The sequence below is a fragment of the Theropithecus gelada genome, chromosome 16 (assembly GCF_003255815.1).
Source record: "Theropithecus gelada isolate Dixy chromosome 16, Tgel_1.0, whole genome shotgun sequence".
Lineage (NCBI taxonomy): Eukaryota > Metazoa > Chordata > Mammalia > Primates > Cercopithecidae > Theropithecus > Theropithecus gelada.
Genome location: NC_037684.1, coordinates 12,064,178 through 12,168,968, shown reverse-complemented (window position 1 = coordinate 12,168,968; position 104,791 = coordinate 12,064,178). Strand labels below are relative to the sequence as shown.

The 104,791-nt window shown below is 42.6% G+C and overlaps 1 protein-coding gene and 1 non-coding gene across 2 annotated transcripts; one reads left to right on the top strand and one right to left on the bottom strand.

Annotated features, from left to right (window-relative positions):
* Window positions 1-15,338: 15,338 nt before the first annotated feature.
* PPM1D (protein phosphatase, Mg2+/Mn2+ dependent 1D) lies at window positions 15,339-86,011 on the bottom strand. The gene is made up of 6 exons (XM_025363708.1): window positions 85,307-86,011; window positions 60,986-61,214; window positions 48,609-48,733; window positions 35,269-35,459; window positions 24,962-25,204; window positions 15,339-16,794 (listed from the first exon to the last, which is right to left on the bottom strand). The coding sequence occupies exons 1-6, from the start codon at window positions 85,776-85,778 to the stop codon at window positions 16,237-16,239; spliced, it is 1,818 nt and encodes a 605-aa protein (XP_025219493.1). The 5' UTR covers window positions 85,779-86,011; the 3' UTR covers window positions 15,339-16,236.
* Window positions 17,356-17,460, top strand: LOC112610548. The gene has a single exon (XR_003116425.1). It is a non-coding gene; the product is annotated as a U6 spliceosomal RNA (small nuclear RNA).
* Window positions 86,012-104,791: the final 18,780 nt, after the last annotated feature.

Sequence of the window (104,791 nt, the reverse complement as noted above, 5' to 3'; positions counted from 1 at the left end):
CCCAGGCTGGAGTGCAGTGGCGCGATCTCGGCTCACTGCAAGCTCCGCCTCCCGGGTTCACGCCATTCTCCCGCCTCAGCCTCCGAGTAGCTGGGACTACAGGCGCCCGCCACCACGCCCGGCTAGTTTTTGTATTTTTAGTAGAGACGGGGTTTCACCATGTTAGCCAGGATGGTTTTTTTTTTTTTTTTGAGATGGAGTCTCACTCTGTCACCAGGCTGGAGTACAGTGTCTCGATTTCAGCTCACTGCAACCTCTGCCTCCCTGGTTTAAGTGATTCTCCTGTCCCAGCCTCCCGAGTAGCTGGGATTACAGGCATCCGCCACCATGCCCAGCTAATTCTTTGTATTTTTAGTAGAGACAAGGTTGCACCATTTTGGCCAGGATGGTCTTGAACTCCTGACCTCATGATCCAGCCACTCTGGCCTCCCAAAGTGCTGGGATTACAGTCGTGAGCCACCATGCCCAGCCAAAAAGATAGTTCTTTAATATATTATTCTGTAATTTTCTGGGTTTGCTAGCTCTCAGAAATAGTTACTACCCTTGCTCTAACTCCTTGACTCTTCACCCATTGGCTGTCATGCAGTGAGCAGAACAAGTTTGGACTTGGTTACAGGATGAGAGTGAGAGGTGAGGCCAGCTGGACTTCCTGGGTGAAGTGGGAACTTGGAGAACTTTTCTGTCTTACAAGAGGATTGTAAAACACACCAATCAGCACTCTGTAGCTAGGACTGGAAAACGCACCAATCAGTGCTCTGTAGCTAGCAAGGGGATTGTAAAATGTACCAATCAGCGCTCTGTAAAAACGCACCAATCAGTGCTCAGTAGCTAGCAGGAGGATTGTAAAACGCACCAATCAGTGCTCTGTAAAATGCACCAATCAGCGCTCTGTAAAACTTACCAATCAGCAGGAGTCTAAAAGCCAATCACGGGGAAGATTGAAAAAAAGGACACTCTGATAGGACAGAAACAGAACATGGGAGGGGACAATAAGAGAATAAAAGCTGACCACCCCCAACCCCCAACCTTGTGGCAGAGGCAACCTGCTCCATGCCTTTGTGCTCTGTGGTACGCTAAAAGATTTGCTCTTTCGCTCTTCACAATAAATCTTGCTGCTGCTCACTCTTTGGGTCCGTGCCACCTTTAAAAGCTGTAACACTCACCGGGAAGGTCCTCAGCTTCATTCTTGGAAGTCAGAGAGACCACAAACCCACTGGAAGCAACCAACTCCGGACACAAAGGGAAAGAATCAAAGATGTTCAAATCCAACTAACCTTAAAGGTGTTAGAAAAAAAAACAAAAACAAAAACGGATGTTTTCTGTGTTTTGGGCTTGATCAGCTGAGTAGTCCCATTTACAAATAGGATGAACACTAGCTGAGTTATACATTTCTTAGTAAATTTCTGTGCCTTCATTGTTTCATCCTTTGCAAATTGTAGAAGGAATATTATGGGCTGGGTGTGGTGGCTCAGGCCTGTAATCTCAACACTTTAGGAGGCCAAGGCGGGAGGATCATGAGGTCAGGAGATTGAAACCATCCTGACTAACATGGTGAAATCCCATCTCTGCTAGAAATACAAAAAATTAGCCGATCATGGTGGTGGGCGCCTGTAGTCCCAGCTACTCTGGAGGCTGAGGCAGGAGAATGGAGAGAACTCGGGAGGTGGAGCTTGCAGTGAGCCGAGATCGCACCACTGCACCACTGCACTCCAGCCTGGGCGACAGAGCGAGACTCCGTCTCAAAAAAAAAAAAAAAAAAGATTATTATGAGCCTCATAGGCTTTCTTTTTAGCAGGGGCATGGGAGGGAGTCAGTTTTGCTGTCACCCAGGCTGGAGTGCAATGGTGCAATCATAGCTTACTGCAACCTCCAACTCCTGGGCTCATGTGATCCTCCCACCTCAGCCTCCTAAGTAGCTGGATTTTCAGGCACACACCAACATGCCTGGCTAATTAAAATTTTTTTTTTTGTAGAGACAGGGCCTCCCTATGTTGCCCAGGCTGATCTTGAACTCCGGGGCTCAAGTGATTCTCCCATTTCAGCCTCCCAAAGTGCTGGGATTACAGGTGTGAACCACTGCACCCGACCCATAGGCTTTTTATGAGTAAATAAAGTTTTTTCTTTTTTTTTTTTTGTTTGTTCTTTTGAGACAGAGTCTCACTCTGTCGTCTAAGCTGGAGTGCAGTGGCGTGGTCTTGGCTCACTGCAACGTCCACCTGCTGAGTTCAAGCAATTCTTCTGCCTCAGCCTCCCAAATAGCTGGGACTACAGGCACGTACCACCATGCCCGGCAAATTTTTGTATTTTTGGTAGAGACGGGGTTTCACCATATTGGCCAAGCTGGTCTGGAACTCCTGACCTCATGATCTGCCTGACTCGGCCTCCCAAAGTGCTGAGATTACAGGCGTGAGCCACCACTGCGCCTGGCCATTTTTTCTTTTTTCTTTTTTTTTCTTTTTTCTTTTTTTTGAGACAGTGTCACTCTGTCTCCCAGGCTGGAGTGCAGTGATGCAATCATAGCTCACTGCTACCTTGACCTCCCAGACTCGAGTGATCCTCCCACCTCAGCCTCCTGACTAGCTGGGATGGCAGACCTGCACCACCACTTGTGGCTAATTTTTGCATTTTTTATTTTCTTGTTTTCTCTTTCTTTCTTTCTTTCTTTCTTTCTTTCTTTCTTTCTTTCTTTCTTTCTTTCTTTCTTTCTTTCTTTCTTTCTTTCTTTTCTTTCTTTCTTTCTTTCTTTCTTTTTTTAATGCAGACAGAGTCTTTGCACTGTCACCCAGGCTAGAGTGCAGTGGCACTATCTCAGTTCACTGCAACCTCCATGTCCTGAGTTCAAGCAATTCTTCTGCCTCAGCCTCCCGAGTAGCTGGGATTACTAGGCGCCCACCACCACCCGGCCATTTTTATATTTTTTCTAGAGATGGAGTTTCGCCATGTTGCCTAGGCTGGTCTTGAACTCTTGAGCTCGAGTGATGTGCCCGCCTCAGCCTCCCAAAGTTCTGGGATTACAGGCCTGAGTCATCCGCCCGGCCCAAACTTAAAGTTCTTAGATCAAAGTAGAAATTTCTCCAAATGCACTAGGCGCAGTGGTTTATGCCTGTAATCCCAGCACTTTGGGAGGCGGAGGCAGGCGGATCATCTGAAGTCGGGAGTTTGAGACCAGCCTGACCAACATGGAGAAACCCCATCTCTAAGGGCCGGGCGCAGTGACTCATACCTCTAATCCCAGCACTTTGAGAGGCCAAGGCGGGCGGATGATGAGGTCAGGAGATCGAGACCATCCTGACCAGCACCGTGAAACCCCGTCTCTACTAAAAATACAAAACATTAGCCGGGCGTGGTGGCAGGCGCCTGTAGTCCCAGCTACTCGGGAGGCTGAGGCGGGAGAATGGTGTGAACCCGGGAGTTGGAGCTTGCAGTGAGCCGAGGTGGCGCCACTGCACTCCAGCCTGGGCAACAGAGTGAGACTCCATCTCAGAAACAAAAAAAAGAAATTTCTCCAAATGAACTACCAACCAGTTCTAATTACCCCGTTTTATTATCCACAAAGATGGTTTGAGATTCTCTTATGAGCCTTCACTGGAGATAAAACGTGTGGTGATCATATTTTTTAATGGAAGTAACTAGTGGGTGCTTTGTACATATTGCCAGCTCATGAGTCACATCAAAGTACAGAGACATGGAGAAACTCGTCAGTGAACTATTTGTTCTTGATACCTAGCAATCCCAGCTACGAAACTCATTTTTAGTGGAAAAAAGTAACTTTAAGCAAGAGTTCTTTGTTCTTCCAATTGGTACCTTGGCCCAGTATAATAAATTACTAATGACCAAGATTGCCTCTCCTATGGCCCTACAGAACAAAAAAACAAAATCCCTAGAGAATAATCAGAGCTGTCCTTATGCAAACCAAATTTCAAGATCAGTGTGTACTTTCTGGTGTGTTTTTGTTTTGGTTAGGATTCTTCTTTTGGTTTGTTTGTTTTTGAAGACTTAAGCTATTGCCTCACTGACCCAGGCCACCAAAAACACTTGAATAATGATCCTATGATTTCAGCAGCAGGGAAATAACCTGTTTGCACACAAAACTGTGGTGAACATTAGTATTTTAATTTTCAGCTAAGTAAAATTTTAAAACGTTTAAAAAATAAAACCCCATCACTTTTCTCTAAAATCCTCTAGCTACAAGATAAAAACACATTGATTACTCATGATATTGACTTTTTCTGATGCATTCCTTAGGTCACAATTTTTAAACACTACCTTTTGTATTAATCTCCTAAAAAGTAGAATCCCAAAATTCATAGAATAGCAAAACCAACATAATCCAAAATCCTATCACCTCACCTCTATTAATTACAATTAGTGCCTGCCATTTGTCCATCCTGAATACTAGGTACTAGGTAATTATGCTTTCTAACACAGCATTTCCTCATAATTTCTATTCAAAATTTTAAGTCTTTGCAGTTGTTTATTATGCTGGATCCCTCTGCTCATTCCCAAGTCCAGCAAATAACCTGAAGATGGCCAGGAGTGGTGGCTCATGCCTGTAATCCCAGCACTTTGGGAGGCCAAGCCAGGTGGATCGCCTGAGGTCAGGAGTTCCAGACCAGCCTGGCCAACATGGTGAAATCCCTTCTCTATTAAAAATACAAAAATTAGCTGGGCACGGTGCACGCCTGTAATCTTAGCTACTCGAGAGACTGAGGCAGGAGAATTGCTTGAACCCAGGACGGGGAAGTTGCAGTGAGCCGAGACTGCGTCACTGCACTCTAGTCTGGGCAACAGAGCAAGACTCCATCTCAAAAAAACAAACAAACAAACAAATCCTGAAGACATGGTGATTATTTTCCTTTAGTTTTTCATTCTTTTGAAACCAACTAGTCTCTATAAAGTAGTCATAGAATTTATCATCTTGTCAGGACACTTTTGTGAAATGAGGCTCTTCTAATAATTACACACACACACACACACAAAAAGTAAACTAGGACTGTCCCAGGCAAACTATTAAGTACGGTCATCCTTCATCTGTTTTTCTTTTTTTTTTTTTAGAGACAGGGTCTTGCTCTGTCACTCAGGCTAGAGTACAGTGGTGCAATCAGAATTCACTGCACCCTCAACCTTCTCGGTTCAAGGGATCCTCCTGCCTCAGCCCAGGTGCGTACCACCACACCCAGCTAATTTTTTAATTTTTTGTAGAGACAGGGTCTCACTTTGTTACCCAGGCTGGTCTCAAACTCCTGGGTTCAACCAATCCGCCTGCCTTTGCCTCCCAAAGTGTTGGAATTACATGAGTGAGTCACAGCCAGGCCAAGTATAGTCATTCTTTATCTTTGACACATCAGTGCTGCTTTGTAACTGCTTATAATTCTATTGCCTGTAAATAAAATGTAACAAAATCTCTTTACCAGAAACCATTATTTGTTTCATTTATTCTCCATGATGCTCTATTCATTAACAGGAACAATTAAATGTCGGAGCTCCTACTATTGGCCAGGCACGATGGTGTCAGAGGCCTTTGAACCGGAGCAACTCCATCTTGAATAGGGGTGTGTAAAATGAGGCTGAGACCTACTGGGTTGCACTCCCAGGAGGTTAAGCCTTCTAAGTCACAGGATCAGAGAGGACGTCAGCACAAGATACACGTTATAAAGACCTTAACTAATAAAACACGTTGCAGGAAAGAAGCCTGACAAAATCCACCAAAACCAAGATGGCAACAAGAGTGACTTCCTCACTGCTCATTATACATGAATTATAATACATTAGCATGCTAAAAGATACTCCTACCAGGGCCAGGAGAGTTTACAAATACCATGGCAATGTCAGGGGGTTACCATATATTGTCTAAAAAGGGGAGGAACCCTCAGTTTCGAGAATTGCCCACCCCTTTCCCAGAAAAGTAATGAATAATCCACCCCTTGTTCAGCATATAATCAAGAAATAACCATAAAAATGGCCAACTAGCAGCTCATCCTGCTGTTCTGTCTATGGAATAGGCATTCTTTTTTTGAGACGGAGTCTCGCTGTCTCCCAGGCTGGAGTGCACTGGCTGAATTCCAGCTCACTGCGAGCTCCGCCTCCCGGGTTCACACCATTTTCCTGCCTCAGCCTCCCGAGTAGCTGGGACTACAGGCACCTGCCACCACGCCCGGCTAATTTTTTGTGTTTTTAGTAAAGACAGGGTTTCACCGTGTTAGCCAGGATGGTCTCGATCTCCTGACCTCGTGATCCGCCCACCTCAGCCTCCCAAAGTGCTGGGATTACAGGCTTGAGCCACCACGCCTGGCCTGGAATAGGCATTCTTTATTCCTTTATTTTACTAATGAACTTGCTTTCACTTTATGGACTCACCCCGAATCTTTTCTTGTGCAAGAGCCAAGAACCGTATCTTGGGATCTGGATCAGGACCCCTTTCCAGTAACAGTAGCTCAGGTCTGGAATCCCAACACTTTGGGTGGCTGAGGTGGGAGGATTGCTTGAGCCTAGGAGTTTGAGACCAGCCTGGTCAACATAGTGAAACCCCATCTCTACTAAAAATACAAAAATTAGCTGGGCGTGGTGGCCCATGCCTGTAGTCCTAGCTGCTGGGGAGGCTGAGGCAGCGGGATCACAGGAGTCCAAGAGTTCGAAGCTGCAGTGAGTTGTGATTGCGCCACTGCACTCCACACTGGGCAACCAAATGAGACCCTGTCTCTCCAAAAAAAAAAAAAACAAAAAAAACCATAGACAGTTATGAAGATACAGCAAAGTGAAACTGCTGACAAGGACCAAATCTTGTTTTTGTTGTTGTTTCGTTTTGTTTTGAAACAGAGTCTTGCTTGGTCACCCAGGCTGGAGTGCAGTGACTCAATCTCAGCTCACTGCAACCTCTGTCCCCTGGGTTCAAGTGATTCTCCTGCCTCAGCCTCCTGAGTAGCTGGGATTACAGGGGTGCACCACCACGTGTGTGCCACCATGCCGAGCTAATTTTTGTATTTTTAGTGGAAATGTGTTTTCATCATGTTGGCCGAGCTGGTCTCATACTCCTGAGCTCAGGTGATCCGTTTCTACTAAAAGTAGAAAAAGGCCGGGCGCGGTGGCTCACGCCTGTAATCCCAGCACTTTGGGAGGCCGAGGTGGGCGGAACACAAGGTCAGGAGATCGAGACCACGGTGAAACCCCGTCTCTACTAAAAATACAAAAAATTAGCCAGGCGCCGTGGCGGGTGCCAGTAGTCCCAGCTACTCAGGAGGCTGAGGCAGGAGAATGGTGGGAACCCGGGAGGCAGAGCTTGCAGTGAGCTGAGATCGCGCCACTGCACTCCAGCCTGGGCGACAGAGCGAGACTCCATCTCAAAAAAAAAAAAAAAAAAAAAAAGTAGAAAAATTAGCCGGGCGTGGTGGTGCACAGCTGTAGTCCCAGCTAGTCAGGAGGCTGAGGCAGTAGAATCACTTGAACCCATGAGCCAGAGGTTGCAGTGAGCCGACATTGAGCCACTGTACTCCAGCTTGGGCATGACAGCAAAACTCTGTCTCAAAAAAATTAAAAAGCCACTTCCTCTGGTCTTCATATTTTCTTTTTTCTCTTTCTTCTTCTTTTTTTTTTTTTTTTGTTGTTGTTGAGACGGAGTCTTGCTTTGTCTTGACTCACTGCAACCTCCACCTCCTGGGTTCATGCAATTCTCCTGCCTCAGCCTCCCGAGTAGCTGGGATTACAGGCATGTGCCACCACACCTGGCTAATTTTTTTATTTTTAGTAGAGACAAGGTTTCACCACGTTGGCCAGGCTGGTCTCAAACTCCTGACCTCAAGTGATCCACCCACCTCAGCCTCCCAAAGTACTGGGATTACAGGCGTGAGCTACCATGCCTGGCCCTATCATGGTTTCTGAAAAGAAATATGCAGTCATTTAAATTAGTCCTGTGTAGGTCAGTATGCATTATATTTTTCCTCTGGTGGCTTTCAAGATTGTTTTCTCTTTACTTTTTAGCAATTTGCTTATGTCGGGATTTCTTAATGTTTTCTGTTTGGGGATTTGCTGAGTTTGAATTTGTAGGTTTATGACTTTCACTAGACTTAGGATGTTTTAAAGCCATATTTATTATTATTATTATTATTTTTTTTTTTTGAGTCAGGGCCTCACTCTGTTGCGAAGGCTCGAGTGTAGTGGCCCGATCTCAGCTCAATGTAACCTCTGCCTCCCAGGTTCAGGTGGTTCTCCTGCCTCAGCCTCCTGAGTAGCTGGAACTACAAGTGTCCACCACCATGCCTGGGTAATTTTTGTATTTTTAGTACAGACAGGGTTTCACCATGTTGGCCAGAATGGTCTCAAACTCCTAACCTCAAGTGATCCACCCACCTTGGCCTCACAAAGTGCTGGGAATACAGGCGTATTCCATGCCCAGCCTAGTTTTTTTTTTTGAGACGGAGTCTCACTCTGTCGCCCAGGCTGGAATGCAGTGGCCGGATCTCAGCTCACTGCAAGCTCCGCCTCCCGGGTTTACGCCATTCTCCTGCCTCAGCCTCCCGAGTAGCTGGGACTACAGGCGCCCGCCACCTTGCCCGGCTAGTTTTTTGTATTTTTTAGTAGAGACGGGGTTTCACCCCAGGATGGTCTCGATCTGCTGACCTCGTGATCCGCCCGTCTCGGCCTCCCAAAGTGCTGGGATTACAGGCTTGAGCCACCGTGCCCGGCCTTTTTTTTTTTTTTTTTTTTAGTACCACGTTCTTTTCTGTTTCCATTTGTTTTTTTGTTTTGTTTTGTTTTGTTTTTATTTTTGCAACAAAGTCTCACTTTGTCACCCAGGCTAGAGTGCAATGGTACATTCTTGGCTTGCTGCAAACTCTGCCTCCCGGGTTCAAGCGATTCTCCTGCCTCAGCCTCCCGAGGAGCTGGGATTACAGGCACCTGACACCACGCCCAGCTGATTTTTGTATTTTTAGTAGAGATGGGGTTTCACCATGTTGCCCAGGCTGGTCTTGAACTCCTGACCTCAGGTGATCCCCCCGCCTCAGCCTCCCAAACTGCTGAGATTACAGGCACGAGCCACTGCACCCGACCAGTTTTCATTTTGTTTTTTTTTTTTTTTTTTTGAGACGGAGTCTCGCTCTGTCGCCTGGGCTGGAGTGCAGTGGCCGGATCTCAGCTCACTGCAAGCTCCGCCTCCTGGGTTCACGCCATTCTCCTGCCTCAGCCTCCCGAGTAGCTGGGACTACAGGCGCTCGCCACCTCGCCCGGCTAGTTTTTTGTATTTTTAGTAGAGACGGGGTTTCACCATGTTAGCCAGGATGGTCTCGATCTCCTGACCTCGTGATCCGCCCATCTCGGCCTCCCAAAGTGCTGGGATTACAGGCTTGAGCCACCGCGCCCGGCCAGTTTTCATTTTGTTACTTTGTGTTTTGTGTAAGAGACAGGGCCTAGCTATGTCATCATGGAACACTATAGTCCAGATGTCATCATGGAACACTATAGTCCAGAACTCTTGGGCTCAAGCAATCCTCCCACCTCAGCTTCCTGAGTAGCTTGGATTACAGGAATGCACCACCATACCCAGCTTGCTTTAACTCTCTTTTTCCTTTTGCTAAAACTTTTGTTACTTTTATTATTTATTTTTGAGACAGAGTCTCACTCTGTTGCCCAGGCTGGTGTGCAGTGGTGTGATCACGGCTCACTGAAGCCTCAACCCCCTGGGGCCAAGTGATCCTCCTACCTTAGACTCCAGAGTAGCTGGGACTACAGGCACATGCCACCACACCTGGCTAGTAACGTTTCTACATTCCACTTTTGGTCATAGAACATTGATTCTAAGTAGACTGTAAGTGTATGCACATTGTAATCCCTAATGCAACCACTAATATTGCCTAAATATTTTGTCTCAAAGATTAAAATTTGCCTAGCACTTTGGGAGGCTGAGGCAGGAGGATCACTTGAGGCCAGGAATTTAAGACCAGCCTGTGCAACACAGTGTGAGACCTTGTCTCTAAGGAAATTTAAAAAATCCACCAGGTGTGGTGATATGCACCTGCAGTCCCAGCTACTCGGGAAGCTGACATGGGAGGATCACTTGAAGCAGGAGTTAAACATTACAGTGAGCTATGATTGTGCCACTGCACTCCACATCAGCCTGGGGACAGAGCGAGACCCTGTCAAAAAAAAAAAATTATTCTCAACTTTGTTAGTGAGACAGTTTATTTAGTGGCAAAATACATTAAGATGCTTTACTCCACTAGAGCAATCTTCCAGACGTCTGGAAGATGAAAATAACATTGCTCGTTAATGCTATTACCAAAACATAGCTAGTGCACACCTTACTAACACAATATTATACATGCTATATTTCAAAATATCAATGCTTTTAACTTCTAGATTGTGATAGCCTCCTTCCAGATGACACTCCCTAGAATGACACTTCCTAGAAAATGCCCACCTCCTAGAATTCATGCCTTGTGTAGGAGTCTCCCACGTTGTAGCTGACTCGGTCTGTGTGGCCAACAAAATACAGAATTGATATGACACTTTCAGAGGCTAGGTTACAAAAAGCATCGTGGTTTCTGCCTTGCCCTCTGGTGTGGCTTGTTCTGGGGGCAAATAACTGCCATGTTGTAAGAAGCCCTCTGGAGGGGAACATGTGGCAACAAACTGAGGTCTCCTGCCAACAGCTGTGAGTCTCGCGGGAAGCAGATCTTCTAGCCCCAGTGACACCTTCGAAAGATTGTAGCGCTGGTTGGTAACTTGACCAAAACCACGAGACTATCACCCAGCTAAACCACTCTCAGATTTCTGAGGCTCAGAAACTAGAGATAATATTTGTTGTTTGTTTTGTTTTTTTGAGACAGAGTCTTGCTCTGTCGCCCAGGCTGGAGTACAGTGGCGGGATCTCGGCTTACTGCAAGCTCCACCTCCCGGGTTCACACCATTCTCCTGCCTCAGCCTCCCGAGTAGCTGGGACTACAGGCGTCCACCACCACACCCAGCTAATTTTTTGTATTTTTAGTAGAGACGGGGTTTCACTGTGTCAGCCAGGATGGTCTTGATCTCCTGACCTCAGGTGATTCGCCTGCCTCGGTCTCCCAAAGTGCTGGAATTACAGGCGTGAGCCATCGCACCCGTCCAGTATTTATTGTTTTAAACTGCTAAATTTTGAGATAGTTTTGTAGCAATGAATACACATTTTAATCCTTGTGGCATAAGACACACAGATCAAGAATTATCTTCTGCAAAATATTTAAAATAACCAGAATGTGTGGACATGGTTAAATAATGGCATAGTTGGCTGGGCGCAGTGGCTCACACCTGTAATCCCAGCACTTTGGGAGGCCTAGGTTGATGGATCACGAGGTCAAGAGATCAAGACCATCCTGGCTAACATGGTGAAACCCCGTCTCTACTAAAAATACAAAACTTAGCCGGGCATGGGTGGCATGCGCCTGTAGTCCCAGCTACTCAGGAGGCTGAGGCAGGAGAATCGCTTGAACCCGGGAGGCGGAGGTTGCAGTGAGCCGAGATTGCACCACTGCACTCCAGCCTGGGCAACAAGAGCGAAACTCCGTCTCAAAAAAAAAAAAAAAAGGAAAAAAAAATAATGGCATAGTTAACTTATATCTGTAGACTGAAATACTAAATAATGAAGCTCTCTGATGTACTGATACAGAAAAATCTTTAAGAAATAAGGTTGAGATAGGCCGGGCGCGGTGGCTCAAGCCTGTAATCCCAGCACTTTGGGAGGCCGAGACGGGTGGATCACGAGGTCAGGAGATCGAGACCATCCTGGCTAACACGGTGAAACCCCGTCTCTACTAAAAAATACAAAAAATTAGCCGGGCGCAGAGGTGGGCGCCTGTAGTCCCAGCTACTCGGGAGGCTGAGGCAGGAGAATGGCGTGAACCCGGGAGGCGGAGCTTGCAGTGAGCTGAGGTCCGGCCACTGCACTCCAGCCCGGGGGACAGAGCGAGACTCCGTCTCAAAAAAAAAAAAAAAGAAATAAGGTTGAGATAAACACATAATCCTTGCATGTCTATGCATAGACTATTGCTGAAAGAATACACACAAAAAATAGGTGGAAATGTTGACTGTCTTGGGGACTGAGGTAGGGGACTTTTCATTATGTATCATTTCATACATCATGAACTTTCCATTACTACTGATCTATGTGTTACATAGACAAATAAAATTTAAGAAACACAAACATTAAAGCATTATTTGTGATGGCAAAACATCATTGACTCCCTTAAAGAGTAGGCCTAACCACAGCCCTAGGAACACATACAAAAAAATAAGTAATTTTAACATGTACAGTTGTGTCTCAAAAAGGTTTTCGATATTAGACAGCTACTAATATGGTATGGAATTAGATCCATTGCACTAAAAAATAATGTGATGTAGGAAATAATGCTGTGACACTTTTTACATTAAACAATTGATTTGAAAAATACAGATTACATAATCTATTTTACAACCACTGGCAAAAAAGAAAAAACAAGTAAAAAGTAGCTACTTTTTTTTTTTTAATTTTGAGTCAGGGTCTCACTTTGTTGCCCAGGCTGGAGTGCAGTGGCATGATCATGGCTCACTGCAGCCTCCACCTCACAGGCTCAAGCGATCCTCCCATCTCAGCTTCCTGGGTAGCTGGGACCACAGGCACACACCACCACATCCAGTTACTTTTTTTTTTTTTGTAGAGATGGGGTATCCCTATGTTGTCCAGGCTGGTCTCAAACTCCTGGGCTCAAGCAATTCTCCCACCTTAGCCTCCCAAAGTGTTAGGAATACAGGCAAGAGACATCGCACCTGTCCTAAATGGATTTTCCTTTTTTTTTGAGATGGAGTTGCACTTTGTCACCCAGGCTGGAGTGCACTGGCTCAATCTTTTTTTTTTTTTTTTTTTTTTTGAGACAGAGTCTTGCTCTGTCGCCCAGGCTGGAGTGCAGTGCCGTGATCTCGGCTCACTGCAAGCTCCGTCTCCCAGGTTCACGCCATTCTCCTGCCTCAGCCTCCCGTGTAGCTGGGACTACAGGCGCCCACCACCATGCCCAGCTAATTTTTTGTATTTTTAGTAGAGACAGGGTTTCACAGTGTTAGCCAGGATGGTCTCGATCTCCTGACCTCGTGATCCGCCCCCGCCAGCCTCCCAAAGTGCTGGGATTACAGGCGTGAGCCACCGCGCCCGGCCTGGCTCAATCTTGGCTCACTGCAACCTCCGCCTCCCAGGTTCAAGCGATTGTCCTGCCTCAGTCTCCCAAGTAGCTGGGATTACAGGCACACGCCACCACGCCTAGTTAATTTTTGTATTTTTAGTACAGATGGGGTTTCACCATGTTGGCCAGGCTGGTCTCAATCTCACCTCGTGATCCACCCACCTCGGTCTCCCAAAGTGCTGGGATTACAGGTGTAAGCCACCATGCCCGGTCTGGATTTCAGTATGTATTTAGATTTGCTGGTGTTTTTCTTGTTATTTTGTTTAGACAGGGTCTTACTCTGTCACCCAAGCTGGAGTGCAGTGGCATGAGCCTATCTCATTGCAGCCTAAATCTCCCAGGCTCAGGTGATCATCCCACCTCAGCCTCCCAGTGGCTGGGACTACAGGCATGTGACACCACACCTGGCTTGCTGGATTTTCACGTGGTGCAGCCAGGATGGTATTACACGTGTACCAGATGGAAAAGACCTTCACAATGAACAGACTCCAGAAGTGTCTGCTAGTTGCTATCTCTCTCTTGGAAAGATCTGAAAAAACTCTTAGATTTCCTATGGAAAATCGGTATGTTTCCAACAACACAGTTTGTAGCATATTGTAGGTGCATGACATTGAATTCATGAATTAACTCTTGAATCTCTCAATGACAGATCTTGTTCAAAATTAATAAACTAAAAAATTATCTCACTGTACAAGTCACATCAAAATTACATACTGTTAGTGTTTAATATTAATTCCCTTTAGATTTTTTCCTGTATTACTGAAGTTGGCAGTTTTTTATTCATCTTAAATCGCTACATATTTTACATAATGCTTATAAGTCATAACTGACTTAATCACATTCTTATTATTTCATTGTTTTTTTTTTTTTGTTTTTTTGAGATGGAGTCTCACTCTGTTGCCAGCCTGGAGTGTAGTGGCACGATCTCAGCTCACTGCAACCTCCACCTCCTGGGCTCAAGCGATTCCCCTGCCTCAGCCTCATGAGTAGCTGAGACTACAGGTGTGCACCACCACGCCTGGCTAATTTTTTGTATTTTAGTAGAGACGGGGTTTCACCATGTTGGCCAGGATGGTCTTGATCTCCTGACCTCGTGATCTGCCCTCCTCAGCCTCCCAAAGTGCTGGGATTATAGGCATGAGCCACCGCGCCTGACCTATTTCAATATATTTGATATTAAAATAAAAAATTCAGTGTGCAAAAATGAAGACTTTAAGTTGTATTTTAAACTCACTCTAAGCCGGGCACAGTGGCTCACATCTATAATCCCAGCACTTTGGGAGACCAAGGCAGGCAGATCACAAGGTCAGGAGTTCGAGACCAGACTGGCCAATATGGTGAAACCCCATCTCTACTAAAAACACAAAAATTGGCTGAGCATGGTGGCTCACACCTGTAATCCCAGCATTGTGGGAGGCCGAGGTGGGTGGATCACGAGGTCAGGAGATCGAGACCAGCCTGACCGACATGTGAAACCCTACCTCTACTAAACATACAAAAATTAGCTGGGCATGGTGGCACGTGCCTGTAATCTAAACTATTCAGGAGGCTGAGGCAGGAGAATTGCATGAACCCAGGAGGCAGAGGTTGCAGGGAGCCGAGATTGCACCACTGCACTCCAGCCTGGGCGACAGAGCAAGACACTGTCTCAAAAAAAAAAAAAAAATTAGCCGGGCATGGTGGCACGCGCCTGTAATCCCAGTTTCTGGGGAGAGAGACTGAGGCAAGAGAATCATTTGAACCCAGGAGGCAGAGGTTGCAGTGAGCTGAGATCGCGCCACTGCACTCTAGCCTGGATGACAGAGTGAGACTCCATCTCAGACAAACAAACAAAATAATAAATAAATAAAATAAACTCACTCTAAAGCATGAAGCATGATCACGGCACAACAGAATGTCAATCCAGGTTAAGCATCCTTAATCTGAAAATCCAAAACCCAAAATACTCCAGAATCAGAAACTTTTTCAGAGCAGGCATTGATGCTCACAGGAAATGCTCATTAGAGCATTCTGAATTTCAGATTAGGAACACTCAAAAGCTAAGTGTAAAGCAAATATTCCAAAATTTAAAAAAATCTGAAACACTTCTGGTCCCAAGCATTTTGGATAAGCAATACTCAAATTGTACATACCATTAAAATAAATCAACAACTACAAATCCAGCAACATGAGGAACAGTTCACTGATTTATTAGATGAATATATACCCATATAATCAATGAAAACTGTATGATATAAAATAATTTAAGAAATGTTGGGAATTAGCAGCACCATTTGTTATTGAAATAGCAAGGAAAACTTCACATATTTTAAGCAAACACGAGAAGGGAGTAACTACTTTAAGACCTAATAATGCCATTGGTCTGGGATGAAAAAGAAGGGAATTGTTTTAGGCAAACACACTTCCTTCTATGCCGAAGATTTAGTAAGCATATCTGATGACTAAGGTTTTAGAATGCTACTGATGTAAGAGATACTGCATAGTATTTTAATTGGGACCAGACTAACTGTAGCATGGCTCAACACTTCTATGAAAAATTTAGTTCTGAATTATGAAATCAGAAATAAAAAATAATGTTTAAAAGATACCTGTCTCTAAGAAACATTAAGTGAAACACAGGTCACTATGAAAATACATCACTTTTCCAGTCTGCTTAATAATTTACTTTAAAAAGTTGCACAGTTTTCAAGACAAGTGGCTTATACAAATTTTTTAATAAGTATTTTAAAAAGCTTAAATGTTTTTCTAAAATCTAATAGATTCTTTTGATTTCTTTAAACATTTAGCCCTGTTGTCACAATTACTGTGTATTAGAGTAAGAGACTGAATTTGTGTGGATACAAATTTACACAAATTTTACAGCAACTTATACCCTAACATCTATAAAATCCACATTTATAATACAAGCAAGTACAAGGCCAGGATAAAACTGCTGAATTCCAAAAAGTCAAACTGTATATTCTTTTAATTTTGTCTCCTTAAAAAAAAGTCGAACTTCGGCACCAAATTTAAAAGGCTCTCTCCTAAGTTTGGAAAAACCTCATTTCCCAGATGCATTTCAGCAAACACAAACAGTTTTCCTGTGTTGATGAAGTAAAGGATTTCCAATTTTCTTCTGGCCCCTAAGTCTGCGTCGCATGGTGAGTTTAACAGAGTTCTTTCGCTGTGAGGTTGTGGGGAGACTTGCAGGCTGAGCACCACTACTTCGACTTAAGCCATTTCGTCTATGTTTCTTCATCAGGGGGCCAGAATTGGACTCTTCTAGTGTCCTTTTAAAGTTTGTTGGAGGGGTTCTTTCAATTTCTTGGGCTTTCATTTGGCCAGGAGTTGACATCTTCAAATTTTTTTGGTCCATGACAGTGTTTGTTGAGTTAGTAGGCACAAGGCCAACTGGAAGGCTATTATTCAAAGAATCATGTATCCTTAAAGTCAGGGCTTTAGCGCAATTTTCTTCAAGTGGTTCTGGATCTTTTGAGGGTATGACTACACCCTGGACATTCCCTCGAGCTATCTCAGCTGAAACCTCTAAAAAATTCTCTGAGAAAGCATTGCTACGAACCAGGGCGGGTATATGGTCCTTAGAGTTCAGCCTTGGCCATGGATCCTCCTCCAGGGACTGAAAAATAAGAAGGTAAAACAAATAAGAAAAAATTTATCCTAGAACTCAACAAACCTATGTATGTGATGTTAGGCTTGTTATGAAGCTAGTAGGATGGCAAAAACATGTTATATGCATTCACTAATTCATTCACCATATATTTACTGAACTATGTGTAAGGTTTAATGGGAGGAACCAGAGTGAGAAGACAATATAAAGGTAAGAATGACATTGAATTCTGTCTTCAGGGTAATAGATGAAATTATAAAATAATCTACTCAAGTGGGTGAAAATTCACGTGGTCACATGTATTTTCTATCCACTGGCAGGTAACCAAAAATAAGATACATTAAGGAACAAAATTTCAAAACAAACCCTCAAAATTAACCATAGGCACACATTCACTCTTCCACTATTCTGTACCCAAACATGGAGAAGATTAAAAGTATCGCATTCTCTGTGTGCGTTTTAATTTTACTTTTGACAATAACATAATGTTGATGAAATCGCTCTATTTTTCATAAAAGTCTTATATTTTTCCATAAGAACCATCAAAAAATTGCTTTAAGATGCCATTAAGTGCTTACTACAGCAGCACATATACTAAAATTGGAATAACACAAAGAAGATTAGCATGGCCCCTGTGCAAAGATGACACAAATTCACGAAGTGTTCCCTATTTCAAAAAAGAAAAAAAAGCTTTTAAAAATCTCAATTTTTGGCTGGGCACAGTGGCTAACCCTGTAATCTCAGCACTTTGGGAGGCTGAGGCAGGTGGATCATTTGAGGTCAGGAGTTCAAAAGCAGCCTAGCCAACATGGTGAAACAGCATCTCTACTAAAAATATAAAAATTAGCCAGGCATGGTGGTGCGCACCTGTAATCCCAGCTACTCTGGAGGCTGAGATGGGAGAACTGCTTGAGCCCAGGAGGTGGAGGCTGCAGAGAGCAGAGATCGCACCACTGCACTCCAGCCTGGGTGACAGAGCGAGACCCCGTCTCACAATAAATAAATAAATAAATAAATAAAAATAAAAACCTCAATTTTATAGTAATGAAAACTAGTGTAACCACTGGGGGGGATGGTAGCATCTCTGTAGGATAAGCAACAAATTTGTGGTTTTTTGGTTTATTTCCTATCTCCTAAATTCTAATTTCTGAGTACGTAGCGTGGAAAGCATTACAACATTAAAACACATTATTAAAGCAAAGTACGACATTAAAGCAACTCTGCCATAATGGTCATAATGAAAACTCAGATGAATGCTGCTTTGCACCCATCCTGCAAACACTAGATACTGTTCTGTGATTTGAGAAAAGTAGTACACATGGGACCCTACTGAGAATGGTTAGGGAAATTCCCAATTGATGAAACAAATCAGAATTATCCAAGGCACTTTATTGTTTTTAAAAATGCTGTTTTTAAAACGCTTCATGTCAATCTAGATATGCACCACTACTTTGAGTGTAGTGCTGTAAATCTACATATACTCAGAATATCCGCTCACCTCCAGATAAGAACATTCTTACTGTCAAACCCAGCTCTTCCAAAGCAATAACATTTCATAAAATCATTGTCTTAGTACTTTATCAAGGTCCAGAGTTAAAGCATAAACACTCTCTCCCCCACACATGTAAAATTTCCTCAAGTGGACTCTCAATCAAAATTTATTAAAATACTAATAGATTCTGAAAAGTCCACGCAAATCCTTTTGTAGAGCAGTAAATGAAGACATATTTATCTGATCTTTCTCTGAAATAAAATCTCCTATAAAATAAACACCTTTCCTTTTTTTTTTTTCCCCCAAAGACGGAGTCTTGCTCTGTCGCCCAGGCTGGAGTGCAGTGGCACAATCTCGGCTCACAGCAAACTCTGCCCCCCGGGTTCACGCCATTCTCCCGCCTCAGCCTCCTGAGTAGCTGGGACTACAGGCAACCGCCACCACGCCCGGCTAATTTTTTGTATTTTTAGTAGAGATGGGGTTTCACCATGTTAGCCAGGATGGTCTTGATCTCCTGACCTCAGCTGATCTGCCCACCTTAGCCTCCCAAAGTGCTGGGATTACAGGTGTGAGCCACCGCGCCCAGCCACCTTTCCTTTTTTTTTTTTTTTTTGAGATGGAGTTTCACTCTTGTTGCCCAGGCTGGAGTGCAACCTCCACCTCCCGTGTTCAAGCAATTCTCCTGCCTCAGCCTTCCGAGTAGTTAGGACTACAGGTATGCACCACCCACACCTGGCTAAATTCTTTTTTTTTTTGTATTTTTAGTAGAGACGGGGTTTCTCCATATTGGTCAGGCTGGTCTCAAACTTGCGACCTCAGGTGATCCGCCCACCTCGGCCTCTCAAAGTGCTGTGATAACAGGCATGAGCCACTGCACCCAGCCTGAATATACAACTTTCTTAAAAGTGCTATATAAAAGTATACTTATAATAGGAATGTTTCCTTTAATTTGTCTAGAGTTAAAAGGGAAATAAGGGAGGCAGGGAGGTTCAAAAAATAAAATGAAAGGGAAATTGAAGGCATCCAGAAGCTTCTTTTTTAGTTTGTTTGAGACTGAGTCTTGCTCTGTCATCCAGGCTGGAGTGCAGTGGCGTGATCTCTGCTCACTGTAACCTCTGCCTCCCAGGTTCAAGTGATTCTCCCACCTCACCCTCACAAGTAGCTGGGATTAGAGGCACCTGCCACCATGGTTGGCTAATTTTTATATTTTCAGTAGAGACAGGCTTTCACCACACTGGCCAGGCTGGTCTCAAATTCCTGACCTTAAGTGGTCCACCCTCCTTGTCCTCCCAAAGTGCTGGGATTACAGGGGTGAGCCACCACACCCAGCCCAGAAACCTGTTTCTAAAATGACCTCAATCTAATCATAGGTAAGAATATGCTTTACTGAAAAACATACTGACTTTAGGACCAATGGACATTGAAGAAAAGGACAAAGAATTTCTAGTTACTAATCTGTTACTGCCCCAAATACATCACTTCTCTGTTCTTTTTTTTTTTTTGAGACAGAGTTTCGCTCTTGTTGCCCAGGCTGGAGTGCAATGGCACAGTCTTGGCTCACTGCAACCTCCACCTCCTGGGCTCAAGTGATTCTCCTGCCTCAGCCTCCCAAGTAGCTGGGATCACAGGCACCCACCACTACACCCAGTTAATTTTTCTATTTTTAGTAAAGACAGGATTTCACCATGTTGGCCAGGCTGGTCTCAAATTCCTGACCTCAGGTGATCTGCCTGCCTCGGCTTCCCAAAGTGCTGGGATTACAGGTATGAGACACCGTGCCCGGCCCACTTCTCTTTTTTATTAAAAATATACTCTTTCTGGAGCCATTGCTCCATTTATTTTTTATTTATTTTTTGAGACAGAGTCTCACTGTTGCCCAGGCTGGAGTTCAGTAGCACGATCTCAGCTCACTGCATCCTCTACCTCCTGGGTTCAAGCAATTCTCCTGTCTCAGCCTCCTGAGCAGCTGGGACTACAAGGCACTCGCCACCATGCCCAACTAATTTTTGTATTTTAGTAGAGACGGGGGTTCACCATATTGGTCAGGCTGGTCTCAAACTCCTGACCTCAGGTGATGTGCCTGCCTTGGCTTCTCAAAGTGCTGGGATAACAAGCGTAAGCCACCACATCTGGCAGCTCCATTGATTTACTATAAACTGCATGGTTCATTGAAAGTTTGATTATTCTTGCCTGTTTTAGTACTGACTATATGTTGGGCAGCAACAGTCTCTGTTCTAGAATGTCTTACATATAGGTTTCTCATTTCAACAATGAGTTGCATGTAAGTTTATCCCTCTGTATTAGGTTGATTCAAATGTTTAACCTGGTCACAAGCATGTTCTGGCTGATCACAGAAAAAATACGTTAAGTAATAAGCAATCACTGACCAAGAGCTCATGCTGCTTTAATATAGAAAAATAATGTGCCACAAGACCAGGCAGCAAATAAGTTCTGTAGCAGAAGGCTTCCTAATGCCAAATAATCACATCACTACTGCAGGCACAAGAAAAATGGTACTAGTCGGCCGGGCGCGGTGGCTCAAGCCTGTAATCCCAGCACTTTGGGAGGCCGAGATGGGCGGATCACGAGGTCAGGAGATCGAGACCATCCTGGCGAACACAGTGAAACCCCGTCTCTACTAAGAAATACAAAAACTAGCCGGGCGAGATGGCGGGCGCCTGTAGTCCCAGCTACTCGGGAGGCTGAGGCCGGAGAATGGCGTGAACCCGGGAGGCGGAGCTTGCAGTGAGCTGAGATCCGGCCACTGCACTCCAGCCTGGGCTACAGAGCGAGACTCCGTCTCAAAAAAAAAAAAAAAGAAAAAGAAAAATGGTACTAGTCAAGCTATCTAATGGAACAAAACATATTGCTATAGCATGCATAATAAGGTTAGATATTAGGTGGAATTTCTTTATAAAAGAAAAACAATAGGATGATTTCAGAGTTAACACAATATATTGTAATTTCTGTTTAGCTGTGTATTTATTTATTTATTTATTTATGAGACAGAGTCTTGCTCTGTCGCCCAGGCTGGAGTACAGTGGTGCGATCTCGGGCTCACTGCAAGCTCCGCCTCCCGGGTTCACGCCATTCTCCTGCCTCAGCCTCCTGAGTGGCTGGGACTACAGGCGCCCGCCACCACGCCCGGCTAATTTTTTTGTATTTTTTGTAGAGACGGGGTTTCACCGTGTTAGTCAGGATGGTCTCGATCTCCTGACCTCGTGATCTGCCCGCCTCGGCCTCCCAAAGTGCTGGGATTACAGGCATGAGCCACTGCGCCTGGTCTATTTATTTATTATTTATTTTATTTATTTATGTTTTTGAGATGGAATCTCACTCTGTCACTAGACTGGAGTGCAGTGGTGTGATCTTGGCTCACTGCAACCTCTGCCTCTCAGGTTCAAATGATTCTCCTGCCTCAGCCTCCCGAGAAGCTGGGACTACAGGTGCACACCACCACACCCAGCTAATTTTTGTATCTGTGGTAGAGACGGGGTATCACCATGTTGGCCACGATGGTCTCAATCTCTTGACCTTGTGATCCACCCACCTTGGGCTCCCAAAGTGCTGAGTTTACAGAAATGAGCCACCGCACCCGGCCAGCTGTGTCTTTTTAAATGCACAGATTATTCTTCTGACCCTACAGGGGTGCTGGCTTCCCTTCCCCCACTTTCTCCTTGAACGTTTCCTTTTCCTTCTCTTTTTATTGGCATTCTGTGGGAATACATTGCATCTGTTAGCACAGGCAACTATTTAGACTTCTCAGATGTACCCCAGATTAATTTGTATTGCTAAGGCCTGCACGTTCGTAAAACAGTGATGTGATGTTGAGGTTACCCCCTAAAAATACATAGTTTAAAAAAGTTCACTGCTTCAGAGATCAACTTTCTCCTCCCACCTATCCTGTAATCCAATATTAAACAATTACAAACTGTGCCTAAAACATAACTAAGTTTTAATTTTCTGAAACTCTTTGCTCTCTTCCCCATTCCTTTCTTATAGATCTTAGCTTGTAAAACATAGCTAAATTTAGTTTTGCCCTAAACAAAGGACAGAGAAAGAAATGTGTGTCATAGTAAACTACCTTAAACAAAGGCTTTCCACTATCTCCATCCCAAAACAAAGACTAATTTATGTGAGAATTCAAATAGAAGTTGACATGTTTATAGACAAATCTAGTCTCAAATGCCTTGTCTAAATGTAAGTCTCTGAAACTATTCAATATTAATCAAATTCTCATTAAATTTATCTCTATGTTACTAAACATGAGATAACTTTAATAATGATGTAAATCAAACATAGTCGGGAGTACTCACCTTTATGTCAATTAAGGTAAATAAAACAAACCAAAAACAATTTCTTGGGCAGAAATTTGTCTTTGTTAGTTGTTAGATCAGAGCCAACAATACTAATTATTCTGAATTAATCTAAATATTTTCCCATATTTGGGCAGGGCCAATGGGTTAACAAATAACTATACCTGCATATGGCATGCATACGTCTTATCTTTAGTAGTATTATTAGGTCATTATCAGAATTATTATTACTATGTTTTTTGAGACAGAGTCTTGCTCTGTCACCAGGCTGGAGTGCAGTGGCACAATCTCAGTTCACTGCAACCTCCACCTCCCGGGTTCAAGCGATTCCCCTGCCTCTGCCTCCCAAGTAGCTGGGATTACAGGCATGAGCCACCATGCCCAGCTAATTTTTTGTATTTTAGTACAGATGGGGTTTCACCATGTTGGCTAAGATGGTCTCAATCTCCTGACCTCCTGATCCGCGTGCCTCGGCCTCCCAAAGTGCTGGGATTATAGGCGTGAGCCACCGCGCCCAGTCCAGAATTTAATTTTTTTCTTTTCTTTTCTTTTTTTTTTTGAGATGGAGTTTCGCTGTTGTTGCCCAGGCTGGAGTGCAATGGCGTGATCTTGGCTCACTGCAACCTCCACTCCTGGGTTCAAGTGATTCTCCTGCCTCAGCCTCCCAAGTAGCTGGGATTACAGGCATGCACCACCACACCTGGCTAATTTTGTATTTTTAGTAGAAATGGGGTTTCTCCATGTTGGTCAGGCTGGTTTCTAACTCCTGACCTCAGGTGATCTGCCCAATTCGGCCTCCCAAAGTGCTAGAATTACAGGCATGAGCCACCGTGCCTGGCTTAAGTAATTTTTTAAACATATTTTATGTATGGGTTTACTAATGCCAGTCAGCAGACTGCAATAATTTTTATTTGAGGTCAATATTAAGAATGCCCCTTTGTCCCTCACACTATTCCCCACTCTAATGTCTCCTCCTTCTCTATACTGCCTAAAGGTCAGTTATCGGGGAACATGGAAGTAATAATTATATACAAATATTCAGACATACGCAAATATACAAACACAAGCTCCTTCGCAGCTTCAAAGAGAGAATAAAGAGGCTTTAAAGGGTTTCAACCTACATTACCATTCATGGTTTTCAAAGAAAAGAAAACTTTTGTAAATGAAAATACTTCATTTTGGCTGGACCTGTAATCCCAGCACTTTGGGAGGCCAACGCGGGTGGATCACCTGAGGTCAGGAGTTCAAGACCAGCCTGGCTAACATGATGAAACCCTATCTCCACTAAAAATACAAAAAATTAGCAGGGCATAGTGGCAGGCACCTGTAATCCCAACTACTCGGGAGGCTGAGGCAGGAGAATCACCTGAACTTGGGAGGTGGAGGTTGCAGTGAGCCAAGATCGTGCCACTGCACTCTAGCCTGGGCAACAAGAGTGAAACTCTGTCTCAAAAACAAAAAAAGAAAATGAAATGAAAAGATTTCATTTTATCTGGCCATATGTGGTTTTTGCCATATGTATGTAAAGTGAAAGAAAGCAAAGCAGTAATAACCCATTTCCAAGTACGGACTATAGGATTACAACGCCCAAAATTAAAGCCCTTGACACTTTAAAAAACTGCCTGAATAGATAACGTTAGATTTCGCTATATTTCCCATTTTAATGGTCAGTCTACTGAAAACACATTCTCAGAAAGCCAGGTTAGCCATACTATGTATTAAAGCATTTATCAATCAATATTGCTAATTTTTGGTGGGAAAAATTAGTATGAAAACACAGCCAAGTATTTGAGTTCTTAGTAAATCAAAAAAGGAAAGTATGATATCTACTTAAAATTTGCTTATTTCAAAGCATATCTTAAACTCACTCAATATTAATGTGGCTAAAAAACAGGAATAAAGTTTCTTAGACGAGTTGACAGACAATCAGTTGTAATGTCTGCTGTCCTCAGGTCCAGCTCAATTTTGATTCTCTACGACCTCGTTTAGACAGTTTAATCTCTCAGGCTTATTACTGATAAAATGAAATAATAACATTAGCTCTACTTCTGGGCTATGAGATTCAAATAAAATATATTTAAGTGCTTCACAAACTTCTAAATGCTTTAAAAATAATATTCATAGCATTAGATGGCAAACGATAATATTCTTAAGAGCCCACAATCACCTTTTTATTAGTGCTGTACACATGGCTGGCATTGAGATTAGTATTGATATAAAGATGGCTCTCTGATAATAAGTTATACCACTTTCTTGAACCGAGTTCAAATCCAAAATCCTGTAAGAATTTAAAAATTGTTTCCAGGTGACGGTAACCAAAGAACTGGTGACTATTAAAACATAACTTTAAAACTATGGAACTATATACCTTGACTGGTGGTGTAGAACATGGGGAAGGAGTCATCACACAGGTTTCTTGACTATTATAGGAAGGGCTATCAGTCAGGTTCAGGTACAACTCATCTTCATTGGTAAAGTTTCCCTGATTGTCCACTTCTGGAGAGATGCAGATTACTATGGCACTAGTGTTATCTGCTCGGAGCATACGCTGCCTCCAGCGGCCCAATGCTCGATTCACAAGCATTTTGGCACAAGATTGTCCGTGCTCACCCTGTATTCAAAAGAACAAGGAGAAGGAAAGTAACTCAGATTTAGCTGCCACAACATCTACATCAAATTAAATATCTGGTGTTCACTGTGGCCCAAATAAACCTCCCAAATTGTCTTTTTTTTTGAGATGGAGTCTCGTTCTGTCGCCCAGGCTGGAGAGCAGGGGCACGATCTCGGCTCACTGCAAGCTCCGCCTCCCAGGTTCACGCCATTCTTCTGCCTCAGCCTCCCCAGTAGCTGGGACTACAGGCACCCGCCACCACATCTGGCTTATTTTTTGTATTTTTAGTACAGACGGGGTTTCACCACGTTAGCCAGGATGGTCTCGATCTCCTGACTTCATAATCCGCCTGCCTCCGCCTCCCAAAGTGCTGGGATTATAGGCGTGAGCCACTGCGCCCAGCCAAAGCTCCCAAATTTTCAAACATTATCCCCAGTCTCCTTAGCTATGTTAAAATAGTACTTCTCTAAATTAAAAAAATACTAATAAAACAAGGTTTTATCCTGTCATTAAATTTCACTATTTTTATTTTTATCAAGAAACTCAGCCTTCACTGTAACTTTAATTAGAAAATGTTGGGGAGGCTGAGGCAGGCAGATCATGAGGTCAGGAGATCCAGACCATCCTAGCAAACACTGTGAAACTCTGTCTCTACCAAAAACACAAAAAAATTAGCCAGGTGTGGTGGTGGGTGCCTGTAGTACCAGCTACTTGGGAGGCTGAGGCAGGAGAATGGCATGAACCGGGGGCGGAGCCTGAAGTGAGTGGAGATCACGCCACCGCACACCAGCCTGAGCAACACAGCGAGACTCTGTCAGAAAAGAAAAGGAAAAGGAAAAGAAAATAGAAAAGAAAAAATAAAAGAAAAAGTTGGCCAGGCGCAATGGCTCATGCCTGTAATTCCAGCACTTTGAGAGGCTGAGGCGGGTGGATCATGAGGTCAGGAGATCGAGACCATCCTGGCTAACATGGTGAAATTCCGTCTCTACCTAAAAAACAAAAAATTGGCCGGGCGCGGTGGCTCAAGCCTGTAATCCCAGCACTTTGGGAGGCCGAGACGGGCGGATCACGAGGTCAGGAGATCGAGACCATCCTGGCTAACATGGTGAAACCCCGTCTCTACTAAGAAATACAAAAAAAACTAGCCGGGCGAGGTGGCGGGCGCCTGTAGTCCCAGCTACTCGGGAGGCTGAGGCAGGAGAATGGCGTAAACCCGGGAGGCGGAGCTTGCAGTGAGCTGAGATCTGGCCACTGCACTCCGGCCTGGGCGACAGAGCGAGACTCCGTCTGAAAAAAAAAAAAAAAAAAAAATTAACCGGGCGCGATGGCACGTGCCTGTGGTCCCAGCTACTGGGGAGGCTGAGGCAGGAGAATCGCTTGAACCCAGGAGGCGGAAGTTGCAGTGAGCCGAGATCACGCCACCACATTCCAGCCTAGGCAACACAGCAAGACTCCGTCTCCAAAAAAGAAAAAGAGAAAAAAATTAAAAAAAAATAAGAAAAGAAAAGAAAAAGTTATAAAGAAGTTACTTAAAAAGAAAAGTAGCTTCGGCCGGGCGCGGTGGCTCAAGCCTGTAATCCTAGCACTTTGGGAGGCCGAGACGGGCGGATCACGAGGTCAGGAGATCGAGACCATCCTGGCTAACACGGTGAAACCCCGTCTCTACTAAAAAATACAAAAAACTAGCCGGGCGAGGTGGCTGGCGCCTGTAGTCCCAGCTACTTGGGAGGCTGAGGCAGGAGAATGGCGTAAACCCGGGAGGCGGAGCTTGCAGTGAGCTGAGATCCGGCCACTGCACTCCAGTCTGGGCGACAGAGCGAGACTCCGTCTCAAAAAAAAAAAAAAAAAAAAAAAAAAAAAAAAAGTAGCCAGGCACGGTGGCTCACACCTGTAATCCCACAACTTTGGGAGGTGGAGGCAGGTGGATTGCAAGGTCAGGAGTTCAAGATCAGCCTGACCAATACGGTGAAACCCTGTCTCTACTAAAAATACAAAAATTAGCCAGGCATGGTGGCACGCGCCTGTAATACCAGCTACTTGGGAGGTTGAGGCAGGAGAATGGCATGAACCTGGGAGGCAGAGGTTGCAGTGAGCAGAGATCATGCCACGTGCTCCCGCCTGGGTGACAGAGTGAGACTCCATCTCAAAAAAACAACAACAACAAAAAGTAAACATGAAGTTATTTAGAAAACATAATTCACAAACAAGATAATCAGGCATGGTAAAAAAAAAAAATCATTGCAAAGGGTCAAATTCCTCCCAACATAAGAGATTCTGCAAATTGAAGACAATGACTCAACAGAAAAATTGTCAAAGAATATAAACAAAATCCAGAGAAAAGGAAATATAAACAGCTCATACTCATACACACACACACACACACACACACACACACACACACACACAGTCAATGTCACTCATATGAGGAAAAAATAATACAGTAACTGCTTATAGAATAAAGAACAAATATATACCAATTGAACGAGTAAAGAAAACAAAACCAAAAGGATCTAATTTTATGCAAATAAATGTGGCTTAGAATAAAACTTCCAGTGTCATATATGAACTTGTAATCTGCTAAGTTTCACAGAATAGAAGTGAAAATGATGTACTCCAGGAAAGAAGCCTACTTTTTTTTTTTTTTTTTTTGAGACAGAGTTTTGCTCTTGTCACCCAGGCTGGAGTGCAATGGCACGACCTCTCACTGCATCCTCCACCTCCCAGGTTCAAGTGATTCTTCCACCTCAGCTTCCCGAGTAGCTGGGATTACAGGCACCTACCGCCATGCCCAGCTAATTTTTTTTGTGTGTGTGTACTTTTAGTAGAGACAGGGTTTCACCACATTGGCCAGGCTGGTCTCGAACTCCTAACCTCAGGTGATCTGCCCGCCTCGGCCTCCCAAAGTTCTGGGATTACAGGCACAAGTCGCCGCACCTGGCTGCCTACATGTATTAAAAGTACCCGTAGAAATAAATGAATGATGAAAATGAGTGGAAAATTTGTTTGTTTGTTTGTTTGTTTGTTGTTTTTTGAGACAGGGTCTCACTCTGTCACCCAGGTTGGAGTGCAGTGGTATGACCTCAGCTTACTGCAGTCTCAACCTCCTGGGCTCAAGTGATCCTCCCACCTCAGTTACTCGGGAAGCTGAGGCAGAAGAATCAGTTGAACCCAGAAGGCGGAGGCTGCAGTGAGCCAGGATGGCACCACTGTACTCCCAGCCTGGGTGACAGAGTAAGACTCTCTCAAAAAAAAAAAAAAAAGAATATTATTTCAACAGACGCTGAAAAAGCATTTCATAAAACTGAACATCACTTTATGATTTAAAAAAAACCCTCATCAAAAATGGGTATAGTAGAAATATACCTCAAAATGACAAACTCACAGCTAACATCATACTGAATGGGGAAAAAATTAAAGGTCTTTCCTCTAAGGACTGAAATAGACAAGGATGCCCCACTCTCAGTACTGTTATTCAATACAATACTGGAAGTCCTGGCCAGAGCAATTAGGCAAGAGAAAGAAATAAAGGGCATCCAAACTGGAAACGAATAAGTCAAATGAGCCTTATTTGCAGATAACATGATCTCATACCTACAAAAACCTAAAGACGCCACCAAAAAAACTGTTAGAGTTGATAAATTCAGTAAAACTGCAGGATACAAGATGAACATACAAAAATCAGCAGCATTTACATATACCAACAGCAAACAATCTGAAAAAGAACTCAAGTGGCCGGACGTGGTGGCTCATGCCTGTAATCCCAGCACTTTGGGAGGCCGAGGCGGGTGAATCACGAGGTCAGGAGATCAAGACCATCCTGGCTAACACAGTGAAACTCGGTCTCTATTAAAAATAGAAAAAATTAGCTGGGCGTGGTGGCGGGCGCCTGCAGTCCCAGCTACTCGGGAGGCTGAGGCAGGAGAATGGCGTGAACCCGGGAGGGAGAGCTTGCAGTGAGCCGAGTCTGCGCCACTGCACTTCAGCCTGGGCAACAGAGCAAGACTCCGTATCAAAAAGAAATCAAGAAAGCAATCCCATTTCCAATAGGTATACAAATTATAAAATGCCTAGTAATCAATGTAACCAAAGATATGAAAGATCTATAAAGGAAAACTAGAAAATACTGATGAAAGAAATTGAAGAGGACACAAAAAAATACAAAGATAGTCCATGCTTATGGATTGGATGGATTAATATTGTTAATATGACAATACCCAAAGCAATTTAAAGATTCAATCCCTATCAAAATTGAAATAACATTATTCACATAATTTTTTCTTTAAGCTCAGAATTTTTATGAAACCACAAAAGATCCTGAATAGCCAAAGCAATTCTAAGCCAAAAGAACAAAGCTGGAGGCATCACACTACCTGACTTCAAACTATGCTAGAGGCCTACAGTAACCAAAATAGCACAGTACTGCTACAAAAACAGACACACAGACCAATAGAACAGAATAGAAAACCTATATATAAATCCATGCAATTTGCAGCCAGCTCATCTTGAACAAAGGTGCCAAAAGCAACAATAAATGGTAGTGGGAAAACTGGATAACTATATGCTGAAGAATGAAACTATACCCCTCTCTCTCATCACACACAAAAATCAAATCAAAATGGATTAATGACTTAAATCTAAGATCTCAATTGGTAAAATTGGTAACCACAATTCTATTCTCTCTTTGTGAGATCTACTTTGATCTCACAAACTATGAAACTATTAGAAGAAAACATTGGAAAAATGCTCCAGGACATGGCTCTGGGCAAATAATTTTTGCATGAGAACTCAAAAGCACTGGCAACCAAAGCAAAAATAGACAAATGAAAATACAAGCTAAAATGCAAAGGAAACAATCAACAAAGTGAATAGACAATCCACAGAATGGGATAAAACATCTGCAAACTATCCATCTGACAAGGAATTAACAACCACAATATTTAAGGAGCTCAAATCAGTAGCAACGGAACAAAACAAACCCCAAATAATCCAATTTTAAAATGATCTAAAACACATATTTCTCAAAAGACATACAAATGATTAACAGATAATGAAAAAAATGCTCAACATCACTAATCATCAGAGAAATGCAAATCAAAACCACAGTGAGTTATCATCTCACCCCAGTTAAAATGGCTTGTATCAAAAAGATAGGCAACTACAGATGCTGGTGAGGATGTGCAGAAAGGGGAACCCTCAGTGTTAGTGGGAATGTAAATTAGTGCAGCCACTATGAAGAAGAGTATGAAGGTGCCTCAAAAAAAAAAAAAAAAGACAGAAGCAAACTACCATATGATCCAACAATTCCACTACTATACATATATCCAACAGAAAGAAAATCAACACACTGAAGGTGTATCTGCACTCCCATGTTTATTGCAGCACTATTCACAATAGTCCAAATACAGAATCATCCTACGTCAATTCCATTTAACACATGAATGGATAAAGAAAATGTGGTGTATACATATATACACACATAATAAAATAGTATTTGGCCATAGAAAAGAATGAAATCCTGTCATTTGCAGCAACATGGATGGAACTGGAGATCATTATGCTAAATAAAATAATCCAGGCACAGAAAGACATGATCTCACTCATATGTGGCAGCTAAAAGAGAAGATCTCACAAAGACAGAGAGTAGAATTGTGGTTATGAGAAGTCAGGAAGGGTAGTAGGGAGGAAGGGATGAAGGATGGGAAAAAATAATACAAATGTATTTATTACTATTGAATTGTACACTTTCAAGTAGTACAAATGGTAAATTTTATATGTATAGTATACTCTGAATTTTTTAAAGTGTGTTTTAAAAATCTCTATTTTTAAGTGTAGTTATGTCCACTCAAACTTTTTTGTGTTTTCTTGAACTAGAAACAATTAATCATGCCTTATTTGTCTTCTTAAAGGACTGCCCTTCTGGGTTTTGTGAATCTCCCTAAATAATTTCTGCTCTATTATTTTCATCCTCCTATTTTGAAGGGTTTTACTCTGATGTTCTTTTTTCTAACTCTCTGACTGGATCACTTAGACTGTTTTCTTCATGTAGAATACCATGAGCCTGGTGTTATGGATGCATCATTTTATGTGCCACAAAAGAAATAAAATACATTGTCGGCTGGGCATGGTGGCTCAACGCCTGTAATGCCAGCACTTTGGGAGGCCAAGGTGGGTGGATCATGAGGTCAGGAGATGGAGATCATCCTGGCCAACGTGGTGAAACCCCGTCTCCACTAAAATAAAAAAAATTAGCCGGGCCGGGCACGGTGGCTCACGCCTGTAATCCCAGCACTTTGGGAGGCCGAGGCAGGTGGATCACGAGGTCAGGAGATCGAGACCATCCTGGCTAACACAGTGAAACCCCGTCTCTACTAAAAATACAAAAAAAAAATTAGCCGGGCATGGTGGCGGGCGCCTGTAGACCCAGCTACTCGGGAGGCTGAGGCAGGAGAATGGCGTGAATCCGGGAGGCGGAGCTTGCAGTGAGCCGAGATAGCGCCACTGCACTCCAGCCTGGGGGACGGAGCGAGACTCCATCTCAAAAAAAAAAAAAAAAAAAAAAATTAGCCAGGCATGGTGGCACGTGCCTGTAGTCCCCGCTACTTGGGAGGCTGAGGCAGGGGAATCGCTTGAACCCGAGAGGCAGAGGTTGCAGCGAGCTGAGACTGCACCACCGCACTCCAGCCTGGCGACAGAGCAAGACTCCATCTCAAACAAAACAAAACAAAACAAAACACTGTTAATTGAACTATGATATACTATTTGTAAAAAGTGTTCCAATTTCAGAGATATTAAAAGAAAATATGCACCTCAGAATTGCTTAAAGGCAGCATTACTCTCTAATTCATGAATCTATCACATTCCCCACGGCACGTGGTTCATCACTCTCCAAACACCAGTTGACTAAGCCCTTACCTCTCACTTTTTCAGTGTGCCCGTTTCCCTTCCCATCAATGCTCCATGAAAACAATTATATAAACCATTTTCCACTACCTTACCTGTATTTTTTTCCCTCAGCTCACTAGAATTCTGCTGACTTGAGTCCCCCTAATATTGTGTGCTCTTAAACCACACAGTCTCTCTAAGTGCATATATTGCCACAATTTACACAACTCTTGTTAACTGTCAAATTAGTATTTCCAGGCTTCCTTCCCAAGTTTTTATTTTTAAAGAGATGAGGGTCTCACTGTGTTGTCCAGGCTAGAGTGCAGTGGCTATTCACAAGCACAATCATAGCGCCCTACAGCCCTGAACTCCTGGGGTCAAGCAATCCTCCCACATCAGCCTCCTGAGTAGCTGGGACCACAGGAGCATGCCACCCCTGTCTCAAATATTTATAACTGCCTACTGAAGATATCTATCTAGATGAACCACAGGTACCTCCAACTCAACATGCCTATGTCTGAAATAATTACCTTCCCCATCTCTCCCTAAATGATGTTTCTTCTTTATAACAGCTTACTAGTCACCAGAGTTAGAAATTTAGGTGTCATCATATTCTTCTTCCTTAAAAACATACGAGCTGTCAATTCTACTACTCATGTATTTCTTGTGGGTTTTTTGTTGTTGTTGTTGTTTGTTCTGAGATGGAGTCTCGCTCTCATACCAGGCTGGAGTGCAGTGGCACAATCTCAGCTCACTGCAACCTCTGCCTCCGGGGTTCAAGCAATTCTCCTGCCTTAACCTCCCGAGTAACTGGGATTACAGGTGTGAGTCACCACGCCTTGCTAATTTTTGTATTTTTAGTAGAGATGGGGTTTTACCATGTTGGCCAGGCTGGTCTCAAACTCCTGACCTCAAGTGATCCACCTGCCTTGGCCTCCCAAAGTGCTGGGATTACAGGGTTGAGCCACCGCGCCTGGCATACATGTATTTCTTTGTGTTTTTTCCAAAAACCACTGCTGCTTAGATCAAGCCTGCAAAATTTCTTGCTCAAATATCACTCTCTTCCATGAAGCTTCCTATGCAATCTTGTGATATTTTCTTTTTTTTTTTTTTTTTTTTTTTTTGAGACGGAGTCTCGCTCTATCGCCCAGGCTGGAGTGCAGTGGCCGGATCTCAGCTCACTGCAAGCTCCGCCTCCCGGGTTCACGCCATTCTCCGGCCTCAGCCTCCCGAGTAGCTGGGACTACAGGCGCCCGCCACCTCGCCCGGCTAGTTTTTTGTATTTCTTAATAGAGACGGGGTTTCACCGTGTTAGCCAGGATGGTCTCGATCTCCTGACCTCGTGATCCGCCCGTCTCGGCCTCCCAAAGTGCTGGGATTACAGGCTTGAGCCACCGCACCCGGCCTATCTTGTGATATTTTCTATTGTCTCACTCTCCCAGGTCTCATAAGACTTGTTCTAATTATGTATTATACGGATGCTTCCTTCAATACTCATCTTAAAACACTTTAGGGTTCATAAATAGGTTCTTCCAACCCACTACAAACTGGCTTTTGTCTTTATGCCATTGAAATGATCTCTCTCAGATCATTAAAGAATTCTAAATCCATTAAACAGAACAGTCTTTATGTTACTCTTTGATACCTGATAATCTCCGACTAAATGCCACACACCAGGCCCTGAAATTGTAAAACTGAATCAAGATGACTCTCACCTTAAAAGAACTCATGATTTAATGGGATTGTTAGTTTTTTATATATTCTATTTATAATAATATGGTAAGTGCTGAGGAAGGACCATATTCTGTTTACCTTTGCAATCCCTGTACCTAATACCTCGTGTTAGTTGAGTGAATGAATGGAGGCAATTTTTTTTTTTTTTTTTTGAGACACAATTTCATTGTTATTGCTCAGGCTGGAGTGCAACGGCATGATCTTGGCTTACTGAAACCTCTGTCTCCCAGGTTTAAGCGATTCTCCAGCCTCAGCCTCCTAGGTAGCTGGGACTATAGGTGAGTGCCACCACACCCAGCTAATTCTGTATTTTTAATACAGGTGGGGTTTCACCATGTTGGCCAGGCTGGTCTCTTAACTCTTGACCTTGGGTGATCCACCCCTCTCAGCCTCCCAAAGTGCTGGGATTACAGGTGTGAGCTACTGCACCTATACTAAATGGAGGCAATTTAACAAAAATTCAATCAATTTGCCCCTCCTTCCACCTCAAAATACAGCTTTACTATTCCTCCCATCTGAGAGAAAGATCATCTTTTCTAAGGATAACCCATCTTTGGGTCTTTGATTCCAGATACTTCCATGTGCTCTGTTAGGGGATGATGATGAAAATGTTTTGAGATTAGGAGCTGGGCGCGGCACCACAGTAGTCTCAGCTGCTCAGGAAGCTGAGGTGAGAGGACTGCTTAAGCCTAGGAGTTCTAAACCAGTCTGGGCAAGTAGTGAGACCTCATCTCTTGGGAGGAAAAAAAAAAAAAGTAGTAGAAGTAGTGGTGATGGAGGCCAGGCACAGTGGCTCATGCCTTAAATCCCAGCACTTTGTGGGGCCGAGGCAGGTGGATCACCTGAGGTCAGGAGTTCAAGACCTGCCTGGCCAACATGATGAAACCCCATCTACTAAAAATACAAAAAAATTAGCTGGGTGGGGGTGGCGCATGCCTGTAATCCCAGCTACTCGGGAGGCTGAGGTAGGAGGGGAATCGCTTGACGCCGGGAGGCGGAGGTTAGAGTGAGCTGAGATCATGCCACTGCACTCCAGCCTGGGTGACAGAGCAAGACTCTGTCTCAAAAAAAAAAAGAGGTAGTGGTGATGGTTGTACAACTTTGTGAACTACACTAAGAATCACTGAATTATATACTTTAAAAGGATAAATTTTATGGTATGCGAATTATATGTCATTTAAAAAAAATAAGGAATTAGCAGTGTTCCATAGGCCAATTTATACTGAAGTCAGTGGTTGTGTGTTTTGTTATTAGGTTTCACTTATATATTTCTTGTCTCATTCCTCTAATGATTAGGAGCTACAAAGCCTATGTTTTACCCACTAGCAGATCCAGGCAAATGCAAAAATCTACCCAAGGTCAATGTCCTTAGTTCATATTCAAGACTCTGACAGAAGTACCACAACAATGTTTAGACAACAATATCAAGTTATTGAATCACTTCTCACCATCAGGTATTTTTTCTCCTCTTGGTCCTGGCACATTGAGATGGCATCTTGTGGTGGAATCATATTCCAAAGCCCATCACTCCCCAATATAATATACTTGTGCTTCTGAGGGTCAAGAGTGTGGACACTTGTGTCTGGTTCAGGTGACACCACAAACTCACCACTGAAGAAATCATAGCTCCACAAATCACCTGGGGGAAGGGAGCAGAAAAAGCAAGAAGTATTACTTGAAAGCTAGTAGTACAACAGCAACAGATTAAAAGAGAAAATCGACACAGTTCATCTCAACAGATGCAGAAAAGCATTTGATAACATTCAAACTCCTTTCACGGTAAGATTTCCTAGCAAACTAAGAATAAAAGAGAACTCCCTTAACCTGATAAAGTATATCCACCAGAATTCTGTAATCAGCTTACTTAAAGGTAAAATGTTAAAAGTATTCCCTTTAAAACGTAGAAATAAGAAAACTATGCCTTGTACCATTGTTTCTCTTCTGATACTATACTGAGTCCTTCCCAGCACAGAAAGATAATAAAAATAAAGGATATACAAAATGGAAAGGAGAAAATAATACTATTATTATTTGCAGATAATTTCATTTCTACATGGAAAGCCAAAAAGAAATTATTACAATAGGAAAGTTTGGCAAAGTTGTTAAATACAAACTCAATATATAAGTCAACAGTATTTCTATATAATAGCAATACATAGAAAATATAAATTTTTAAATAATCTAATTTTAACAATGAACCAAATGTAAGGTACTTAGGAACAACTTTAACAAACGGTATACATACCTGTTATGAAGATTATAGATTCTATTTTGAAACATTAAAAAGATAATCTAAATAAATGAAGAAACCAATCAGATTCATAGACAGGAATACTTATCATAATAAAGATGTCAATTCTTCCCAAAATAATCTACAAAGTCAATATAATTCTAACCAAAATCCCAAAAAGATTGTTGTAGAATTTGACAGGCTAAGCGCAAAGGGCCAGGAATAATCAAGTTAATTTTGAAGAAAAAGGACAAGATGAGAACTTATCCTACAAACAGAAGTACCAATGGCTGTTTGCAAACTTCCTGTTAATCTCTAGATCAGTAAAGTACCTACATCAAAACTTACAGAACAAGTACCAGTCACTTGGAAGAAAATTCAAAATATAAAAACCAGCATTTTAATGCTGTTCACCAACCATATGACCAACCTTTGGAGAGCAACAGTTCTCTCTTTCACTGAGCTGGAAAAAGAAAGTTCTTACACATTTCTCGTTCTCCTTGATTAGCTCCACATAAAAACAATGCCTAAACTTCTGCCTTTAAACCTATTAGATACAAACATCAAAATGCTCAAGAGAAAAGAACTTTCAGTCAACCTAAGCCATCAAAAAGATCAAAAAAACTAAAACAGAAGAAAATAAAAGTGATTTATAGAAACCATCTACTTTTCTGTAATACATAAGACAACATAAATGAAACTATAAATTTTTCTTTTGTTTCCAATAAATGTGGAAGAGGAGACAGAAAGAAGAAAACATTAATTTCTGCCTCTTTTGTTTATTGTGAACTACTTAAGGGAAAGGCCTAAATTAAAAGCAAAAGATTTTCAGACAAGAGGTTAAACAATTTTTGTCCCCTTTCAGTAGGTCTGTTTTTTTGTTGTTGTTAAATAAGAGGAAGAGCTTTGTCCTTTTCCTTATTTAAACTTCCTCACTAGCTCCCATCAGAAATACTGGCAATTCAAACATACTGGGAGTCCAAGGAAAGAATAATTCAAATCAATTACTCCCACTCAAAAGTTGCAAAATCACTGCTACCCAGACTCTTCAAAGAGCAATTCAGCCCTCTCAGCAGCAAAACAGAATACACGCAACCACTAAAAGCTAATTATAATCCAGATAAGCTCACAAAGACACACTTACCTCATTATACCAGCAAAACAAAGCTGCCTGGTTGACGAAATAATAAAAATGAACATGGAGACAGTGGCACAATCATGGCTCACTGCAGGATCGATCTCCTGGGCTCAAGTGATCCTCCTACGTCAACCTCTCAAGTAGCTGGGACTATAGGTGTATACCAACAGGCCCAGCTAATTTATTTTTTGTAGAGATGGGGTTCCCACTATGTTGTCCAGGCTGGTCTCCAAGTCCTGGACTCAAGCAATCCTCCCACCTCGGTCTCCCAAAGTGGTGGGATTACAGGTATGAGCCACGGTACTGGGTCTGCCTTTTTATTTTATAATATTATGTAATACACCTACATGGTACGAAAACCAAAAGATACAAAAGGGTATATATACAGTGAAAATTCTCCTTTCTCATCACTGCCCTTCCAGTTTTCCCTGAAAGGACTATTATTATTATGTTCTTACCTTTCTGGAGATACCTATCTATCTACCTACCTACATATATATATGTGTGTGTATATACACACACACACACCCCCACACACACATATATTTACATTGCTTTGGTGAAACTGTCCTTTCAAGTTTCCAACTCTTTTACTGACAACTTCCAAATCACTAGTCTCCAATATCTTGCCAATATCTACTACTTTTTTTTTGAGATGGAGTTTCGCTCTTGTTGCCCAGGCTGGAGTGCAATGGCGTGATCTTGGCTCACTGCAACCTCCGCCTCCTGGTTTCAAGTGATTCTCCTGCCTCAGCCTCCTGAGTAGCTGGGATTACAGGTGCCCATGACCACACCTGGCTAATTTTTGTATTTTTAGTAGAGACACGTTTCACCATGTTGGCTAGGCTGGTCTGGAACTCCTGACCTCAGGTGATCTGTACTCCTAGACTTCCCAAAGTGCTGGGATTACAGGCATTAGCCACCACGCCCGACCTCAATCTCTCTTTCTCGATAAACCACAATACGTTTTCAGAAGAACGGATTGTTTCTTCTAACTTAAATTTTTAAACTGTGGGTTTTGACTAAGATACATGGTCTATTTCTATTTCTTCGATTTCTTTCATCATTTTGTAGTTTCCCGCATATAAATCTTAAACATAGTTTGTTACAATTATACCTAATTGTATTTCATGGGTTTTTTTTGGGTGCAATTATAGATGATACTTATTTAAATTTCATTATGAACTGTTCATTTTTAGTACATAAAAATATGATAGACTGTGTAGGCTGAATCTGGGTCCTGTGAACTTGCTGAATCCACTTATTAATTCCAGTAGTTCTTCTGAAGATTATTTGGGATTTTTTATGCAGACAATGTTGGAATCTGTGGATAGAACTGGTTTTAGTTATTTGCTGAACCATCTGAGATTAGATTACAGACTCAAAACACTTCACCTCCAAATAGTAATACTTCAACAGTTATCTCCTAAGCATGAGGATGCTATTCTACCACACTCAGACAATTTTCTTTTTGTAACTGGTGAGTAGTCTGTAGGGTGAAAGTTTGAGGCTCTGTGAAATATCCTGTTCTGTACCAAAATATGCCATATTTTAGCCTCTACTGATGATTCCTGAATGAATCAATTATCATAATGGTTATAAACTGATGATAGAATTGGGATATTCTAACTACATTTATTAGCTGACAGTTTATTTTACTTTACTTTGGTTCTTTTCTTCTTTCCCAACCCCAGAAAGTTTTTGTTTTGTTTTGTTTGAGACATGGTCTTACTCTGTTGCCCAGGATGGAGTGCAGCGGTGCGATCATGGCTCCTTGTAGCCTGCGCCTCCCAGGCTCAAGCAGTTCTCTCATCTGTCTTCCAAGTAGCTGGGACTACAGGGGTGTGCCACCGCACCCAGCTAATTTTTTTGTATTTTTTTCTACAGATGGGGTTTTGCCATGTCGGCCAGGCTGATCTCGAACTCCTGAGCTCAAGCGATCCACCCGCCTCGGCCTCTCAAAGTGCTAGGATTACAGGCTGCTGGGATTACAGGCATAAGCCACTGTGCCCAGGCCTGAAAGTTTCTGTTTTGTTTTGTTTGAGATGGAGTCTCGCTCTGTCGCCCAGGCTGGAGTGCAGTGGTGTGACCTCGGCTCACTGCAAGCTCCGCCTCCTGGGTTCACACCATTCTCCTGCCTCAGCCTCCCGAGTAGCTGGGAATACAGGTGCCCGCCACCACACTGGGCTAATTTTTTTGCATTTTTAGTAGAGATGGGGGTTTCACCATGTTAGCCAGGATGGTCTCGATCTCCTGACCTCGTGATCCACCTGCCTCGGCCTCCCAAAGTACTGGGATTACAGGCGTGAGCCACCACGCCCGGCTGAAAGTCTTTTTTAAAGAATTTTCTGGCAGGACACAGTGGCTCACGCCTGTAATCCCAACACTTTGGGAGGCTGAGGCTGGTAGATCACAAGGTCAAGAGATCGAGACCATCCGGGCCAAAATGGTGAAACCCTGTCTCTACTAGAAATACAAAAATTAGCTGGGGGCGGGGGTGGTGCACACCCATAGTCCCAGCTACTTGAGAGGCTGAGGCAGGAGAATTGCTTGAACCCAGGAGACAGAGGTTGCAGTGAGCCGAGATCGCACCACTGCATTCCAGCCTGATGACAGAGCGAGACACCGTCTAAAAAAAAAAAAAAAAAAAAAAAAAAAAAAGGAGTTTTCTTTGGAGTCTCTCTGAATCTACTATGGGAGGGTGGCTACCCAATTCACAAATTGGCTACCCAAATCACAAAAATACAGTCCATCTCTATATAGACTTACAGATTCTTTTTTATTCAATATTTTTAAACTTATTCATGTTATAATTTGTTTTGATGCTCAAGTTGCTTCAAATTTGCTAGTAAAAGTCTCTAGAATCTGACCTTTTAACAAACTCACCAGATGATTCATACTCAGAGCCACTTTCCTTTGTTTTATCAGTTCAAAGAGTCTGTGTGATTCTATATAATATCAAATAAATGGTAAGGATCAGAATTGGGCCTTTAACTAAGGATTTTTATTACTGATCTAGTGTTTGTACACCAAAGTAGGATCACAGAACATTTCTGCAGGTCCTGAAAGGAGGTGTCTTGGACATTGGCAGACAGCCAATTCCCTTTTTTCCTCAGTAGAGGGTGCTGAAGGGACACCAGAAGAGAGGAGGCCTGCTGTCTGGTTCCAGTATATTTTCTGCTTGCTCTTGTGGCACATGGCAGCCAGCAGTACACAAGACACTCAGTGGTCCTTACACCAAGCAAATTTCAGCACCCCTTTGAGTGGTTTCCCATGGAGAACTTCCAACAACGTTTACACCTCTAATCCATTCTCAAAATTGCAATTAAAATTCTCTCTTTAAAACACAAACCTAGTAGATTAAAGATTTAAATGTAAGACCTCAAACTGTAAGACTCCTGGATGGACATCAGCCTTGGGAAAAAATCTGTGACTAAATCCTCAAAAGCAACTGCAACAAAAACAAAAATTGACAAGTGGGACCTAATGAAAGAGTTTCTGCACAGCAAAAGAAACTATCAACAGAGTAAACAGACAACCTACAGAAAGGGAGAAAATATTCGCAAACATGTATCTGACAAAGAATTATCCAGAATCTGTAAGGAACTTAAACAATTCAACAAGTTTAAAAACAAATAACCCCATTAAAAAGTAGGCAGAAGGCATCAACAGTTTTCAAAAGAAGACATGCAAATGGCCAAGAATGATAAAAAGCTCCACATTAGTAATCATTAGAGAATGCATATGAAAACCACAATGAGATACCATCTCATACCTGTCAGAATGACTATTATTAAAAAGTCAAAAAATGACAGATGCTGGCAAAGCTGCAGCGAAAGGGGAATGCTTATACACTGTTGGTGGGAATATAAATTAATTCAGCCACTGTGGAAAGCAGTATGGAGATACCTCAAAGAACTTAAAACAGAACTACCATTCGATCTAGCAATCCTGTTACTGGGTATACATCCAAAGGAAAATAAATTGCTCTACCAAAAAGACATATGCACTCAAATGTTCATCAGAGCACTATTCACAATAGCAAAGACAAGGAATCTACTTAGGTGCCCATCAAAAGTGAAATGGATAAAGAAAATATGGTACATACACACTACGGAATAATACATAGCCACAAAAAAAATGAAATTATGTCCTTTGCAGCAACACAGATGCAGCTGGAGGCCACTATCCTAAGCAAATTAATGCAGGAAAAGAAAGCCAAATACCACATGTTCTCACTTATAAATGGGAGCTAAACATTGGGTACACATGAACATACAGATGGCAACAACAGACACTGAGGACCACTAGAAGGAGAAGGGAGAGAAGGAGGAAGACGTGAAAAACTAACAATTGGTTACTATGCTCTCTACCTGGATGACGGAATCAACCGTACCCCAAACCTCAGCACCATGCAATATACCCATGTAACAAACCTGTACATGTACTTCCTGAATCTAAAAGTTGAAATTACAAAAACAAAAAAAACCCCACAAATCTAGGATAAATGGTGGATGATGGTTGCAAAACAGTATAACTGTACTTAACATCAATGAACCATGTGCTTACAACAGTAAGTTGTGTGTATGCTAAGTATATATTACCACAATTAAAAACACACAAATCTGGTTGTTTCCCATTCCAACTCTGTTATAGTTCACAATTATTTTTAAGATAAAGACACAATTCTTTTGTTTTTTTTTTGAAACGGGGTCTTGCTCTGTCGCCCAAGCTGGAGTGCAGTGACACAATCTTGGCTCACTGCAGCCTCCTGGGCTCAAGCAATCCTCCCGACCAAAGCCTCCTGAGTAACTGGGACTACAAGCACGTGCAACCACACCCAGCCAATTATTTGTAGAGGGGAGATTTCGCCATGTTGTCCAACTGGTCTTGAACTGAAGCAATCCACCTGCCTTGACCTCCCAAAGTGTTGGAATTATGGGCATGAGCCACCACATCCAGCCAAACACAATTCTTTACCACTGGCTATAAAATACAGTATTTTCTCATTTTAACCAAATCTCTTATTTCCTTATCCCTGTTCCAGCTACAATGGCCTTCACCAGAGTTCCTATGTCACTATGCTTCTTCCTGTCACCGAACTTTTCGAAAACGCTGTTTTCTATGCCTAAAACACACTTTCTTCCTCCTTAACCTCCAGTAATTCTTCAAAACTCAGTTCAAATATCACTTTTCCGGCCTCTCTGGTTAAGTGAAATATCCTTATTTTAGGTTTTCATTAGTACATACAAGAAGAATAGGCTGGGTGTGGTGGCTCACGCCTATAATCCCAACACTTTGGGAAGCTGAGGCGGGCAGATCACTTGAGGTCAGGAGTTCAAGACCAGCCTGGCCAACATGGTGAAATCCCATCTCTACTAAAAATACGAAAAGTAGCTGGGTGCAGTGGCGCTCGCCTGTAGTCCCAGCTACTTAGGAGGTGGAGGCAGAAGAATCACTTGAACCTGGGAGGCAGAGGCTGCAGTGAGCCGAGATCGTGTCACTACACTCCAGCCTGAGCAACAGAGTGAGACTCCCTCTCAAAAAAAAAAAGAGAAAAATTAAAAATTCTCAGTTTTAGCTGGACGCCATGGCTCACATTTGTAATCCCAGCACTTTAGGCGGCTGAGGCAGGTAGATCACCTGAGGTCAGGAGTTAGAGACCAAACTAGCCAACATGGCGAAACTGCTGTATTTTTGTATTTTATAAAAATACAAAAATTAGCTGAGTGTGGTGGCGGGTGCCTGTAATTCCAGCTACGTGGGAGGCTGAGGCAGGAGAATTGCTTGAACCTGGGAAGTAAAGGTTACAGTGAGCCGAGATCGTCCCACTGCACTCCAGCCTGGGTGACAAGAATGAAACTCAGTTTCCAAAAAAAAAAAAAAAAGTTTTTTTTTTTGTTTTTGTTTTTCAGTTTTTGTTATCATCTGATGAATGCCTTTCAATCCTCTCCTAGACTGCAAGCTCCATGAGGGCAAAGATGATATGTTTGTACATACAGCAGAGTGCTTCATACACACTGTACTCAAAAATTGATCTCCCCAGTGAATAAAATGATTTGCAAGACTCAAATGCAATTCCAGCAGGCAGCCACTAGAAGGCACCTTTGTTACATTTGCACTTGGGTAATTATCATCAGTGTCTATAGGACACCAATGTTGACAAGGAGACATCTATTCCCACTCCTTCCCCCGCCAAAAAAAAAAAAACTGTAAGAAAAATGGCTGTAAACCATAACGGTGTGTGTGTGCAAAATACCAGCATTTAATTTACTTTTGGCCAATAAGTATTTCCATGCAACAAGCTAAACTCAGAAAATCAGTAACACAGCTCTTTTAAAAATATTATTTCCGGGTCGGTCACAGTGGCTCATGCTTGTAATCCCAGTGCTTTGGGAAGCGGAGGTGGGCAGATCAACTGAGGTCAGGAGTTCGAGACCAGCCTGGCCAACATGGTAAGACCCCATCTCTACTAAAAATACAAACATCAGCCAGGTGTGGTGGCATGTGCCTGTAATCCCAGCTACTTGGAAGACTGAGGCAGAAGAATCATCTGAACCTGGGAGGCAGAGGTTGCAGTGAGCTGAGATCGTGCCACTGCATTTCAGCCTGGGCAACAGAGTAAGATTCTATCTCCAAAAAAAAAAAAAAAAAAAAAAAAAAATTCTTTTCCAAGTGTCAGAATAATGGTTTGAAAAGTAATATAGCAGGCCGGGCGTGGTGGCTCACGCCTGTAATCCCAACAATTTGGGAGGCCGAGGAGGGCGGATCATGAGGTCAGGAGATCGACACCATCCTGGCTAACATGGTGAAATCTGGTCTCCACTAAAAAATATATACAAAAAATTAGCCGGGTGTGGTGGCGGGCACCTGTAGTCGCAACTACTCGGGAGGCTGAGGCAGGAGAATGGCGTGAACCCGGCAGGCGAAGCTGACAGTGAGCCAAGATCGCACCACTGCACTCTAACCTGGGCGACAGAGTGAGACTCCATCTCAACAAACAAACAAACAAAAAGTAATACAGCAAAGCCTTTTTAGCTTAAATATTAAAATCTAAAAGGTACCATTATTTTTGAAAAGAAAATATTTATGTGACAAGAGAAATCAAGAGGAAAAAAGTTTTTTTATCACTAAAACGATTTTGTCTCTTATAAGAAAGCCCTTTTACCAAAATATTAATTCACTTCTGCATGTGTTTACAAAATTATGTTGAAGTAAAGCAACTTCTACAAAAAACTGTCTAAACTTGCTGTATCAAATTTTATTCCTCCCACTCAAGAAGATGGTTCTTTCTTCAATAACCCCAATTATGGTTGTGGTCTCACTATTCCACTAAAAGCTACTTTCTTTTTCAAGGTCACCAATGACCTCCGCATTCCTAAATCCCATGGTCATTTTTCAATCCTCCCTCCACCTAAGGACAACAGCATTTGAAACTCTTTCTTTCTGGAAACACTTTCTTCACTTAGCTTCCAGGGTACTCTCTCCCAAATTTCCTATTTGACTTACAGCTCTTAGTTGTTCTAACCTTGTTCTTCCATTCATATCCCCCAACTCTTTTTTTTTTTTTTTTTTTAATTTTAATCCAACCCTCAAATGGAACCAGAGCACATCCCCCGAGTCTTAACAGTGAGAGTATCTCAGGGCTCAGCCACTAGACCTTCCCCACTTTTCTATCTGCACTCAATCCCTACATGACCTCAAGACTTTGTATACTATCGATATGCTACTGGCTCCCCCAAATTGAAATCTCCACCCTAGATATCACCTGAAATCAATTCTTACAATGGGAAGCCAAATAGGTGTCACCATCTTAATGTCTAAAACGTGCTAAAAGGGTAATGTGTCCAAAACTGAACTTCCGACCTCTCCTTTTCATTGATGTTCCAGTCATTTCTTTATCAGTTAGTGGCAACTCCATTTTTCCACCTTCTCTGTTAAAAATAACGAGCAGGAGCAGGGCACGGTGGCTCATGCCTGTAATCCTAGTACTCTGGGAGGCCGAGGTGGGTAGATCACTTGAAGTTAGAGTTCGAGACCAGCCTGACCAACATGGTGAAATCCCTGTGGCACAGAGTGAGACCTCATCTCAAAAAAAAAACAAAAAAAGGAAGAAAAAAGAGAAAAATTCATGAGCAATGAGAACCCTTACATTTGTTACTTCTGCCCAAATTCTGTGGCCCCAGACACTCACAGGTCTTTACTAAAAATATAAAATTAGCCGGGCGTGGTGGCACACGCCTATAATCCCAGCTACTTGGGAGGCTGAGGCAGCAGAATCGCTTGAATCCAGGAGGTAGAGGTTGAAGTGAGCTGAGATCACGCCATTGCACCCCAACCTGGGCAATAAGAGCGAAATTCTGTCTCAAAAAAAAATCATGAGTAGGCTGAGCGCTGTGACACACCTATAGTCCAAGTACTTTGCGAGGCTGAGGTGGGCAGATCGCTTGAAGTCAGGAATTTGAGACCAACCTAGGCAAAGACATCTCTACAAAAAATTTTTAAAAATTAGTTGGGTGTGGTGGCGTGCACCTGTAACCCCAGCTACCTGGCAGGCTGAGGCTGTGGGGAACACTTGAGCCCAGGACTTTAGGGGCTGCAATGAGCTCTAGCCTAGGGCCTAGGGCACAGAGTGAGACCTCATCTCAAAAAAAAAAAAAAAAGAAAGAAAAGAAAAAAAGAAAAATTTGTGAGTAATAAGAACCCTTACATTTGTTACTTCTGCCTAAATTCTGTGGCCCCAGACACTCACAGGTCTCACTGCCTCATCTCTTTACTTACACTTTACTTACATATCATCTTAGCGAGACCCCCCTCTGACCACCCCATTTATAATTATTATACAGGCCCCACCCCCATGGCATTCCCTGCTTTATTTTTCTTGGTCGCATTTCTAACACAATATATGTCCTACTTAGTTATTTTAGTTTATCATGTTTTCCTCTAACCTAGAAAGTAAGCTCCATGGGTGCAGGAATTTTTGTTTCATTCACGGCTGAATCCTCAGCACCTGGAACAGTACCTAGCACATAGCAGGTATTTAATAAATATTTGGTGGATAAAGAACAATCATGAAGAAGTAGGAACTGTATGCTTTTAAAATACATCCACAAATTATTTGATATACTTGAGGGTGGGCTGGACTTAGTGATTCAAGGCTAACAAAATACAAAGCTGGATTCCCTACAGCAAGTGATCAAGAAAGCAAGATAGAAGTCAAAATGTCTTTTTATGATCACTTGCTCTAAGGAAGCCAGCTGCCATATGATGAAGGCACATTCAAGCAACCCTATGTAGAGGCCGGCAAAGCAAGAAACTGAAGCCTACTGCCAAGCCAGCTTACTCAGTGAGCTGTCTTACAAGTAGATGCTCCAACCCCACTGAAGGCTTCAGATGATTAATGACATCTTGATTACAGCTACACAAGAGACCCTGAGCCAGAACTACCCAATTAAGTCACCCCTGGGTTACTGAGCCAGAGAAGCTGTGTACATAAAAAATGTTTTAAACTCCTAAGTGTGGGAGTATTTGATTACACAGCAATAGATAACTAATACAGCAGGACTGTAATAACCTGGGATAATCACTTTGGGAAGAAATTTAGCAATACCTAATAAAACTAAACACGTAGATATCTCTGAACTGAGTCTCCCAACTGGTATTCCTTGGATGAGTATGGCCTAGGGGCAGCAGGGTGGGTCCTCAGTGGCTAGAGCATCCAAGTTAGTTACCTCAGTCTCAAGTAGCCTCCTCTGCTTACTGTAGAAATATTATCATCCTGTGTGAGTGTCGATGACACAAAAACAGTTGGTAAGTAACAAACTATGACCCAGAAATTCCATTTCTAGTTATGTATCTTAAAGAAATCTTGCCAGGTACAGTGGCTCACACCTGTAATCCCAGTACTTTGGGAGGCCGAGGCGGGCAGATCACCTGAGGTCCGGAGTTCAAGACCAGTCTGACCAACATAGAGAAACCCCGTCTCTACTGAAAATACGAAATTAGCCGGGCATGGTGCCGCATGTCTGTAATCCCAGCTACTCAGGAGGCTGAGGCAGAAGAATCGCTTGAACCCAGGAGGCAAAGGTTACAGTGAGCCGAGATCGTACCAGTGCACTCTAGCCTGGGTAACAAGAATAAAACTCTGTCTCAAAAAAAAAAAAAAAAAAAGAAAGAAATCTCATATGTGTATATAAGGAAATATTTATTGCAGTATTTTTCATAATAGCAAATGCTTGGATATAACATAAAAGTCCACCAGTCAGGGTGTAGAAGAAGAAAATTAGTTTCACATTGGAAACAAATTATTAATACATATAGTAGTTGTGCTGGGTGTAGTGGCTCATGCCTACAATCCCAGCACTTTGGGAGGCCGAGGTAGGAGGATGGCTTAAGCCCAGGACCAGCTTGGGCAACATAGTGAGACTCCGTCTCCTCAAAAAAGAAGAAATTAGCCAGGCGTGGTGGCTCATGCCTGTAGTCCCAGTTACTTGGGAGGCTGAGGTGGGAGGATCGCTTGAGCCTGGGAGGTAGAGGTTGTAGTGAGCCGTCATCGTGCCACTGCAACCCAGCCTGAATAACAGAACAAGATCCTGTCTCATAAAATAAAAGTAAACAAATGTGCGTTTTCTCCAAGACATTTTCTTTGGAAAAACTACCCCCATCTAGCATAGCCAAGGTAAGACACCTTACTAGGTATAATTCTCTAGCCTTCTTTCCAAAGCCAAGTAGACCAGAAATATAACTATTTTTTTTCATACTTATTTTACTTTGCTAACTAAAGAAAAAAAGACGTTTTGAAGGCTCTCAGGAGGACTTAAAGGGCTAAAGTAGAATGCGATATTTAAAAATAGTTTCAAGGGTAACATTAAGCCTAGACATGCATATACTTCCCTAAACACAGATAGAAATTAGCAAAACACTGAACATGACTCATGAACAAAGGGCAACTGTCAGTGAAATATATACCTAAACCTTCCTTTCAATTAGGCTTTTTTTTTTTTGAGTCTTGCTCTGTTACCCGGGCTGGAGTGCAGTGGTGCGATCACTGCAACCTCTGCCTCCTGGGTTCAAGCAATTCTCCTGCCTCAGCCTCCTGAGTAGCTGGGACTACAAGTACACGTCACTATGCCTAGCTAATTTTTGTATTTTTAGTGAGGATGCAGTTTCACCATGTTGACTAGGCTGGTCTCAAACTCCTGACCTCAAGTGGTCTGCCCATCTGAGCTTCCCAAGGTGCTAGGATTATAAGCGTGAGCCACCATGCATGGCTTCTACTAGGTTCTAAAGCATTTAATAGAATATCATGATATCTCTACCCTCACTATATGCCATGTAAGGGTTCTCAGTTTCCTTTTTTATTTTGCCACCATACATTATACAAAATTCAATATAATTTCACCAAATTAAGTCCTACTTACCAAGTGCTCTTGCTACTGCCAGAAAAGGAATCTGGTCAATAACTGTGCTTCTTCTAACAGGTCCATTGTGAGTGAGCCGAGGTCGTTTCCAAACTACACGATTCACCCCAGACTTGTTCATCACACTAAAAATAAATAGAGTTCACATAAATAATCTAAATGATTAAAATACAACAATAAGGTAGCTCAGTATATTAAATCACTAATAAAAGAAGACTACATTATTACGAAATAATGTCTTATGTGTTTCAAATACAAAGATAACATAAGCCAAAATTCCTGTTCAGAGAGGAATTAGGGTGGATTCAAAGCAGAAAATGTTGAGATTACTGGAATAGGCAGTATAACCAAATGAATGTAATGTGAAGAAAAGTGAGTATAAATACCACGTCAAAAAAAAAGCAAAATTACCTAATTAGTAAACAATTGGGGGATGACAGAAGACCTTATCTAAGTGGAGAGAGAATTGCTTGAACATGGGAGGCAGAGGCTGCAGTGAGCCAAGATCGCACCACTGCACTCCAGCCTGGATGACAGAGCGAGACTCTGTCTCAATAAATAAATAAATAAATAAATAAATAGGGATTAAATCGTGATATAAGCAATTAAAAAGGAAAGGTTATAAAGTTCTGAGTGTTTATGTTGAGGATGGGGGAAACATAGCAGAACTTCAGTTTTAATTTTTGTTATTGTTGGTTGGTTGCTTTTTTATTTTTTCTTTTTTTTTTTTTTTTGAGACAGAGTCTCACTCTGTTGCCCAGGCTGGAGTGCAATGGCGTGATCTCAGCTCACCGCAACCTCTGCCTCCTGGGTTTAAGCAATTCTCCTGCCTCAGTCTCCCGAGTAGCTTGGATTACAGGCATACACTACCATGCCTGGCTAATTTTTGTATTTTTAGCAGAGATGGGGTTTCAACATGTTGGCCAGGCTGGTCTGGAACTCCCGACCTCAGGTGATCCGCCCACATCAGCCTCCCAAAATGATGGGACTACAGGCATGAGCCACCGTGCCTGGCCAGTTTTTTTGTTTATTTTTACTTATTTATTTATTTAATTTATTTTGAGATGGAGTTTTGCTCTTGTTGTCCAGGCTGGAGTACAGTGGCATGACCTCAGCTCACTGTGACCTCTGCCTCCTGGGTTCAAGCGATTCTTCTGCCTCAGCCTCCTGAGTAGCTGGAACTACAGGCACGCGCTACCACGTCTGCTAATTTTTGTATTTTCAGTAGAGATGGGGTTTCACCATGTTGGCCAGGCTGGTCTCGAACTCCTGACCTCAGCCTCCCAAAGTGCTGGGAGCCACCACGAGCCACCATGCCTGGCTAATTTTTTCTTTTTTGAGGAGATGGGGTCTCACTATTGCCCGGGCTGGTCCTGGGCTTAAGCCATCCTCCCACCTCAGCCTTCAAAGTGCTGGGATTATAGGCATGAGCAACGGCGCCTGGCCTGTTTTTTGTTTTTTGATACAGAGTCTCACTCTCGTCGCCCAGGGTAGAGTGCAGTGGTGCACTCATGGTTTACTGCAGCCTTGACCTCCTCTTGTGCTATACTGATCCTCCCACCTCAGTCTCCTAAGTAGCCGAGACTACAGGCATGTGCCACCAGGCCCAACTAATTGTTGTGGGTTTTGTGGTGGGGGGGGTTGTTTTTGTTTGTAGACACGGATTTTCACCTTGTTGCCCAGGCTGGCAGTTTTAATATGACTTCAGCAATATACAGAAAATACTATATATTTAGGTATTTCTGTAATTCAAAGTGTGAGACTAGACTTTGGGAAATAGATCAACTGTAGACATATAGATTTGGGAGTTACAAGAGTAAGAAAATCCTCCTAAAAATGTGTCATAGGAGCAACAGAAATGCCTAAAACTTGGAAATATGATTAGTTCTTTAAGAAAAAACACTGATAATCAAAACATTAGAGATGGTCTCTCAAACTCTGCCCAGCATGACCGAAATGAGCTTTATTTCAAATGGGAATTGATTTTTTAAATTTAATTTTTATTAATTTAAACAGCCATTTGTGGCTAGTGTTGACTATACTGAACAGTCCAGAGGAGAACTGAAACAAGTAGAGAATGACCAGAAACCATTGTGGGTATTAACAAAGAATACAAATTCCAGAAAGTGGCTCATTTACCATCCCCGCCTCCTTTTTTTTTTTTTTGGAGACAGTCTTGCTCTGTTACCCAGGCTGGAGTGCAGTGGCGTGATCTTGACTCACTGCAGCCTCAGCCTCCTGAGTAGCTAGGATTACAGGCACCCAACACCATGCCTGGCTAATTTTTTTATTTTTAGTAGAGATGGGGTTTAACCATGTTGGCCAGGCTGGTCTTGAACTTCTGGCCTCAAGTGATGTGTCTGCCTCAGCCTCCCAAAGCGCTGGTCTTACAGGCATGAGCCACCATGCCCAGCCTACCATCCCTTTTGAGAACTAGTTTTCATTTTGTTTTGAGACAGGGTGTCTGTCATTCTGTCGCCCAGGCTTCAGTGCAGTGGTATGATCGTGGTTCCCCACAGCTTTGACTTCTCGGGCTCAAGTGATCCTCCCACCTCAGATTCCCAAACAGCAGGGACCACAGGCATGTAATTTTTTTGTAGAGAATGGATCTCACTATGTTTGCCAGGCTGGTCTTAAGCCATCCTCCCATCCGGGCCTCCCAACGTGCTGGGATTACAAGCATGAGCCACCATGCCCAGCCAACAACTAGTTTAAATAAGTTCTGGTATCAACAGGTTGATCATAACAAGAGTTAAAATATCAAAGGCATTCATTTTGTTACATTAAGCTTTCTTCAATGATGATCCTCAAAAGTCAACAGCAGAGTAAAGACTAAATTTGCCATTCACAAAAATCCATGAAACACAAGAGTTATAAGAGGCCAACATTCTGTCTTAATACCATCTTAAAGCTCTATTATTCTTTGCTAAACCTTCTCCCTACCAGGTAAGGTTTAGTACCTAAGTAATTTACAGTAGCTACTTCCAACATAACTAGACGAGCAGCTCTCTTGACACTAAATATTCAAAGATACTATGATCTGTGTTTCTGAGAAACAAAAAGACAAATAATGACACCGGTTAAAACACAGAAGTTTTGCGCCTGTAGTCCGAGCTACTCCGGAGGCTGAGGCAGGAGAATGGCGCAAACCCGGGAGGCGGAGTTTGCAGTGAGCTGAGATCCGGCCACTGCACTCCAGCCCGGCCTACAGAGCAAGACTCCGTCTCAAAAAAAAAACAAAAAAACAAAAAAAAAAAACACAGAAGTTTTAAGATCTAGTAACAAAAAACCAAAGCAACGTTATAAAAGATGCTTTTTACTGCACTCCCTGTTGTTGTCCTATATGATTAAAAGGCATGTAAAAAGGAACAGCCTGACATGCAGAGAACTGACTGAGCAGCAACAGAAGGCTGGAAAAACAAAATGCTGGCCTGTTGCCCAGGCCGGGACAGAGGGAAGCAATGAAATAACTTATAATAAAATAGCTCAATTTTTGCAAAAAGTTACCTGCTCCAAAATAGCAGAGTATCTGCCCAACTGTCCAGATGGTGTTTTTGGTAATAAAGCCAAAAAACTCTTTCTAAAAATGTTATTAAAATCAAATAAAATATAATTTTAAAATTCAAGTAAAAAAACAAAGAATAGTCAAGAAAGATATTTTTAAAACACAAAAGGGTAATTTCTTCTGTAGAAAATAATTATTTCCTTTTTTGTTCATTTATTTATAGTTATAAAAATTTTTTTTTACATAGAGATGGAGGTCCCGCTAATGTTGAACAGACTGGTCTCAAACTTCTAACCTCAAGTGATCCTCCCATCTTGGCCTCCAAAGCGCTAGGATTACAGGTGCCACAGCCAGCTGCTTTATTTCTTCTTTTTTGAGACAGAGTTTTCACTCTTGTTGGGCAGGCTGGAGTGCAGTGGCATGATCTTGGCTCACTGCAACCTCCGCCTCCCAGGTTCAAGACATTCTCCTGCCTCAGCCTCCCAAGTAGCTGGGATTACAGGCACGTGCCACTATGCCTGGATAATTTTTTTGTATTTTTAGTAGAGATGGGGTATTGCCATGATGGCCAGGCTGCTCTCAAGCTTCTGACCTCCGGTGATCCGCCCACCTCAGGCTCCCACAGTGCTGGGATTACAGGTGTAAGTCACTGTGCCCAGCCCCAAGAAAAGTATTTTTTAAAAGGAAGATTAATGAGAAGGAATCAGGCCTACCAATATTTAAAATTATAATAAAGTCTCAGTTTTAAAAATTATAATACTGGTAAATAAGCAGGAAAAAAATTATAGCCCAGAAAAGACCCAAATATGTGGACGAATTCTGTTTATAATCTGCAAAGCCCACTTAGCATGACAACGAGCAGAGGTGTCAGATATATTCTGACCTTCGCAGTGACAAGATCAAATAGAATATAGCTTGAAAGGCAGTTCATCTAACTTTGCAGGATACTGGGCAGGAAATACAGTATGCCACCATAGCGACTTCAAGGATGTTGTCTTCAGCAGTGATTCAGACAGCCAGAAGCCATTTTTTCATCTCCCAAGTGATGGCTCAGCTGTAAGCAAGGCGACAGGGTCTAGCTTAGGTAAGCTTCATGTGCCACAGAAACCAATGTAATAAATAGCACATGACTATAGTTTCTTTGTCCCTACACAAGACAAACTGCATGCATACAAGGAAGCCAAGGTCTGTGCTTCCGAATAGAAATGTATACTCCATTCAATGACTTCCCTACCAAGATGCAATTCCATTCAGGGATCATTCTACAATAAGCAATGCTGTCTAATAACAGAGGTGATATTTCACATTTATCTTAACTAGAGAAATACAAGGAGAGGGTAAATTCAAGGTCATCTTCCCACTGAAGAAGGGTCTTAAGCCTGGTCACCCTGCTACTCAGTAATGAAAAGATGTGTAATTATTCAAGTGGCTACCAGTAGTCATCTAGAAAAAAAGTTAACTTGTCTATTTACTACATAGCTTAGATCTCAAAATTCCAGAAGGATTAAAGATTAAAATATAAAAGATGATGAAACCATATGAGAACTGGCAAAGTGGTTCTCAAAATGTGGTTTAGGGGACCCTGGCAGGTTGCTAAAGACTTTTTCAGGGTGTCTCCAAGGTCTATATATATATTTTTTTCATAATACTACTAAGACCGCATGTATACAGTGGAGTTTTCTGAGAGGCTGCATGACTGGATATGATATAGTATAATAAAAAGTGTCAGTATTTGCAAGATCTGTATAACTCAGTGTACCAGTATATTACAAACAATAAATGCATATATATATATATATATTTTTTTTTTTTTTGAGACGGAGTCTCGCTCTGTCGCCCAGGCTGGAGTGCGGTGGCCGGATCTCAGCTCACTGCAAGCTCCGCCTCCCGGGTTCACGCCATTCTCCTGCCTCAGCCTCCCGAGTAGTTGGGACTACAGGCGCCCGCCACCTCGCCCGGCTAGTTTTTTGTATTTTTAGTAGAGACGGGGTTTCACTGTGTTAACCAGGATGGTCTCGATCTCCTGACCTCGTGATCCGCCCGTCTCGGCCTCCCAAAGTGCTGGGATTACAGGCTTGCGCCACCGCGCCCGGCCAATAAATGCATATATTAAAAAGTCATGCATAGGGGCTACATACTATATGGTTCCAACTATATGACATTCTGGAAAAAGCAAAATTATGAAGGCAGTAAAAAGAGCGTGGTTACCAGGAGTAAGTGGGGGAGGGATGAATAGGCATAATACAGAGGACTCTTAGGGTGATGAAACTAATCTGCATGATACTATAATGGTGGATACATGTGATGACATATTTGTCAAAACCCATAAAATGTGTAACACCCAGAGTGAACCCTAATGTAAACTATGGACACTGGGTGATAATGGTATGTCAATGTAGTTATGTCAATGTAGGTCAATGTAGGTATGTCATTGACAATGTATGTCAATGTAGGCATGTCAATGTAGGTATGTCAATGGTATGTCAATTGATTGATTATAACAAACACTCTGGAGAAGGATGTTGATAGTCGGGAAGCCTGGGAGGTGGGGGATAGGGCAGAGTATATATGAGAATTCTGTGCTTCCCACTCAATTTTGGAGTGAATCTAAAAGTACTCTTAAAATTAAAGTCTATTAATTTTTTTAAATTATGTAGGGATTTTTAAAAAGTATTCAATTCAGGGCCCGGCATGGTGGCTCACGCCTGTAATCCCAGCACTTTGGGAGGCCAAGGCAGGCGGACTGCCTGAGGTCGGGAGTTCGTGAAACCCTGCGTCTACTAAAAATACAAAATGAGCTGGGTGTGGTGGTACATGCCTGTAATCCAGCTACTCGGGAGGCTGAGGCAGGAGAATCATTTGAACCCGGGAGGCAGAGGTTGCAGTGAGTCAAGATCACGCCACTGCATTCTAGCCTGGGCAACAAGAGCAAAACTCAGTCTCAAAAAACAAAAATCAATCCAACCAATGTCTTCATTAACTGACTAATGGATGTTAATGTAAGAATATGCAAAGTTCATTAATAAAGTTTCAGATATCATACTACAATCCTTAAAGAAACTATCATTTCTTGTGTTTCAAACAGCATCAAAGACAAACATTTACATATTTATTTTATTTGTTTATTTATGTTTCTTAGACAGAGTCTTGCTCAGTTGCCCAGGCTGGAGTGCAGTGGTATGATCTCAGCTCACTGCAACCTCCACCTCCTGGGCTCACACCATTCTCCTGCCTCAGCCTCCCGAGTAGCTGGGACTACAGACGCCCGCCACCATGCACGGCTAATTTTTTTTGTATTTCAGTAGAGACAGGGTTTCACCATGTTAGCCAGGATGGTCTCGATCTCCTAACTTCGTGACCGACCTGCCTCGGCCTCCCAAAGTGCTGGGATTACAGGCATGAGCCACTGCGCCTGGCATAAAGACAAACATTTATAGAGAAGTGAGCAAAGTACTCCTCCCTGGCGCCTTGGCTCATACCTATAATCCTAGCACTTTGGGAGGCACAGGCAGGCAGATCACGAGGTCAGGAGTTCAAGACCAGCCTGACCAAAATGGTGAAACCCCGTTTCTACTAAAAATACATAAATTAGCTGGGCATGGTGGAGTGCACCTGTAATCCCAGCTACTCAGGAGGCTGAGGCAGAATTGCTTGAACCCGGGAGGTGGAGGTTGCAGTGAGCCCAGATCCCACCACTGCACTCCAGCCTGGGCGACAGAGCGAGACTCTGTCTCAAAATAATAAATAAATAAATAAATAAATCCTCCATTTTCCAACTATATATAAGACCAGATTTACTTCATCTACTGCAACCAAAATAACTTATTACAACAGACTGAATGTAGAAGATGAGACTCTGACCTATTAAGTCAGACATTAAAGACACTTGCAAAACTAAAACAATGACACTCCTCTCACTAAATGTTTTGGCAAATAGCTTTTTTTTTCATTTAAAATGTTCTTTAGTTAATACATAATGGGTTTATAATTGCTATTTTTAGATGAATTAACAAGGCAAGAGGAGTGTTTGAGACCAGCCTAGGCAACATAGTGAGACCTTGTCTCTCCAAAAAAGACTTTTTTTCTTTTTTTGAGACAGAGTCTCACCGTGTTGCCCAGGTTGGAGTGCAATGGTGTGATCTCGGCTCATTGCAACCTCTGCCTCCCGGGTTCAAGAGATTCTACTGCCCAAACCTCCCAAGTAGCTGAGATTACAGGCACATGCCAGTACACCCGGCTAATTTTTTGTATCTTTAGTAGAGACTAGGTTTCACAATGTTGGCCAGGCTGGTCTCGAATTCCTGACCTCATGATCCACCCACCTCAGCCTCCCAAAGTGCTGGGATGACATGCGGGAGCCACTATGCCCGGCCGAGGTTTTTTTTTGTTTTTTTTTTTTTTAAGAAAAAGAGGCCGGGTGCAGAGGCTTGTGCCTGTAATCCCAGCACTTTGGGAGGCCGAGGCAGGCAGATCACCTGAGGTCAGGTGTTCAAGACCAGCTTGGCCGACATGATGAAATCCTGTCTTTATACTAAAGCTAAGCCGTGGTGGCAGGCGCCTATAATTCCAGCTACTCAGGAGGCTGGGGCAGGAGAATCGCTTGAACCTGGGAGGCAGAGGTTACAGTGAATGGAGATCGCACCATTGCACTCCAGCCTGGGCAACAGGGCAAGACTCTGTCTCAAAAAAAAAAAAAAGAAAATTAGCTGGCATGGTGGCACACATGCACCTGTAGTCCCAGCTCTCAAGAGACTGACATGGGAAGATCACTTGAGGTTGCAGTGAGCCATGATTGTGCTACTGCACTGCAGCCTGGGCAACAGAGTGAGATCATGTTTCAAAAATGAAAAAACAAACAGAATGAACAAACAGGATTTCTAAGACCAAAAATATTCCTGCTGTACTAAAAGAAAATATATATAGCAGACTTTATTAAAAAGCTTCACTGTGTGTATAGCATAAAACCCAAAAAGTTGTAACAGAAGAGACTAATAAATTTAACTGCATTAAAAGAAACTTCCATGTGGAAAAAGTTCCAGGAGCATAATCAAAGACAAACTGTGGAAACAATATCTAAAATTCACATCACATACATTAGACTAATTTCTTTAATGTACAGCTAGCCCCTACACATTAATGTGGGGGAAAAAATGGCTAACAACAATCCCCCAAAATGAATAAAAAGAAATACAGAGGAAAAATATAAATGGCTCTTAAATATAAAAAAGATTCAACATTTCTCATAAGATAAATTCAAATTAAAACATGACTGAAGCCAGACGATCCTATCTAACACGGTGAAACCCCGTCTCTACTAAAAATACAAAAAAATTAGCTGGGCGCCGTGGCGGGCGCCTGTAGTCCCAGCTACTCGGGAGGCTAAGGTAGGAGAATGGCGTGAACCCGGGAGGTGGAGCTTGCAGTGAGCCAAGATCGCGCCACTGCACTCCAGCTGGGCCACAGAGTGAGACTCTGTCTCAAAAAAATAAATAAATAAAATAAAATAAAATAAAATAAAAAAATAAAAATGACTGGGTGTGGTAGCTCACGTCTGTAATCCCAGCACTTTGGGAGGCCGAGGCAGGCGGATCACCTCAGGTCAGCAGTTTGAGACCAGCCTGACCAACATGGAGAATCCCCGTCTCTAGTAAAACTACAAAATTAGACGGGCATGGAAGCGCATGAGGCAGGATAATTGTTTGAACCCGGGAGCAGAGGTTGCAGGGAGCCGAGATGACGCCATTGCACTCCAGCCTGGGCAGCAAGAACAAAACTCTCCGTTTCCAAATAAATAAATAAATAAGACCCGGCGCAGTGGCTCACACTTGTAATCCCAGCACTTTGGGAGGCCGAGGCGGGCAGATCACGAGGTCAGGAGATCGAGACCATCCTGGCTAACACGGTGAAACCCCGTCTCTACTAAAAACACAAAAAATTAGCTGGGCGTGGTGGCGGGAGCCTGTAGTCCCAGCTACTCGAGAGGCTGAGGCAGGAGAATGGCGTGAAACGGCGGGCGGAGCTTGCAGTCAGCCCAGATCGCGCCACTGCGCTGCAGCCTGGGCGACAGTGTGAGACTCCGTCTCAAAAAAAAAAAACAAACAAAAATAAAAATAAACGTGTGGTATAAAATCTCATCACTCATTTATAAAAATTTAGAATATTTATCTTATTCCCATGTCTCTGCATTGCTTAGGTAACACTAGAAATGTAATTTTATATCCTGCTTTTTTGTGACCATAAACATTTTCCCGTATCATTAAACCTTCCCCATATACATGGGAGTTCATATTACTCTCTCTACCTTTACTTGGAAAAATTTCAAAACATCATGAGTTTTATAAACTTATCTATAAATGTTATTTTTAATTATGAATTAATTTATTAAAAATTTAATTAATAATATTTTAATATTATGAATATGTTGCTAAATATACTTAACTATTCTCTAGCTGTTGGGCCTTCAAGTTACTTCCGGACTTTAACAGTCATTAAAAATGCTGCAATCAATAACTCTATTCAGGTATTTTTGTCCACAGTTCAGATTTCTTCTTTAGAATAGATTCCCGAAACATTTAAAGCTACTGGTATGCATTATTTTCTATATAGGTAGTACCAATTTATTTTTTTTTAAGACGAAGTCTGGCTCTGTCGCCCAGGCTGGAGTGCGGTGGCGCGATCTCGGCTCACTGCAAGCTCCGCCTCCCGGGTTCACGCCATTCTCCTGCCTCAGCCTCCCGAGTAGCTGGGACTACAGGCGCCACCACCACGCCCGGCTAATTTTTTGTATTTTTTAGTAGAGACGGGGTTTCACCATGTTAGTCAGGATGGTCTCGAACTCCTGACCTCGTGATCCGCCCACCTCGGCCTCCCAAAGTGCTGGGATTACAGGCATGAGCCACCACGCCCGGGCGGTAGTACCAATTTATAATCTTATCAAGAGGGTAACCATTTCAACAAAAATATTGAGAGGAATCTCTTTTTTTTTTTTTTTTTTAATCTTTGCTAATCTAACAACCGGAAATGGAGTTTCATTTTAATGTTTAACTTTTATTTCCCCAAATGTTTACTACTGTTTTGCATTTTTTGTTCAAACTTTCTCTCCTTTATCCACCTATCCAGGGTGCCATGCACTTTAGTACTTTATTTTATTTATTATTATTATTTTTTTAAGAGACGGAGTCTCACTCTGTCGCCCAGGCTGGAGTGCAGTGGCGCGATCTCGGCTCACTGCAACCTCCATCTCCTGGGTTCAAGCAATTCTCTTGCCTCAGCCTCCCAAGTAGTTGGGACTACAGGCGCACGCTGCCACGCCTGGCTAATTTCTTTTGTACTTTAGCAGAGATGGGGTTTCACCATGTTCCCTAGGCTGGTTTCGAACTCCTGAGCTCAGGCAATCTACCTGCCTCGGTCTCCCAAAGTGCTAGGATTATAGGTGTGAGCCACCGCGCCCGGCCTCGTACTTTAGTACTGTCTTAATTTGTTGAACTCCTTATAGTTTAAGGATGCTAATTCTTTTCTTTTCTTTTGTGAGATGGCGTTCTGCTCTTGTTGCCCAGGCTGGAGTGCAATGGTGCAATCTCAGCTCACCACAACCTCCACCTCCTGGGTTCAAGTGATTCTCCTGCCTCAGTCTCTGGGATTACAGGCATGCGCCACCACACTCAGCTAATTTTGTATTTTTAGTAGAGATGGGGTTTCTCCATGTTGGTCAGGCTGGTCTTGAACTCCTGACCTCAGGTGATCCACCCGCCTCAGCCTCCCAAAGTGCTGGGATTACGGGCGTGAGCCACAGTGCCTGGCCAGATGCTAATTATTTTCTTTAGTTTGTCATTTCTCTGCAAAAGACCAACTTTGATTTAATAAAAGCAAAAAAGAGGAGGCAAGTAATGATATCATGGGAAGGCTTCAGTTACAACGATTATTTAGAAAACACTGGATTCTACTCAACTTGCCTCATACCCTCAATTTTTAAAAATTAGTATTGAGATAATTTTTAAATTTTCTCATGTTATTCACTCTCTTTTTAGAATAATCTTTCATTTAAGTTTGAATTATAAAAATATAATACTGAAATCAATTTCAGTTCCTAGTTTACAAATTACCTACACATTGAAACACTAAGTTCAAACAAACAAAAAAAAAATAATTGGGCCAGGCGTGGTGGCTCACGCCTGTAATCCCAGCACTTTGGGAGGCCGAGGCGGGCGGATCATGAGGTCAGGAGATCGAGACCATCCTGGCTAACACGGTGAAACCCCATCTCTACTAAAAATGCAAAAAATTAGCTGGGCATGACGGCGGGTGCCTGTAGTCCCAGCTACTTGGGAGGCTGAGGCAGGAGAATGGCGTGAACCCAGGAGGCAGAGCTTGCAGTGAGCTGAGATTGCGCCACTGCACTCCAGCCTGGGCGACTGAGCGAGACTCTGTCTCAAAGAAATAAATAAATAAATAATTGGAAAGGTTTGCAGTAAATCTGAAATCAATGAAAAAAGCTGAAGGTTAATTCTAACTTAATCTTTTTCCCTCAGCCAGATTCAAAGTGTTCTACTCTGGAACTCCAAGAGCTGTTCTGTCTAGATTCTGAAAGTCATGTGAAAGGTTTTCAGTAAAACCTTGTATTGTGTTGTTTCCTTGAGGCCCACTGAGATATTATTTCCTATTAGAGTCATTATCAGAAATAAAACAGTCAATTCATAATAATGAGAAAAACATGAATGCATATACATGGGTACTACATCAGACAAACTAAAAAACCTATAATACTAAGAAAGTAACTTCAATAAAAGGGAGAGTAGTAGGTCAATTTCATTAGTAAAGTATAAAAGGACTAAATTAGAACCAAGACAGGAAAGAGAAAACAACAGAATGTTACCTCCCGCCAAGTCCTTCGATTCGTTCTCTTTCCTTGGGAAGTTCTGGCTTATGATCCTGTGTCACCTCCACAGCTCTGACAAAGTCATCCTTTGGGTCATCCTGAATTCCAAGAACCACCCCTGAGTCACCTACGTGAGCTACATACATCTTCATGCCCCGTATGATGACCACACTGGCAGTTGTTCCTGATGTGCTGGGAAGACCTGTCATAGTCTTTGGCCATTCCGCTGTAATAAGAAATAAAATATTTTACTTTTAAAAGTATAAACAGTAATACACTGTCAGGATACAAATGGCAACAAACCCTGAATTAGCATGTTAACACTCGAATTGACATAAGAAAAAATTTGAGAAAAATATTCTGAAAACTACTAAAGGACTTAGGTTAATTAATGAATACACTAATAAATTAATTTTATAAATAATACAATTATAATACAACTATCAAACCAATCCTAAGAGAAATCTATGACAGGATAGGTTTATTACTGCTACATAACTCTTAGTCCTAACTAAACTGAGAGGAAAGAATGTGTTAAGAGGTTTTTTTAATCAGAATCAGTTTTTTTTGTTTTTGTTTTTGTTTTGAGACGGAGTCTCGCTCTGTCGTCCAGGCTGGAATGCAGTGGTGCGATCTCAGCTCACTGAGAGCTCTGCCTCCCGGGTTCACACCATTCTCCTGCCTCAGCCTCCTGAGTAGCTGGGACTACAGGCGCCCGCCACCATGCCCGGCTAATTTTTTTGTATTTTTAGTAGAGACGGGGTTTCACCGTGTTAGCCAGGATGGTCTCGATCTGACCTCGTATCCGCCCGTCTCGGCCTCCCAAAGTGCTAGGGTTATAGGCGTGAGCCACTGCGCCCGGCCCAGAATCAGTCTTGATTCAAGAGTTTTGATATCGTTTAGCCAGCCACTTAGCATCTGTTTACTAATATCTCTTCTAAAAGGCTTTCTGAAAAAGTTCCTTATTTTTTTTGTTTTGTTTTTTAGACTGAGTCTTACTCTGTCATCTAGGCTGGAGGGCAACCTCTGCCTCCTGGGTTCAAGCGATTCTTCTGACAGCCTCCCGAGTAGCTGTTATTACAGGCGCCTGACACCAAGCCCAGCTACTTTTTGTATTTTTAGTAGAGATGGGGTTTCACCATGTTGGTCAGGCTGGTCTCAAACTCCTGACCTTGGGTGATCCACCCACCTCGGCCTCCCAAAGTGCTGGGATCATGGGCATGAGACACCGCACCCGGCTTGATTTGTTTTTTAGATAACTATTTTGAATAGTCACTACTTAACAAATAACATTTACTGAGTATACTCACTGTATACCAGGTTCTATACTAAGAGCTTTACATGTATCATCTCAAATAATGCTTGTGACCAACTTATGAGACAGATATGATTATTCCCTTTATTTATTTTATTTACTTATTCCTCATCTTGCAGATAAGGATATCAATACTTTGAGTAATTAAGAAACCTGCTTGTGATAACTCAAATATTTAGTGGCAGAATCCCTGTATATTAAATTACAAACTCTATATTGTTTAATTAAATTCACTGTCATTCAACAATTCTGAAGCATTCTCTAACACTAAACAAACTGCAACTTATAGTTCATGATGGCAAAATGAGTCCAAACAATGACATTCTCCCCACCAAAATCCCACTGAAAGGACAGAATATAAATACTAGAAAAAGTCCACAGGAGTCATAAAACACATAGAAAGGTCATAAGGAAAGACAAAGAATTCCTGGAAGTTTAAACAAATAAAATCACGTTAAGAAAAAAAATAAAAATGCGGTCTTGTAATCCAACATAAGCAAAAAGAACAATCAGTAATAAAGACAGTAAATGAGTGTTCCCTTTTTTTTTTTTTTTTTTTTTTTGAGACGGAGTCTTGCTCTGTTGCCCAGGCTGGAGTGCAGTGGCACAATCTCAGCTCACTGCAAGCTCCGCCTCCCAGGTTCACACCATTCTCCTGCCTCAGCCTCCCAAGTAGCTGGGACTACAGGCGCCTGCCACCACGCCTGGCTAATTTTTTTGGTTTTTTTTTTTTTAGTAGAGATGGGGTTTCACTGTGTTAGCCAGGATGGTCTCGATCTCCTGACCTCGTGATCCACCTGCCTCGGCCTCCCAAAGTGCTGGCATTACAGGCGTGAGCCACTGCACCTGGCCAGGCAGATAAATTTTTACACTGCAGAAGCTAGGGCAGTGCCTAAACTCTCTGCACAGTAAGGTGAAAGGTTAAGTCCTCAAGGTACCACTAACTGTAACACCTCTCTTTTAAGGAAAGTGGTAGATTTGTTAATGGGTGTAATAGATTCTCAAAAACAGGTAGAAGAACAAATAGGGCCTAATAAAACAAGGAAGGGTGGGCCGGGCACGGTGGCTCATGCCTATAATCCCACTACTTTGGGAGGCCGAGGTGAGCAGATTACTTGAGGTCAGGAATTCGAGACCAGTCTGGCCAACGTGGTGAAACCCTGTCTCTACTAAAAATTAGCCAGGCGTGGTAGCTCACGCTTGTAATCCCAGCTACTTGGGAGGCTGAGGTGGGCAGATCACAAGGTCAGGAGATCGAGACCATCCTGACTGGTGAAACCCCGTCTCTACTAAAAATACAAAAAAATTAGCCGGGCATGGTGGCGGGTGCCTATAGTCCCAGCTACTCAGGAGGCTGAGGCAGGAGAATGGCGCAAACCCAGGAGGCGGAGCTTGCAGTGAGCCGTGATCACGCCACTGCACTCCAGCCTAGGCGACAGTGTGAGACTGCGAGACTCTGTTTCAAAAAAAAAAAAAAAAGAAAAGAGAGAAAATACCCTAACTCAACCAAACAACTGTTAGAATAAGCAAATATAACAAAGTTGTAGAATACAACATCAACATGCTAAAATCAGTTGCATTTCTATTCACTAACTATCCAAAAAAAAGTTAAGAAAACAATCCTATTTACAATAGCATCAAAAAGAAAATACTTAGGAATAAATTTAACAAAGGAGGTGAAAGATCTGTACATTTAAACTGTAAGACACTGATGAAAACAACTAGAGAAGACAAAAATAAACATTAAAAATCTGTGTCCATGGATAGTAAGAATATTGTTAAAATGTCCATACTACCTAAAGAAATCTACAGATTTAATGCAATCTCCATCAAAATTCCAATGACATTTTCCACAAAAATAGAAAAAAAATCCTAAAATTCACACAGAACCACAAAAGACCCCAAATAGGTAAAGCAATCTTGAGAAAGAAGAACAAAGCTTAAAAGGCATCACATTTCCTGATTTGAAAGTATAGTACAAAGCTATAGTAATCAAAACAGTATGGTATAGACATAAAAATACATCAAGGGAATAGAAAAGAGAGCCTAGAAATAAACCCATGCATATATGGTCATCTTTTGACAAGAGTTCCAAAAATACACCCTGAAGCAGCCTGGCCAAAATGGTGAAACCCCATCTCTATCAAAAAATACAAAAAATAGCCAGGCACATGTGCCTGTAGTCCCAGTTACTCAGGAGGCTGAAGTGGGAGAACTGCTTGAACCCAGGAGGTGGAGGTTGCAGTGAGTGGAGATGGTGCCACTGCACTCCAGCCTGGCCAACAGAGCAAGACCCTGCCTCAAAAAACAAAAACAAAAACACTGAGGTAAGAATAGTCTTCAATAAATGGCATTGGAAAACCTGGACATCCACATGCAAAAGAATGAAATTGTACCCTTGTCTTATACTATACACAAAAATTAACTGGAAAGTGACTAAAAACCGAAATGTAAGAAATACACTGAAAGCATAAAACTCAGGCCGGGTGCGGTGGCTCACACCTGTAATCCCAGCACTTTGGGAGGCTGAGGTGGGCAGATTACCTGAAGTCAGGAGTTCGAGACCAACCTGGCCAACATGGTGAAACCCCATCTCTACTGAAAATATAAAAATTAGCCAGGTGTGGTGGTGTGCACCTGTAATCCCAGCTACTCAGGCAGCTGAGGCAGGAGAATCGCTTGAACCTTAGAGGCAGAAGTCACAGAGAGCCAAGATCGCGCCACTGCACTCCAGTGTGGGCAACACAGCGAGAATCCGCCTCAAAAAGGGATGGAGGGAGGGAGGGAGGGAGGGAGGGAAGGAAGGAAGAAAGGGAGGGAGGGAGGGAGGGAGGGAAAGAAAAAGAAAGCACAAAACTCCTAGAAGAAAACACAGGGAAAAATCTTGACATTGGTCTTGGCAATTACATTTTGAATATGACACCAAAAGAAAAGGCAACAGGCTGGGTGCGGTGGCTCATGCCTGTAATCCCAGCACTTTGGGAGGCCAAGGTGGGTGGATCATGAGGTCAGGAGTTCTAGATCAGCCTGACCAACATGGTGAAAGCCTGTCCCTATTACAAATACAAAAATTAGCCAGGCGTGGTGGCGCACGACTGCATTCCCAGCTCAGGAGGGATCCCAACCTCAGAAGGTGGAGTCTGCAGTGAGCTGAGATCGCACCACTGCACTCCAGCCTGTGTTAACAGAGCGAGACTCTGTATCCAAAAGAAAAAAAAGCAACAAAAACAGAAATAAACAGGTGGGCTACATCAAACTAAAAGGCTTCTGCACAGGAAAGGAAACCATCAACAAAATGAAGTGGCAACCTTCAGGAGAAAATGCTTACAAACTTTACACTATGTGGTAAGAGATTAATATCCAAAATATATAAGGAACTCATACAACTCAATAGCAAAACAAACAAACAAACAAAAACACAGTTAAAAACTGGGCAGGCCAGGCATGGTGGCTCATGCCTGTATTCCCAGCACTTTGGGAGGCCGAGGTGGGCGGATCATGAGGTCAGGAGTTTGAGACCAGCCTGGCCAACATGATGAAACCCTGTCTCTAGGAAAAATACAAAAATTAGCCAGGCATCGTGGCAGGTGCCTGTAATCCTAGCTACTTGGGAGGCTGAGACAGGAGAATCGTTTGAACCCAGGAGGTGGAGGTTGCAGTGGGCCGACATCGTGCCATTGCACTCCAGCTTGGGAGACATGGTGAGACTCTGTCTCAAAAAAAAAAAAAAGCTGGGCAAATGACCTGAATAGACATTTGTCAAAGAAGTCAGACAAATGGACAACAAGTATATGAACAGAAGCTCAACATCACTCATGATGAGGGAAATTCAAATCAAAACCACAATGAGGCAGGAAGGTCGCTTGAGGCCAGGAATTTATCACCAGCCTAGACAACATAGCGAGACCTATCCCCACTAAAAATTTAAAAATTAGCCGGGGCCGGGCGCAGTGGCTCACGCAGCACTTTGGGAGGCGGATACAGGCGGATCACGAGGTCTGAAAATCAAGACCATCCTGGCTAACACGGTGAAACCCTGCCTCTACTAAAAGTACCAAAAAAAAAAAAAAAAATAGCGGGGCGTGGTGGCGGGCGCCCGTAGTCCCAGCTACACGGGAGGCTGAGGCAGGAGAATGGCGTGAACCCCGGGGGCGGAGCTTGCAGTAAGCCGAGATCGCGCCACTGCACTCCAGCCTGGGCGACAGAGCGAGACTCCGTCTCAAAAAAAAAAAAAAAAAAAAATTAGCCGGCCATGGTAGCACACACCTGTAGTACTAGCTACTCAGGAGGCTGAGACAGGTGGATCCATTGAGCCTAGGAGTCTGGGGTTACAGTGAGCTAGGATCACACCACTGTACTCCAGCCTGAGTAACAGAACAAGAAGACCCATCTCATAAAAAAAAAAAAAAAAAAAAAGATATAATCTCACACATATTAGGATGGCTATTATCAAAAAGATAACAGTAAACAGTAAACAAGTGCTGGCCAGGATGTGAAGAAGGGAGAACACCTGTACACTGCTGATGGAAATGTAAACTGGCATAGCTATTATGGACAATATTATAGAATTAAAAATATAACTAAAAATAGAAGTACCATATGACTCAGGAACTGCACCTCTGAATTTATATCCAAAAAAAATGAAATCAGTCTCTCAGAGAGATACGTGTACCTCAACGCTCCCTGCGGAATTATTCAAAATATCCAAGATATGTAGACAATCTAATATCCAGCAAGAGATAAATCCTGCCATGTGCAACACAAGGATGCTAAGTGAAATATGCCAAACACAGAAAAAATAAATACTGTATGATCTTACTTATACGTGGAATCTAAAGAAAAAGTCACAGAAGGAAAGAGCAGAAGGATGGTTGCCAGGGATTAGGAGTTGCGAGAAGTGGGGAGATGTTGGTCAAACGGCACAAACTTTCCATTATGAGTAAGTTGTTAGTATCTATTGTACAACACAGAGACTATAGTTAATAATACTATTTTGTATACTTGAAATTTGCTGAAAACAAATCTTGAGTGTTCTCACCACCAAAAAAAGACAACTATGTGAGGTGACAGATGTGTTAATTAACTTGATTGTCACAATCATTTCACAATGTATACATATATAAAATCATCAATCACATCGTACATCTTTTTTAAAAGCCACTAAAAAAATCTGTTCTTCAGAAGATACCATTATTAGAATGAAAAAACAACTCACAGAAGGGAAGAGGATACACACACATATGCGCCAAAGGAAAAGCATCCAGAATATATACAATTTTCCTACAAATCAAATCAATGAGACAGACTACCCAAATGGGAGAATGGACAAAAAGCTTAAACAAGCCTTTTACAAAACAGGAAATCCAAACAGCCACAAAATATGCAAAGGTATTCAGCTTCTTTAATCATTAGGGAAATACTAATTTAAAATCACAATGAGATAGCACTGCATAACTACAAGACTAGTCTGACAATAGCAACCGAACTGTGGTCAAGAAAATGAAGCAACATGTACTATCATCAACTACTGTGAAACTGTACATTTCAGGTAACATTTAGGCTGTACTTATTAAAGGTAAAGATACGTATACTCTTTGACTACCTCCTAGGTGTATACCACAAATTAACATACATATACAACAAATACATGAGTCAACCATGGTAGTACGTGCCTGTAGTACCAGCTGCTCAGGAGGGTAAGGCAGGAGGATCGCTTGAGACCAGGAGTTTATAGCCTGGGAAATACAGCCAGACCCTGTCTCTAAAACAATAATTAAAAATTACATATGAATGTTCAAAGCAGCATCGTTAATAAGGGCTAAAAATGGGCAACAGCCCAAGTTGTTCAACATGAAAATGGACAATACTACATAAAACACGTAAGAATCTCACAAGAAGCACATGATAAAAGAATACATACAGCATGATTTTCTTCAAAAACAACCATCATGTTTAGAGAAAAGTGGTAAAACTATTAAGAAAAACAAGTACACAGGGCCGGGCGCGGTGGCTCAAGCCTGTAATCCCAGCACTTTGGGAGGCCGAGACGGGCGGATCACGAGGTCAGGAGATCGAGACCATCCTGGCTAACATGGTGAAACTCCGTCTCTACTAAAAATACAAAAAACTAGCTGGGCGAGGAGGCGGGCGCCTGTAGTCCCAGCTACTCGGGAGGCTGAGGCAGGAGAATGGCGTAAACCCGGGAGGCGGAGCTTGCAGTGAGCTGAGATCCGGCCACTGCACTCCAGCCTGGGCAACAGAGCAAGACTCCGTCTCAAAAAAAAAAAAAAAGAAAAAAAAGAAAAAAAAAAAGAAAAACAAGTACACCATTACAGAACTCTAATCATGAAAGTCAGGAAGGTCTTTTTAAGGGGAGATAGAAATATGAGATTAGAAAAGACATACAGATATCTGCAGTGCAGACAATGTTATCTTTCCTAACTGGATGGTGTTCAGTTTACAATTATTCATTAAAGTGTACATTTATGTTTTATGACCTTTTCTATACATATGCTATATTTTACAATATTTAAAATAAAAAAAAAAAAAAGCAGAGAGAAGGTATCAATTTTGCCAGCAGAAATCACAACAAGGACAGCTCCATCGCCCATCCAGTTTGCAATCTGGTTACAGACGTTATTCCTAGAAGCTCAGCCTCGAGTATATTGTATGTTTCTTCAACCCTTTCAAGTATTTTGGGTGTTTACTAGCTTTTGATAAAACCCTTTCTTCTATTTTTTTTTTTTTTAATGACAGGGTCTCAATATGTTGCCCAGGCTGGAGTGCAGGCTATTGACAGGTGTGATCATCGCATATACAGCCTTGACCTCCTGGGCTCAAGCAATCCTCCTGCCTCAGCCTCTCAAGCAGCTGGAACTATAAGCATGTGCTACTGTGCCTGGCTATACCCTTTCTTTTTAAACAAACTGAAGTAAATTTAAAAGAAAAAAAGTCTACTACAATAAATGTGAATGAATAAATGAGGTGAACTCTCAGAAAGAGATCTAAAGCACATTCAAAAACCAAAATTTGGCAGGGTACAGTGGCTCATGCCTGCATTCACAGTGCTTTGGGAGGCCAAGGCGGGAGGACCACTTGAGGCCAGGAGCTCGAGACCAGCTTGGGAAACATAGACACATTCTGTCTCTACAAAAAAAAAGAAAAACAAACAAACAAACAACTTTTTAAGTTAACCAAGTGTAGTGGCATGCATCTGTTAGTTTTAACTTCTTCAGAGGAGGAAGTAGGAGGATCACTTGAGCTCAGGAGTTCAAGGCTGCCGTGAGCTATAATCATGCCACTGCACTCCAGCCTGGGCAACAGAGCAAGACTCAGTCTCTTAAAGAGAAAAAAGAGTAAAAGAAAGAAAATAAAACAAAATTTACCTACAGTATACAAATAATTTTGCAATGACCTAAAAATGACTAATTCCTACTTTCCCTATTCATTTCAAATGTCACCTTTATTATATGCTACATTTTGCCTTAGATCTATTTCTGAACTCATCCTACTAATCTATTTATAGTACTTTTTAATAATTGGTAGTTTAAGTATCCCTCAATTCTTTCTTTTTTTTTTTTGAGACGGAGTCTCACTCTGTCACCCAGGCTGGAGTGCAGTGGCATGATCCTGGCACACTGCAACCTCTGTCTCCTGGGTTTAAGTGATTCTCCTGTCTCAGCCTCCTGAGTAGCTGGGATTATAGGCATGTGCCACCACACCGGGCTAATGTTTTTGTATTTTTAGTAGAGACAGGGTTTCACTATGTTGGCCAGGCTGGTCTCCAACTCCTGACCTCCAGAAATCTGCTCGCCTTGGCCTCCCAAAGTGCTGGGATTACAGGCATGAGCCACTGCACCTGGCCTTCTTTTTCTTTTTAGTTGCTTTTTTTGTTTGCTTTTTTAAGACAGAGCCTTGTTCTGTCACCCAGGCTAGAGTACAGTGGCTCAATCTCAGCTCACTGCAATCTCCGCCACCCAGGTTAAAGCAATTCTCATGCCTCAGCCTCTGGAGTAGCTGGGATTACAGTTGTGTGCCACCACACCCATAATCCCAGTTACAGGAGGCTGAGGCTGGAGAATCACTTGAGCCTGGGAGGCAGAAGCTTCAGTGAGCCGAGATCATGACATTGCACTCCAGCCTGGGTGACAGAGCAAGACTCTGCCTCCAAAAAAAACAAAAACAAAAAAATTAATCTTTACAAAGCTGGGTGCAGTCGCTCATGCCTGCAGTCCCAGCTAGTTGGGAGGCTGAGGCAGGAGGATGCTTGAGCCCAGGAGTTAGAAGCTATACTGCACTGTGATTGAACCTGTGAATAGCTACTATATGCCAGCCTGGACAACATAGAGAGATCTTATCTCTTAAAAAAGAGGGAGCGAGATGCAGGTACGGTGGCTCACACCTGTAATCCCAGCACTTTGGGAGCCAAGGCAGGAGGGAATAGCTTGAGCCCAGTTCAAAACCAGTCTAAGACCCTGTCTCCACAAAAAATAGTAATAATAATAATACTAAGTAAAAAGAAAATTCTCCCACATACTTTTCCAAAGGAACTTTAATAGCAACTTGCAAAATTAAAAAACAAACCTTCTTGAGATTCTGATTGAAACTGCACTAAATTTATATATTAAGGAACTGATATTTTTATGTTGTCTTCCTTAACTATGGTATTTGTTTTCTATTTTCTATTTTAATTTTTTTAATGACATAAAACTAGGAGTGCATTAAAAGACAGCATCATCTAGTATATTAACTCTTACTTAAGTATTCTTTTCTTTTTTTCCTGAGACAGAGTCTCACTCTGTCACCCAGACTGCAGTGCAGTGGCGCAATCTTGGCTCACTGCAACCTCTGCCTCCTGGGCTCAAGCAATCCTCCCACCTCAGCCTCCCAAGTAGCTGGGTTTGCTGGGGCTGGCTACAGGTTCACGCCACCATGCCCAGCTAATTTTTGTATTTTTTGTAGAGACGGGGTTCCACTATGTTGCCCAGGCTGGTCTTGAGTTCCTGGGCTCAAGCAATCTGCCCACCTCAGCCTCCCAAAGTGTTGGGATTAGAGGTGTGAGTCACCATACCCCATACGCAGCCTAAGGAAACTTTTCTTAAGAAAATACACATGTCAAAAAGGCAAAAACCAATACATTGTTATAACATCTCTATTTTATAGGTAAGGATACCGTGGTGCAAATAGTTTTACTCAAGGTCACAAAGGTAGTAAGTGGAGAAGCTGGAATTCGAACATAGGCGGTACAACTATAGGACACATACTCTCAATCACTTAAGAGTTCTTACAGAATTCATATTCCAAAGTAGTATGGAGATGTAAAGCCTTCGGGAAAGCAATTTGAAAATACTTATTGGCAACCATCAAAAGGTGTACATTGTTTAAGCAAATAATTCAGTTTTGAGAATTTTTTTTCTAAAGAAATAGTCCAAATGAAAAAAAAGGCTGCACTGCTTTCACTTTAGCCCTTATTTAAAGGGCTTATTTAAACAGTAATACTATTTAGTATTAAATAGTACACACTTCCCCCATATCCACAGACTGTATGGAATATCAACTAGCTGGACAAAAAGTAATAGCTTCTCCTCAAAGCTCTTAACGGATAGGTTAGGAAGCCTATTATGGTAGAAAAGGCCAAGTGCAAGACTTTGGAGCACCCCAACAATGAGACTCTACTCCAAAATAGTAATTTAAAAGCATTATTGCATCCTTCAAAGAATAACAAAGATTCCTGCCACCAGTAAAACATGAAAGAAGAAGGGGTGGTAAATCCTATCTATTCCTATTATATAGTCTGACCACTGCAAAAGTCTGATAGCTGTTGGAAAATGACAGTGAATTATCATAACCAAATGGTGACTCCAAATGCTGCTATTTCTGATTTATTCTCTTCACTGAAAAAAACAGACTGTTATCTGGTACACATCGAGCAGCAGGACCCTGATGAAACTGCTACCCAGATTCCTAAAAGTACCCAGGTTTCTGATCTTCTTATATCTTCAGCTTTACCTTTCCTTTTTTGCAAGAATAATTCTATTTTCTTTTTCTTTAAGCAATAGTGTGTAAACCACTAAATCACATCAATTTTAAATATTTTAGTATTTAATTCCTACACACAAGGAGATTCTCCTACATAACTACAATCCCATCAAAATCAGAAAGTTAACAATGATACCATACCGCCTGCATACAGGTTTGCAGCCTAGGAGCAATCTAGGTGTGCAGTAGACTATACGATATCTAGGTTTGTGTCAGTACACTCTGATATTCACACACCAACACGAAATCACCTAAGATACATTTCTCAGAACATATCCCTGTTGTTAAGCAACATATGACTGTATATAAAATTACAGAAAAAATAATGTACAGGACAGAAAGTGGCTCAGTGGTTACCTAGAAATGGAGATTGGAGAATATGGGATAATTACAAATGGTCACAAGGGAACTTTTGGGCATGATAGATGTTTATTGCTTTGACTGTGATCATGGTTTGACATGCACATATGTCAAAAATTATCAAAGAGTATACTTTAAATGTGTACCATTTATTGTATGTCAATTATACCTCTATAAATCTGTTGTTTTGTTGTTTTGTTTTGTTTTTTTTGAGACAGAGTCTTGCTCAGTCGCCGGGCTGGAGTGCAGTGGCACGATCTCGGCTCACTGCAAGCTCTGCCTCCCCGGTTCATGCCATTCTCCTGCCTCAGCCTCCCAAGTAGCCGGGACTAAAGGCGCCCGCCACTACGCCCGGCTAATTTTTTTTTTTGTATTTTTAGTAGAGATGGGGTTTCACCATGTTGGCCAGGATGGTCTCGATCTCCTGACCTCGTGATCTACCCGTCTCGGCCTCCCAAAGTGCTGGGATTACAGGCATGAGCCACTGCGTCCGACCTGTTTTTTTTTTAAATACCCACATGTAACCACTGACTACATGTGTACTGCAGTCAACTGGACAGCACATATGTAAAGGACAAAAACAAAAATGATAGGAGGACTTAATTGTGAAAGCAGAGCTGTATACCTCTTAGAAGAGAACACAATAGCATCTTTAAAAACATAAGATATTAAGAAAATGATTAATAAAATTACATAAGTTTAAGGTCTTCTGTTCATTAATAAACATCACAAAGTGAAGAGACACACTAAAAACTGGAAGACACCTGCTACGTCTGTAACGAAGAATTAGTATCCAAAATACATAAACAATTATGGGCCAGGCGCGGTAGCTCACGCCTATAATCCCAGCATTTTGGGAGGCCGAGGCAGTTGGATCACTTGAGGCCAGGAGTTCGAGACCAGCCTGGCCAACATGGTGAAACCCCATTTCTACAAAAAACACAAAAATTAGTCAGGCATTGTAGCACATGCCTGTAATCCCAACTACTCAAGTGGCTGAGGCAGGAGGATCACTTGAAACTGGGAGGCAGAGCCAAGATCGCCACTGCACTCCAGCCTGGGTGACAGAGCAAGATCCTATCTCAAACAAACAAACAAACAAAAAAAACTCAAAAAACAAAACAAAAAACCCCCACAAAATACATAAAGAAATTTTCTACAAATCAGCAAGAAAACAATTCAATGTTAACATGGGCAAAAAAATTAAAAAGTATTTCATAAAAAGAAAACATGGCCAGGCATGGTGGCTTACACCTGTAATGTCAGCACTTTAGGAGGTCGAGGTGTGCAGATCACTTGAGGTCAGGAGTTCGAGACTAGCCTGGCCAACATGGTGAAACCCTGACTCTACTAAAAATAGAAAAATTAGCTGGGGTGGCAGTGCATGCCTGTCATCCCAGCTACTTGGGAGGCTGAGGCAGGAGGATCACATGAACCTGGGAGGCAGAGGTTGCAGTGAGCTGAGATCGAGGCACTGCACTCCAGCCTGGGCAACAGGGAAACAGAGTGAGACTCCTTCTCAAAAAATAAAAAGGTGCTCAATCTTATGAATAATCAAAGAAATGATAATCAAAACCACAATAAGATACAATTTCACCACCATAAAATGCAGACCACTTCAAGTATTGGCAAGAAGGTGAAAGAATGATACTCTCCTACACTTCTTCAGGGGAATAAACAGGTATAAACACTTTGGAAGGCAATTTGGCAATATCTAGTGAGGTCCAAGATATACATACCCCATGACCCAGCAATTGTTCCCCTAGTACACTAGAGCAGGGTCAGCAAACCTTTTCTATAAAAGACTAGAGAAATATTTTTGGCTTTGCAAAACATATGGTATCTGTCACAACTATTCAACTCTGCTGTTGAAGTGTGAAAGCAGTTAGACATTGTATAAACAAATGATCTTGGCAGTGCTCCAATAAAAAAAAAAATTATCTACCAAAATTGGTGGTAGCCCAATGTGGCCTGTAGGCTTTAGTTTGCCAAACTTGGACTCTCAGAGAACCCCTCAGATATTTGAACAACAACCAAAGACATGTACAGAAATATTCCAAACATCATTGTTTTTAATTATAAATAGTTGTAAAACTAAATATCCTTCAAGGATACAATGGATGAGCACAATATTGGTATATTTATACTATCCATAAGTGAAAATGAACGAACTAGAGCTACGTGTGTCAACATGAAGAAATCACATACGATACTGAACCAAAAAAGAAAGACCCAGAAGAATAGAGTTGTACCTCCTTATCCCAGGGGCATATGTTCCAAAACCCACAAAGGATACCTGAAACTTTGGATAGTACCAAACCCTATATATACTATGTTTTTTCCTATACATACATACATATCTTTTTCTTTTTTTTTTTTTTTTTGAGACGGAGTCTCACTCTGTTGCCAGGCTGGAGTGCAGTGGTGCGATCTCAGCTCACTGCAATATCTACCTCCTGGGTTCAAGCAATTCCCCTGCCTCAGCCTCCAGAGTAGCTGGGACTATAGGCGCGCACCACCATGCCCAGCTAGTTTTTTGTATTTTAGTACAGACAGTATTTTACCATGTTGGCCAGAATGGTCTTGATCTCCTGACTTCATGATCCACCCACCTCTGCCTCCCAAAGTGCTGGGATTACAGGCGTGAGCTACTGTGCCCGGCTCCTATACGTACATATCTATGATAAAATGCAATTTATAAATTAGGCAAAGTAAGAGGTTAACAACATTAATAAAATAAAACAAATATAACAATGTGCCAGCATTACTACTCTTGCTCTTTGGGTCCATTATTAAGTAAAATAAGGGTCACTTGAACATAAACACTGCAATACCATAAGAGTTGATCTGATAACCAACACCCAAGATGGCTACTAAGTGACTAACAAGCTACTAACAAGTAGGCAGCATATACAGCGTAGATATGCTGGACGAAGAAATGATTAACATCCAGGGCTGACACAGTGGGATGGCACAAGATTTCATCATGCTACTCCCAACAGCACACAAGTTAAACTTATGAATTGTTTATTTCTAGAATTTTATAGTTAATATTTCAACACTGAACAAGGATAACAAACTGCAGAAAGTGAAACCACATAAGGGGTGACGATACTGTACATATAGTAAGATGTCATATATAAGTTATAAAAACTATGCAGGCTGGGCACGGTGGCTCACGCCTGTATCCTGTAATCCCAGAACTCTGGGAGGCCAAGGCGGGTGGATCACAAGGTCAGGGGTTCGAGACCAGCCTGGCCAATACAGTGAAACCCCATCTCTATTAAATATACAAAAAATTAGTTGGGCGTGGTGGTGCGCGCCTGTAATCCAGCTACTGGGGAGGCTGAGGTAGGAGAATCACTTGAATCCAGGAGGCAGAGGTTGCGGTGAGCTGAGATCACGCCATTGCACTCCAGCCTGGGAGACAGAGCAAGACTCCGTCTTAAAAAACAAACAAACAAAATACAAAATGTACTGTATATTGGTTAAAGATATACATAATAAAATTATAAAGAAAATAGTGAGGATGATAAACACTGAATATAGAAGCAGTTGCCTCTCATGGAGACTGAAAAAGATGTAATACAAAACAGAGAGAAGGGGCTTTAACTATATTGGTAATGTTTTATTATTTTATTTATTTATTTATTTATTTATTTAAGACAGAATCTCGCTCTGTTGCCAGGCTGGAGTGCAGTGGCGCAATCTCAGCTCACTGCAACCTCTGCCTCCCAGGTTTAAGCAATTCTCCTGCTTCAGTCTCCCAAGTAGCTGGGACTACAGGCGTGTGCCACCACATCCAGCTAATTTTTTGTATTTTTAGTAGAGACTGGGTTTCATCATGTTCTTGACCTCATGATCCGCCTGCCTCAGCCTCCCAAAGTGTTGGGATTACAGCAGTGAGCCACCATGCCCGGCCTGGTAATGTTTTATTTTTTAAGCTGAGTTATGGATGGGTGTTTATTATATCATTTTACACCTTTTTGAATATTTCATAATATAAAGATTCAAAGAAATCTAGTTTTACCTGCATAATATAGAAACTAATTAGAATTTAAATTGCTTCTTTTTTCTCTAAGTGATATCAATTCTGGAGACTACCTAATACGGATCAAAAGTAATGACTGATGAAAAAATAAATTTGAACTTGATAAGTTAATATGGCACACAACTCTTTCAGAACGTGTAATTTATGAGAAGGTGAAGATCCTTAACAGTGAAAAAATGGGAACAACCAACCTAAAACAAGATAAACGTTTAAAATTCTATGGTTTAAGAGGTTTCTCCAAATTCAATTATTTCTCTCTCCCCACTTTGGTTTCTTTCCATTTTAAATTAAAGTAATGCCAAATCTAGAACCAACAATTTAGGTTAAGACTAACTTCTTCATGATTCCCTAGGTCATACTCTTTTAAAATGAATGCTCTAAATCTTCAGTCCAAGTTAACAAATGAAACTTTTGTATTTCATCTTCCTTTACAAATACTGTGGCTAATTCCCTGTAATCACACCAGAGATCACACTTCTCTTATTTCAACAGAATGTCATCTTTCTATTGACTCTCTGGGTAAGACTAGGATACACAGCTAAAAACTGCACTTCGTTCACCATCTTCATTAAACTATCAAAAGAAGGGACAAGGAAAACATTATTTCCAATAAGTAAACCTAAAAAAGCCTATACAAACTTTAAAACTTATTTCTGCCAGGCACGGTGGCTCACACCTGTAATCCCAGCCCCTTGGGAGGCTGAGGCGAGTGGATCACCTGAGGTCGGGAGTTCAAGACCAGCCTGACCAACATGGAGAAACCCCGTCTCTACTAAAAATACAAAATTAGCCGAGTGTGGTGGCGCATGCATGTAATCCCAGTTACTCGGGAGGCTGAAACAGAAGAATCACTTGAACCCGGGAGGCGGAGGTTACAGTGGGCCGAGATCGCGCCATTGCACTCCGGCCTGGGAAACAAGAGTGAAACTCCATCTCAAAAACAAAACAAAACAAAAAAACTTATTTCTACTTTTTTCTTGAGACACAGTCTCGCTCTGTCACCCAGGTTAGAGTGCAGTGGTGCGACCTCAGCTCACTGCCAACTCCACCTCCCAGGTTCACACCATTCTCCTGCCTCGACCTCCCGAGTAGCTGGGACTACAGGCACCCACCACCATGCCTGGCTAATTTTTTGTATTTTTAGTAGAGACGGGATTTCACCGGGTTAGCCTGGATGGTCTTGATCTCCTGACCTCGTGATCCGCCCACCTTAGCCTCCCAAGGGGCTTGGGATTACAGGCGTGAGCCACCGTGACCGGCCAAAAAAACTTATTTCTTAGAAGGCAAGCATAATAAAAGGGCAGTAAACATACATATGTGAATAAACATAAATTAGGCATAACCTAAAACTTATGATCATGAATAAAGATAAAAGAAAAATAATGACTTTTTAGTAAAGAATATATTCAGGCCTGGATGTGGTGGCTTATGCCTGTAATAACAGCATTTTGGGGCCGGGCGCGGTGGCTCAAGCCTATAATCCCAGCACTTTGGGAGGCCGAGACGGGTGGATCACGAGGTCAGGAGATCGAGACCATCCTGGCTAACACGGTGAAACCCCGTTTCTACTAAAAAATACAAAACACTAGCCGTGTGAGGTGGCGGGCGCCTGTAGTCCTAGCTACTCGGGAGGCTGAGGCAGGAGAATGGCATGAACCCGGGAGGCGGAGCTTGCAGTGAGCTGAGATCCGGCCACTGCACTCCAGCCTGGGCGACAGAGCAAGACTCCATCTCAAAACATAAATAAATAAATAAAAATAACAGCATTTTGGGAGGCCAAGCTGGGAAGACCTCTTGAACCCAGGGTAAGGAACCAGCCTGGGCAATACGGCAAGACCCTGTCTCTATTAAAAAAAAAAAAAAATTAGCTGGGCGCATGCCTGTAGTCTCAGCTACTTCAGAGGCAGGAGGATTCAAGTCAAGGAAGTCAAGGCTGCAGGGACCTTTGATCATGCCATTACACTCCAGCCTGGGCAACAGAGCAAGACCCTATCACCAAAAAAAATAATAATTATTATATATATATATTCATATTCTTTCATTCCATACTGTATTTACCAAATCGCTACCTCAAGACAAAAATAAGCCATTTTTAAAATTTGAAAGACAGAGAGGTCAAGTTTAACACTAATCAAATAATTCAAGAAGGGCTCAGTAACATAGAAAAGGTATAATTTTAAAATGTAAGATAGTCCACATTCATTAGAATGCTTTTTTTTTTTTAATGGAAAAGTTAACAAGTGTTAGAATATGGGGAAATCGGAACCTTTATACATTGCTGGTAGGAATGTAAAATGGTACAGCTGCTATGTAAACAGTTTGGCAAGTCCTTAAAATGTTAAACATAGGGGCTGGGCAGGGTGGCTCATGCCTGTAATCCCAGCACTTTGGGAGGCTGAGGTGGGTGGACCATGAGGTCAGTAGATCGAGACCATCCTGACTAACATGGGGAAACCCCGTATCTACTAAAAAAAAATACAAAAAATTAGCCAGGTGTGGTGGCAGGTGCCTGAGGTCCCAGCTACTCAGGAGGCTGAGGCAGGAGAATGGTGTGAACCTGGGAGGCAGAGCTTGCAGTGAGCCGAGATTTTGCCATTGCACTCCAGCCTGGGCAACAAAGCGAGACTCCGTCTCAAAAAAAAAAAAAAAAAAAAAGTTAAACACAGAATTACCATATGATCCAGCAATTCCACTTATAGGTTCATAAACAAAAGAACTGAAAAACTGGGATGCAAACAAATGCTTATACACCAATGTTCACAGCAGCACTAGTCACAATAGCCAAAAAGTGGAAACAACCCAAATGTCCATCAACAGAAAACTGGATAAACAAAATGTGGCATGCACACATCTATATGATGGCATATTATTCAGCCTTAAAAAGGAAAGAAATTGACTCATGGTACAACATGGATGAGCTCTAAAGATACTCTAAGTAAAATAAGTCAGACACAAAAGAACACTTTTCTACTTAAATGGAGTATTGGAATAGTCAAATTCATAGCAGTACAAAGTAGAATGGGGAGTTTACCAGAGCTGGGAAAGGGTCCACAATGAGATATTATTTAATGGGCACAGAGTTTCTATTTGGGCTGATGAAGAAGTTTGAAAATTAATAGTGGTGATGGTAGTACAACATTATGAATACACTTAATGCCACTAAATTATATATCTAAAAATGGCTAAAATGGTATAAATTTTATTTATGTATTTATTTTTGAGACAGAGTCTCGCTTCTTCTCCCAGGCTGGAGTGCAATGGCATGATTTCACCTCACTGCAACCTCTGCCTTCCGGGTTCAAATGATTCTCCCACCTCAGCCTCCCCGGTAGCTGGAATTACAGGCACACGCCACCACGTGTGGCTAATTTTTTTGTATTTTTAATAGAGACGGGGTTTCACCATGTTGGCCAGGCTGGTCTCAAACTTCTGACCTCGGGTGATCAGCCCGCCTTGGCCTCCCAAAGTGCTGGGATTACAGGCGTGAGCCACCACGCCCAACTTGGTATAAATTTTATGTTATCTGTATTTTAGCACAATTTTTTAAAGGGAGAAATTTTAATTTAAAAAAAGAAGAAAGTCCATTTGTTTGTTTACACTCAACAGAAATTCAACTAAACTCAACTAGTTGTTGAGCAGTTACTTTGGGCAAGGTATTATGTGGTCAATCCTAAAACGATTAAAGATGAGTAAGGCAGTATCTCTGGCCCCAAAGACCTCAAGATTTAGCTGACAGGCAGATACTATAGCAGACTAGAATCTCCCAGTGGTCTGTGTAATCTTTATAGGGATTCTATAAGGCCAAAACTATTTTCACAATAATTATAAGAGTTTATTTGCCCTTTTCACTGTGCTGACACTTGTACTGATGGTAGAAAGCAATGGCTGGTAAACTGCTGGTGCCTTGGCAGGAGTCAAGGCAGTGGCACCAAACTGAGCTATTAGTCACTGCATTCTTCACAGCTACCTATTTACAGTCCAAAAATGCAAGCTAATTTCACTTAAGAATATTCCTGGCCGGGCGTGGTGGCTCACGCCTGTAATCCCAGCACTTTGGGAGGCCGAGACGGGCGGATCACGAGGTCAGGAGATCGAGACCATCCTGGCTAACACGGTGAAACCCCGTCTCTACTAAAAAATACAAAAAACTAGCCGGGCGCGGTGGCGGGCGCCTGTAGTCCCAGCTACTCGGGAGGCTGAGGCAGGAGAATGGCGGGAACCCGGGAGGTGGAGCTTGCAGTGAGCTGAGATCCGGCCACAGCACTCCAGCCTGGGCGACAGAGCGAGACTCCGTCTCAAAATGGCTGGCCTTTAAAAATCGTCCTGGAATATTCCTGGCCAGGGGTGGTGGCTCGTGCCTGTGGGAGGCCGAGGCAGATGGATGACTTGAGGTCAAGAGTTCGAGACCAGCCTGGCCAACATGGCGAAACCCCGTCTTTACTTAAAAAAAAAAACAAAACAAAACAAAACACAAAAATTAGCCGGGTATGATGGCACACGCCTCCAAGTCCCAGCTACTTGGAGGCTGAGGCACGAGAATCGCTTGAACCTTAGAGGCAGGGGTTGCAGTGAGCTGAAATTGTGCCACAGCACTCCTGCCTGGGTGACATAGTGAGACTGTCTCAAAAAAACAAAAATTAAAATTAAAAAAAGAATATCCTTGATGACACAACAAAAATTAATTTTATTAATTCTCAACCCATGAATATCTACTTTTTTTTCTGTTGCCCAGGCTGAGTGCACAGGCTCCATCATGGTTCACTGTAACCCAACTTCCCAGACTCAGGCGATCCTTCCATCTCTGCCTCCTGAGTAGCAGAGACTACAGGCACATGCTATCATGCTAGGCTCATTTTTTATTTTTATAGCAACAGTGTCTTGCCATGTACATCTTTTTAATATTCTACATGACAAAAAGGAGACTATATAAAAACAGGCTTTTGTTACATACTACAGGAAAAGCACCTGTGATTGATTGTCTGAGTCATGTAATGAATAAGCCACACTATTCATCGACCATCATCTTTACTTGAGAGACTGTGTTAATAAAACTTGGGCATTTGGTGTACATCTTCAACATGAACAAAGTGAGTTTTTCACTTCAAGAAAAACTGACAGTATTTGTTGTCAACGATACATTTCTAATTGTTGCTTGAAAAATACATTTTGGAAAATGTGTATCCACAACAGTGAACTAGATAGCTTCCCAATATTTAAAGACTTTTCTGATGAGATCAGTGATATTAACAAACATGATTTTCTTTGATATTGTATAATGAAATGTGTTACTATTCAGAGGATGTTCTTAACTGAGTGAACCTTTACTTTCCAAGTAGCTAATGCACTATGTCACAAAAATCACACATGGATGAGATTTATTCAAAGTACAAAACAGACCAATGAATCTTAATGTATTAAGTATGAAATTCATTACTAAGGTTTCAAATTCCAATTCAACTAACTTTAAGAAAGTACTTTTCTTCCACCTTTCTCTGGGGGAAAAAAAAAGCTACCATTTTAGTGCAGAATATCCACAATTATCTGAAAAGACTAATACAGTCTTTCTCCTTTTTCCTACTACATATGTGTGTGGGGCTGCTTTTTCTTTAGACACTTCAACCAAATAGCACAAGAGATTGAGTGCAGAAGTGGATATAATTCAGCTTTTTTTTTTTTTTTTGAGACAGTGTCTCACTCCGTTACCCAGGCTGGAGTGCAGTGGCACGATCCCAGCTCAAAGTAACCTCCGTCTCCCGGGTTCAAGCAATTCTCTCTGCCTCAGGGTTCCGAGTAACTAAGATCACAGGGATGCACCACCACACCTGGCTAATTTCTGTATTTTTAGTAGAGACAGGGTTTCACCATGTTGGCCAGGCTGGTCTCAAACTTCTGACCTCAGGTGACTTGCCTGCCTTGGTGTCCCAAAGTGCTGGGATTACAAGCGTGAGCCACCTCGCCCAGACATTCAGCTGTCTTCTATTAAGCTAGACATTAAAAGAGGTTTGCAAAAATGTAAAACAATCCCACTCCTCCCACCACTATTTCTTATTTGGGGAAAAAAAGTGGTATTTCTTTAAAACATATAAAAATATAAGTTTGTTTTTAAAGAAATATTTTTAAATTGTCTAAGTTTAAATTTCTCATGTAGTAAATATTGGAAGATGTAGCCCACATAAACAAAAACTCTTTAGAGTACTCAATAAGAGTATAAAGGGTTCTGAGAGCAAAAAGTTTGAGAACTACTACTACAATCCAATGAGCACTACAAAGTAGAAAAAACGGTGCTCGATTCCAAAAGAAAGAAGTCTTCACAGAAGAAAACATACTGACTGGGAATTTACATGATGGATATATTTTTGTTCGAGTTTCCCTTGTTGGGGGGTCGGGGTGAGAGAGGCACAATCCAAGAAAATGGAAATGGAATATTTCGATGTGCCCTGAAAAAGGCTGAGTAGAGACTAATGTAATGGAAATTCGTGTAACAGATATAATTTACTAGAGAGGCTGAATCTGTACAGGAAAGGGTTGGCCTGCAGATTACAAACTACAGTTTATTTTCTAGAAAATGTGGAGCCATCCAAGAATTTGTACTGAAAAAAAAAATTTAAACCTTCATTTCCTTTGTCAAGACTCCCAAAATAATTAGCATACTTTTTTTTTTTTCTTCAAGTTTTGAGGACGAAGTCTGAGGTCTAGCTGTGTTACAAAACAAACTTTAACATTTTTCTGGAGTATAAGGCTCTAAACTTTATGCATCATAAGAGTGAAAGCTTAATTCGAAAAGTCTGTGTATGTAAAACTAAACCATATATATTTACATTTAACAGCATGATCCCTGCTTTATTAAAAAATGCTGCTGAAGGTCCGGCAGGGTGGCTCACGCCTGTAATTCCAGCACTTTCGGAGACCGAGGAGGGAGGATCCCTTGAGCCCAGGATCGCTTGTTGCCCAGCCTGGGCAACAAAGTGAGACCGCCCACACCAATTCCCCGCCCCCGCCCGTCTCTTAAAAAAAAAAAAATTTAAATACTAATGTAACGGAGTTTATATCTTAAAGACTTTTTATCCTTAAAGTTCAAACATGGCAAATTCATGTTACTCCAAGTACACTGCAAAAAAAACAGAACTCTAAATAGTTCTTTGTGTCTAGTCTTCCTCTCTTGTGCTGCTGTCGACTTCTCGTTGCCCTGCAGTCAATGATATGACATATTCCTACAATACCTACAGCGCTTTCAGTTCTACGGTGCCTACACAAAAACAAAATACATTCATAAAGAGGGGCCCCTGGGATGGATGGGAAACGCCTCCAACAAGCCTAGTGGTTGGTCTTTGAGTCAATCAACTAATTCTTGGCAGAAAGCCAAGCAAATGGAAAACAGACTTTGAAACCGGCTAAATCTACAACTCTATGACAATACCTTTCTAAAAATGTTCTGTATTTGCTAAATCTAACTCTTTTCTCTATGTCTCTATCCCTCTGCTGAAAATAAAGCAACTTTATTATGCTGCCATAAACAAGGTTTTTTTCCTCACCACTGGAGAGTATTGTCTTCTTTGCTCTAACAAAGATGCATGCCATTTATTCACTGCAACAGATAAGCAATTATAATCCTGTAAGATTATTCTGTATATGTCGGGCACAGAAATCCTGCCTGCTCTACAAACATTTAAAACTTAGATGAAACTACAACTCCACCGAAATTTTTAGACATTTAAGACCTTTATTTCCTTCTAGCATACAGTAATTCCTTGCCTTTTCCTATTTTGATGGGCATTTACAATTTATAAGTACTATTTAAACTAGGCACTGTTGAAAACTACCTAAAAGCAATCAGCTAAGGCAATCTGCAAAAAGAAAGCCCAAGCACAATTTAACGCACACCCTTAACACGGGGCCAGTTTAAGAGGTAACAACACGTTCCGCGTTTTTATTTTTCATAAGCAGTACACGTTTATAATCCTAAAAACATCTCACCATCATTACAACGGAATTCCTTCCAAAACTTTAAGATGCCGGATGGTTACATTTCAGCCCTTCTAAACTAGCTTACGCTTTACTCCAGCAACCAACCCCAGCAATCCCGGGTCAATCTGGAGAACTGACACCACCGGTAGGCGGCAACCGAGAGGGACAAGACTTTCAGGAGCAGAATTATGACAGATTCTCTAAGGAAACACTACAATTTTTCCTTCGCCTGGCCCAGGTGCAACACCGATTTATCTTTTGGCCAAAATCTGGCGCCAGGTTTCAAACACGTTTTCATTGGTTGCCACCACAGTGAAGCAGGGAAGGGAGAGGGCTGCTTCCCATTGATCCTTGGAGGATGGAAATAAAGCAAGAAGAGGTTGCAGGGAGACAGCAATCCTATCTTCCCCAAGGCCACTTGGTTTGCCCGGACCTCCACCCAGCAAAGCGCTATTTCACCGTTTGGTAACTTCCATCAATGTACACTTTGGTTGCGCTCTGGGTGCCGGGGGCCCACGCGGGGCTAGTGCCATAAAAGCCCTGAACTGCCTGAAAAAGGGGCGGGCGCCAAACAAGCCAGGGAACGTACCCAGTTTCTTCCACATGGCGAGGTGACAAGCGAGAAAGCCTTTGCGGATGGCAGCGCAAACCTTAGCCGGCTCGGATGAGGTGAAACCCTTCTGCTTCTTGATAAAACCCCACAAGTGCTCCCGGGCAAACTGTGCCGCCTCCCGCCCGCCGTGCCCGTCGCACACGGCGAAAAAGGCCACGGAGGAACGGCGGCGGCAGCAGCGGCTGGGTGCAGGCGAGGCCCCGGCGTCCGGGGGAGGGTCGCGAGCCTCTCGGGCTGCCACCGCTGGGCCTTTCCCCGAGACTTCGCCGCCGGCAGGGGCGGGCGGCGACGGCCGCAGAGACAACGGCTGAGACAGCGACCGCCGCGGCGAGGGCTTTTCTTCAGCCGTCGGTTCAGGCTCCACAACGATCTGAGTAACGTCCTCCATGTACTTCCTCCCGCCCTGGTCGGAGAAGACGCTCACTCCCAGCGAGTACAGCCCCGCCATGGCCGGCTGGCCGGGATCCCGCCGGTCCCACGCAGCCCGCCGAATCCGGCGGCGGGAGACACACTAGGCGCTCGCCGGCCAACTATTGTTTATCTTCGACGACGCCGAGAGGGGGGAGGGGGCGGTCCCGGAGAGGGGGGGCGCGCGATGTCTGGACTTGTCCGCGAGAGCTGGGCCGGAGCGCCGGAGAGAGCGAAGCCAAGCAGTTGCGCCTGCGCACTGTGCTTCCCCCGCCCGCCCGCGCCCACCACACAAATCAGGCGTTCTCCCCCGCTGACGTCACCCGGCTCTCTGAGCCCGACCAATCCGGAGTCGAGTGGAGCGAGCCCGCCCTCCGTCCCCGCCTTCGCTCCCGCCGGCGACAGCCGCGCTCCCTTCTCCCGCTGCTGGCCCTGGGCCCGCGCACCTACCAATTTGCTTCACCCACGCCGCGGGCTTTTTCGCCCTCCGGGTTGTCGGCGGTTGCTGATCCTTTTCCGAGCGGCTTGGTCTCTGTAGGCTTTTGGCTCAGTCCAGGGTTCTTAATGCGGCCTGCTGGCTTTGGCGTCCCGCTGCTCCCTTTGCCGGGAAGGTGGTGTGGACTCGGGCCCCCAGCGAGTGGAGAATGAAAGGAGAAGAGTTCACCCTCCTCCTGAGCGAAATGGCGGGAAACCTCCCTTCCGAGGGGCGATTGTGAGCTGGCCGGAACAAGTGCGGCACCCTTAAACTGGATCTGGGTGGGACGTATCCGACTGGGAATGGAGGAGGGAGGCTGTCCAGTTCTGTTTTTAAAAAGCATTTGGGAAATTTCCACCGTCAGCTGCACAGTCTCGGTTCACGTAACTAGGTATTGTCAGAGACGAAAGAGGGCTGTATTCTAACTAATTCTTAGCAGATCTTTTCAGCTTTTGTTAAAGGTAGTGCTTGTTCCGACCAGCTCTGGATACAGCATTTTATTCCTGCGGTGTCACTTCAAGTTATCACTTGAAAATAACTGACAAAACCTGCCAAGAGCCCTAGTGCTCTAACGGTTTGGTGATCGTCCCGTCTCTTCACCGAGTCGGTCACAATCCCAACGCTAAAACCTTTGCACTGATTTTCACGGAATTAAGCCGCAGAGCGAGGAATACACTAGTATTTGCTCAGTAGCATACGTTTTGTAGTTGAATCGCTTTAAAGTTCACTTTTCCCGTTTTTGGCCACTTCATCATCAATCTGTACTTTACAACCTTTGAGAACTTCAAATGGCCTGAAAACAGTATGGAAACGGGAATGGGGGGAATGTACATACAGTTGGCACAAGAAATACAAATAGAAAAGATCTTTATACCAATAAAAATATAAATAAGAAAAAGCAGCTCAAGAAAATGTAGAAAATCTGAATAGATCAACTAAATAAAAATAAATATAATCGAAGATATTCATTACCCTAAAAAGCACTAGACCAGATGGTTCCAGGGCATGGAAACGCTTGAAAAAGAAAAAAATCCCAGCTTGTTTGGAGACGTGATCATAACCCTGTTAATAAAACCTAAGTGTTATGAACACTAAAAGGAAACCTACGGACCCTGTTTTGTAACGATGAATACAAAAATCCTAAATGAAATATTAGCATTGTAATAAATCCATATCACAAGACCTGCAACAAGAATGGTTTGTGTAGCTCTATATTATTCATCTTAACCGTTCACCACGTTTGACCCAAGAGATTACCAAAAGATAATTCCATCATGCTTTATAATCCTTTCCACTTCAATCACAACCAATGGGATCTGCGTCATCCCTTTATTGCTCTGGTATCTCCATGCTACTCTACTTCAGCCACTCTGATTCCATATCCCACTCTTCACCAAACATCCTAACCGTTTCACTTCACACTTTGGATTTCAACATCTGCCATCAGCCACTTCCCCTTTATTCTTAGCCTCTTCTGTAAGTGTTCCCATCAACTTCCCATTCCAACTGAAACCCGGTTTATCACTTAGCAAAACTACCTCCCTTGCAACTTTTCAAGTACAGGAGGTTATTTTTCCTCTCACAGGTATTCTTATCTGTGGCCTACTCCTCATATTACCTCCAAACCACTTCTCTTCCATCCTCCCTCAGAAACTCAAGTTCTTTTAAAATTTATGCAGACTGCTACTACTGTGAGATGCTGTCAGCAACTGATCCCTGGTGTCTCCCCGTCATTTTTCATAGCCCACTGTCTTCGTTTCTTCCACTATTCATGTCGCTTCTCATCCACTTTATTTTTCAAGATACTATCCATATCTTCCATACTGTCTCCTTTTCAAGAGCTTTACTGCTCCAACAGTTATCCTCCTTGCTTGTGCCTTGTCAATCTCTCCTTTCTCTTTCTAAATCTTAAAGACAGGGACTTGCTATGATGCCCAGGCTGGGGTGCAGTGATTATTCACAGGCACAATTATAGCTCACTGCAGCCTCAAACTCCTGACCTCAAGTGATCCTCTAACTTTAGCCCCCAAGTAGCTGAGATTAAGCATGTGTCACCACACCCAGACTAATTTCTCCTCTTCTGGGTCATTTCCATTTGTGTAGAAATATGTTCTGTTTTCTTTCTTTTTTTGAGACAGAGTCTCCCTCCATCACCCAGGCTGGAGTGCAGTGACGTTATCTCGGCTCACTAGCAACCTCTGTCTCCTGGGATCAAGGAAATCTGGTGCCTCGGCCTCCCTAGTAGCTGGGACTACAGGTGTGAGCCACCGTATCTGGCCACTATTACCTCTTACCTGGACCACTACACTTGCCTCCTCACAAATCTTTCTTTCACTCTTGGCCTTCTGCGATTCTTTTTCCTCTAGCTACTATAGCGATCTTTCAAAAACCATAAATCAGATCAAGTCATTCTTTTACTCAATACACTCATGGCTTCCATCACATTTAAAATAATATGGGCCAGGCGCAGTGGCTAACACCTGTAATTCCAGCACTTTGGGAGGCCAAGGCGGGCAGATCACTTAAGGCCAGGAGTTGGAGACCAGCCTGGCCAAGATGGTGAAACCCTGTCTCTACTAAAAATACAAAAATTAGCCAGGCATGGTGGCGTGCACTTGTAGTTCCAGCTACTCGGGGGAGAGGCTGAGGCAGGAGAATCACCTGAACCTGGGAGGCAGAGGCTGCAGTGAGCTCAGGTCACACCACTGCCACTGCCCTGAAGCCTGGACAACAGAGACTTTGTCTCAAAAAAAAATAAAATAATATGCAAACTCCTTATGAAGGCCTGAATCATCTGTTTGGCCCCTAAATGTTTGTCTAACATCTTTTCATAACACTTTCCCCTTTGCCACTAACTGCTAGCCTCACTGGCCTTTTTTCTGTTCCTTGAACAGAAAATATCAAACTATTAGGAGACTTAGTGATTTTTTTTTTTTTCATTAGCAGTTCCCTCTCCTTGAAATGCCATCCCCGCTCCCAGCAGCTTTACAAAGCTGGATTCTTCTTGCTACTCAGATCTCAGTTGAAATATTGAGGCCGGGCGTGGTGGCTCACGCCTGTAATCCCAGCACTCTGGGAGGCCGAGGCAGGCGGATCACGAGGTCAGGAGATTGAGACCATCCTGGCTAACACAGTGAAACCCCATCTCTACTAAAAAATACAAAAAATTGGCTGGGTGTGGTGGCGGGCGCCTGTAGTCCCAGCTAATCGGGAGGCTGAGGCAGGAAAACGGCGTGAACCCAGGAGGCAGAGGTTGCAGTGAGCCAAAATCGTGCCACTGTACTCTAGCCTAGGCGACAGAGTGAGACTCTGCCTCAAAAAAAAAAAAAAAGAAAGAAAGAAATATTGAGGGACTTTCTTAACTACCCAATCTAACGTAGCCACCCAATATCTCTGTTTCACATAACCCTATTTTAATTATCTGCAGAGGACTACTCACTAGCTGATCTTTTTTATTTGTCCCAATTAGACTACAGGCTCCATGAGAACAGGCAACTTGTCTTGTTCATTGCTGTACACTCTGAGCCTCGGACAAAGAGTTGTTGAGTGAGTTAATTAATTAATTTACTTAGCAAGAAATGTATAAAATTAATATGAGGAAAACCAGGAAAATTTGCTAAAGAAAAAAAGTCCTAAATAATATAAAAAGATACCATGTTTCTAGATGAGAAAACAATTGGTCTCAAATTAATCTACAAACTTATTATAACTTTAATCAAAATTCCAACTGGATTCTTTTTTTGTAACTTGACAAGTTGATTCCAACATTTATCTGGAAGAGAAAATGGATAAGAATAGCCAAGACATTGTTGAAAAAGAAGGTGATTAGTTGTTCTACAGATATTAGAATATTCTTTTTTATTGTTATGAATTTTTTTTTTTTTTTTAAGACAGACTCTCGCTCTGTTACCCAGGCTGGAGTGCAGTGGCACGATTTGAGCTCCCTGCAACCTCTGCCTCCTGGGTTAAAGCAGTTCTCATGCTTCAGCCTGCCGAGTAGCTGGGATTACAGGCATGCACCACTACACCAGGCTAGTTTTTGTATTTTTAGTAGAGACGGGTTTTCACCATGTTAGCCAGGATGGGCTCAATCTCCTGACCTCTTGATCCACCCGCCTCCACCTCCCAAAGAGCTGGAATTACAGGTGTGAGCCACTGTGACCGGCCATATATATTTTTTTAAATACTAAAAGAAAACATGGGATAAAAATATCCTTAAAAATCTTTTTAAGTTTCCTTTGTTATATTTCCAGTGGTTTTAAGCTTAAAATGTCCTCAGTGTCCTTTTAAGCTAGGTATTGTGGCTCATGCCTGTAATTCCAGCACTTTGGGAGGCCAAAGTGGAAGGGTTGTTTGAGGCCAGGAGTTCCAGACTAGCAAAGGTAACATAGCAAAACCAGGACCTCGTATCTTAAGAAAAAAAAACAACAAAAACCCAGAAAATAAAATGGTCTTTTTACTTCTGAGATTACTTATGACTAAAATTTTATGTTTTCTTCTAGTATTTTTCTGGCTAAAATGTGTTTTTACATTCAAATTTATCTGGAATTATTTTGGCATAAAGTGAATTTGAGTTTCTTTCAAACAAGTGTGTTTCCCAATTGGTTACTGATACTCCCTTTATTAGTAAGTTTTTATATATGCTTGGATCTGTTTCAGGGTTAACTGTTGTCATCCACTGATTTGTTCATTTTAGGAGTCATGTCTTTAATTACAGAGTTCAAAATCTTCAAACATACACTCTGAGAATTAATTTTAGGGCAGGCACAGTGGTTCACACCTGTAATCCCAGCACTTTGGGAGGCCGAAGTGGGTGGATTGCTTGAGCTCACAGTTCAAGACCAGCCTGGCCAACATGGCAAAACCCCGTCTCAACTAAAAATACAAAAATTAGCCGGGCATGGTGGTGCCTGCCTGTAATAATCCCAGCTACTCGGGAGGCTGAGGCACAAGAATCACTTGAGCCTGGGAGATGGAAGTTGTAGTGAGCCAAGATCACGCCACTGCATGCCAGCCTGGGTGACAGAGCAAGGCTCTGTCTCAAAAAAAACAAAAAAGAAAGAAAGAATTAATTTTAGAAACAAAATGAAAATCTAATTAATTTGCTATCGTTTCTTCCCATAGCTAGAAAATATCAGTGAAGTCTACCACGTAGAGTAGTAGTCCTTTGTCCATCTATTAGAGCCACTTTGTGTATTTACGGCTGTGAGATGACGTGTCTCAAGAGGTTAAATTCTGTACACCTGCCTTTACTCTGACCCTGTTGCTTTCATAACTCAGTATTTAACAAAATAATCACTCTAATCTGACTACCACTGTCACATTCATTGTGTGTGAATGTAAATTGGTGGGAGACGCAAAATTAGAATCACAGCTGCCAAAGTCCCAAAGGTGTCAAACCTGTTTTGTTCTTAATTAGCCATGGAAATTCAATCTGTCATGTTTCTGCAGATAAGTGGTTTCTGAGTCAATAATGGGGAAAGAACATTTGTACCTTTGTCTCTTCAGATAGTTCTACTGATACACTTGGCCTTTTTTTTCTTTTTCTAAAGAGATGTGGCCTAGTCTTTATTGCGTCATTGCTTTTACTTTATACAAAGTTCCTTTTTTTCCATTTTATGAAAAGTTAAATAAAAGCTATTTGTTTAAATAACTTAGAAAAAGCATCTTTTTCCTTGAGGTAATTACTGTATGGTTTAGTTTTATTCAGCAGTACTATTTACTATACTTCTGCTGCAGAAGATTTTATGCCCTTAATAGTGTACCATCCAGAATTTGAGACGAAATTAGAGAAACCACCTTTAAGATAGAAACTAGGAGTCCGAGGCGAGTGGATCACGAGGTCAGCAGTTTGAGACCAGCCTGACCAACATGGTGAAACCCCATCTCTACTAAAAATACAAAAATTAGCCAAGCATGGTGATGCCTGCCTGTAGTTGCAGCTACCTGGGAGGCTGAGGCAGGAGAGTTGCTGGAACCTGGAGGGCAGAGGCAGCAGTGAACCCCGATGGCACCACTGCACTCCAGCCTGGGCGACAGAACGAAACTGTCAAAGAAAAAAAAAATAGAAACTAAAGTTAAAACATTCCATTTGTTTGCAGATGTTAACGAAATTTTGGTTTCTGAGCTAGCATAGGAGGAGATTATCTTAAAATACTCACTGTTTCTTTGTGTTAAATAGGCACATTTTTTTTTTCACATTTTTCTGCCTCTATCCAGTATGTGGGACTTAACTGAACTTAGAAGGGACTTCAGAAGTATTTATTTATTTATTTATTGAGACAGAGTTTTGCTCTTGTTGCCCAGGCTGGAGTGTAATGGTGTGATCTCAACTCACCGCAACCTCCGCCTCACGGGTTCAAGCGATTCTCCTCAGTAGCTAGGATTACAGGCACACACCACCACGCCCGGTTAATTTTTTGTATTTTTAGTAGAGACAGGGTTTCTCCATGTTGGTCAGGCTGGTCTCGAACTCCCGACCTCAGGTGATCCGCCTGCCTCGGCCTCCCAAAGTGCTCGGATTACAGGCACAAGCCACCGTGCCTGGCCCAGAGCTATTTATTTAGAAACAGAGTCTTGGCCTGTTGCCCAGGCTGGAGTGCAGTGGCGTGATCATAGCTCACTGTAACCTTGAACTCCTAAATCACCTATTTAAAGAGAGGAAGCTTGGTCCAGGTTGGGTCGCTCAAACCTATAATCCCAGCACTTTGGGAGGCTGATCACCTGAGGTCAGGAGTTCAAGACCAGCCTGCTCAACATGGTGAAACCTTGTCTCTACTGAAAATATAGAAATTAGCCGGGTGTGGTGGTGGGTGCCTGTAATCCCAGCTACTTGGGAGGCTGAGGCAGGAGAATCGCTTAAACCCAGGAGGCGGATGTTGCAGTGAGTGGAGATTGTGCCACTGCACTCCAGCCTGGACAACAGAGCGAGACTCCATCTTAAAAAAAATTAATTTGCCTTTTTTGAGTCTTTCCAAAGTATTAAATTTATTTTCATAGAGAGAAGTTATTTTTCCTCCACTCTTATTTCATCATGTAATGTAACATTTACTTAAATATGTAATTAAAGCAAAAACAACTGGAACAAACAGGTTAGTGAACAAGCATTAACTCAACAGTGGGAGCAGCAGTGTGTGGATGTATCAGAGGATCAGAGGGTTGAAGTCTATCTCCAAGGCTGAGCACGCACTGGGCTTCTATATCTTTTTTTTTCCTGAGACAGGGTCTTGCTGTATTGCCCAGGCTGGAGTGCAGTGGCACATTCATAGCCAACGGAAGCCTCAAAATCCTGGGCTCAAGTGATCCTCCCACATCAACCTCTCACATAGCTGGACTACAGGGGTATGCCACCACATCTAGCTAATTTTTGGATTTTTTTGTGTAGAGACAGAGTCTTGCTATATTGCCCAGGCTGGTCTCGAACTCCTGGTCTCAAGTGATCCTCCTACCTCAGCCTACCAAACTACTGGGATTGTAGGCGTGAGCCACTGTGCCTAGCTCAATATCTTTTTTTACAGGCAATCGAGGGCACTGATTTAGCTTTATCATTTAATGAATAGGTTTATCATTTAAGTGGTGATTGGTGGAAAGCGGTTCTGGCCCCTAATTATTCTTGGATGGGTTTAATGAAAAATGAGGTAAATAAGTCAAAGGATTTATGGATAATGACAGACTGTCTTTGTAATGAGATTAATATGGCTTATTCTACCTGCTTACATATAATTAACTAAAAATCATATAAAGTGTGTTCTGATACTTTAGTGGACATTTTGGTTTTTCCTTTCCAGTATCCATAACATCCATTCACCCTTCTTTTTTCTTTTTCAACTTTTATTTTAGAATTAGAGAGTACGTATGCAGATTTGTTACGAAGATATATTGCATGATGCAGAGGTTTCGGGTACGAGTGAACCCATTACCCAGGTAGTCAGCATAGTACCCAATGGGTAGATTTTCAGCTCTTGCCCTCCACCCCCTTTCCCCCTTTAGTCCCTAGTGTCATTGTTCTCATCTTTATGCCCATGTGTATCCAATGTTTAGCTCCCACTTATAAGTGAGAACATGAGGTATTTGCTTTTCTGTTCCTGTGTTAATTTGCTTACAATAATGGCCTATACTCTATCATGTTTCTGTAAGGGACATGATTTTGTTCTTTCTTATAGCTGCATAGTATTCTGTGGTGTATGCGTACCACATTTTTTAAATCTAGTTCACCATTGAGGGCACCTAGGTTGATTCTGTTGTCAACAGCACTGCAGTGAACGTATGGATGCATGTGTCCTTTTGGTAGAATGATTTATTTTCCTTTGGGTCTATACCCAGTAACGAGATCGCTGGGTTGAACACCCTTCTTTTGGTGAAACAATACAAAGATTTTATCCTGGGTAATCACGCCCTCCCCTACTCTCAAGCTATGTGATTTGGTAGAATTGGTCTCAGCCTCAGCTCTGAGAGAGCTCAGACTGGGTTAGGCCAGTCAACATATTCCATCTCCATGGCCTTACTGAAGGTTCATTAATGAACTCATAACCTAGTCAGAAGCCCAGTGAGATATGAGGACATTTGTTGGAGCTTCTGGGAAAGAAAAACTTCTCCCTAATAAAATGAAGCTACTGGAAGATAAGCTAATTCTTCTTCAGGATCCTGTGTCCTATAAATGTGAAGTTGAGACTGCTACAGCCATTCTGTTACCAGGAACGGAACTTGCCTGAAGATGAAGCTGACACTCAGAGGAAGAGGACCTGGGAGCTAGGTCCTACTAACATGATTTGAACTTTGGATAAAGTCATGACCATCACTGGACTTAGCAATAGACTTTTCTGTTTCCTCTTCTAATGAAAGCAGTTTGCCTTGGATTTTTCTTCACTTGCAATATGAAGAATCTTTACTGACACAGATAAAAATCTCGTGTTCCTCGTTGCTAGGGAATTGAGGATACCCTGTAACTAGTATGATTGGTCTTGTTTGTTTGAGCTCCTAACTATACCTAATTCTTGTGTTGCAGTGTTCTTTTCATCCTGTGTGGTCTGTTCTGAGATTTCTGCTTCTTTGTGAGTCTTTTTGATGTCCCAGTTTTTGTTTATGTACTAATTCAGAATATTATTTTTAATATATTAAGACTTTACTCATTTCTCTATAGCAGGAAATTATTTTTATAATGTTCACTAGCTTTCCACCCCTAGACATCCCTACTCCCTCTTGATCCTTCCCTCACTGAAGGACATTTGGGTTTGTGCCTCAGGAACATGATGTTATAGAGGAAAAAAAGTTAAACATTCAGCTTTTTTGTTTCAAAAACATATCCTGGTATACAAAAATATACAATTTAGCAGAGCCAGTTTTTTTGTACAATGGAGGTGATAAAGATTTTACAAACTCACAAGAAGACACATACAAGGTTGTTCATTGCATCATTGCTTGAAATAGCAAACATTGGCAACATCCATCAATAGTGGAATAAGTAAGAAAATCCCCATAACTGTGATAGCAGTCACAAGAAATATTCTTTTAGGAATGATATACTAGACATTGACTGACTGTCAGCAACCATTCCTGACTCTTTTCTCCATTTGCCACCTTCTCTATGGGGCTGAAAAGACTAATTATCCCGTTTCCTAAGCTCCATTGCACGTAGGCCATGGGAAAATAATGATCAATGAGAGGTTTTTTTTTTCTTTTTTTTGAGAAAGGGTATCATTCTTTTGCTCAGGCTGGTCTCAAACTCTTGGGCTCAGCCTTTTGAGTAGCTGGGACCACAGGTGCACCACTGTGCCCAGTTGATCAGAGATATAAATGGAAGTTTGTTGAGGGATTCTAGAGACAAATGCAGCTGGCACTGCACTTTCCCCCTGCATACAGCTGTGAAGAAAGTGCCAGAAGTACAGAGATTCTGTCCCTGACATAACTGAGTTATGGAAAAAATGCCACAGCTATTGACCTCCAGAATATCTGTATGTGAGAGAAAAAAGTTGGTTTGTTTAAATCACCCTTGGTTGGGTTTTGTGTTATCTTTAGCCAGAAGCATTCCTAACTGGTACACTGTGTCAACATGGAAACATCTCAAAAATAATATTACAAGATATTAAAGGAATAATTGCTTTTTTTTTTTTTTGACAGTGTCTCTCTCTTGTCACCCAACCTGAAGTACAATGCTGCAATCTTAGCTCACTGCAACCTCCACCTCCCAGGTTCAAGCAATTCTCCTGCCTCAGCCTCCTGAGTAGCTGGGATTACAGATGCCCACCACCACGTCTGGCTAATTTTTTATACTTTTAGTAGAGATGGGCTTTCACCATGTTGGCCAGGTTGGTCTCAAACTCCTGACCTCAGGTGATCCACCCACCTCAGCCTCCCAAAGTGCTGGGATTACAGGTATGAGCCACCACACCCAGCCAAATAATTGCGTTTTTATAATTCTTTTTTTGAGGTGGGGTCTTGCTCTGTTGTCCAGGTTGGAGTACAGTGGCAGGCTCATAGCTCACTGTAACCTTTAATTCCTGGACTCAAGTGATCCTCCCACCTCAGCCTCCTCAGTAGCTGGGACTACAGGTGTACATTATTACACCTGGCTAATTTTTGTATTGTTTGTAGAGACAGGGTCTGACTACGTTGCCCAGGCTGGTCTTAAAATCCTGGCCTCAAGCAATCCTCCTGCGTTGGCCTCCCAGAGTGCTGGGATTACAGACATGAGCCATGCACCAGCCTAAGTGTATTATTTTATTTTTAATATTTTAATTTAATTTAATTTAATTATTATTATTTGAGACGGAGTCACACTCTGTGGCCCAGGCTGGAGTGCAGTGGTGTGATCTAGGCTCACTGCAATCTCTGCCTCCAGGGTTCAAGCAATTCTCCTGACTCAGCCTCCCAAGTAGCTGGGATTACAGGTGTCCGCCACCATGTCCAGCTAATTTTTGTATTTTCAGTAGAGATGGGGTTTCACTATGTTTGCCAGGTTGGTCTCAAACTCTTGACCTCAAGTGATCTGCCCACCTTGGCCTCCCAAAGTGCTGGAATTACAGGAGCCACCGTTTCCAGCCAATATTTTAATTTAATAAAATAGAAATGGGGTCTCACTATGTTGGCCAGTCTGGTCTCAAATTCCTGGCCTCAAGCAATCCTCCCATCTTGGCCTCCCAAAGTACTGGGATTACAGGTGTAAGGTACCATGCCCAGTCCTAAGAGGATGATTTGTTTTTTTATTTTTTTATTTTTATTTCTATTTTTGAGACGGAGTCTTGCTCTGTTGCCCAGGTTGGAGTGCAGTGGCGTGATCTTGGCTCACTGCAAGCTCTGCTTCCCGGGTTCACGCCATTCTCCTGCCTCAGCCTCTTGAGTAGCTGGGACTACAGGCGCCCACCACCACGTCTGGCTAATTTTTTGTATTTTTAGTAGAGATAGAGTTTCACCTTGTTAGCCAGGATGGTCTCGATCTCCTGACTTTGTGATCCACCTGCCTCGGCCTTCCAAAGTGCTGGGATTACAGGTGTGAGCCACTGCGCCCGGCTGAGGATAATTTAAAATGAATACACAAATTGATATGGCATAGCATATTTATATACACTTCATACACATTCAAGACATTATTATAGGCCAGGTGCGGTGGCTCATGCCTGTAATCCCGATACTTTGGGAGGCCAAGGTGGGTGGATTACTTGAGGTCAGGAGTTCAAGACCAGCCTGACCCACATGGTGAAACCCCGTCTCTACTAAAAATACAAAAATTAGCTGGCCATGGTGGCACATGCCTAATCACAGCTACTCAGGAGAATTGCGTGAACCCAGGAGGTGGAGGTTGCAGTGAGCCGAGATCGCGCCACTGCACTCCAGCCTGGGTGACAGAGCAAGACTTCATCTCAAAAAAAAAAAAAAGACATTATTATATATTGCTAAAGTAAAATAATTTGTGTAATATATATATAGTAGAAAGTAACCTAATGTACATAAAATCTAAAAATTGTACTGGAAAAATACAAACAAATATGGTAGTTGTTACCCTTGAGGGGAGGACATGGTTAATGGGACTCTGGGGTGCAGAGCAAGAGGTAAAAAGAATATAAAATTTATCTGTAATTTTTGTATTTCTTTAAAATAGGGCAGAAATATGACAAAATGTTAATAATCTTTGATCCTTGGTAGTGATGACACACGTTCATTTTATTATTCTCCATATTTTTCTGTATTTAATTTAAAAAGACTGGACTCAGTGGCTCAGTGCTTTGGGAGACTGAGGTGGGAGGATCACTTGAGGACAGGAATTTGAGACAACAAAGCAAGACCCCCATCTCTACAAAAGAAAAATTTAAAAATCAGCTAGGCATGGTGACACGCACCTGTAGTCCCAGCTACTTGGGAGGCTGAGGCAGGAGGATCACTTGAGCATAGGAGTTGGAGGCTGCAGTAAACTATGATCTGCACTCCAGCCTAGGTGACATCAAGACCCTGTCTCAAAAAACAAAACAAAGCAAAATAAAATGTTCTAAAGTTCTCAGGAAAAAAAAAAATTCTACAGGCTATAAGGGGAGGAGAACCGGAGAAGAAAACTAAATAAATTAGATAGTGGCGTGTTCAAAAGTAAGTTATCCTGTTCCTGGCCCTCTCCACATGAAAGGGCCTGGTGGGGGGAGTCAACTGAATTCCCCCAGATGGTTTGGGACTCAGTTGCAACAGAGTATGTGCCTCATTTTCTTGGACCAACCTGGGAAAGCAGGCACCAGTTTTTAAGCCTTACCTCTATCTTGCCCAGCATGGAGAGGTTGTAGGATAGTAGAAATTGTGCTCCTGGGATTTGGGAGATGCACCCAAGGAACATCATGGTCCTCACAGGGGCCAGCGTGTCAAGAGAAGTAGCAGAAAAAGCTATGTCAGCAGATGCCAAAGCATAGGAACAATGATTTATTAACGTTTGCCCCTTTCACCCTTCAAATTAAGTAAAGCTCCATATATGGGACCCCCTGAATGGAATCAGCCCATCTGAATTATTTAAAAGAATGTTCAGGGCCAGGTGTGGTGGCTCATGCCTGTAATCCTAATGCTTTCGGCAGGCGGATCACTTGAGGTTGGGAGTTCGAGACGACCCTGACCAACATGGAGAAACCCCGTCTCTACTAAAAATACAAAATTAGCTGGGTATTTTGGCACATGCCTATAATCCCAGCTACTCGGGAGGCTGAGGCAGGAGAATCACTTGAACCCGGGAGGCGGAGGTTGCAGTGAGCCGAGATCGTGCCATTGCACTCCTGCCTGGGCAGCAAGAGCGAAACTCCGTCTCAAAAAAAAAAAAAAAAAGAATGTTCAGTTTATTGGGTAGGCTTGTTGGCTCACGCCTGTAATTCCAATGTTTTGGGAGGCGAAAGTGGGAGGATCACTTGAGCCTAGGAGTTCAAGACCAGCCTAGGGCTGGTCACAGTGGCCCACATCTGTAATCTCAGCTACTTGGGAGGCTGAGGTGGAAGGATCACCTGAGCCTGGAAAGCTAAGGCTGCAGTGAGTCATGATGGTGCTACTGCATTCCAGCCTGGGTGACAGAGCAAGACCCTGTTTGAAAATAAAAAGAAAAATAAAAAAAAGACTGGCAATCTATGCCTGAACCCCTCAATATAATACAAGAAAAAAATGATTTGTTGCACAGATATAGGGATATCTCATAGAACCAGAGGGCAGGAAGCCTACATAAGCCTCATTGAGGACCTTGGACTTGTCAGGAACCAAGGCAATTGTTCTCTGCATCTTTCTAGGAGCATAAGGGTCTCCACTATACCTTTCACAGCAGAACAGCCTTTTGCTTGCTCATCAGCACAAATATTTACTGAGCACTTACCGTGGACTAAAACTGCTCGAAACACTGGGAATAGAGAAGGGAATCAAACAGACAAAAAACATATTCAACTCTCTCAAATCTACGTGTCCTATCAATTCCAAGGACTCATCATTTTTGTATTTTCTATTTCTCTTTTCCTATTCTTCAACATGAGAAAGCAGAGGTCTTAAAACCCTGCTCCAAGTTTCAAGTTGGAACTGTGCAGCCTCCCGACCTAGCGTCAGCAGAGGGCACAACTGAGCCTCAGGTGCAGTGAAAGACGTTTCTTGATCCCAGCCAGTTATCTTCCTAACTTCTATGTCCCAGGTGCCCCTCAGCTATACAAAGAGAGTTGCTTCTGAGATTCCAGGTTGAGGCCTGGGAGCTGGCAGTCATTGTGACAATGATGAGATGCTAGCCTCCATGTAAAATGTGGGAAAAAGATAGAGGAAACGTTAGTATCTACTGGGAAAAATAAATTAGAAAACCAAACTGCAAATAAAATGTCAATCTGAAGGGGACGGGCTGAGAGACAAAGAGGTAGAAGGAAATGGGACAACAGGAGACCAGATGAGTAAATGAGTTTGAAAGGTGTATTAGTCAGGACTAAATCCAGAGGAAGGGCTGACATCAGAATTGGTTGATCCAGCAATGTCATCAGAAACCACCTCATTCTTCATCCAGAGCTATAGGATGGCTACCTGTGGCAATCAATACTACATGCTTCCCCATGTGACGGGAGAGAAAGAATAACATCCCATAGCTTTTTCTCAAGTCAAGAACTTTCCTAGCAGGCCAGGTGTTGTAGCTCTCGCCTGTAATCCCAGCACTTTGAGAGGCCGAGGTGGGAGAATCACTTGAGGTCAGGAGTTCGAGACCAGCCTGGCCAACATGATGAAACCCCATCTCTATTAAAAATACAAAAATTAGCTGGGTGTGGTAGCACACACTTGTAATCCCAGCTATTCGGGAGGCTGAGGCAGGAGAATCACTTGAACCCGAGAGGTAGAGGTTGCAGTGTGACAAGATTGTGCCACTGCACTCCAGCCTGGGTGACAGAGCAAGACTCCATCTGAAAAAAAAAAAAAAAAAAAGAACTTTCCTAGAAATCTTCAGCAAGGCTCTCTTACTATTTACCAGAACCAGGTCACATCTGATCTGATTGCTTTTAGACCCGTTCTTCTCACCATGGGCAATTTTTCCCCCGATGGGACATTTGGTAATATCTGGACACATTTTCGATTGTCACAACTTGAGAAGAGGAAATGGTACTAGCATCTAGTGGGTAGAGGCCAAGGATGTTACTACTAAACATCCTTCAATGCACATAAGGACACCCCCACCCCGGAGGCCTCCCCCTGCCACCCTCCTACCCCCTGCAACAAAGAGTCAAGAGTGCTGAGACTGGGAAACTCTGTTTCAGATCAAGTAGGCCCACTCCCTGGCCGTACCCAGGCTAGGGGACAGGGGACACCAAAGAAAGATGATAATGAGTGGTCAGAGAGGTAGAAGAAGATGGAAAGAATGTCCTATTCAAAAATCTAAGGAGACTTTTAAGAAGGCAAACATGGCCAGTATCGTCAAATGCTGTAGAGAGGTCAAGTGAGTTTACAACTGAAAATCATCCAGTGGATTTATCCACAAGGGGTTTCTTGTTACCCTTGCTCAAGAAGTTCCAGTAGGGTGGCAGGGACAAGTCAGGCTGATAGGGATTGAGGAGTGAGTGAGGTGATGAGAAAAAGACTCTGGTTACAGTATAGGTAAGTCATTTAAGGAGTTTGTCTGTGAATAGGAGAGAGAAGTAGCTAAAAAGTAAATAGAATAATGACTTTTTTCTCTTTTCATTAAAACTTTTTTTTTGTTTTGTTTTGTTTTTTTTGAGATAAGGTCTCACTCTGCCAACCAGGCTGAAGTGCAGTGGCTTGATATCGGCTCACTGCAACCTCTGCCTCCCGGGCTCAAGTGATCCTCCCACCTCAGCCTGCTGAGTAATTGGGACTACAGGCGCACAGTACAAAACCTGGCCAATGTTCTGTATTTTGGGTAGAGACAGAGTTTTACCATGTTGCCCAGGCTGGTCTCTAACTCTTGGGCTCAAGTGATCTGCCCTCCTCAACCTCCCAAAGTGCTGGGATTATAGGTGTGAGCCACTGCGCCCACCCAGAATAATGATTTTTTATTATTAAAGAGACATACTCATTTTAAAAATGCTGACAGGGGCCAGGCGCAGTGGCTCACGCTTGTAACCTCAACACTTTGGGAGGCCAAGGCAGGTGGATCACCTGAGGTCAGGAGTTCAAGAGCAGCCTGGCCAACATGACAAAACCCCCGTCTCCACAAAAAAATACAAAAAATTACCCAGGTGTGGTGGCACATGCCTATAATCCCAGCTACTTGAGAGGCTGAGACTGGAGAATCGCTTGAACCCAGGAGGTGGAGGTTGCAGTGAGCCAAGATCACACCACTGCACTCCATCCAGCCTGGGCAACAAAAGCAAAACTCCGTCTCAAAAAAATAAAAATAAAAAAAATAAAATGCTGACAGGAAAAATTCAAAACAGTGGAAAAAGTAAAAGAGAGAGGGAAAAATGAAGAACATCCCTGAGAAGAGATTGTTATTTAGAGCAGAGCTTCTCAAACATTAGCATGCACATGAACCATCTGGGGATCCTGGAATCATCTGGAGGATCCTATTAAATGCAGATTCAGCTCCATTAGGTCTAGGGGGTGACCAAGAATCTACAGTTCTAATATGCTGTCAGGTGGTACCAAAGTTGCCAGTCCATGGGCCCCACTTTGAATAATAAGGATTTAGAACAATTGTTCTCAAACTTTAGCATGCATCAGAATCACCTGGATAGGCTGGATAGCTTGATAAAAGCAGGACAGACTTTAAATGAAAACTTTCCCCGTAGAGATACAGAAGACTTGAGAAGAACCATGTTTAAGAATGAGCGGCCCGGCGCGGTAGCTCACGCCTGTAATCCCAGCTACTCTGGAGGCTGAGGCAGGAGAATGGTGTGAACCCGGGAGGTGGAGCTTGCAGTGGGCCAAGATCGCGCCACTGCACTCCAGCCTGGGCGACAGAGAGAGACTCTGTCTCAAAAAAAAAAAAAAAAAAAAAAAAAAAAAAAAAAGCTGAGCGCGGTGGCTCAAGCCTGTAATCCCAGCACTTTGGGAGGCCGAGGCGGGCGGATCCCGAGGTCAGAAGATAGACACCATCCTGGCTAACACGGTGAAACCCCGTCTCTACTAAAAATACAAAATAATTAGCCGGGCGTGTTGTCCAGCTACTTGGGAGACGGAGGCAGGAGAACGGCGTGAACCCGGTAGGCGGAGCTTGCAATGAGCCGAGATCGCGCCCCTGCACTCCAGCCTGAGCGACAATGCGGAACTCCATCTCAATAAATAAATAAATAAATAAATAAATAAATAAATAAATAAATAAATAGAATAAGCTTGCCCTGCCTGGCGCGGTAGCTCACGTCTGTAATCCCAGCACTTTGGGAGGCCGAGGCGGGTGGATCATCTGAGGTCAGGAGTTTGATACCAGCCTGACCAATATGGTGAAACCCTGTCTCTACTAAAAAATACAAAAGTTAGCCAGGCGTGGTGGCGGGCACCTGTAGTCCCAGCTACTTGGGAGGCTGAGACAGGAGAATTGGTTGAACCCGGGAGGGGGAGGTTGCAGTGAGCTGAGATGGCGCCACTGCACTCCCGCCTGGGTGGTAGAGTGAGATTCCTTCTCATTTAAAAAAAAAAAAAAAAAAAAAAAAAAAAAAAAAAAAAGAATGAACTTGCTTGGAGATTAACTTCCAGAATAGTTCACCTTCGGTGAACTTGCTCTCCCACAAAAACAATGAAAAATCCTGCAAAACCACTAAGACCAACCATTTCAGAACTCTAGAAAGAGAAGCTATTAAACTTTGCTAAGACAGTGTGATCTGTGATATTTTAACTTGTGGCTGGCATGCTATTCCCATCCACCCTCCCTCATCAGCTCAGTAGAGGTAGATGTGAGCAGCAGTCTCAGCCAATGGCAAGGGCTGACCTCTTGTGGAGCTCAGTTAAAAGAAAGATCCCCCGAGTACAGCCAATATTTAGTTCAAAATTGCAGCTCTCTGGAAAATCTCTATTCCTAGGGAGTTGTAATTACTTGATGACTTAGAACTCAGCTCATCAGAAAAAATGCCCGACTCCCAAGGCATTAACAAAACAAGAGCCATCTGCTAGCAATGTTGAGGCTGACTAAGACTGCACTTTCAGTTGGGGTAAGCAAGAGACAGGTTGGGAATCTAAAAGTACATCATGGAGAATTAGACAATATAGGGAACTAGAAAAGGGAACTAGACATAGGGAACTTGAAAAGTTCCAGCATATTCCAGGGGATCTAACAGGCTGCATGCGTGCACAAAGCTGTGCACTTACCCAGGAGAGAGATGGGAATGAAGATGTTTCCAGTCACTCGCTTCTGGCTGACCTTAAGGCTCGTAGCAAGCAGAAAACGAAAGCTAAGGCTGTCTTGTAAACTGCCTGAAGTATGAAGGCATGCCTTCTCACACAGATTCCCTTGGCAAAGAAGAGAGGACAGAAAGACAAAGCATTAAAGGAATTCTGACTGATCATTAGTTGATCACTAAATTATATTGACCCAGGGATCACACCTAGGAATTCTGGCTTATAATTTTTTTTTTAAGCTAGCAGAGAACTCAATTGCCACACAATGCAGAGAATACAGAATCTACAGAATTATTCGAAGAAAGTCACCAAAGAAGCAGCAA

Excerpts from the sequence above, each read along its gene's own strand:
- PPM1D (XM_025363708.1), bottom strand. The coding sequence starts at position 85,778 with ATGGCGGGGCTGTACTCGCTGGGAGTGAGCGTCTTCTCCGACCAGGGC. Across the intron at positions 48,734-60,985 it reads ATCGAAGGACTTGGCGGGAG|TGTGATGAACAAGTCTGGGG; the intron begins GTAACATTCTGT and ends ATTTATTTTTAG. Across the intron at positions 35,460-48,608 it reads GGCAGTAGCAAGAGCACTTG|GTGATTTGTGGAGCTATGAT; the intron begins GTAAGTAGGACT and ends CCCTTCCCCCAG.